Raw genomic sequence first — 144,179 nt, forward strand, 5'->3', positions numbered from 1 at the left:
TGCCAGATCACAGAGAGTGACCTTGTCGAAGCATCTGGCGCCAGCTGCGTGCAATTGAAAATACCCAGAAAGAGGACTGGAGTCAGGCCGGAGAGCTCTCTGTTTACAGTAAAATACATTCTGAAGAGTTAATGACCTGCAGATGGTTTCCAAGGCCTAAGTGATGAATAGGGTAGGACAAAAAGCAGCTATGTAGGCAAAGAGCCTGAAAGATTTATGGCCAGGAATTATATTACAATGAGCTCAGACAAAAGAACAAAAAAAGCTGTTTAGGCAAAGAGCCTGAATGATTTATGGGCAAGAATTCGATTAGAATGGGCTTAACCAGTGGCTCACAGCGTTGCCCTTTTCAATGCGGTACCGTTCATCGTGAAACACTGCACTTCTTGCAAGACAAAGAAAGACAAAAGATGATTCATGGTAGTGCTGACTGAGACAAGGCTTCTTTACCGCTGGAAATGTCTCTAAGTAGTTTCCCTTCATTGTTTTTACCTTGTATGCATTGATAAAGAATGAGGCCAACCATATGCAACTCACTCTTGAACCTGTCTTCAAAGGCAACAATCAAACATGAACTTCTAGGGCATACCCCCACTTTCCGGAAACATGAGCAAGCCCTAACATGTTTCAAGCATGTTGGAGATCAAGAATGAGTGCAGTTTGACTCCTTTGCCAGAGGCAGTTTGGAATCCACACCATGGTTTGTGCATCTAACAATTAGTGAGACTCACTTGGAAATCTCAAAAGCGTGATGGATGTGTTCCTATGAGAAGGGATTTTTTTTCCGTGAAACCTTCAATGTGGTTGGAGGTCACCATTGAACCAAAGACAATGTAAATTGTTGCATACTTCAAGAACAGTAAGGATTATTTTCCTGAATATTTTAAGCTGAATACAAAGGACACCCTGACAATTGCAACACAATATGGTCAGATCATTCATTTTATTTTAGCCTGTGCTGTTACTATGAGGTGGCAACAATGCACCTATTTATAGATTACCTTAGGGTGTTATTTTATAGACAAGGCTAGTGGGCCACCAATATGGTCACTGCCCACTTCATATCGATTCAAGGGAGCAGAGCCAAACTTCCTGCCATATCTTAGAGATCCCGCAACTCATTGCCAGTGCTCCTGCTGCATGGATCAATGTTGGCCCGAAGTATGATAAGACGGAAATTACGTCCCTTCCACTGTCAAAGTAGCTGTGAGACTATTGGGTGGCTTAGATATGCCAGGCATATTGGCCACTTGACATGGCTGACTCCCATACCCATTCTGCCAATGAAGTGGCTTTGTCAATACCCCAGGTAAAGTGGCAAATAGCCAGGGTCACTGCCCACTGCAGGTGTCTTGTGATGGACAGCAATGCCCTGGGTCAAGTAACTACTGGTTAGGGCTCCAGGCCCTGGACAGCACACTCTTTGTGTCAGGGATGGGGGATATTGGGTATTGCTGCTGTCCATCCTCAGTGAGCCCATTGCGTGGCTCACAGGTTCCCAGAATGAAGACTGTTTGGGTTTCAACATAACTCTGGGCACCTGGGTGCTGAAATCCAATTCAAACACAAATCATGCTCCGAACTTAACTTTATCAAGAACATATGAACACAGGTACCTACTGTTTGTCATGTTATCCTTTTTAAAAACATTTGCAATTCTGCTTTCAAGAGTCATAATTCATAATTTAACATGAATTCTTATTAGTTTGGTTTTGGGTCATAAACTATAGTTATTTTTGATGTATGAAAGACAACTTGGTTACTTCAGTGGGGATATGAGAAGAGGAACGGCCCAGTACTGATCAGGGAAAATTATCTATCAGATACATTATATCTGCAGGTTGCATAGGATTTAATAAGACACTCATACCCTAAATGTCTAAAAAAAACTATTGAGGAAACATAAAAAGTTTTAACTCCAAAGGCGCTCACTGTATGAGAGCCTTAGTGGAGACCCCAAGATCTCAATTTGTTTGAAATTAATCATTTTAATTTGTGCTTTCATAGAGTTCATGCCAGACCTAAACATGATTCACTGGAACAGCTTCCTCTGGGCTTCATGATAAAGAAGTATCATGAGTTTAAGAAAAGTTCAAAATGAAACACTTCTAGGATCCTTCCACAAATGAGAACACTTATAGAGTTAACCAAGGTACAAAAGAATGTCACCACTATAATAAATAGTCCATTAATGTTATGTCTTAGATTGCTCTATGAGAAATCAAACTAAAATTATTTATTAAGCAACCACATTTTTATGGGTTTCTTTGTTTAGATTGGAATTCTGCTTAGAATTTGTGAATTGATAAACCAACCATATTGAGATAAGTTGGGTGTTAATTACATACACAGATACTTACAAAAGTACCTTTCCTATGAGGCATGGATCATTAATTTGGCAAGTTCTTTAACCCTACCAATCAAGGCCTTTTCAATTAAACATATTATAGTCCAAATAACATTACATCCATATTGAAGTTCTGCCTCGTCAATGTAGATTACATCATTTTAGAACCATGAACATAGATTTTTTTACCTAAACAAGAAGCGCAATGTTCAAGTTTTAACCATTTGCTTTGACTATTTGTTTATTATTTCTTTTTGATTTAGACTAACATCAATTTTATTGTCTCCAGTTTCCCCACTGTCCTTATTTGTTATGTGTTAAACATGTTTTGCTTCATTTATATTAAGTGACTAATTTCCATTCAGGACCATTACTTTATTTTGCTATACTAATCTTTTTATTTCATCGTTTGTTGTTGCATTTATTATCTCTCACATATGTTTTGGTCATTTTGAACTTTTCTTAAACTCATGATATGACTACTTTATCAAAAGGCCCGGAGGAAGCTCTTTGAGTGAAATACGTGTAGGCCTGGAATGAACTCTGTGAAAGCACAAATAAAAATAATTAATTTCAAACGCAAATTGAAATATTCAGGTTTTCACTAAGGCTCTCATACAGTGAATACATTTGGAGTTAAGGCTTTTTATGTTTCCCGAAATGAAAGACAACCTGTATGTGCTTATTTTTATTTCTGTATCTAATTCATAGATTCTCAAAATAAAGACCTTTATACTGTAGAAAGTAAAACATTCAACACTGAACTTGTTGATATTCCTCAAAGTGATGAATACTTCTTCAATGTCCTACATTGTAGTCCCTTATACAATTATGTGTCTTATAATTTGGTCTTCGGCCTTTGTTTAGTCTGTCTACCCATGTTTCCATGTTCTAAAATTATGGTCTCCATTTTCAGACATCCCCATCTTCTTGGACCTATGATTCTGAATATGTTGCTCTGAACACAACCCGTCTAGTGCTAAGGCATACCATTAACATTGGATATTTATGATATGCTAAGCATATGTAAAATAACCCACTTGTGAATTACATACTCCAATGCTAACATTATGTCTTACATTTTATTTATACATGTGCTCTGCCCTATGATGGGAGCTGACATCAACCAATTTCACTGTTTATGATGATTTTACGATTGGTAAATATTATGACCGAAATAATTAAAGATGTAACTACAGGCCAATGAAATCATCTAAATCCTGAATTGGGGTCCAACAGCATGTAATATACTGGCATAATGGTTCTCTTTTGTGAAGCATAGTGGTGTTTCCACTGTGGTGTTTTTGTTGTCTCAGCTGCAAACAAAGTAATCAAAGTAAGTGTAAACTTCTCTCCAATGTTCTCCCTCTATGTGCTGCTTGCCTTTTCATGGTAATGTGATCTTGGAAAAATATTAAACAAGGCCATGGACCGTGTTGTGCATTGCCATTGGGGGGCCAACCTTAGCTTGTTAGACCATAGTGTAGTACATTTCCAAGTCGTCTATTAGCGTATCTGTGTCTTTATGTGTGGACTTTGAACTGGGCGCAGCATCAAAACTCGAATTTTTGCAATCTCCATCTGCCACTTTGACTAGTCACTCCTGAGTTTCTTAGTAGGCTGCTTAGGTGTAATTAATGGGCACTCTGCCAGGGCAGTGCCTTACAGCCTGCCTTATACCCCAAGTGGCCTCCATAGGCATGGTCCTTCTCTTACGTTTTGTTAAAGTCTAACCTAGGGTGATGACCTTTGTTATAGTGCACTCCCCTCTTTTCTAGGTATTACCTTTGTATGTTTGGCAACTGCGACATTTTCTTTTTGAAATTATATACAGTATGCATTTGCTTTTTCTTTCTGTTGGCTTTCTTTGCATTGAGATGTGTACAGTGCTATGAAGTGGCAATGTTCGCCGATGGTGCCTATGATAAATACATAAATAAATACAGTCAGGTGGTGTTGTCTATGGTGCACAGAAATTCTCCTGAATTACTTTGGGCAGTGGGTGGTGATCCAGTCTTATGCATTTGTTGAGGGCCCACAAGTCAGTGCATAGCCTCACCTTGCCATTTGGTTTGCAGACTGACATGAGTGGACAACAACTCTGACACCTCTATCCTTTCAATTACGGCTTGCCTCTTCATGGCTTTTTACTCCATCTTGATTTTGTATTGCATTGTCATTGGTATGTTGCAGACATTCTAAGCCACTGGAGTTGATTCAGTTTTTATCCTAATGCAGTGCACAAATCCCATTTAAAAATCCAAATGTGTCCCTGAATACATTATCCTCATCCTACGCTTAGTATGCCATTACCACCTCTTTAGCGGGTGGGTCCATTCTCAGTCCTAATCTGTTTTTGGTGTAGCCAACCTAATAACAGAGTTGTTTGGATGGTTACCAGGTATGCCAGAGGTTATCTGGGGGTCTGTCCGACACCCAAGGGCCCAACAACCCATCCCCAGAATAAACAGAGGACTCAGTCAATGGCAAAAAACAACAGAGATCCCCCCCACCCGGGCAACCTGTAAAATAAAGATATATCACAAGCCCAGTCCATATATTGTTCAATGAGTCTTATTTCCTTCTACAGTGTTTCTACCACCCCAAGGTACCTGTAGCAGAGTTCGAAGACAAGTCATTGACGGATCCTTCTTGAGTATCTCCTTTTAAAGCAGGAGCCACAGATCGTCGAGATCCCTCGAAAGAAAGTGAACTCAGCATTAAGGTGGCAGCTTCAGTCCCAGCGGTGCTCGTCGATGACGGAGCGAAGACGTCCTGCGAGGAAGAGGCGCGCAGGGCACCTCAATGTCGATAATTCAGGACCGCAAAGAGTTTGTGAAGAACTGTGGCCCAGCAAGGGCGTCAAGTCATCCGGCATCTCTACGGTCCTTGGGAGGTGGGAAACCCACCGGCGGATGCTCCTCGGTGCGTCAACGGCCTGGCCTTCTCTGGCGGGATAAGGTGGGTGGCGGTGCGGACGAGCACATCCGTGAATCAAAATTCTTAGGCAAAGGAGCGGGCGGCTCCAGTCATCAGTGGCACGGCATCAATCGGTCCCCTCTTCTGGGCAACAATGCTTCGACGGGCCTCCAGCGGTTACACAAACCTGCGAACCCTGGTCGACGACGGTGGAGAGAATGTCCGGGACTTACCTTCGTTCTCCTCTGCGGTCCACGTCTCCAGTCGGCAGCCTGTCGAGGGTCTGACTTTCAGGGAGCTTCAGCGACAGTTAGCGGTGCTCGATAGTCCCTCAGAGCATGGGAAGAGGGTGCCTAACCAGGTCCTCCCTTGGATCAGTCTTGACGGCTTTCGGATTTCGGTGAAGGGAGACAGCAGTCAGTTTCAACTTCATCTTCTGAACGATTTCTAGCAGTGAGAGGCCCCCAGATATACTAGTTGATCTCTCATTCATTCTGCTGGGTCACACTCAGGCAACCAATCACTCAGAAAGGCAGTCAGTCAGCCAGTCAGGCCTACAGTGCATTCAAGCCATTCTCCTCCCTCTCTGACACTCACAACAAGGAATGTGTATTGGGACAAGTACCCAGCCATTCAACACTACACACTGCATTCATACCAGTTTCGGGCAGGGCTATCTCAGTCATTGTGTCAAATACCAGAAACCAGACATCCACAACAAGAAGTGCATATTGGTCACACACTGCATTCACACAGGTCCCACCCACAGGGTGTACCCACAACATACAGTCACTGGGAAGTCTCCAGCCATTCTGGCCTGGACTTCACAACAACACCATATATGGAACTTCCACCCAACAACCAGTCAGGGGGAAGGCATACCAGGACTTTGGGAAAACAAGGTAACAGGCAATAGAAAGCAAGAAGCCACAGGGACCATGTTGTTTCCTATCACAAATCAACTGATTCCAATGACAGGGCCTGGGTATCCCAAAATGGAGGATACTCAGAGCACCTGTCAAATTCAGCATTGAGCTGCCACCAGCCTATACCCTGCTCTCTGGGCCACACACAGGTGCCCAAAAGCCGACACTAGGGGCACAGGGTTGTACCCCCACCCATGGGTGCCACAAGGGTATTCCATGGGTCTGTACACCAAACCAAAAACAGGAACAGCTGCACTGCCAGGAGTCCCAGATGGACTCCTGGGCAGAAAACAATACAGAACACAAATGAAAAAGGACTAGAGGACAAGGACAGGGAGGCCCTGTCCCTCTAAAGCATTTGTAGCATCACAATGATCCAGTCCTATGCATTTGTTGAGGGTCCACAAGTCAAAGCATAGCCTCACCTTGCCATTTGGTTTGCAGACTGATATGCGTTGACAACAACTCTGACACCTCTATCCTTTCAATTACGGCTTGCCTCACCATGGCTTTTTGCTCCACCTTGATTTTGTATTGCATTGTAATTGGTATGTTGCAGACATTCTAAGCCACTGGAGTTGATTCAATTTTTTATCCTAATGCAGTGCACAAATCCCTTTTAAAAATCCAAGGGTGTCCCTGAATACCACCTCTTTAGCGTGTGGGTCCAATCTCAGTCCTAATCTGTTTTTGGTCTAGCCAACCTAATAACAGTGTAGTTGGGCTGGTTTCTAGGTATGCCAGAGGTTATCTGGGGGTCTGTCCGACACCCAAGGGCCCAACAACCCATCCCCAGAATAAACAGAGGACTCAGTCAATGGCAAAAAACAACAGGGATCATAGAAGACCATAAAGATTCTCCAGTGCTTCTCAGTTTGACAAAGCCTGCTCCCTAGTTTTGATGCTACATGCTGTCATCACAGGTGCCCTTCCCCAAAAACCTATCCCTGTTACTGATTGGGTGCTCAGAGTAGTAACCCATATAGCTATCTCCTATAGAGGTTATTCTACTGGTCCTCGCATGTGAGGTGGCTGAACTGCCTCGTCCCCAAGAAACTATCTATTACATTTTTGCAGAGCAGCGGGTTTACCATTATCTTTTGCTCTTTGCCATCCACCCCTGGATTTCTATCTCATGATTGGCTGAAGACCCAGATCAGTTCTCATCCCTCTGTACACCTCTTTAAGGTGATTTGAAACGACTATGTGTTTGAATTGATCTGGTAGTATACCACCTTTGTCCATGAGAGTGTGTTTCTACGTTGCAACACTTGTTTCACCTCACGTCTCGGTTGCTGGGAATGGATGGTCTTCTCATCACGAGTCGGTGCCCATTATCTAGTTTGGCTGCATCACGTTGTTGTGGACCACACAATTGAGCTCTTGGGTCTGCATTTATGAGGATTTATTCAATTTTCCTGCAGCTGGTCAGTTTGTCACCTGGAGTTTGGAATGTGACTGTTTATATCTGATCTTGGCTGATAGATTGATCTGCACTTTGTGCAGCCTGCTCCTTCTGGCTGACATTCTGTGGCTTGAGGCCTTCTGTAGTTTTCTTTAGACTTGTAATATGATTTCTACATGGTCGTGCTGCGCTACGTTTCCTGTAGATTAGTAATACATGGTCTTACCAGGCTCCATATATACTCCGGTAGACCCATTGGGTTATTTGCCATAGGCATCTGCAAGCTTGCTCAGGATCTCTTGTTGTCTTGCATATCGCATTACTGCATTTGGCTCATGAGAAAAATAATAAAAGCTTTGACAGTATATATATATTTATATATATATATATATATATCCTCTAGTCCTCTATCTATAGAACTGTGTAAGCATGTTCTTCATGTATGCAAAAGTGTGTTCATGTGATGCGGTGCAGGGCTGTGAGTGGGCTTCATGACTAACGCTGCTACGTTGTAGTATCACTAGTGGCGTCAGCACAATGGTTGCTTGATACCTATTCAAGGCAGTCCATTATAGTGTTTGGATTCACAACCTCCACCGGGTTCTCTGGATCTAGAAGGATCTGCAATGGACATGGTTGGAATGGCTTTCTGAGGGGATACCTTCCTGCATATGAGTCGGACAGGCGTGCACTTGGGGTTCGTTTGAAATAGGATGGGTGACTTTGAGGGTTCCTTGTTCTGCAGCCTGTCAGGTACATGGGTGTGAGGAGGGGCATTCCCAGGACCCTCTCTTCAGTCCCCCCTCTGGTCGACCACTCCACTGTATGTTACCACCTTTATTCTTGGTAGCCATATTTGTATCACTCCTCTGAGGTATCCATAGTAATTTGCATGATCGTCAAAACACCAGGTCATGTAACTGCAATCTTCTTCTGGGTTTCATCATACCCATTTCCCTCCATGCGTCTTTTTGTTGTGCGGGTTGTCGAACATCTCGTCTCCTTTGGGAACCGTGGACATTCCCTTATTCTTGCTCACAGCTTATATCTTTCTTCCACTATCTTGTCCTTTTCACTTCCTATCTTCACATCCATCATCACCTTAATTCCTATCGTTTTCTCCGTAGTCTTGAGGGATTGATTGAGCCAGATCATTATTAAACATAGTCCCACTAGTACCAATATTAATGCCCCTAGTAATACTTTTAGTATGTGTGCAAGCCATGAAGGCATCCATGACCAGAGGTATGCTATCCAGTTTTGGTCTTTTCCGGTCCCTTTTGCTTCTTCCTCCTTTTTGGCATGCATTTTAGTTAGTCGTGTTACTGCTTCCATCAATGTGCCATTCTCTTCATCATTGGCAGGTGCAAATGTGCAACAGGAACTCCCGATTTTTGCACAAACTCCTCCTTCCATTGCTGTGAGGAGATCTAGAACATATCTGTTCTGGAGTGTCATCAATCTTACTACTCGGATCTCTACTTTTATTGCATTGAAGGCCTTCACTATAGTGTTTTTTGTCAGAATCAACTCCCACCTGATTATTTGTAACCATTTTGCATTTTTATATGTCTGAACTGCTGGAACCACTGATGCAAAAAACATTTCTGTTCGGCTAAATAACCTATGTTCAGGTGGCACATCATCTAGGGATGCTTGACTCCGATGAGAAATGGTTGTCTCTCTTCACTCTACTCACTTCGACAGACCGCTTCTTTCTTTCCTTTTCTTCTACAACCCAGTGACCTTTTCTTCATTGTATTGGTGTCCATTTTTGGGATGTCCTTTTGGGGCACTACCAGTGATGGCATATTGATGTGCACCAACGAGACAACTCCTCCCCAGTTGGGTGGCAGCTACTCGTATGCCTTGAACCTGCATGCCCAATAGTGGTCCATCATTACTGTAGTGCTGACCTTCATTGCTGGATGCTTTTCTGTGTGCGGACATTCTGTATTATCTCCATCTCTCACTGTTCCATCATTCTTATAGCACAATGCTGGTCTCTTCAGAGGTATTATAGGCATTGGTCCTGCTTCATTGTCTACCCAGGTGAGCAGTTTGGCACTTGCATCCCATTCCTTTAGGCACTTGCCATTCTCTCCTTGTACTGTATTCACTGGTGACTGTACTAGCGTGTGTGCTTTGTTTCGTACTACTCCATCTTTCCATCGTTCCTCTGTGTACACTTGTCACTACACAAGCATCTGTGGTCTTTCCCAACATCCTGGTTCTCCTATTTCTTTCACCCCCCCTCTTCGGGCAGGGCAGCTTTTTCTGTGTTATCGTTTTTGTGTTGTATTTCTGCGGGCCATCAGTTATGTACTGTATAGCTTGACCTATCTGCGAATAAATGTTCATCATGTCTAGATTCTTTAAGTAACGGTCTTCATAGGGGAATGTTGTTTTAGACATCCATCTCAGTGTCGCTGTTTTCCCTTGGAATCTTCCTCGAGTTGTAACCATGGATAGGTACATGAGCCATTGGGCTCTTGCTGCTGGTATTTCAGGTGCTATAAATTTTCTGGAGGCACTTGTGGCATTGGGAATTAGTGAGCAGACATAACAGCTCTAACCAGTGGTTTCCTTACCTACTTTGGTCATGGGTTTGTACCACATGTTATTAGACACTCGAGAAGTGTCAGTGAGGTATAGATCCACTCCCCCCATGTCTGTGTCAGCACTGTGCTTACTTCTCCTTACCGTGCTTACCGTGTTCCCTTGTCCACTTGACATGGTCGTTCTACCTGCTGGGGTTGGGGTTATGTTACTAGATGATACAGCGGTTTCACTAGACAGAAGTGATATTCGCCAGAAAATAAATGCAAAGACCCCACTTGGGAATAAAAGACATGACAAAATAAGCATATTTTAAATGATTTCACCCATTTACCTGTGCTGCTGGATCCTTGTGCAGCTTGAAGATATCAGTTTCCCGCCTGAAAAGCGTGAAAACTGTGCGTTAATGTAGGTGGATCATATAACTGCTCATGGTGAAGATGAAAATCTGTTCCCACACAGTTCTGATTCTAGGATCTCTCAGTACTGTGAGGACAGATGGGTTTCCTTGTTCAAGCTGTGGGTTAGCTTGGACCAAATATGCTATGAAAACAGGGTAGTATACACTAGGAGGACATGCTCGAAATCTGTTGGACCCTCTAATGAAGTGGACAAACTGTCCCAAAAAAGTATCAGGTTGTGGATCATTGGGCAACAAGAGCAGTTATAAAATAACACAGTCACACTTTCTCAAAAAATGTATGTAGAGAGGAAAATAACAAACATACAATGTATCCTCACTCTGGATGTATAGGAAATCTAAGCCCTAACGCTGCTGCCCATGGGCGAGTAATCATTGAGTGTACTCCACTCGGTAGTGCTGATTACAAATGATCTCCTTGCTCTTCTTGCTGATCATCTTTGGCCCTGACAATCTCCTTGCCAGGTGTGGCCACAGCTTTGTAGGGCTTGATGTCATTCAGGTAGTTACAAACTGTCTTTCCCACAAGCTTCACTGCTCTTTCCCATACAGCTTCAATGGTGTGGGGGTCTGTGAATCTGGGTGCATGCCAGCAGTGACCAAAATTCCGAAGGAGGACACGGTCCCCACGAAAAACAGGCAGTTGCTTAAGTAAGTACTCGGTGCTGTTGACACTGTCGCTTCCCTCGTCAGCTTAAGGGCCTCCCTGGTGTCGTTATATCTGGTGAGAGATACAAAAAAGGCCTAGCAATCAAGGAAGTAACATAATCGTACATTTCTTGACACAAAACATTGGTGCTATTCTCTGCATCTTTGAGTGTTCTAGTGGGAGGAGCCAGGGGAAACTGCATGCATCGTCCTGTCACCATCTCATGTGGGGTTAAAAGGTGGTTGAACCCGGGCTTGTTGCGCAATATAGACAATGCTAGAGGCAGGCAAAGGAGCCAACTCCTGTTGGTACTCTTTTTAGTTTTAGCAATATTCTCTTTCAGGAGGCCATTGAGGCATTTGCACACACTGTTTGCATGCGAGTGATAAGCACAGGAGAATGTGTGTTGGATGCCGAGCAACGTTGCAATGTGCTTGAACATTTATTTGGTGAAGTGAGGGCCATTGTCAGACTGCAGGACCTCACACACGCTCCATCGTGGGAACACTTCCCAGACCAGAGATTTCGCCGCTCTGAGAGCGTCAGGATGAGAACAGGGGCCTGCCTCATTACCCAGAGAGAATGGGCATACAACCGCTATCATGTAGCGGTATCCCTGGCAGACTTGGATCATGTTGACATAGTTGACATGGAGGTGTTGAAATGGACCAACTGGGCCAGGTATGGCTCCTCTCACAACTCTCAAAGTATGTCCTGCAGTAAATTGCTTGCAGGTCAAACACTTACTCATAAATTCAGACACTTGTTCCGCCAAATTAGCACAGGACCATGTTTCTCCAATATGGGCGGAAAGCACCTCCTTCTCTGTGTGTGTTGGATAATGTAACTGTGTCAATGCTGTGTGCAACAATGCAAGTGGCATAACCACCTACCCTGTGTTATTCTGCTGCCATAGAGCATCCGTTGTAGATACTGTACACCCCGTCCTAGTCCACAGGTCTTTCTCCTCCCTGGGTGCAGCTGCATTATTTGTGTTGCTGGCAATACATTGAACCCTCCTTGCATATCATTGTCCTTGCATAGTCAAGGGCATGTGACGAGGCCTCCATTTCCAGGAGTTCTCCAAAATATGCAGCACATTTTGCTTCTGCATCTGCTGCTTCATTTCCCCTTGAAACAGGGTCTTCCCCTCGTGTGTGGGCTTGGCATTTCACTATTGCTAGTTGTCCAGCATAATATATGACATCTACTAGCCTTCCCAATAGAAGTGCATGCTGCACTGGTGTTGAGCCAGCCCTCCTGAAACCCCTCCTCATCCATCCTGACAATTCTGCATGTACTGTGGATGTCAAGTAAGCTGAATCTGAGTAAAGTGTCACCTCTTTTTTTCTGCTGTGCTCCAATGCCAGTATTGAGGCCACTAATTATGCTACCTGCACTGAATAATGTGATGGCTGTTGCGCACTAACCACTACCTCACTTGTTCCATCGTCCCTGAGTCTCACCACTGCTGTTTCTGTATGTCTGACCCATCTGTCTGGTCAATTGTTGATGAACTGTCAATGTAAAGCATGTCTCCCCCCTCAAGTCCACCCTCCTGTACCTTGTGGGTGTCACTGAATTCTTGTATGTTTGCGGTGCAGTCATGTGCGTAGACAGCATCTTGTACCACATCAGTGAGAAAAGTTGCCGGATTGACAAGTCTCAACCTCACTACCTTGAGTGCTGGATTCGATAGTAACAACTCCTGCCCTGATGCAGTCTGTGTTGTCGGTGTGCTCTTTGGTCTTTCCAGTATTGTGAAGAAGGCATGCTCCATGTAAAGAGTGGTGCTTCACCCCATGGTAATACTTGCTGATTTGGCCACTGCAAATGCAGCTGCAGCCAAAGCTTGTTCGTGCAGAAAGTATCCTCCCATTACTAGGTCTAGCTTTCTGCTGTAGTATGCTAGTATCTTGTTACCCAAGCTTGCATGCTGGGTGGGTACTGATGTCATCACTACCCCATCAGAGTGTGAGAACCAAAATAATTCCTTCTTATAGTCTGGGATCCCTAACACTGGAGCTGTGCACATTGCTTCCTTCAGCTCATCGAATGCCTCAGTCATTTTTGTTGTCCATCGTATTATCATGCCCCCTTTTTGGGCTTCCTTCAGTGCACTCATTAGAGGCCTGATGTAAGTTCTGTAGTCAAAGACCGATGCCCTGCAGTAATTGCATAATCCCAAGAATTGCTGCATCTCTCTTACTGTCGTGAGTTATGCTGTCCTGCGTATTGCCTCCGCCCTTTCCGGTGTCATCTGTGGTCCATTTTGGGAGGACATCTGTCCAATTTGTGGCCCTTCATTCTGACAGTACTGTAGTTTGGCTTTGTCCACCTTGTATCCCCTGTCAGCTAGCACTGTCAGCATGTGTACTGAGTCATTCCTACACTGTACTTCTATTGTGTTGCAGATCAAAATCTCATCTACGTACTGTCCCTCTGACCATTCTCTCCCTCTGTACATTGCCTAGGTCCATCTGGAAGACCCTGTTGAATTTGGAGGGTGACTCACAGTACCATTGAGGAAGTCTTGTATGTTTCCACTTCTTATTTCTATACATGAAGGAAGTCAAGTCTTGTGAGTCTGTATGTAGTGGTATAGAGAAGAAAGCATTCTTCAATCTATGATCATGAAACAGGCAGCTTCCGCTGGAATGCTGCACAAAATTGTTGCTGGATTGGAAAATAAAGGGTATTCTACATCTGCAATATGATTAAGTCGGCGTAAATCCTGTATAAAATGCCATGACGCCCCTTGCTTTCTTAACGGGGTACACAGCCATGTTGCATGGTGATTCTGATGGTACTAAGATGTCCTGTTTCACTAGTGCTGCAATTGGCTCATAAATGCCCTCGTCTGCCCCCCTTGAGAGTGGGTATTGTTTTTCTCGTGTCAAAATTGCTCCTGGCTTCAGCTTTATCTTCACTCCTCCCACCCCTTTCAAAAGCCCCACATCATAGGGACTAGTGGTCCATAGGATGCTGGGCACCTTGGCCAGATCCTCCTCGCAGAACGACGGTGTTGCCTTCAGCTCCATTGCCATCCTCTGTGGTACCTTTCTGTAATGTATCTTTATACAATATGTGACACTCATTTCGAACACCATCTCATGGTGAGATCTGTTGTCCCTTAATAGTTCTTCGTCTGTTACCGTGGTCAACCTGTATCCCTCAGCTACAGGAATCACTGCTCGCCATGACTGTCCTGTGTTGTCCATCCTGTGCATTGCTATCCACTTCACTGTCTAATATTCTAGTGGCACTACTGACCCTTCTACCTCATCCAATGGTATCTCTGGTCTAAACAAATACTCACTGGAAATGTGTAACATTTCCCCAGAATCCCTGGGAGCCATGCTATTGCAATCTCAGTCCCGTATTGGAACAGCTCCTCGTCCACTGGCACCCCTCTCTGTACCTTCCGACCACAATATGCTTGAATGATTTCCCTTACATTGAGAAAATGTATCCCTGGTGTGGAGCACACTATTCCCTTGTCAGTGAATGAAATCGGCATGTTGAGTCTGCTCATGATGTCTCTTCTCAGTATGTTTACAGGTGTCTGTCGAGAGTAAAGTAAGAGAAAACATAAATCGTGTTCCCCTATAGAAAGTAAAATCGTTTCTGTGAAAGGAACCACTTCTGTAGCCCGCGAGAATCCTTGAGTATTCATGACATCGCCCAACAACCTATAGATTTCCTCCTGGATGGAGGACTTAGTCGCCCTGTGTCTACAATAAAGGAACAAGTTTTGTCACCTATCACCACCCCTATGCATGGTTCCTCCGCAGGGTTGGGTGAAATCGACAGGATGGAACACCTTAGGTCCGTCTGTGGGCTATCCTATTTAGGGTACAAGAACATCCCAGTCCCAGAAAATTGATTTTTCCCCACCATGGTGACCACTCCCAGGTTCCTAATGGGGGTCATTTCTATGGAGTTTGTGCGTGCCACTGTCCTGTTGCTTGGCTGTATACTGTTCTGTATCTGCAGCACCTGTTGAGCTATATACGTGTGCTGTGTGTTACCTTGAGTCTGGGGTATCTGGGGTGTCTGTAAATACTGCAGTATATGTGCTTGCATCTGTGGCATCTGTGTCATGTTGTGGTGTGGCTGTGGGTATGCGCTTGGTTCCGGTCCTTGTTGTTGTGCTTGGTCCTATGCGTAATACTCATCTTGCTCCCCTTGGTATGCAGCCTGGTACTGTATCCCCCATTGTGTTGTATTCCCCTGCTTTTACACACTCTCAAAATGTGCCTGCACAACCAGCACTGTGGTGGCTCCCTCCCTTTCCCTTGAAAACCCCCAGAATACACCCCTGGGCCCTGCTGTACCTGCTGCCCATATCCTCAAAATCCTCCTGGAAATCCTCCTTGGTTGTGAAGCATCTGTGGCCCATACCCATGCCCTCTGGGCCCCCCTCTTCCTCAAAACCTGTGCTGCATGTTCCCCACCGCAAGAATCCTCCCACCCTGTGGGCAGCGGTGCGTGCTATTGTTGTGGTATAATCTGCCTCCCTGAACTTGTCAGTACCGCCCCTTCCAAGGCACACTTTGATAATTTATTTTGGACTAGCTTTGCTTTTTCTTGCTTCTTTTCCTCACTCTTCTTCCTCATCGTCTCTTTCAATAGCCTTCAATGGTGTACTTTCGTGAGCTGTATTTCTGGCCAAGGTTTCCCCTCCATGCCTACTCATTTGTTAAGCTGCTTCTGTACTGGTTCTGGCAACCCTTGGCACAATATGTGGTAAAATAAAGCTACAGTTTTGTCCCACGGTTCTCGCGTTTCAAGGTGCCAAAGCTTTTGAATCGCCTGGATGTAGTGTAAGGGGCCTTTGTCTTCCCCCATCTTGCAAGTCATAATCACACTAATGTCTGCCGTGTCTGGGTATTATGTTCTTAGAGCTTACCATATGGTAGCACAGCAGTTTACAAATGATGAACCATCATGTGCCATGTCCTGGATGATCACCCCTGGGATCCCTGCCCTTCTCCATACATCATCACCTACCTCCCATAGAATCGCCACTAATAGTCCCTTTACGTCCCCCACTGCTAGTCTTTGTCCTTCTGTCATTCTTTCCATTTCATATATCTATTTCCCTGCACCCGCAGTTAATGAAGGTAGCCTGCACCTCACGTTTTCCTTGTCAATGTGTCTCCATGGTATATAATGAGGGTGCCCCCCTCCCTTTTCCATTGGCGGCAGCTGTGTGATCCCTACCTCCCTGCTTGCTCCTCTTGTCAGTCTAATCTTCTTGCCGGTGTCTCAAATGTCAGTATATGCATCCACTGATCCCTCTCTATTCAATCACGCACAGTTGTCAGTCCCCCCATGTCCCTAGTGCCAAAACATGCTATGGCTGTCTCCCGCTTCCTTCATCCTGCGAGATTCATAAGCCTCTCAATGTATGGGGCCAGTTCATCTATGTTGCATAAATCATCCACCGACCACAGTGTTCGGTCGTCCTTGTCCGCCTTAGATCCCCCTATACCATTCTCCATGTCCCAGATCACACTTTTGTCTGCACTTTTCCTCGTGGACTGGTGTGTGAGTTGCCTACTTCCCTCGTCCCCACTATCCCTTGCTTCGTTGTCTGAGTCAGAGTCCATATATCACAAAAATCGTCAACGCAGCTCAGTTTCCTAGTAGTTGTGTCTGCGTTGGCTGCACAGTGAAGTCGATGTCACACAAGTCGTGCCTGCCTCCTTCCCCGCAGGACCCCAGGCCTGTTCTGTCTGATACATCGGTAGTCCTATCCTGTGTGGTCATGCTGTTCGGCTCCACTCGTCTTCCCATTCTCATTGCACATTGGCCCTCATTACGATACCGGCGCTAAACCATGGCGCTATTAGCACCATGGTTGGTGCCGGTATCGTAACGTGCCCGCCATGGTGAAATGGGGAAATACCGCCCCATTCCAAGGTTGGCGGGTGGTATTTCCCCATTTCCCCATGGCCTTCCCCATTCCCATTTTTGCCCCATAGGGCATAATGGGAATGGCGAAGGCGCTAAGTACGGTACCGCAAATTGCGGTACTATACTTACCGCGAAGGTCCCTTTACGGGTCCTACTTTAACGGCTGGTCTAGACCAGCCGTTAAGGTCACGTCCCGCAAAGGGACCTGGTAATTAGGCGCTAAGTGGTTAACGGCGCCGCAGCCTTTTACGGCCCCGTTAACCACTTAGCGCCTCGGTCGTAATTAGGCCCATTGTGTTTTTATGTCTCTAATAGCGGTCTCCTCCTTCCGATTGCGCTCTCTCATAATCTGCTCTATCTGCCACTTCCTCAGTTCTCTGGCCACTAACATTCAATTTTTCCTTCTCATCTACTTCCCTTTATTTCTCAATCTCTTCTTGCTCCTTCCTCCTCCTCTCTCGTTGCTCCTGCTCTTTCTCTTCGTCCCTCTTCCTCTCTCTCTGCTCCCTTTTGTGTCTCTTTTCTTTTTCCCTCTCTCTTCTTTCTACTTCCTCCATGGTTTCTGCCCAGTCCTTTGCTTCGCTGCTTGCCTTAAGGCCTTCTATCCCTTTGATTGCTCCCTCTGCCTCTCTCTTTGTCTTCCCACCTAGCTTCAGGAGAATATGCCCACTACCCACTCATTTGTGGCTATGCCCTCTAGCCCTTCCTTCGTGCCTCTCTACACCTCTCTGCTCACTCCCTTTTAGCTGATTGTTTGCCCCATTCCTTTCTGTCCCTCCTCCTTGGTATATAGTGGTAGTTTAAATATTGGGCTTGAATATCCCTCTGCTGCTTTTAGCACCCGTAATGGGTACATCCCCTGTTCATCGTCTGTGTCCTCAGAGATTTTGCTTGCCGGAGAGGGTGGGGGAGCGGAGGCTGGGGGCACTGGCACCAACGCCTCCTGCTGGCTCAGCATCCATTGATGCCTCTCTGCGTCCCCCTCGCCCACCTGAAACATACTCCACAACTCTAATATTGCCATGCAGTTTGCCAAATTCCTCCCCATAAAAGTACACTGTAAGTGTCTCTGTAATGATTGCTGCACATTCTTGGAGAAACATCTGCATTGTGACCATGGTTTAGTCAATTTGCCCTCTGTGCTTTTAGCCCATTCTGTGCTATATTTACAAATCGTGCCCTTATAGGGCAGAAGAGTCTTACACATGTGCTGTATGGGGATGTCACCCCTGCACTTCACCTGATACATTGCGTTTATTCTTACTTTACCTCAATTCAAGGTTTTCGACAATTCGCTGTTATAGAGGAAAAACACAGTGCAATGGTAATTCTTTTAAATGTTATCCAGGCCTCTGTTGCTTCACAACAGCCTATCAGGCGTGCTCCGAGCACTGCCCCTACACAACTCTCCGCCTCCTCAGACACACCCACAATTCTTGCGAACGTGCCTTCCTCGGCCCACCACTGGACAACCTTGTCTATCAATTTCAAGCTTCTTGCCACCGTGTCCACGACACCTCATGCTCTCCAAGTCCTATGCACAAACCTACGGGTGACGTCACCAATTGATTAAGCAAGGTAGTGCTAAAAATCACTTACAGCGTGCACAGTGCTAGAACCCTGTTGCCCAAAAATATACACACCCCAACACAAACCCCAGAGCTGTCTTCCTGCCTCCTATTGGAGTATACCAATATTTTCTTGTGTTTGATCTGTACCTACAGCGTTGCCTTGTAGATAACTGCCTCCGTGAGACTTAACCAGTTAAATCCCCTTCCGCAATCTAGGCCAGCTCCCTTTGCTAAACCTTACGGGGATACCATCATCTATGACCTGAGCTAAAACACCCAACCCACAGGAAATACAACATATGCATAGCTTCTATCATCTGTGCCCTCAAGTCAATAGTCTAGGTTGTTCACCAGAACCTTTTATCTCAAAACCGAATGTGCCCTAACCACAGAAAATTACATCTACCTCCGCTCCTGTCCCTACTCCCTTGACACTGCTACATAATACTTGACAATACTCTATGATAATTAACAATACTCAATACCACCCTCACACCCCCCGTTACTTTCCTTCTCCCCTTAGTTGCCACGTGGCTGGGTCAATACTTACACTCTGTGGTCTGCTGAGGCTGCTTGGCTGCGCGTCTCCCAAAGCTGCTACGTCGCACTTCTGGTCTGCTGGACCCCTCACGGACCGCAGGCAGGATATTTCCTAGGCTGGGTCCTGACAACCTTTACATGGGGTGCACTTTCCCCGCAGTCTCGAAACACTCGAGGCATACTGCAGCCCTCAATGCACTGCAGTGTGAGAGTCGGCTTTGTGCCAGACTAGCATAGCTTCACCATCCACTCCGCTACCAACTTGTTGAGATGGTTACCAGGTATGTCATAGGTCTTCTGGGGGTCTGTCTGACTCCCAAGGGCCCAACAACCCTTCCCCAGAATAAACAGAGGACTCAGCCAACGGCAAGTTAGAACTGTGGTTTATTACAACAACAAAAAAACAACAGGGATCATACAAGACAACCAAGATTGTCCAGTACTTCTCAGCTTCACAAAACGTGCTCCCCAGTTTTGATGCAGCACGCCATCATCACCTGGACCCTTCCCAAAAAATCTATCCCCATTACTGATTGGGTGCTGAGAGTTGTAACCCATATAGCTATCCCCCATAGAGGTTATTCTACTAGTCCTCGCATGCCAGGTGGCTGACCTGCCACGTCCGCGAAAAAAAACGATTACATTGTTGCAGAGTAGTGGTCTTACCATTGGCTCTTGCCCTTTGCCATCCACCCCTGGATTTCTGTCCCCTGACTGGCTGGAGCTGGTCTCCCCAGGCCTGGACCCAATTCGGTTCTCAACCCTCTGTCCACCTCTTCAAGGTCATGTGATAAGATTCTTGGCCTCAATACGGTTCAGGCGATAACCCTGCCTGTGCTATCGGTGGGTTGCTGCCGGACTGGTAAAAATTTACCATCGCCTGACTTCCCAGTTCCACTGGCTCATTACCAGTCCGGCGGCCAGGAAGTCAGGCGCTGGTAAATGTGTTAATCCCCATTCCCATAGAGTCCCATAGGTCTCTATGGGTGTGGGGACATGTAAGCACTGGTACGGTTGCTAACGGTGCTGGTGTTTACGTGACAGTTTTGCTTACCATGACCGATGCGCCTGGCAGGGTCAGACCTGTTGGGCACAGCGGCTCCGGCAGGCAAACACATAGTTTGGTGCCAGTGAGCTTACCAGCACCCTTATTTGCAGACCGGTAAACTTGTCATGAGGCCCTTTGTGTCTGAATTCTGAATTGTATCTGGTAGTATACCACCTTTACCTATGAGAGTGCGTTTCAACGTTGCAACACTTGTTTCACCTCCCGTCTGGGTTGCTGTGAATGGCTTGTCTTCCCACCACGGGTGAATGCCCATTATCTAGTTTGGCTGCATCACATGGTTGTGAACCACACAATTGAGCTCCTGGGTCTACATTTGTGAGAATGTATTCCATTTTCCTGCAGCTGGTCCCTTTGTCATCTGGAGTTTAGAATGTGACTGTTTATCGCTGACCTTGGCTGTGAGTTCGATCTGCATTTCGTGCAGCCTGAGCCTGCTCCCTCTGTCTGGCATTCTGTGGCTTGAGGCCTTCTGTAGTTTTCCTTAGACTTGTAATATGATTTCTACATGCTCATGATCCTACCAGGCTCCATATATACTCCTGTAGTCCCATAGGGTTATTTGCCATAGGCATCTGCAAGCTTGCTCAGGATGTCTTGTTGCCTTGTGTTTCTGCGTTACTGCATTTGGCTAATGAGAAAAATAACAAAAGTTCCTCTGACAGTATGTATATGTATCCATCCTCTAAGCATGTTCTTCATGTATGCGAATGTGTTGGCAGGGCTGTGAGTGTGCTTCATGACTAACGCTGCTACGACGTAGTGTCACTAGTGGCGTCAGCACAATGGTTGCTTAATACCTAATCGAGGCAGTCCATTATAGTGTTTGGGTTCATAACCTCCATCGGGTTCTCTGGATCTGGAAGGATCTGCTATGAACATGGTTGGAATGGCTTTCTGAGGGGATACCTTCCTGCATACAAGTCAGGCAGGTGTGCACTTGGGGTTTGTCCAACAAAAAAGGATGGGTGACATTGAGCGTTCCTGGCTCTGTGGCCTGTCAGGTACATGGGTGTGAGGAGGGGCATTCCCATAACCCTCTCTTCAGTCCCCCCTCTGGTTGACCTGTCGACCACTCCACTATACATTAACACCTTTATTCTTGGTAGCCATATTTGTATTACTCCTCTGAGATGTCCATAGTAATTTGCATGATCGTCAAAACTCCAAGTCAAGTAAATGCAGCTCCTTCTGGGTTTCACCATACCCATTTCCCTCCATGCGTCTTGTTGTTGTGCTGGTTGTCAAACATCATCGTCTCCTTTGGGAACAGTGGACATTCCCTTATTCTTGCTCTCAGCTTATCTCTTCCACTATTTTTTCCTTTTAACCTCATATGTTCACATACATCATCACCTTCATTGCTATCGATTTCTCCGTAGTCTTGTGGCATTGAGTGTTGCAGATCTTTATCACCCATAATCCCACTAGTACCAATATCAGTGCCTCTAGTAATACTTTCAGTCCATCTGACAGCCATGAAGGCATCCATGACCAGAGGTATGCTGTCTAGTTTTGGTCTTTTTCGATCCCTTTCGCTTCTTCCTCCATTTTGGCATGCATCTTAGTCAGTCATGTCACTGCTTCCATCAGTATGCCATTCTCTCCATCATTGGCAGGTCAAATGTGCAACAGGAACTCGCAATTTTTACACAAACTCCTCCTTCCATTGCTGTGAGGAGAACTAGAACGTTTCTGTTCTGGAGTGTCATCAATCTTACTGCTCAGAGCTCTTTTATTGCGTTGAAGCCATTCACTGTAGTGTTTATTGTCAGCATCAACTCCCTCCTGCTTATTTGTAGCCTTTCTGCATTTGTATATGTCTGAACTGCTGGAACCACTGAAGTGAAAATCATTTCTGTTTGGATGAATAACCTATATTCAGGTGGCACATCATCTAGGGATGCTTCCGACATTGATGAGATATGGTTGTTTCGCTTCACTCTACTCACTTCGACAGACCGCTTCTTTCTTCCCTGTTCTTCTACTCCCAGTGACCTTTTCTTCCTTGAATCGGTGTCCATTTTCCGGAAGTCATCGATCTTTTATGTCCTTTTGGGGCACTACCATTGATGGCATATTGATATGCACCAACGAGCAAACTCCTCCCCAGTTGGGTGGCAGCTTTTCGTATGCCTTGGACGGCACGCCCAATAGTGGTCCATCAGTACTGTGGTGTTGACCTTAATTGCTGGATGCTTTTCTGTGTACCGACACTCTGTATTATCTCCAATTCTCACTGTTCCATCATTCTTATAGCACAATGCTGGTTTCTTCAGAGGTATTATAGGCATTGGTCCAGCTTCATTGTCTACCCAGGTGAGCAGTTTGGCACTTGCATCCCATCCCTTCAGGCACTTGTCATTCTCCCCTTGTACAGTATTCAATGGTGATTGTACTAGGGTTTGTGCTTTGCTTCCTACTACTCAATCTTCCATCCTTCCTCTGTGTACAGTTGGCCATGCATGAGCATCTGTGGTCTTTCCCAACATCCTGGATCTCCTCCTATTTCTTTCACCCCTCCCTCTTCAGGCAGAGCAGTTTTTTCAGTGTTATTGTTTTCATGTCGCCTTTCTGCGGGTCATCGGTTATGTACTGTATAGCTTGGTCTAACTGCCAATAATTGTTCATCATGTCAAGGGTCTTTATGTAACTGTCTTCATAGGGGAGTGTTGTTTTAGACACCCATCTCAGTGCAGCTGTTTTCCCTTGGAATCTTCCTCAGGTTGTAGCCATGGAAAGGTACATGAGGTATTGGGATCTTGCTACTGTATTTCAGTTGCTATAAACATCCTGGAGGCGCTCGTGGCATAGGGGATTGGTGAGCAGACATAACAGCACTCTCCGGTGGTTTCCTTACCTACTTTGGTCATATTAAACACTCGAGGAGTGTCAGTGAGATATAGATCCACTCCTCCATGTCTGTGTCAGCACTACACTTACTTCTCCGTACTGTGCTTATAGTGCTCCCTTGTCCACTTGACATGGTTGTTCCATCTGCTGGGGTTTGGGTAATGTTAGTAGATGATAGACCGGTTTCACTAGATATGAGCGATGTTCGCCAGAAATTAAATGCAAAGACCCCACTTGGGAATAAAAGACATGACAAAATAAGCATATTTTAAATTATTTCACCCATTTACCTAAGATATCAGTTGCCCGCCTAAAAAGCGCGAAAACAGTGCATTCATTTATTAGTGTTGTATTCGTTTTAACCCCCATGGATCATATAGTCGCTCATAGCGAAGATGAAAATCTGTTCCCACACAGTTGTGATTTTAGGATCTCTCAGTAATGCGAGAAGAGATGGAATTCCTTGTTCAAGCTGTGGATTTTCTTGGGCCAAACATGCCATGAAAACATGGTAGTATACACTAGGAGGATGTGCTTGAAATCTGTTGGAACTTCTAATGTGGAGTGGACAAACTGGCCTGAAAAACTATCAGGTTGTGGATCATTGGGCAACATGAACAGTTATAAAATAACACAGTCGCACTTTCTCAAAGAATGTACGTAGAGAGGGAAATAACAAACAGACAGTGTTTCCTCACTCTGGATGTGTAGAAAGTATTTGCCCTAACTCTGCTGCACGTGAGCAAATACCATAGGGTGTCCTCAACTCAGCAGTAATGATTGCTAATGATCTCCTTGCTCTTCTTGTTGTTCTTCTTTGGCTCTGATGATCTAGTTGCCAGGTGAGGCCACAGCTTTGTCAGGCTTGATGTCATTCATGTAGTTCCAAAATGTTTTTCTCACAAGCGTCACCGCTTTTTCAGTTACAGCTTCAACGGTGTGGGGGCCTGTGAATCTGGGTGCATCCCATCAGTGAACAAAATTTCAAAGGAGGACACGGTACACAGGAAAAACAGGCAATTGCTTAAGTAAGTAAGAATACCTCTGAGGAGGTGCAGCTGGTAGTGAGACTTCTTAGAGACGTCAGAGATGTGAGGAGAGAAGGAGAGTGTGGAGTTGAAGATGACCCCGAGGTTTTTAGTCTTGCAGGTGGGCGCAGGAAGAGGGCCAAGAGAGGCCAGCCAGAGAGCTGCAGGGAAGGGAGGAGTGGGTGTGTGAATGAGTATAATCTCACTCTTATTGGCATTAAGGCAGAGGTCGTTAGCGGCACACCAATCCTGGATGGCAGACAGACAGTCAGAGATGAGGGAAGGAGAGGAGGAGGCCGAGGATAGCCTGAAAATGATCTGGTTATCACCCGCATAGCACTGAAAGTTGGGCCATGGAGCGGCGATGCGGAGGGAAAGGAGTGCCAGGTATTGGTTAAACAGCCAGGGAGCGAGGTTAGATCCCTGGGGGACACCATAGGTAGAGAAAAATATATCGGAGAGGAAGGACCCAAGTTGGACCTGGGTGGGTCGGTCTGAGAGGTAAGAAGTCAGCCACGCCAGAGCCTGACCGTCCAGGTTATCACGGAGATGGTTGAGCAGGATGGTATGGTTGACAGTGTCAAAGGCAGAAGAGAGATCAAGTAAGATGAGAACGCAAAGGGTGTTGGAATCAAGGTTGGAGAGCAGGTCTTCACAGATGTTCAGGAGAGAAGTTTCCATACTTCTGGCGGCTCTGAAGCCAGAATGATGGTCATGGAGACAACCAACAGATTCAGTGTGGAGATTAAGCTGGGAGATGGGCAGTTTCTCCAGGAGCTTGCCCAGGAAGGGAGTGATGGAGATTGGGCGATAGTTAGCCGGGAAGGAGGGGTTCGCCAAGGGTTTAAGAAGAGGGTGCACAATGGAGTGCTTCAGGGGGGATGGGAAGACTCCAGTGGTGAAGGAGTGATTGCAGAAATCAGCCAGGGCAGGAGCCAGGGAGTCAACGTGGTCCTTGATAGTTTAGGAGGAACAGGGGTGAACCTGTTTTGAAGAGACTTTCATAGATCGGACTTGTCTTGAAACCTCGTCTACAGAGAAAAGGGGAAAGGCAGAGAAGGAATTGCAGTGAGAAGGTTGGAATGGCTGTCTGAGGGGATATATTCCTGCATACGAGTTAGGCAGGGGTGCACTTGGAATTCGTCTGCAATAGGATGGGTGACTTCAAGCGTTCCTGGCTCTGCGGCCTGTCAGGTTCATGGGGGTGAGGAGGGGCATTCCCAGGACCCTCTCTTCAGTGTGCTTCCTTTACATGATACATATACTTTTCCTTTGGCTATACTGTTCTTGAATGAGGTTTCATTGTGGAGTCATCTGAGAAGGTCAATGCATTTCCCCTCAAGGGTACTGGCCTCGATTTTCCTCAACGTCTTTTTCCCCAAACATATCGTATATTGCCTTTGGCACACTAGTGCTCCTGAGTCTGTCATGTCTGAATGGGACTTTATCAATGTTGACGATTGCCATGGCCTTTTTGGCATCTTCTCTGTCTTCTATGGTGAATATCACATCATTGAGGTCTTCCCATAACTCCTCTATTAAGTTTGTGCTGGCTGAAGGCTTGCAACATCGGGCTATGTGACCTCTCTTTTTGCACTTCTTGCAAATCATTCTGACTGCGGTGCATAGGTCACTGCTGGCTAGGTTATATGTGCTGTCGCATCTTAAGCATATTCCCCTCTCATCCTGCTCTGGGCATCTCTCATCCCATTCTCTATGGCCTGCATATTCTTTCCTTCCCTTGGTTGGCCTACCCCTTTCTCTGGTTCTCGATTGCACCACCTGCGCCTTAGCAGGTGCCGTCTTTAGCTCTGCATACTTCTGTTATCCATATGTTCTGTCTTGTGCCTTCTTTTCCAGTACCTTAACACGCTCTGTCATGTGTTCTACCTCTGTCGCCACTCGCAATACTTTGTCAAGAGTTTGTTCCTCCTTCGCCCGCAACCCATCTCACGCTTTGTTTTTCCTGCACTCCAGCATGAACTGGTCTCCCGTGCTCCTCCAGCTGGACTCCAGAATTGCAGGAGGTTGCTAGAATTGGCAGGGCTGCAACCTACTGTTCTACAAATTCTCACTCCTCTTGTGCTCTTTTACCAAAAAGGTGGCTTCAACACAATGCTTATTTTCTTCTCGTAGTGATCATCAAGGATTTTCACACATCTCTCATATTGGCTGAGCCCATGGGCCTCGCTGGGGGGCAGTGGGGATAGGTGCTCGAATTGGTCTTCTCCTGCAATTGCCAGGCAGTCTATTAATAGTGATATTTTCCTTTCCATTCCAAAGTTGTTTCGTGAGTCCATTTGTACGTAGTGTTTGAACCCTTTCCTCCAGCTTTTCCATGGAATGGTGGGTTCACTGGGGGCAATCAGACAGAGGTTTTGTGGCTGCACACTTTGCGTTATGTGATCCTCCTGTTGGTAACCACCACCACCACGCCTGTCGGAACACGCCTTCACAAGCCACCTCTTGGCTTTGGTTCTATAGTGTCCCATTGGAAGGCAGGGTGCCAACTTAGCTTCTTTTTTCAAATATACTGGAATGTATTAGGTGGAGGAAATCATGCTTCTGTCTGTGGACAGTGATTCTGTACTATGTGCACACCTCTGCAAACAGTTTGAAGCATTGAAAGTTCTCAGGGTGTGCTCGGAGCATTTCACTGCGTAGTGTCTCATTGCTAGGTGACTCTTGTCTGGGCATGAAACATACCAAATACTCGTTGGCCCATGTGGGGCTTGGGTGCTGCGGTGGCCTGTTGCCCTATATTTTTGTTGCTGTGCTTTGGCTGGTGATCCTTGCTGGACATGCAGGGCAAGCAGCTGTCACTTGTGTGCCTGCTGCCAGACAGAGGGGCTTCCTGGGGCTCATCGGGAAAGAAGGTCACGACATACAGTGAGTAGCAACTGTTACTTTTATAATTATTATGAATAATTATAACAACAACGATAACGATAATAATAATTATAAGTTCCAGTAAAAACACAAGCATTACAAACCAATACAACAAAATCAATAAAAGAACACTTATTTTCTTGAATAGGAGCAAAGGAAAATCATTGTCTAGAGTCTTGAGGAAACGAATTAAAAGGTGGACTGAATGTTCTAACTTATTGTTACTTAATAATGCTGAGTCCAAGTTGCTGTAGAGTAGGGAATTATATATGTGCATTATGTCTTTGAAGTTCTTGCAACCATCAATCCTTTTGTATCAGAAATGGTTTATCAACATTTCATTTGTTTGCTGATTTCAGAAGGTATGTCAAATGATCAAATATAAATTGTTTTATATTGTGCCTTTTATTACAATCAAATATGAACTAGTGTATTTGATTCCTACAGGAATTCTAGACTAATAATCGTGAGGTCTAAGGCATGGCCTAATGTACTTAGTATTTAATGATATGGGACTTATATTTAATCATAATCTGGCTATTTAAATAAAGCATTAGGCCATACATAGTCCATTAAGTGGTCAGTCTGTGTTTTCCCCCATTTCATGTTTCCAACCTTTCCCCTTCCATCACCTGGTTTATGTTACATCCACTGCTCAAAGTGTTATGAGTGGAAAGCAGCCTGAATCTATATAGACTAGAATTTCCCATTGTACAGTTCTTAATCATTTACGTTGCTTCAGTTAAAGGAACCATTATCTCAAATTAATACATACCAATATAATTGGATACTTTTAATATCTTCTCATAAAGTGCAGAGAAACACAATTAAACGTGTCTCTGTTTATCACAAATATCAAAAGGAAACATAGCGTATCTGAAAAAGAGAAGAAACACATCTGGCTTTCTCCCGAGGTACAAGGCACCCAAGAGCCTGATTACAGGAATGTTGTTTTAAGCATTTTGAGACAGTTCAATCAATCAAAGGGTCAAAGGTGAATCCACACTCACAAATAGAATGAAGCAAGTAACCATAGAAACGGCATGCACTAATGCCACACAGCAAAAGGAAATCGATTGTCTGGCCTAAACTAAAAAGAGAAATCGCTCCAGGTATGGATGAAAACAATTCCAGTTTGTCAGGCAACAGCATGAACACATACAAAATAAATGATTAGGCAGTTTGCAGAATGATTGTGTGGTACACACAATCTATGTAACATAAGCATTCATCATACCACAATAGTCATGATTGCCTCCCACCATACTCAATGTGCTTTCAGAATTGAGACCTACTATTATAAAAATATTTCTTTATGACTTCCACATTTTTCAATGCATTTTTACATATGCTTTGTACTCATCATCCTGTGCACCAATCCTTCATGTTGCTTGAAGGCAGTAGCCCCCACCATTTTGTTCCTGAAAACCTCCCCTCAAAAGAAACAAGTATTAACTTGCTTTGCACATCAATGAATCTAGCTTGCGTGTCCAGCTGATGGGTCTGCGCCAGAGCTTATTTCTCCAGACGACTATGAATAACTTACAGAATGTTTTCTTCTTGATTCACCCCAATGTTGATTTATTTGAAAAATAATTTGATTTAGTTAATTGTGAAAGGTTGGTTGTAAACAAAGATATACCATTTCTTTTTCAAAAATTCTTAACTCTTACTAATTTATGATTTGTGTTGTGTCCCGTAAACGTCTTATTTGCCCTCTAAATATCATCCAAAGGTTTATGGGCATTTTGAACTGATGGATTCCCCTTCAAATCATTATAACCTCCTCTAATTTGTATTGGTACTTAAGAGTAAGGCATTGTGCTGTCTCCACTATGGGAATCATGCAGTCTGTTGAACATCTATTTATTACCTCGCTAAAGCTAACCTAAAAATATGCATAAAAACTCTACAGAGGTTTTTTACCTGGTGTCCCTCTGTAACCTTGTTCACCTTCAAACATTCCCGCATGAATTGGCCATGGAGTTCTGCCCAATTAATATTATTCCTAGTCCATCTAATTAAATATTAAATTGAGACCACTACTACTAAGGATTGTTTCTCTCAATAGAAAAGGGATGCTAAAAAGGCGACTGACATTTTTATCAGTAAAGGACACAGTCTTCGTCTACCATCCTCCAGATCTGTATTACAGGTACACTGATCATTTAGGAATCACTTCTATCTTACTTTAAACATAAGTGAAGCATTTACTCTCAAGATAACAATAATGCTATGGCAATGATGCAACCATCTAAATTCATTAATTAATCTTTTCTAACGTGTTTCATACCGGAGACCAGTCTCTAAGCGCAGGACCAGAATTCAAACCCCTCTGTGTTGTCTTGCTTCCAAGATAAATTTTTTTGCCCTATATCCTTCCATCCATCTAAAGTTGTCCCAACAACTCAGACCCTGGGGCCTGCACATACAATGCTTAGAGATACAAGCGGAATTGCTTGAACCTACTTGTGATAGGTGTGACAAGGGTAGTAATCTGACCTTGCCAAGAGGGGATTTTAACTCCTCTCATCCTGGGGTGGGGTGCCTACCTGTATGGATGTCAGACCTAGTCCCACCTCAGAGAGGGACAGTGGCAATTCACCGGGCTGCAACTCCTTTTTCCCCTGCCCAAGTGCCTGTTTATTTCTGAATGGTACCACCTTGCATCATGCCATATCTCTTAAAACAAATGCTTTCCAGTCTCATTTCTTTCAGTGCAGGCAAACTCAAGCCCCAGAAATACAGCGGACCAACCACATGAACATAGCCCAACAAAGCCTCCAAATGTCCAGCCAGTGAAATTATCTGCATCGCCAAAAGGAGAGAGAAAACTGGTGAGTGGAGAAACAGAGGAAATACACAGTCACAAGAAATATGGATCATTCCTCACTCCAGCAGCAAAGATGGAAGACACTCTAAGAGACTTACATCACTCTCCCACACAGCACTTAGAACTACATCTAATCCTCCTATACCAACTGAGGAATTCTCTACAATGCATAAATCAAACAAGAACTGGGGCCCAGCATGTTTGCAACTCTTTAAGATGTGTGGGAAAGGTAGCTCTGCTATCTCTGCTCTGCTAGCTCTGCCATCAAACATTCTTTTCTGACAACTGCCTCCTCCTTGAAGTGTGGATTAAAGTACGGCCGATGCCATAATAGGCGCGATGGAAAATGCTAATTGATTTGAACCTGATTCTGCGTAGTACATGAAAATGATTATAGATGATCATGTGCGTAGCAGAAGATTGTGTTCATGTAGGACAATTCATGATTTCCATGTGTTTCTCTGGCTAGCCTTTCTGCATCAGAAGTATTTTAATTAAGGCAAATAGCTTTGTTTTCTTATTTTGTGTCTGCTTCCAAAAAACAGGCAACTCAGCAAAGAACCATTTGGTCTTATGTTCGGGTAGATGTATTTGTTTACTCTTCACTAGTGGCGGTAAGTTACCCTACGAAGGCACTACCCATTTGTTGAAATTTGAGCACATGAGGCTGGCGTCATTATGTTGCATGACTGGTAGGGGAGGGATTTACTTGTCAACGCTTTCTTGTACTTAAGACAAGTGGCTATAGGAGGACTTGGGCTGAAAGGGTTATTGGCCTTCAAACATTTTGTACGTCTAACACAATTGATTGGATCCTTCTGTCTGTCTGGGGTTACGCACACACCACTAAGTTATGACTGATATTGCCCTTGCCTTGTTGTATATCCTTACTTCCAATGTGAATTGATAACGGAACCAATATACTAATTCACCCACCAGTACACCTATTGCAATGTGCATCATTATGGCATTAGTGAACAAGATGACCTCTCCCCAAAGCAACGCAGCACCAGAACATCGGGTTAATGTTCCTACATTTAACTCTAACTTTCAAGAACAATGCAGACAATACTTTTAACATAGGTCATGTGACGAAATGCAGGAAGTGTTAATAAAATAAGGGGTTAGACAACCCATGGCAATAAACCGGAAGAGTGTTGTATTTCAAGCTTGATGTAGTACATTTTAATAGCTTTAATACCAGTTGTAATCACGAAATACTGCAAAAGAAAAAAAGGTGCCACCAAAATGGTTAAAATGAAGAACTATTTTCATTATTCAAAATGAAAAAATTACATTTCACTTGCAGCGCTCAATATGTCCTTTAAAAATACATTGAACAAGCTACCACTTGCAAACGTGATAAGATTTAATCATCCTAATGATTCATTGGGAAAAATGCCAGCTCACAGAGTGACCTTGTCAAAGAGTCTGGCGCCAGCTGCGTGCAAATTAAACTCCCCAGAGAGAGGATTGGAGTCAGGCCAGGGAACTCTGCGGAACGGAATTAATTGTAAACCAAGTTAATGAACTGCAGGTGGTTTCCAAGGCCTAGGCGATGAATAGAGTTGAACAAAAAGCAGCTGTGTAGGAAAGAGTGTGCATGATTTATGGACAAAAATTTGATTGGAATGGGCTCAGACAAAAGAACAAATTGCAGCTGTGTATGCTGCAAAGAGCAAGAGCGGTTTATTAGGATGAGTTTAGACCAATGACTGACAGCTCTGCCCTTTTCAATGCTGTCACATTCCTCGAGAAACACTGCACTTCTTCCAAGACAAAGAAAAACAAAAATTGATTGATGGAAGTGCGGACTGAGCCAAGGCTTATTTACTGCTAGAAATGTCTCTAAATAGTTCTCCTTCATCTGTGTAGCTCCTCTGCAGTGTTAAAGCTCAAGGCCAACCTTATGCAAATCAATGTTACCCTGCCTTCAAAGAAAACATTCAAGCGTGACCTCCTGGAGCAACCCCCCACTGCAAGCACACACAAGCAAGACCTAACATTTATCAGGCATTTTCCAAGCATGTTGAGCATCAACAATGAGATGAAGTCTGACTCCCTTGGTCCCTGCAATTTGGAATGCACTCCACAGCTTGAACATCTACCAATTGATGAGACTCAATAAAAATGTGATAGAAGTGTTTCCAGGAGAAGGGGAAGATGTTTTGCTAAACCCTTAAGAGGAATGGAGGTCACCATGGAACCATACGGTCATGGAAATGGATGCATACATGAAGAGCAGTATGGATTATTTTTCTGAAGCTGAATACAAAGAACACCCTGAAAATTGTAACACAGTTTGGTGATATTACGCCCATTTATTTTATTTTTGTCTTCTGCTGTTACTACCGGGTGGCAACAATGCATCTGTTTACATATTATTTTAGGGTGTTATTTTATAGCTAGGGTCCAGTGGCCAGCGGCCAAGGGCACAGGCCATGACCACTAGCCACTTCATATGGCTTTGTGGGACCAAGAGCAGGACCGAAATCCCTGCCCTTTCAAAGTGGTCCCACAGCTCATTACCAATAGTCGTAGCATGTAGCTCAAGGTTATCCTGGAAGAGTATGAAGCCTTTCCTCTGTCAAAGTAGCAGGGAGATCATTGGGTGGTTCAGAGTTTTCCAGGCGAACTGGCCACTTGACAAGGCTGGAGTCCATACCCGCTGGGTTTACCACGTGGTTTTGTCACTAGCCCTGGTAAAGTAGAAAATATGCACTGTGTACAGTAGCTGCAGATTTTAGCTCTAGGCCCTGGGTCGTGCACTTTCCAGGTAGCTTGGGAGGTGCCAGGTTGTGGTGTAGGGCTGCAGTCCATGCCCAGTAGGACCAGAAGCAGCAAATAACTCGCACATTTAACAGGGTGATAGCAGCAACATTTCATAGCATTGCTGTAACTGGATAGAATCTGCTAAATTGGACTTCCAAGCTTGTGAAATCATCTGTGATTAATACATTGGATCGAAACGGTGTGTGAAAACTATAACAGACCATGAGTTCATGAATTCTCCTCAAATCTATTTTCCGTTTTCTGTATTAAGGTTGACTCGTCAACATCTTCTGTTGATGTGAATTGTTACCTATAATCATGAAATTCATCTGTGCTATAGCCACCTATTTCATTTGCAATAAATGAAATTGTATCTATTTTTTTATAAACATAATAAAAATGTTAACAAAATCCAGTGGGGGCAAAGTGGAAAGGTTATGCCTGATCAGAGACCTCTGTGTTGCCACTTCCAAACAAGAATAATTGTGGACATATTATTTGTGTTTCAATGTAGAAAATGCAGTTAATAATTTTCACACCAGATATTTTAAATTATGAATCTCTAGCTATAACGTGTGCTTTGAGTAGATGTATGTTTTCTGCACGTGGATTCCCCATGTACCGGATATCCTGTTTTATTGCGTGCTGTCCTGAAGAAGACACAGAGAAACGAGAAGGGAGACAACATGTTTGTGTTGAAACCTAGGTAGGCATACTACTCTGAACCCATCCTATTAGGAATGCGTTTTTCTGAAGCATGATCACTGAACATGTTTTTTGTCACATTCTCCAACTTCTCAAGAGTAATTTTGATTAATCCTTTGATTGAGTGTATCTCTGTCTGAAGAGAATCCAACTGCCTTCATTAAATTGGATAGTATTTTGTATGAACAATCGTTTTATGTTATCTGTCCATGTATCATGATTCTAGTGTATGTGGATTTTTAAGTTTACGTAAAATTGTGTATTTGTGTTAACTGTCATTCAGTACATACAACGTCTATGTTTGAGTCTTGTTTCATACATAATTTCTAGACTAAATCAAGCATTAATTAAATTTGAAGTAGCTGCACACAATCTGATGTGTAAACATTTTGAGTGTCCATTTGTGTGGCCACTTTCCTGCAGTTTAAATGATTTAACTGTGCCAATTGGGTGCCCCTGTGGGAAACGTACCTAGTGTCAGACCGGTAGGCAACGGCAGGAACTGGACATGTGTGCACACCAGAAGGCGGCACTTCTGAGAGGTACCTGGACTGAGAGCTAGTTTAGAAACTCTAGATGCTGCAAATATACATAGTCACAGGACCACTCAATGTCAGAGAGGTTTGCTTAATAATGAGGAGTTGCAATGAAAAAGAAGTTGCAAGCCAAGAATTTGCGGATACCAGTTGATGTGAATGGAGATAACCACAGAGAAGAGTATCGGACTAAAAGAGGATTTTTCAGGTGAGTGTTAACTTAATGATACGAAGCCTCAGAGGAGGGAGTCCAGTGTTCAGCCCAGTAGAAGGCTACAGAGAAAGGTTGCAAGCTGGAACTTTGAGTTAAAGTGTCTCAAGCCATCCCCAAGAACATGCTGAATTATGGAACTTAAATGAAAGATTAGTATAAACATTGACTAAAGAGAATAAATGAACAGCCTTCGCATGCTGGAGCCTGGAATAACATTGCCTAGAGTCATTGATTAATGAAATTGAATTGGGAAACGCAGCATGCTGGAAATCCCTATGCACCTACAGCTGTTATTTGCATTGAATAGCAGAAAGGGCCAAGTTGAAAATATGATGTTTTATGGGAAGTTTAACAATGAAATCTAATTAGTGAAAACATTTGTTTTTGCTTTATAATGTAATGTAGTAAATACGCCCAAATGCAATATTTAGAAAACAAAAGCCACACAGACTCTTTCTTCTTAGACACATTACACTCAAAATGGTAGGTCAAAGTTAGAATTTTGGCTTTATTAAAGACAGTTTAATTAAATGTAAAATGCTGTCAATATTAGTTGCAACATTGTGGATATTTGTAAATCTGTCCGTGTGTGCTTACTTATTGTCAACATTATTCTCTCAAAACTAGAGCCAAAAAGTGTAGGTAAGATTTTGCATGACTATATGAACGCTTCTCCTCATGATGGGTGTAGCTAAGGATTCACTGAATATCTTTCTAGTGTTCTTGTTCTTCGCTCTTGTCTATTCTTTGTTTGAAGTTGTATTCTTTTAAGTTATTTGTGAACTTTAAAATCTATTTTACATTTTGTCTCTTTTAGGTATCCCACTTGACATAACTGATAAAAGCAGCCAAGTTCTGATGTCTTCTTTTTAAAAATAAAAATATTGTACACAGTTTATTTCTTTTCCTTTACCTCTATGCTACTAATTACACAGCTTTTGGAGATTGCCAGAGTGGTCTGAGCCTGTTGCTTCTCTGAGGCCCTGCATGCCACGCAACCGCCCACTGCCTTTTCTTCAGACTCTGCTTTTCACTAGGTACGCGCTCTGCATTTTCTGCAGACTCTTTGGTCTTACACTTACGCCTCCATTCTCAATCCACTCGGTACTCCGCCTCTGATACACTGCGCTGCCGCGCACTTCTACTTTCACTCATGTTATGTTATTTTCTTCTGTAAACATATCCTGCGCAGCCGCGCTCACTCTTATTTGCAATTTTTGCTGCATACTGCTGCCGCGCTCTGCTAAACCTCTTCGTAGCATTGCTAGGATACTCCTTACTACTGCAAACATCACCATACTCCTGTGCACCACAAGGTTATTTTCACTAGCTTCTAGGCCTCGTCATTCGCAATCTTTGTAGCGCGATTACTGAAGCAGGTGACGGGCTCCCGAGCTCACGGATCTTCTGAGTTACCTGCTTCAATCACAATTTACAGTGCAAGCACTATTTTATTAAGACTTTTAAACTTTGTAGAGTCTACCAATATTTTCTACTTAGTTAACCGAAAGCAGAGTTCTGCTGCAGATTTTCTTAAGAACTAAATACACTTATCTTGAAGTCTCTTATCTGGGAACGTTTTCAATGAATTCTTCCTGAGATTGCTGTTTATTCTAGATCTTGTCTGGAGCTCAGTTATGTTGTGACCTGCTTAGTTCGTGTCTTGAATGAAAGGCAGTTTAGAATTCAATCAAACATTCCAAGCTGCCTTTCTTTAACCTCCAGCCAATCAGCTTCTAGGGAAGTCTCCTCCATGTTGGACAGGGATGATGCCAGTCTCCTGATGAGACTTCCATTAAGGAAACATAGTTGTCACAAGAAACACTCACCCACACATCAAAAATATTGGTAATAGGTAAACCTCCTCCCAACCTTGTTTACCACCTTCCCTTTCCTGGAGTATCTTCCTCGCAGGACCCTAACACATACTCCTCTTTCTGGGTTCAGAGTGTATTTTAGGATCGAGTTCCCTGGACCTTCTGGTCTACTTTCATGCCAATAAGCTATTTTAAGATTTTCTGAATCACAAAGCCCCTCTTCCTCTTCTTCTTTTTGACTTGGTTTACTGCCTAACGGACGACTGGACATCTATTGCTTCTGAGCTTCACCATTCTCGCCTTTCCCTCTGCTCTCGAATCTGGATACACAGTCTGGTACAGTCTTCAGCTTTGTGAATTTGGACGTATTCTCATTTCCAGACTCCTCTGACCTACTTCTGGTAACCATCTTTCTGGGAGAAAGAGAAACGTCAGTAGCGTCTGTATCCATGTCTACATCATCTCCTATGGGTAGGAGGTGATTCCTGTGAAGAGTCTTCACAAATCGAGGATTTCGCTCTTCTCTTAACCTGAATACAGGTAGACCCGATAGCTGATGATGAATGAGGTAGGGCTGAGACTCCTCGCAAGCCCCCAAACTGTTTCACCCTCTTCTTCCCAAACTTCTGATGTGAACCCTATCCCCAGCTTGCAAGTTTTGGAACCCGACTTTGGGATTATATCTCCTTTTGGGTTTTTTTCATGAACATTGTGTTCAGCACCATCTTGGGCCAATTGGTGAGCTTGGTTTAATTGCTCCTGTAGATCTTTGCCATATTTACTGTAGTTCTCAGGTCCAGACCCTTCAGAGGAGACCCCAAAACACAAGTGTATTGGTAATCTGGCATCTCTTCCAAACATGAGCTGATAGGGAGAGAAACCAGTGCTGTCGTCTTTGTGCAGTTATATGCATGTACTAGATTGGACACATGCTTGCTCCATGGGATTTATCTTTTGGGGTAAGAGTGCCCAACATGCTCAGGAAGGTGCGATTCAATTGTGCGTCACCTTGTTGATGGTAAGGTGAGGTCCTTGTTTTGCACACCCTGCATTCATTCCTTAATTCATTTGGATTCAAAATCAGGCCCCTGTTTGGAGTGGAGCCTAGTGGGCCCCCATAGTTGGTGAAGAATTTCTCCCATAGTACCTCAGCTATGGTTGTCGCTTTCTGATCTTTGGTAGGGTAGCCTTGGTCATACCTGGTGAAATGATCAGGAAGTAAATACTGACTAAATCCATCAGCCCAGAGCTCTGCAGGTGTTGGAGTGCTGCAGCCGGACAAATGGACGACTTCCTGGTGTTTCAACTGGCACATTTTGTGCAGTGGTTATTATGATAATGGAAATGCATTGGAGGGACAGGGACTCCGTATCCTTGTCCTTTAGTGCTTTTTATTGTGTGTTCTGTCGTGTTTTCCACGCAGGAGTTCATGTGGGACTCCTGGCGGTGCATCTCTCTCTTTTGGTTTGGTGCACAGACCCATGGGATACCCTTATGGCACCCATGGGTGGGGGTACAACCCTGTGCCCCTAGTGTATGTTTTTGGGCACCTGTGTGTGGCCCACCGGGCAGGGTATGGGTTGGTGGCAGCTCCATGCTGAATCTGACAGGTGCTCTGAGTAGCCTTCATTTTGGGATACCCCGGCCCTGCCATGGTAATCAGTTGATTCCCGATAGGAAACAAGATGGCCTCTGTGGCCTCTTGCTTTATATTGCCTGTTACCTTGTTTTCCCAAAGTCCTGGGAAGCCCTGACTCTGTCCCTTCCCCCTGACCGACTCTTGGGTGGAAGTTCCATATATGGTGTTGTTGTGAAGTCCAGGCCAGACTGGCTGGAGCCTTCCCAGTGACTGTTTGTTGTGAGTACACCCTGTGGATGGGACCTGGGTGAATGGAGTGAATGACCAATATGCACTTCTTGTTGTGGATGTCTGGTTTCTGGTGCTTGACACAATGACTGAGACGGCCCTGCCCGAAACTGGTATGAATGCAGTGTGGAGTGTTGAATGGCTGGGTACTTGTCCCAATACACATAACTTATTGTGAGTGTCTGGAGAGAAGTGAATGGCCTGAATGCACTATGCACCTGATTGGCTGCCTGCCTACATGAATAACCTTCTGACTGATTGGTTGCCTGAGTGTGACCCAGCAGAATGAATGGGAGATCAACTGGTATATCTGGGGGCCTCTCACTGCTAGAATTTGTGTTCAGAAGCTGAAGGCCAAACTACGAAGAGTAACTGGAGTGAAACTGAAGCTTGACCTTAAAGCCCTGCTGGAAGAGAAGAATTGCCGTTGCCCTTCTTCATCAATCTGAAAGCTGCTGTGTCTCCAAGGACTGACCCAGAGAGGACCTGGTGAGGCGCCCTCTTTCTGAGCTACGAGGGACCATCGTGCACCAGCTGATCTTTGCCAAAGCTCCCTGGTAGACAGACCTACGACAGGCTGCCGACCAAAGACGGGGACTGCCGCGGAATACCAAAGAGAAGCGCCCGTACTGTTGTCCACCATCGTCGATGACGGCCGTCGCTGACTGGAGCCGCCGTGCTCCCGTTGCCTAAGAACTTTCAATTCACGGACGCGCTCGTCCGCACCGCGGCCCGCCTTATCCCACCACAGAAGGCCAGGCCATTGACGCACTGAGGAGCATCCGCTGGTGGGTTTCCCGCCACCCAAAGACCACAGAGATGCCAACGACCTGATGCCCTTGCTGGGCCACAGTTCTTCAAACTCTTTGTGGTCCAGAACTAGCGACATCGAGGTGCCCCGGACGCCTCTTGCTTGCAGGACGTTTATGCTTCCCTGTCGACAAGCACCGCTAGGAACGAAGCTGCCACTTCACCGCCGTAGTTGACCGTGTTCATCACTGGACGTTCGACCCGTGGCTCCTGCCTTAAAGGGAGTGCACTCAAGAAGGGCCGTCGATTTCCTGACGAGGAACTCTACAACACCAGGTACTTTGGGGTTGCTGAACTATTGGAAATATTCTTGTGAACAATATATGGACTGGGCTTGTGATATATCTATATTTTTATTTTTTATTTTTATTTCAAAGCGTTGTTTTTAGTTTGATCAACAAACTTTTACAACATTTTCAGTCACATTTCACCTTCATTATTTAACAGATTGCATTCTCAAACATATAAAAAGGCATTTTCATTTTGCGTAACAGAATTATGTTACTGTAAACAACAGACATCAAGTTTTGCAATTAATGGCAAAAACCAACAATTTTTGAAACACACTAGAAGTTAAAAAGAGAAAACGCTAACTATATTCACATTATAACTTTGAAAGAAATGGCACCTACAATTTTAACCGGTATGCTACAGAAGGGACATATGCAAATACAATTCGAATGAGAATAGGGATATTTCGAATCATGCTAATCTCAAGCAGTAAATTAAACCATCAGACGCATTGCAAGCTTATTCTCCGATTCCAGGTTGATGATTGTGATAAACCTGGTTAGCAACACAATTGTTTTTATGCGAGTACCCCACATGCAAGTAAGCCAGAACCATTCCCTTTGAAGTGCTGTAATACCCACCCTTTCAATTCCAATAACTTGGATACAGACTTTTTCAAAATATGCACAAATATCTTTATTTTACAGGTTGCACAGGTGGGGGGATCTCCACACAGAACTGTCTAGGTAAACAGGGCCAGTATTCTGCCTATTGTTCTAACCAACTGCTTTCCTCTTATGTCTATTGTTGGTTTCCTTTACAAACTGATTTGTGTGACATTTAACCGTACAGTTGATGCACTTTAAAGAGATCCAATAGTAATAGTGGTACCATGTAGAACTGTATATTTGCCATTATAGCTAACCGAGCACAAAGTGAGTTATTGTGATATTGTACATAACCTTGAATATTAATTATATAGACTGTATTTTAACTAATACAGTGTGCGGACATTCCTTTGTGGGGGCTTGTGGACTACACTGCACTTAAGAACCAGCCCGCATCACCTCCTGAGAAGCTAGGCCTTGATTGCTCGACCACGTACCAATAATTGAGAATCTTTGCTGGGGTCTTCTGTGCCTCTCCTCTACCATATAGAGAGCAAAAGTACAGACACCCCCCTCCAGTCTTTACAGTTATCCACCTCAGTGCCCATCCGGGGCTAGTAGAATCAATTCCTTGCTAAATGAAGAGTGAGTTCACTGCCCATGCTGATCATGGAGAGCTTGAAGTGACACTTGATGGAGTCGGCGAGGAAGCACCAGGCGATGAATAAGCCAGCCTTGAAACTGACTTTCCTTGAACAAAATACCACCCTTGATCATGAGTGTTTTCCATTCTTTGGCGTAAGCTCGCTGGTCAGCCCTTCGGCCCCATTCTCTTTTGCCATGAGGATTACATGTAGATTGAAGTCATTTAATTGGGCTTGACGTAACTCTTTTTGGGACAAGTGTGGAAGTCTGGTGTGATAAGACTTGCAGCATCACAGTAACCTGCAGGAACTCTGGCAGTGGTTCCCCCAAAGCAGTCTAGCAATTGAGTTTGGTTAGCATGTCTGGATGCTTCAGTCAGACAGAACATTCCTCACTGTAGGCACAGGAATCGTTTCTGGGTACTTTGCTTCCTCACCCTCTCTCAAGGGCGACCTCCTGGAAAGCGCATCAGCATCAATGTTGTTCATCCCTGGACGATATTCCAACTGGAAATTGTATGTTGATAATGCAGTCAGCCAGCGATGACCTGTGGCATCTAGTTTGTCACATTTGAGAATATAGGTAACCCGATTAATATCTGTCCACACTGTGAAATGGGCTCTGTAGAGATAGCCATGAAATTTTTCACTCACCGCCTACTCGAGGGTCGGGAATCCCAGCCTGTGCATTGGATAATTCACTTCTGATGGACTGATTCGGCAACTTGCAAATGACACAGGTCTGGTAACTGCCTGATTTTCTTGATACCGTACAGCACCCAATTCATCAAGACTGGCATCGATGTGCGGAACATAGAATTGCTGTGTGTCAGTGCTTCGGTGAGTGTCTTCTTCAATCTGCAAATGCCCTTTTACACACAATGGTCCAATGCTGCCCAAATGTCTCTTTGGGGGTGATACAGGGCTTCACAGTTGGCTTTCATTGTCAGAGTTTTATTCTGTGGGGCAGATTGCCCCTTGGTAAGGTGGTCAGGGCCTGGGCTGTGTTGGTGAACCCAGTCACAAACGTCTGTAATAATTGCAGAAACCCAGGAAACTCTAAATCTCTCTCAGATTCTGAGGATTTGGCCATGTACGGAGTGCTTCCATCTTGGCAGGATTCATACCAACTCCTTCTGCTGATACCACATGGGCAATATATTTCACACTGGTTCTGTGAAATGGCATTTCTCTAGTGACACCTTCAAACCTTGCTGTTGAAGATAATCGAGGACCTTCAATAGCCTCTGATGTTGCTCTTCAAGTGTTTTACCAAAAACAATGATGTTGTGGGGGTAAACCAGTACTTCAAGCAAATTCTAATCACCACAGTGCGTGCCATCAATCGCTGGATAGTGACTGGAGCTCCTGATATTCCTTGGGACATACGTCTAAATTGATAATACCCTAGAGGGCAAATTAATGCTGTCTTCTCTTGGTCTTCAGGCATTATGGGAATTTCATAATAGCCGCTTCTTAGCTCAAGAACTGAGAACCACCTGTCTCTGCGAGGCTGTTGAATGCCTCATCAACTCGTGGCGTAGTGTATTGATCGGGGACAGTTTGACTGTTCACCCACCTATTGTCATAGCACAGCCGGACATTTTGGATCTTCTTTCAGGCTTCTACTATCAGCAAAGCATAGGTACATCTAGATTCCTGAATGATCCCATCATCCAATAGCTCCTCTAGATGACGTCTGACTTCTTCCACTTTGGTAGGAGCCAATTTCCTCAACTTCTCTCAGAATGGAGTGTTGTCACTCAGCCTGATGTGTTACTCCACTCTGTTAGCTTCACCCATATCCCAATCGCTGGCGAAGAAAACTTCAGCATTCAGTATCAGCCGTTCTAGTAGATTATCTTTTTCTCTCTGAGACAGTGGTGAGTCCCCAAAGTTGACATTCTGAGCATCGAAGGGAGGATAGACACTCTGTGCAGAATTAGTCTGAGCCACAGAGTCAGTGAGATAGAATTGTGTAATCTTCTAACCACCAGGGAAACATATGATTTTGTCTGTTATATTCGTGATAGTGACCTTGATAATTTTCAGCCCTCGGCCATTGTCAGATACTAGCGTGAGTTGTACCAACAGACCTCCAGGCATGTCTTCACCCTCGGGAGCCGCCATCACCAACCTTGTGTAACTGACATGTTCTCGGAGGCATACATATCCATGCACCATCAGAGTCTTGCCAGGTGATATTTCAGCTTGACCATGATTGGTGGTGGTCATGTCTCCCATGGGTCCCTCTGGTCGACTAAGCTTCTCCATTCCTCTCTTGAGGTAAGCCTGTTGGCAAGCGGCATTCATCAACAGAGTTCAACCCAAATGAGGGCCAGCCATCTTACTGCATAGCTTTGCCAGCATACCAAACATTGCAGAGTTGGTGCCCAGGACCAGCGGCACTTCAGGGTTTTGGCTCTTCGTGGTTCAAACTAACGCCAAGATGTTCAGGGTAGTTTTCACTCCAGCCACTTCCAGGATCAGGTGCATCTTCACACACAGGTACCCAAGAATCCTGAAGGCCGCATCTCCAACTCCCATTAGGTTTAGCCCTTCCAGAGGTTCCAGAGGTAGATGTGTCATACGCTGGCGACAGTAAGTTTGTACACTATGGTGACCTGGAATCCACTGTCAAACAAGGTGGTAGCTCTACATCTTTCAAGATCGACTGGGACAGTCATGGTGGGCCAAATGAGGCCAGTGGGGATGCCATGGTCGGTATACTGTTATATTTTCATCCTGGAACAGTTCACTGGAAGCACAGCCTTGTTGTTACAGAGCTCATGAACCTGCCAGAGTTGATGAAATGTTGAACCTGCCTGAACCTTAGTTTGACATCCGATGGATTGATCCCAGGCTTCGGTGTCATTGTCGAGTTGTCTGTGCCGGTCTTGGTGGAGCTTTTTCCTGAGCTTCTCCTCCTCTAGAACCTCCTGTGCATTTCCTAACATGTCCCTCACAGGAGTAGGTTTGAGAACATCAAAACGGGCAACTACCCATGTATAATTTGGATCTCTCTCGCACAGTTGATCTGAATGATCATCAGCTCCACATCAGTGGCAAAATCTCCATGGTGGTAGTGGTACAGAGGCTCGAGTGGGAAACTCTCTGGGCTCTTGTGCCCATCGGTAAGCCTGATTATCTCACTCACGGGATGGGGCAAAGGCACCTATGCCTCTGTCCAAGTTTGGCAATTAATTTTCCATGGACAACAGTTGCATTTGGAGCTTCTTGACCAGCTGCTGTAACACGTCTATCTGCCTCTGCTGAGTGGTAGCAGTGTCTGGGGCAGTGGTCCAGCATTGTACTGGATGGCTCTGCGCGGTGACATCGCCTTTCTCCTCTTCCAGTTTTCTAATGGACCACAGCATTTCTTCATAGGAAGGGGGATTATCCAACTTCTCACGCAGTCTCAGTTGTAGTAACGTAATTGCCACTTCATTATCCCCTCTTAGTACTTGCTTAAATCGACAGCGATTTAGTTTTGATATCTCCACTCCTCCTCTTTGATGGGCCAGATGCAGAGTTTGTCCAATCCTCACCACATAATCAGACAGCTTCTCTCCTGAATGCAGATTGGTGGCATGGAACTACATCATCAGGTCATATCCTTGTTCGGTGGTTCCAAAAGCTCCTTCCAAAGCTCCTATCACTTGCTGAGAAGCATGGAGTGACTGTACCGTTTGCAGAGCCGAGCCTCTCAATGCTTCCACTACTCGCCGCCTTTTCTCATGATCCGACACCTTCCAGTCTTGCAGCACAGATTTGGTGAGATAAGGCCACTGCTCACTGGCCTCCTCTCCTTTTGGTACACAGTGCTCCCTGTTCAATGGTCGTAGTTGAGTGTATGTTCCATGTTGAGGCATGAAGGATGGTGTAGGCTGTCATTCAAGTGCTACTTTAACAGCTTCCACCACTGTGGCGGTGATGACAATGGTGTCTTTGGTTCATGTGGCATGTTTGCGGTGAGGAAGTATACCTAGCCAAGTGGCTAATGACCAGATAGGACATAAATGCAGGGGCTTCCCACCTCAGATTTCAGAGGGCAGCGTGCTGCCTGTAAGAGAATTACGCCCATAACATAGCACATAACATTTGGTGTCCTGGCTTTTCACCTTCTAAGTGACATGGTCCAAGGGACCAGTCATTGCCAGGATTTCCATATGTAGTGACATGTAATGGGACCTCCCCCACCAAAAAACAGACTTCACGGATAAGTCCATTGGCGCGCACCCAATGTAGCACATAGTCCTGCACCATATTGACCAAATGTGGGTGAGTATCCAACATGCTTTGCTGACTCCTGTCTGGTAAACAGGACCTCTCTAGGGCGGGTGCACTTCCCCGTATCTCAGCACTGCCTCCAAAAGTGTAAGGTGTTTATGCCCTTTGGTATCCCAAATTGGCGTAGGCCAACCTGGTGGTAAAATTAATGACGGAATGACCGAGTAGCACCTTATGCGAACAGATGATGGGCACACACCTTACCGCGCACATGCGCACAATTTATAAATGGGAAGCCAAGTGGGGGCACTACCAACGATGTTTGCTGATTAAGAACTCTTTGCTCCACTTAACAGGTGAGAAACCAATATACTACACCCAAAATAAATGCTGAAAAGGGAAAACGGTTAGTGGCAGCACACATAAGAATTTCACTGACTGCAACACTCTGGTGCATATGTCGTTCTGTATAATAAATATTAAATATATAAATATGGTTTCAGCACAGTAACCAACATTTGACAAGAAAATATTATGAATACGGCATACATTGCCTACTCAGACCTTCCAGCTACAGTAGAGCTGCCTGAATGGATGCGTCTTCTACATTTGCTATGATACACTGAGGTAGAATTAAGCATTTATAAATATGATTAAAACAACTTTCCTTTGAATGACTAACAATTGCCTCTTGCATCTATATCACCAAATTTCCAGTATATCTTGTAGTTAGGCGGTCAATAAGCTTCACCATTGCTCAAAATTGCAAAGTGTACATTAAGCTTATAACATGGACCACTTTAACAGCAATTACCTGCCTTTTAGATTCAAACAAGACTCCATTTAACTAGGTAACAAATTGTTCTTCAAATGCCTAAAATCAGTGTTAATCGCGTATTTTAATAGCTGCTGGGAAAACCAAACCTGTCCCACCTCTGGTAGCTGCAGCCTACCACGAATACAAATAGACACTACCACAACTTCACAGATACAGGGGTGGGGGGGTTGACGCCACAGACAAACACATGCATTATAGCTTCAACTATTTCAATACAGAAAAAGGAAACAGTTCTTTCACATTAAAGTTCTCAGGTCCTTTTCATCCAAGGTGGAATTTGCAGGTGGAAAATGTTCGACAAGCCTCTCTTGAAAGATTACAACGGGAATGCCCACTGGACATGGTCTCTCTCTCTCTCTCTCACTGTCTTTCTCTCTCTCTCTCTTCCACAGCACCAGCACATTACAACTATTTACACTGCAGGAGGACGAGATGTCTCCTTTAACAACTACAGCAGGGTACATGGAGTGATTACAGGTTTGTTTCTTTTATTTCCATCAGTTGTGCAAGGAGTGAGATGTTCCAGGGCAGTTTACACGCCAACCATTTCCCTTCATAAACTACCCCACACCCACCTTCTATGTTGATGGTAGAGGGGAAGAGGGGACACACTTACATGAGGTGGGCCACATCAACTGAACAGGCGCACCAGATAATGATCGAAGCAACAGGAGCAGTCGCTAGACGGCCTCTCCACTCCTCGCCTCGCTCCACTCTCTTACGGTCTCTCCCGGGAAGGAGAGTTACAACAACGCCGGCCAGGAGGCCTACACAGGGCAGGCAGGAGAAGGCCGGCCGGAATACCTTCCCTCTTGCTGTCTCGCCCTCTGTTTCTCCTTCACCACACGCAAAAAGCAGGCGTTCTCTCTCCCTGGGCGATACAAATTCCCTCTGGCTAAAGGGGTGCAGCTGCCAGAAATCGAAAACTTCTCCTCGGATGCCCCATTGTCATCCACTGACGGCAGAAGATACCACCGCCCCCATTACACAAATACTAAAACCCAGGACTAGAGGATAAGGTAAAATGGATGCCATGACAATTATTATTCCTAATATTCCTAACAAGAAAATAAAAGGGAAATAAATCCCTAGCCGTATCGGAAACACACATAAATGAAACACATAATACAGATGACCTACAACAACAAATAAAAGACACACGTGGATGGTTACACCTATGTACTTTTGAAGCATGGTTGGCGTCTAGATTTGGCCTCAATACTTAAATAAAACCATATTATTTCCCACAGCATCATGCACATTCCACAGAAATCTTGTGCCCTACACATAGTTCTTCTCCGCCATTTGGAATCTTGCTATTCCATGCAAGAAACAGCTTACCTTCGAAGAAAAGTTGTTGCCAGCTTTTTAATATGAAGAAAATCTGAAATTCTCACCCATTTTTCCTCATTAAAACATCTAATACAGTGTGCCATTTCCCTCTTAACTACGGTTTAGCACCTTAGGATGCTATGGCAATTGGGGCTGGGGAGCACGCTATCCACAACTCTCTCTCACTAAATACTCTCCTTCTAGACCTCTACGTTCCTCTGGCACTAACTCTTGGTGTGTAAAGCGTTTTGCTAAACAGAGAGCAGGAGGACAATCTCTTTCCTCAGCAGGCTCCTCCTATGGAACAGCCTCCCCCTTCCTCTGCGTCTTGAGCAGGACTTTCTCAAATTCTGGCAGGTCCTCAAGACTTTCCTCTTTACCTCCTCCTTCCCTTCTACGATATTTTACTAATCTCACAGTTGCTGTGATTGGTATACAGGGCCCTTATGTATCCTCGGGGTCCTTGACCTTCCACACTCAATCGCCCCGACTTCTGTCTACCTTTCAGCACTTGCATCGGCACCCTCTGGCTTCCGTCCTGGAGGCTCGCAATTTTCCACCCAAGGCAGCTCCAGGCCGTTTAACACTTACCATACCATGCACTTCATCTTTTGCTCACCCACGAGCACGGACACCCCAGTAACTACCCCCACTCCCTTCTTCCTTGCTGACCTTGCACGTTCTGAATACTCGCAAGGCATAGTACTTTCGTCCTTTTTTCCCTCCACTGTATTTTACTTTTTCAATCCCATGTTGCCTCCCTGTTGCCACGTGGGCACTTTGAAACAGAAATGACTCACTATATAAGCGCCTAACAAGCGAACAATAAATAAATAAATAAATAAATAAATAAAACACTTCTAGTCTATTGTAAACTGTTCTGTAAGGAAACTGACAGACAACATCAGAATGTGCAAATTGATAAATAAGAGTAAAGTAACATAAAAGTAAAATATAAAGGAATAAAACCAGTCAAGAGGCAGAAAATGCAGAGCAGGAAGCAGGAAACGAAAGAGTCACATTTAACCTGGGTGCAGACTTACAATGCATATTAACACATTTAACAAGAGGACTAACGTTACAATATTCATTTCTAGTGAAAGTTGAAATGCTTCCATGATTCCTATATTTATTTTGGTCTATTCCCATACATTTCGCAAGCTTGGTGTTGAATCAAATTAGGAGCTATGACAAGGAATTTTAAATGGGTGCAGAGAAAAATAAGCTCTGTATTTTGCTCTGGAAAATTTGTCTGCCCGCCTCCTCATCTCAATATGTATTGTTAGGCTGATATTAAGAATGTGTACATTTGTCCAAAAGGGACCAGGTCCAAATATTTGGTGACCCACACAATTTTGTTCGTAACCTTCAGGGTTTGGGAACCAGCAGAACACACTGCTCCCCATGGTCTCCCTACCGTACCCATCAGCAGCCCAAGGTATTCTTGGTTGCAACCGGTTTCTATTTCCACTACAAGAGCGCTTGAAATAGAGAAAATGTTCAACCTGGCCCAAGGCCATATGCGAGCCCACCTATGGGACAGTGAAGCATGTTTGTAGAGACATGGGGGATGGTACTAATAGGCCATCCCTCTTAGAGTGCCTGTGTGTACTCCAACTTTTAAGGATTACTATCTGGTAAAGTTTTAATAGTTTATGTGACTCGAACCACTTAGAATTCGAGTGGCCGCACCTATTCCTGATCCAGTTCTTCCATCCCTATCTGTGCTGGGCAGATCACTCTTGAAATGATGAACAGATAGACAGACCGCCTTTCAATCACGTAATTGGGAAACATACAATATTACCAAGTTGCAAAGCGTGGTATGCAAAAGTGGGCAGCAGCAAAATTTGCAGTAACCAAAGTGGCTTACCAAACACACCTGGAAGGGGAAATCATCAGGATGGGCAGTGAGTCAAAATTCCACAATGAATAGCACGGGTAAAACAATAAAATGGGCAAACTGGATGGTTAGGACATCAAGATAGGCATACATCAGAATGGTTAAGTCATTGGTTGGGTAAGTCAGCAACAAACATCTTAATGGAAAACACCTCAGCTTGACAAAACATCGGAATCATTGGAATGGACCTGGGGCAAAGTGGAGTACCATTTTCACTAAGGCTAAAACTTAAAAGGGAAGACACTAAGGGAGTTTGACGTATTTATTGTAATTTTATTTGTTGATAGCTCCCAGACCCGGAGGTATAACAGCGATGGAGAGGTTACAATGCAGGTTGCAGAATTACTGTTTGTGTTATAGGCAGTAAGATTCTGGAGAGTTCGATATAATACAGGTAGCAGAGTTAAAGATCTTTATTAACAGGCAGTACATTTCTAGTGAAGCCGTGCAGTAAGTTCAGAGATATTTATTAAACAGTGGTGTTTTTATTTTTTTGTGAAAGATAGGGTAGGAGGATTTATCTCGGATACAGGATGGTAGGGAGTTCCATAGGACGGGAGCAATAATGGTGAAGAAAGCTCCGCCAACTCTCTTTCTGTTGAATATGGGGGTAATTAGTGAGGAGAAGGAGGAGAGCAAGCTGCATCGGTTAGGCTTTTATGTGATGCGATGGGTGAGGTATGAGGAGGCAGTGTTGTAAAGACAGGGATGAGTGATGGACAGGATTTTGAACTCAATGCGTGCCTTAATTGGTAGCCAGTGTGCTTCACGCGTCGCTAGCGAGATGTGATTGTTTCAGGCCCCAAACTGCTATGATGGAGTTATTTTGGATCAGTTTTAATTTGTTAAGGTTTTTTTGCTGGGTTCCTGCAAGGGTGGCATTGCAGTAATACAGTTTACTTGCAATGATGGCCCTGGCTAGGGTGCAGCAGTTGCTGGTGGTCAAGAATTTTCTGCAAAAGTAGAGGAATTTGGTTGAATAGGCAGCGGTCGAAGCTACCGCCTTGACATGTTTCTGCAGGTTTAGCTCTGAGTCAAGATAAACTCCCGTTAACACAGTCAAGTCTTTCATCCATGCAATGCTCCCTTCAACTGAATGTGTATGCCCCAACTTCAAAGTTTCTTCAGTGGTTAGGAAATAATCATACTTTCAGATAGTATTTGCTAAATCATAAAATCGATGAAATGTTCCAGTCCTTGATCATACCAAATTGCCATTAAAATATTGAACAAAATAAATGTTTTATACCACTTTTTAATGAAGTCTTTTTTGACGACTGCCTACTCTCTGATGTGTTTCATTTATATCAGTGATTTTGCGTTTTTACAGAGCTGTTTAATAGTTAGTCTCCATACATTCTCTATTCAGAGTTCAGTTTGAGTTTCAAATTTGAATATTAAATGTATGCTCTCCTTTATGTTCTTGTGTCCTGCATGTGGTTCACCCATTCATATTTTACTGCATGAACATTTAACAATACAAATTGTGAATTGTGTGATACATGTGGAATATTTCTTTAATCCAATTTCTTGCCCAGTTTTTAGATGGTATTACACATCTGCACTTTTTAGATTGCTGCAGTGAACACAATATAGGTCTGGGTATATCACTATTTTGGTGGGGCATTACATATGTCTGATAATCCTAAATTGTACTCAAGTCATCTTTCACCCAAATATCTCAGATTTTTGGTTATTGTCTGAATGCTATGAGTGTTGGTTCTCGTAACACTTCTTGAAGGTCAGCATCTGTCTGCAGAACAATCCAGCTCCTTTTAATTATATTTTCACTTGAAATGCTTATGGTCCATCACTTTTTACAAATACCATTCTGTCTTTTTCTTGTTTAGGTTGTGAAACTCATAGTTGTTCTTGTTTGCTAATTTTAGCTTATGTGTACATTTCTCTAACTCCTTTAGGATTATATTTATTTTTCTTGAGATTGACCTTAATTATGGGCCCCTATTTCAAAATGTACCTCATGTGTGCTGATGTGTGCAACCTAAAGAGGTGTAAGTAAGTTCAATTCTTAATTCAAAATTTAAGATGCTATGAATCAGCTAACAGAAATGGTTTCATATCTGTTACTTTTTGGGAAACTCGAAACAAATTGCTTGTTTACCATTCTTATGGTTGTATCTAAAAAGTGTATTTCTTCCGGCCAATATTATCTGTAGATTTAATAGATTAATGTGAGAAATTCACTTCCTTACCAGATTCGCTAATTCATTGTTTGTTCTGTGATAGATGAGACCACATCGTCAATGTATCACAGCTATTTGGAAAGGCCATTCTTCCACGTCAGTGTTTTAGTTATCTATTTTGTTTCAAACTTCTTCATAAAATGGTTTGCATAAATTGGGGTGAATTGAATCCCTGTCAAAGTACCTTTAACGTGCTTGAAACTAAAATGAACTGTGATTCAAGACTTTATTGTAAAAGATAAAATGCACAATGTTGAACCGTAATATTATTTTTCTCAAGAATCTATTGTATTTCTTGTTTTGTCTTCTTCTTGGGGAATATTAGAATAAAAACACTATATCCATGATGGCTAAGCCTAATATACATTCATTAAGGTCTGTGACAAATCTAGCAATGTCGTCACTGGTTCTTTGGAGGGAATCTTCCTTTGCATAGCCAGGGAAAGACAGAAGCTACCTGACTCTGTCCCTAGGGGAGGCTTTCAGCGGGAGGACCATGTGGGGGAAGACAAACTCCAGGGAGACACGAGAATACTAGATTTAAACAACCCTTCAGTGGTAACTCCTAGTAACACCCAAGGACTTATACCACACTCCTGTATGGCTCATTGTACTGTAGATACGGAATTCCCAGGATTTCCTAGCCAACAACATTATGCACCCCCGCTTTTCTAGTATTGAGACGAGGAAGAGGGATGGAGTAATGAGGATGAACAAACATGGCAAACCAACGCTGTGATCTAGTCATTGGAAAATGCTAAGTAGAACCATGACATTTAAAATAGAAACAGCTGAGTAAGCCGCAAGAGAGAGAGACTGAACCTGCAATTGCATCTAACTTGCTCTGAAGCTGCTTGGGACACCAGAGGTGAGCGCAATGCAGAACGAACTACAGAGGCTGACGAATACTTTGTGCATTGAAGCCAAGCGGGGAGAATTTTCTGCTTCACTACCAGGGCCAGCAGGAGCTGACAACAATAGGAGGCCAAGCGGAAATTAAGCGACTCACGGGACACACTGCCAGTCAGCAGGCTAGATGTGAAGAGGACAAGAAATGCAACAAATGCCGCAGGCACCGAGAAAAACTGGTAAGCGCAGGGAGAGTACATGGGTTACAGGGGTGCTTCAGGGCGAATACCACGTACCGCACCCAAAGCGCGATAGCCCAAGTGAAGAAGGCCATATAATTGGTAGAGATTCGAACATTGTTCAAACACCTAAGTAAAGGCAGTAGAACTGAATCTGAATCTGAAACCACAAGCGAGCAAGAGATACCAACTATGGGAACCTGCAAATTAATGGTGGCGGACAAAGGGAATGAAACACAGGCCACCACATCCAGTGTAACTTTTTTAGGGCTGAGACAAGAAGAAAAAGAACAAGGAGAGAGAAGAGGAAATCAGAGGCAGAGAAAGGATAACAAGACAACAGAAGAAAACTTAGTAGTGAACTTATCTAGCAGATCCCTTAATGCTGCAGAAACTAACAGCCTCCAAAAGGGTCTTAATTTCGTACCCAAATATATCGCTACATTTTTTGACACGAAGGTAGGACTTATTAGATTCATCGGGAAGCTTAAACTTAAAGTGTGGATAATGCTAACGATAGAGAAATGATGGAGCAAGAGGAGGAGTTACAGGAATTTAGTGGCAACAGTACATTCATGCCCCTCATTAACACATACCCTCAGTTGAAATGTTCCAGAAACAGGTCTTAAGAGACTTTCGTATAAGCACCCAAAACACAATAATCTTGGACCAAATGAATTAAGTTTACTTAAAAACCTATATGGGGATAAGGATATCACAATCCACCCTGCAGACAAAGGCGGAGTCCTTGTCATAATGAATAGTGTGGACTATGATTTTGAATGTGAAAGACAACTAAGCAATGCTGGTGTATATGCAAGACGTGAGTCAGAACCTACTCTGGTAATCATGTCCAATCTGGCAGAGATTCTCACCAAATTAGAAGAATTAGGATGGATCAACCATCATACCAAGACATTTCTTCAGAGTAGCCACCCTAGGATACTGAATTTCTATACACTTCCCAAAATACCTAAACATCCTACTAATCCACCAGAGACTGACTGTGGCGTGATGGACAGCCTACTCCAACCTCTTGGGAAATATATAAACTTTTCTCCTCAACCTTTAGTCCAAAAGACCAGTGCATACATTAGGGACACTACCCATTTCTTATAACAACTGAGCCAAACACTGTATGTTCAGGGATCCGTCATGTTCACTATCGATTTGAAAAGTCGGTACACATCCATCTCGCATAACTTAGGTATGGAAGCCATTGAATGGTTTCTACTTAATGAAAAAGACATAAAGGCATCTAAAGAGTTCATTATCATTTTCTTGCAGTTTTCTTTCCCAAAAACCTGTACTTCCAATTCAAAAATTGGTTTTACTTGAAGTATCAGGCACTTCCATGGGGGCCACTATGGACCCCATATGCTAATTGCTTTATGCACAAATTTGAGAGAGACCATATAACAGATCATGCAGTGTGGCGCAATTATCTATCTTTGTGGGTATGCTACCTAGATGACATCTTCTGGGTGTGGAAAGGGGCCCAGGAGAGTTTGGAAGGATACATCACATACATTAACACTATTGATCTCTCCATCCCATTCAAAAGAATGCATACATTTCTTGGATATTGAAATTAGAGCACAGGAGGGCGGATACACCACGAATATGTTTTGCAAAGAAACAGCCTGTAAGAATCTACTCCACAGGCTGAGCTTCCACCAACCCAGTCTCATTAGGAACTTTCCATTTAGTCAGATGTTACAGGTGAGGAGAATCGTTAGTGACCCAGAAGGGTATGCTAATGAAATTAGTAAAATGGGTGAGAAATTCTATGCCTGAGGTTACAAACCCGAGGAAATCAATGCAACAACTGAACAGCTGGCCACTGTTAAACAAAGGGATATACTAACTGAGTTACGCCAAAAAAAAACCACCATCATTACTGTATGTGTCTAAATATTCCTTATAGAGTAGGCGTATCAAATCTGCGATTGAAAAGAACTAGAGAATCCTGGAGAACCCTGACATGTGACTCTAAGGTTGAAGACTAGTTTTGTGAACTACCCACATTTGCGTATAAGAGAAGTACCAATTTTAGAGACCAACCGGTCAAGACAAGACCAGAAAAAAAGAAACCAATTAGCACCCGGACTGGGCCCTTCCCATACCTGCAATTTAGCAACTGTGGGTTTGTAACTAATGGTAATACAATTAATCACCAATGTTCAGGCGAGAACATTCAAATCCACAGTTTTGTGACATGTGACACTGCCAACATCATCTATACCGTCAAATGCCCTTGCAGGATTTACTACATTGGACAGTCTAAAAGACAAGCCAAACTAAGATGGAATAAGCAGCGATCCTGCATCAAAAATAAGAACATTAACTCAGCAGTGGCCCACCATTGGAATGAAAAGAAACATCTCTCAAATCCATTTCCAAGTGGTGGATGTGATTGTCAGACGTGACACATATGAGGAGCTGGCCAAATGTCTATATGAAAGAGAAACGTTCTGGATCAATAGACACAATGCCATGATCCCTAATGTTATCAATGAGGAGATTAATTATATTAGTTTTTTATGATGACCTCTGCAACGCACCAAGAGATGGTGTGACGCCATTTGTCTCCCCTAGGAAACCCCAGCTGCTTTCTACAAAGGACATACTTTTAATGACCTTTACAAAGAGTTGTAGCTATGCTGTACGTCTTTGAGCCCTTTCAGTGGGCACCTGTGCCATTGTGACAGTGGATTCAACATGTTGCATGTCTTTGGGTCCTTGCAGTGGGTGCCTTTGCTTTGATATTTTCTGAATTATTTACCATTGGGCTATGGACAGATACCATTTAATATTGCGATATGTGTTTCTGATCTAAAGCACACAACTTGTGTGTAATCTCTTTGAAAGTGGACAGGCCCGTATAATTGATTGATGTACTCAATATGTGTTTGGACACATTCTAATGAACAGTAATTTTGGGCATGTTATTATTTTGAACATTTGTGGGAATCACATCAGAGCATCCCTTCTTAGATGAGGGCTTCACCGCTGTAGTTGTGTTCCTATATGGCCACTGTGTAGTTCTACATGATTAACTGTTTTGGTGATAATATTCCATCCCCATCTGTTAGACTCTTGGTTACAGTAAGACCTACCTGCTTTGGGTGTTCCCAGTGCAGCTGGTGTTTACAGACTGCGCTGGACGCAGGTCGTTTGTGACGTCATGGCATGCTTGCACACATGACATCACAACGCCCACATTAGAAGCAGGTAAGCTTGCAGCTGTCCTAGCTGCACAGCTGAAAGGCTCTGAGGGTTCTACACCCTTGTGATGTCTACATTCCTAAGGTAAGCCAACACAGGGTCACTTTACATGGACTTATGATTTATGAGTTAACGATTACTACGAAGAATAAGAAGCAATTTTATTGAAATGTGTTTGTACACATGGCTACAACTTGTCAATAGGGCAAAACAAGAACATATTGCAAGTTAGGGGGCAACTCTAAACTGTTTCTGTGTTCAGTAGAACTGACACAAAAACTGTGAAAAGCCTAAGTGAAGGAAGAATAATTGATACGGATATGAACATTGTGTAAAGCCTAAGTGAAGTCAATATAACTGAGACAGATATGACCATTGTGGAAGGCCTAAGTAAGGGCAGTAGAATTGATATGAACATTGTGGAAAGCCCAAGTGCATGCAGTAGAATGAATACAGAAACAAACATTGTTGAAAACCCAAGTAAAATTGATACAAAGCTTGTGAAGAAAGGGTCAGTGACCCAATACTGGAGAAGTGTTGTTTCGTGGAGAAAAAAGGAGAGTGAAAAGAGAGAGAAGAAGTTCTAGCAGGAAATTGAACCAGGCAAACAATGAGTCTGGGTCTCACACCCAAGTAAGAGAGTTGTAACACCCTGGCAGGAGAGTAAGCCAGGGGTGAAAGTAGAAGTGAGAAGAGAAGTGAAAGGAAAAGTGAGAAAAGACAAAGGGCCTCATTACGACCCAGGCGGTAAGTTACCGCCTGGGCCGTGACTTTACCACCATGGCGTCCAGATGGCAGTAATAAGGGATACCACCATGCCGGTAGCCCTGGCATCGCGGATCACCCGTTAATAGCAATCTGCTGTGTCCGCAACTGCCACAGGTGCACAGAATCAGCACAGGTGGAGGCAATGGAGTCTGGCCCAGCACAAAAGGAGCACACCCGCACAGCACACCCCTTCCTAGACCAGAATGATCCCACTTGCTGTTGCAATTTTGGAACTGGAGGACATGTCTGCACTGGGTGAGACTGGCCCAGCAAGTACCACCAGTGCAAGAAGTGGTACCACGCAGGCAGCCACCAATCCCTCGCATAAGGGCCACTCCATTCAACTTGACTCCTGCACAGATCCACACCCTGTACCGCCTGGACAGGGATACCATCACCACCATTGTTGATCTAATACACGATGACATTGTCAGCCTGATTGATATCTGTACCACCATCCCGCCTCTACTGAAGGTAGTGTCTGTACTACGCTTCCTGGCCACATGTCACAACCATGTTTCTCACCCATGCTGAACCAAGTGCTGGATGCCCTCCTGAAGCACACAGGGAACTACATATCCCTACCACGGACTGGCCAGGAGGTGAGTGACACTAAAATAGGATTACATGCACTGGCAGGCATGCCACATTGCATCAGTGCCCTCGACTGCCCCCACGTGGAGTTGGTGGCCCTGCATGCCATGGAGGTGGTGTACCGCAATCGCAAGCTATACCACTCCATCAATGTGCAGATGGTATGTGACGCCAGCAAGATGATCACACATTGCTGTGCTCATTTCCCTGGATCAAAGCACGATGCAATGGTGCTGCGGAACTCCATGCTACCCCACTACATGGAGCGACATGCTGCACAATGTGTCTGGTTGCTGGGTAAGTCTGCTCACAGGCCCATCGTAGTGTTTGGGTGGGGGTGAGACATGCATATGCTACAAGGGTGTGTTTGTGGAGGACATTCATATGCTACCTGGGTGTGTTTGGGGGGGAGGGGAACATGCATATGCTACCTGGCTGTGTTGGGGGGAAACATGCATATGCTACCTGGGTGTGTTTGGGGGGTGGGAAACATGCATATGCTACCTGGGTGTGTTTGGGTGGGGGAAACATGCATATGCTACCCGTCTGTCCTTTGGCCCATGGGCGTGAATGTGGTGGTGACTGGACACTGTCCATGCTGGAAAACACTGTGCCCCTAATCACCCCACCTGAACATGACACTGACAATGCATGCCGACATACTCTGGCCACACACCAATGTCAAAATGTAACACTCTCAAGCAGCGCACTACCCTCATCATGTCCACTGCACATCATCAGACCGTACCCACAGCACCACAGTGCACCAACATGCAGTGACAAAGCTTAATATACAAGACCGCATCAAAGCACCTCACAGATCATGCATGCGTGAGTGCGTACAATTAAATCCCGCTCTGGGAATCCACTGTCGCTGGCCCTCCACCACAGGAACAACGCATACCACCTTGGCGAAATGTGTAGATAAATGCCAAAACAATAATCTACTTGTGACAAGACTGCTGGAAATCCAACCCATTAAGTAGTCAACATGACCTATATGAGTGCGATTGCAATGGTAAACATCCACTGCACATAAGTACCAGCATGCAAGTGGACACCCTGCATCATCAAAGGAATGCATCCCTACACTTTTGGACCACATCACCAAACACATTGTGGCATGACCTACATGAATTTGTTCACATCACCTGCCCCACATCCCTCACATGTGAGTACATCAGGGTCCCTCTCACTCCATCTGGGTGAGTGGTGAGTCTGATGTCAAGTCCCCTCAGTCCTGTATGTCACACATGCCTACCACCAGGGTTTGGAAAGCTGTGAACATGCCAGATAGTTGCACATATGTGTAGTCAATGGCTGCCATCAGAAATATCCTACATATGAACATGAACAGTGTACAGGCTGAGCACAGATGGAATTGAAGAATTACCCTCACACATAGCTTATTGTGCTCCCATGCAGGTGACGCAGGCTATCCCCTGAAGCCGGGGCTCCTCACCCCTGTCAGAAATCTGCAGAACAGGCACGAGGAGGACTACAATCAGGCTCATACACGTACCCGTGTCGTGATCGAGCACACCTTCGGCCTGTTGAAGGCACGGTTTTGCTGCCTCAGCAGGTCGGGTGGGGCACGCCTGTACGGGCCTGAGAAGATGGGCAAGATCATCATGGTATGTGCCATGCTGCATAACATGTGCATCCGAAAGAACGTACCTCTGCCGCCTGACATTGACCAGCAACCACCGGGTGAGAATGAAGATGATGAAGGAGAAGGGGTTGCACATCAGCCAGGTGGTGATGCACATGAGGGACGTGCTGTGTGCCAGTCTGTGATAGACCAATTTTTCTAATGCACATGGATGCAGATGGTGCCATGGATGTGGGACTGTGGGCACTGGGTGTGGGGGTAGATGGACACTGTGCACTGTAAAGCAATAAATTCACACACCCCCAATAAGCAATGTCCAGCCATGTGTTATTTGTACACAACGGGTGTATTAAACAGGTGACATTTACAATGTGCATAGACCCTCCACCTCACACACACAGACTCCCCTCCCCCAATACCACCACACACCCCTTTACTCCCCCAACACCACCACCACACACCCCCACCTCTCCACCCCAACACCCCCACACATGAGTGCACTAAATATCTCATGATGCAATTCCAGTCAACACATGCAGGGTGCCCCTGCTACTTCTGGTCCCTCTTCGGAGAAGGGGGTTGCATTCCAGTGCATGGCATGCTGCGCAGGGACCCACGCAAAGGGCTGGTAGAGCTGGCAGGTGTGGCAGATGATGAGGTGGATGGTTGCGGCTCGGTTAGCGCTGGATGCCACTGGTCCATCTTGTCCTCCATTCTGGCCAGGATCTGGGCCACTGCTGTGAAACCACCATGGACCCACTTGCTGTTCGTGTTTATGGCCTTGATGATGGCCACGGTGCTGGCATTTCACGCCTACTTGCCTCCCCATCTGCAATCTATTGTTTTACAAGTTCATGCATTGCATGTTGTTGGCCCTCCATCCGTGTCATGCGCCCCTCAATGTCCCGGATAACGGTGGAGGTGGATGGTACATCTGCTGAGGTGGCCAATACGGGGGTGTTCTCAGATGGGGACCACTCCGCATGTGTGCCCTAGCCTCCAGACTCAGGCTGAGGGGTGCCATGTGGGGTGACGTGTGGGGTGACCTTGGGGCTTGGGGTTTGCACGGCATCCTGAGACAGGGTGCCTACCTTGTGGGTGTGCCCCTCATCATGGCCCAATTCCTCATCACCACTATGGGGCGCAGATGCACCTACCTCCCGCACAGAACTCGTGGCAGCCGACTGCGTTCCCTCATGCTCCGAATCTACGTTTGTGGACACCTCCTGCGTGACGGCTGACTCCTGGGGTCTGGTGGCAGGAGTTTGTTGGTCCTGTGCTGGTGGCTGTGAAGATGGTGGTGCACTGGTGTGTCCCTTGCATGCCACTCAAACCATCCGACTGACCCTGGAATTCGATGGCCTGGCGCCATCGTCCGTGGCCTTGGCCCTTTTGGCAGGTGTCGCGGCCTGGGCACCTGCTTCATGGTCATCACTGTCTACATCCGTGCCTGTTGGGGACAAAGAGAGGCAGGGCATCAGAGATGGTATTACTTGCATCATGCATGTATTGGTGTCTGTGCAGTTTGTGGTGGGTGGATCGTTGCATGCTTGTTGTTGTGGCGGACAGGGTGCGTGCTATATTAGGGGGGGTGCAAATGGCATCTCTCAGGTTTTGATTTGTTTGCCGTGGTGTCTGCTGTGGGGCCTACAGGTGTGTTGTGGCTTGCGTGCAGTGTGACACATGCTGTTTATCTGTGTGTCGGGTGTGTTTTGGGTATGGGTGCATGGAGCATGCATGTTGATGTGACAGTGGTGGGGCCAGCATCTAGACAGGGATATGTGAATGTGTGAATGATGGGCCATGTATTGGCTTGCATCACGATCACATTTGTTGGCCGACATTGTACTTTGCACGCCAGTTGTTTGTGGGGACATTCGCCTTCATCAGCTGATGATGGTACTCCGAACTCCGCTGCACCAACCCCTTCAATTCCCTACATGTCTATTGTGGTGCTGCATGTTTCTTCCCACCTTGTGAGCTATATGGGGGAGTGGGCCCCACTGACTGTCCCTGGCTACGATTTGCCGACAGGATATTTCTTACACGTAGGCATAGATCGTCCCACCGCTTCTTACAATCCTTCACGGTGCGTGCAGTGGTGCCAACCGCACTAACACTCTGCGCCACATCCTCCCAAATCTGCTTGTTCCGGAGCGGTGCGGATGCCTCAGGTCTGAGCAGAAAACCACATCCTCCTGCTTCGCTAAGGTGTCAGCCAACATATTCAGTTCCTCGTCACTGAATCTTGCCTTGCGCTGGCGGGGAGCGCCTTTATGGGTGGCTTTTGACATCTTCTTCAGGTTGTGTATGCTATTTTGCCAAAACAGGTTCTGTCTATCAAGGATTGCAATGGATTGTGTTTTTAAAGATGGCCGCCGGTGCATTTCCAGTTCCGGCGCGATGACGCTACTTCCGGTTCCGCTGATGATGGACCCGGTAATATCATTAGCAGTACTGCCGGGTCTGTTATATAGGGGTTGTCAGAGGCAGAGGAGTTATTAGCGCATTTCATGATGCTGGTATCAGGGGTTTGAGGGACGTTACCGGCATGGCGGTACGGCCATTACAGGCTTGCCGCTACATGCGTGCACCCCCTCTCATAATCAGCCGCTATTTGTGGCGTCAAGACTGCCCGCACCAGTTATTATCGCCATGCCGGTAATGACGAGATTTTACCGCGATTCTCGTAATGAGGCCCATTGTATTTTTAATCATTACACAACCATTAATTTTCAACGACAAGGATTGTTTCTAAATAGTTTGTTATTTCCCAGATAGGATCATAAGCCAGAGCACCTTCGAAAGTTGTCTTTGACATTCGTTTATGTAATTATCAGTGGCTATTATTTCAATTACTCCATTTGCAGGTTTAATTGTTAGCTTATTGTTGAATTGTAGTCATTGCGCCATTTTACATTAATCTCTAGATGTAGTCCTCTCATGAATTTTCAGATGACATTTAAGTTGTTTTAGTTTTGTTATCACTGCTTTATGAGTATTGCATGTTTGAGAATTAACTGCTGCAATGAAGTTGTTTTTCTTCTTATGCTCTTTGTACCGGGATGTCTCTAATATAGGCAGTGGTTGTTCCAAAATATTTCTTTCAACGATAGATTCTGCATTCATTTATCACAATCCACAAGAACAACCAACTCCATGTTAACATTTATTAGCGAAAAACATAACAATTTTCCACGTATTTGATTGAATGTGTGTTGCAAAATGTTAATGTCTGGGTTTTCATTTTTCTTCTCACTCTCTTTTATTATCTACTTCTATGTCTTATTTCTCATTCCTTTCTCTGAGTAACTACCTCCACTGCAGGATGGTTTGAGTGGCGATATAGACGCATCCTCTGAGGGTGTCGTTTTAGCATCTTCTTGATCTGATGGTGAACTATGTGGAGCACTTGTCAAACTGAAAAACTGCTGTTGAGTTGTTAACTAACAAAAGGATTTTGATGATTCTCTGACTGATATTCTAGCTACAAATACAGACAATCATAATCAGAGTGCAGGCTGTCCCTCCTAAATGTACATATTTATTGTTTTGTGTAAATATGTTTTATATTCATCCAACAATTAATGACTGATTTGAGGGATTATTGTAGCATTCACTGTGATTTTTTATTTGATAATCGTGCTTTATGCTCCATATTATCTGTTTCAAGTTTATTGATATCTCAAGTGAACTTGTGTATTAGCAACAGCAATTAATCCAAACAGCATTTGTCTAAAATCATATTCCATTTAAGTAACAATCGTTCATCGTTTCTGCACAAAATGGGTTGAAATAATGTCCTGAGGCTTCAATGAATATATTTGAGCTGATCATATTGTGCAAGTGTAGCTTCATGAATTCAACTGCTATATTAATTTGTTTCTTCATGAAATATTTAATCTCCTTTAATACATTATTTTTGGTTGATCTTTTAGCAAGTTGCCCAATTTGTTTAGAATCCCAATACTTGTGTTGCTTCCTTCTCTACAAATCCAAAATCCTCAGAATGTGTTTCAGTACTATGGTCTATATCATCAAGTTTATATATTGATTTTTCAATTTTAAATATTTATAAGAAACCTTATGTGCAACCTTAGTTTCTAACCATCAATGCCACTAAATTGTATTCCCTAATTGCACTCAAAGGTGTTTAACCTCCATGGACGTGCTCTCAAGATGTTTTTGTCTCCCTCAAAGGTGACCATTTGCATCCAAGATTTGGAACACTCTTTATAAAGAAGAGTGTATACGCTAGAGAAGAAGTAGGAGGCAAGAATATCATAAATGTATGGTCACAAGTGGGTATATTTAGATATTATGGAGTCAAATATCCCATAAGAAAATGGAAGATTTCATTTGAATTATTTTAACTTTCTTGGCTGGTGTTTAGCAAAGCCTTCCACACAAAGGTGATGAATTTATGTCTTATTTATTTATTGTTCACTTGTTAGGTACTTATACAGGAAGCAAATACTGTTTCAAAGCGCCCACAGGGCAACATGGAGAGGACAGAGGATGATAGACAATGGGGCTCATTACGAGTCTGGCGTTAACTGTACCGGTACTACCGGCAGGTTGCTGCCAGACCCGTAAATATTTACCAGCGCCGGACTTGCTGGAAACACCAGGGTATTACAACCCAGGCGTTCCAGAAAGTCAGGCACTGGTAAATTGTAAGTCCCCATTCCCATGGAGTCCAATCGGACTCCATGGAAATGGGGACTACGAAAGCTGGTGCCAGTGCTTCCATGATGGTCTGCCTACTGTGGTCACTGTGTCCGGCAGGGTCTGCCCTGTTGGGCACAGCAGCTCCGGCAGGCAGACTCATAGTATGCCAGTCCGAAAATTAGTATTTCCAGACCAGCATACTTGGAATGAGACCCAATGTAATTACAACAATGCTAAATAATTAATTTTAACTAAATAAGGAGAGACAATGGGGAGGAGAAGACAAACCTACTATGCCTTGTGAGTGTTCAGAACATGCAAGTGCAGAGGGGAGAGCGATATGAGATTTTTGCTGTGATGCTCATGGAGAGCAGCAGGTGAAGTGCTATGAAGAAGGTAAGTGCAACCTCCAGTGGTGGAGGGTGAGCAGACAAGTGCAGAGGAATATACAGCAGCTGGGATGATAGATGTGGGGGGTCAGGGCCCCAAGGGTGAATAAGGGCCCTGCACATCAGTCAAGATACTGTATGATTACCAGGGGAGAGAGGGAGGGAAGGAAGAGATAAAAAGGAAGGCCTTGAGGCTTTTCCAGAACTTGAGGAGGTCCTGCTCAAGACGAGGGAGGGGGAGGCTGTTCCAAAGAAGGGAGCCCACTGAAGAAAGTGATCGACCACCTGCTCTCTGTTTAGCAAACCGTTTCACATGCAAGGAGTTGGTGCCAAAGGAAGGCAGGTGTCTAGAGGGGGAGTATTTGGTCAGAAAGAGTTGTAGATAGATTGGTACCCGGCCCCAGACAGCCTTGTGGATGATGCAGAGGGATTTGAATTTAATCCGTGCTGCGATCGGGAGCCGGTGAAGACATTGAAGGGCAGGAGAGATGCGGTCCTTGGACAGAAGGCCAAGGATAAATCTTGCTGCTCTATTCTGGGTTAACCTGAGGGGTCACAGAGTGGACAAAGGTAGATTAAGGAGAAGGGTATTGCAATAGGCAAGCCTAGAAATAACCAGAGCCCGGGTAACATTGATTTTCGGGGGGAAGGTGAAGAAAGGTAGAATTCCTTTCAGAAGGAAAAGCTGAAAGTGGGACTTCTTGGCAATGTCCTGAGTATATTGGAGGAAGGAGAGAGAGGAGTCAAAGATGACTCAGAGGTTTCTGGCTTCCGAAAAGGGAAGAAGACCAGAGTGAAGGGAAGGAGTAGGGTGCCGGGTTCCCAATAAGGAGTATCTCTGTTTTGCTGGTGTTGAGGCAAAGATCATTAGAAGTACACCAGGCCTGAATGGCCGAGAGGCAGTCAGCGATGAATGAGGATGCAAGGGCATCTGTAGGAAGTTTGAAGAGTTGTGTGTCATCAGCGTAGCACTGGAAGTTGGAGGATAAGGAGGAAATGAGGCATGCCAGCAGGGTAAGGTAGAGGTTGAAGAGCCAAGGTGAACGAATTAAGGCCTGGGGGCTGCCAGAGGTGGAGGCGGAAGTAGGGGAGGAGAAGGTGCCCAGTATGACATTGGAAGAGCAGTCAGTGCCGAAGGAGGTAAGCCAGTCCAGTGCCCGCTCCAAGATACCAAGGGTGTCATGGAGCCTTTTAAAAAAAAATAATGTTAAACAGTCAAACACAGTGGGCCTCATTACGACCCAGGCGGTAAATTACCGCCTGGGTCGTACCTTTACCACCATGGCGTAAACTACGTTTACGCCATGGTGGTTGGTGGACTTACCGCCCCATTCCGAGGTGAGTGGGGCGGTAAGTCCCCATTTACCCATTTACCCTTCCCCATTCCCATTTTTGACCCATAGGGCATAATGGGAGTGGGGAAGGCGTTAATCACGCCACCGTAAATTACGGTGGCGTAATTAACAACAAGTTCCCTTAGCGCCATGGATTTTAACACCTGCTAAAAGCAGGTGTTAAAACCTCCATGGCGCTAAGGGACCTCGGAATCAGGCGGTAAGGGTCGGCGCTGTTTACGCCGCCGTAAACCCCTTACCGCCTGGGTCCTAATGAGGCCCAGTAGGTGTGTGTGTGCAGGTTATTTGAAGGGTCATGTGTGTATCACAGCATTTTAGAATGTGGTGCTCCATCATGTCTATATGACAGGAAGATGTGTGGGTAAGTAAGTAAGTAAGTATGTGTGTGTGTGCATGCTTGTGTGTTTGTATGTGTGAGAGATTAGGTTTCTTTGATAGTATGTAAAATGGCTGACTTTGTAAAGTGTGTAAAAATGAATCAGTCTGTGAAAGAATGTGCATGCGTGTGACACTCAGGCTGAAAGACCCATCAACTGAAATCATTCTAACACAAGTCTCACAACTTTGCAAAACAATTTTCGTAAAGCTATGAATCATAGCAGAATCTGAAACTACTAGGATAGTGTTGCATGACAAGAACAGAGGTGTGCCACTTTGAAGATGAAAACACCATACATTGAATATTATGAAACATGGCAGAATCAGCTGACAACGTTTATGAAAGCCTTTGGTGAGTTTGTTGAGAACTCTAGATAATATTGACTGCCGAGAATGAAATTGAGGCTCTCCTGAATCTTGTCTGATGCAAGTGACTGGCTCAGTCAGCAGTCCAGCTGCAGATTATCTGTCAATGAATCAAAGCTGAGGCAGGAGTACCCTCAATATTGGATACAAGCCAAAGTGTAGGGTACAATACTAGCAGTGAGTTTCTCCACTACAAATTTAAGAACCTGACTTTGGGGTTTCCTCATGTATATGTGAAAATATGTCTTTAACATTACATGCAATATCTCTTTTGAGGGGTCAGAAATGAGAGACGGACACAAAGTGGTAGTGTTTTCAACATCAGACATCTTCTTTAAAAGAAAAAAGGTTAAGGGACATTGCTGAGGGGGGATCTAGCCTATCTGGGAATCCCAATCGCCCGGATAACGAGGAAATACTTACGAGTCAATATCATGACGTACGTAAAGGCTAACCTACCCCCACTCATATCGGAGATAAGCACTGAACTACACAGGTGGGACAGGTTAACGATCTCCTGGCTAGGATGGCTCAATGCAATCAAAATGGTGATCATTCCCAGAGTCCTCTACTACTACCAAATGCTCCCAAACTGAATACCAAGGGACCACTTCACTGAACTCAAAATCAAAACCAGCAAGTTTCTATGGCAGGGGAAGAAACAGAGGATTGCATACAACACCTTGATTTGGAGCAAGCAGGAAGGAGGAGTGGGGCTCCCGGACTGTTATAGATACTATCATGCAGCCCAGGTCCGGGCCCTGATCCCGCATCGCAGCAGGGACAAAGACAAGCAATGAGTGGAAACAGAGAACCACATACTGAGTCCAGTAACACTGGGAGAATGGCTTTGGGCGCCAAAATCATTATTCCCATACAAGGCTAGAAACCATAAGATACTAGACTCGCTCCTGAAGCTGTGGTGGAACTAAGGCGAGATGAAGAGACACACAACAAGGCCATCTCCAATGAGCCACATCTGGGCCCCACCAATCAGATCTGAAATCCTAGAGATCCAGCGCTTCCAAAGTTGGTATGAGGAAGGCTTAGAAAGAGTGGGTCAGATCATAAAAGGGAAATCATGCCTCACCCTCCAATTGCTAGAGGAAGGTCTCAATATCAAACCCATCCCGGCCCTGCAGTTCCTCCAACTAAAGGAGGATGCTGATGTCCCCGGAGTGGAAAGACAAGATGCAGAGAGACCTGCTACCTCTTGAAAAGATATTGAGTGAAACCACGTCATCAAGGGGCCTTATCTCGCAGATATCGCAAACCCTCCGGAGCAAGGCAACTGGCTCAACCGAAGCTGTCAGGAAAAGATGGGAAAAAGACCTAGGTGCGAGGCATCCCCTCTGACCCAGACATGTTCATCTGCAGCATAATAGTGCTTGTGCAAGCAGTGCCGCAAATTACCAAAGCCTGTTGGAGAGTACCAACCAATTTCATCTTCCACCTTGTAGTGTCCCCAGAGTTTGTAGCAGGCACCATACTGTCCCTAGAGCTGCGAGGGCTGCTGGCATCGCAGATCTAGGGACAGTATGGCATCATCCAGGGCGACTTACAGCATGTGTCGACACAGTTATGGACAACAAGCCACACGATGTAGGGCTACTAAAAGAAGTCACCCCAGAGAAGATCACACTAAAGAATGGAGCAGTACTACCCCAAGTGAAACAATACCCACTATCAAGAGAGGCAGAAGAAGGGATACAGGACACATTACAGGCCTTACTGCACCAAGGACCATAGTGCCCTCTACCTCACCATGCAATACAGTCATATACCCTGTCAAAAAGGCAACAGGGGTAATTGGAGAACGATCCAGGATCTCCGCCCCCCCCCCATGACGTCGTACAGATGGAATTTCTCCTTGTTCCGAACCCTGCCTCCATTTTGTGCAGCATCCCCAAAGAAGCGACACACTTCACAGTGGTCGATTTAAAGAATGCTTCCTTCTCAATACCATTGCACCCAGACTCACAGTACCTCACAGCATTTACACATGGCACAAAGCGCTATGAGCACGCTCGTTTACCCCAGGGGCATTGCGAGAGCCCTAGCATATTAAACAGGATACTGCATGAAGACTTAGGTAACATCATTGTACCCAGCACGATCATGCAGTATGCGGACGACTTGTTAGTGTGCAGTGAAAGTGAGCAAAACTGCTGTAAAGACTCCATTACCCTACTGCAACTGTTAGCCCACAAGGGATATGAGGTTGACAAGGCCATACTCAAATACTACCAGCTTAAGGTACTCTGTTTGGGACAGCTTATTACAGCATACGGCAAAAGAATCATACCAGACAGGGCAGCGACTGTGCACGCCACACCCAAGCCAGTTACAGTAAAAGACATGCAGAGATTCCCGGGGCTATGCAACTACTGCAGGGCCTGGATTCTGGACTACACAAGGCCACTCTTACAGGGCCTCAAGGAAGCACAAAAGGGCCATCAGAAGCTATAATGGACAGAAGACATGGTATAAAACTTCAACGACTTAAAAGGAATGATTTCCACAGTCCTGGTTCTCGCCACTCCAGACTACACGCAGGAATTTTACATATTTTCACATTCAAATGGCATGCTTAGGACTGCAGTACTGACACAAAATAGCACAATGGGCCACAAGCTATTGGCCTACTACAGCGGTACATTATATTCAGTAATTCTGGGACAGTTTGCATGCGAGCAAGCTCTTGCTGCAGCTGTCTTTGCTATCGAGAAAAGCTCCACAATCATGATGGGATGCTCAGTAACACTGTACCTGGAGCACTCAGTGTTGGTGATCTTAAAAAGATCAAAGTCTACCCTGACCACCCAGAGAGCATCAGCATACGAGATCATCATCTCGAGCCCTAACATCCATGTAGTGCGATGTAAAAAGTAAATCGTGCCACGTTCCTAACGGTAACGTGCACAGATGAAGATCTGGAACAACACGACTGCGCCATATGAAGGCAAAGAGGATGACATCCCCAAAGCCAAAGACAGTCCACTACAGGAGGGTGAGATGCTCTTTGTTGACGGGTCAGCAACAATAGACCAGGACACAAGCCAAAGACATACTGGGGCGGCAGTGATGTGCTTAGAAGTGCAGGAATACAAAACATTTGTAATGAAAAGACTAGCTATGCATTACTCAGCACAAGCAGTGGAACTCATAGCACTCATAGAAGCGATTTGAGCATCCAAGGGCTGTCATGTACCAATCTATTCAGACTCAGCATATGTCACTACAACGGTGCATGCTGGTCTCTCGCAATGGAACAGAAGGGGCTTCTGATGGGCAGACGGTTCATCTGTACAACATGAAACACTATTAAATGCCCTGATTTGCACACGGACAACATTTCTTTGGGAAATGCAGTCGCGGATGCGGCGGCCAAATTAGTAGCATACCTCCCAGTGCCCACACCTGCTGAACATGTTGTCACTACCATTTCAACACGACCAAAGAAGGACCTGTACACAACACTGTCCACAGCACAAACAATTGAGCTCCATTGTAGAGCACAACAGGAAAAGAAGGACATTTGGCTCAAGCGAGGGTGTGTACAATCACCAACTGATCTCTTATGGAGACAACAATGCACAGGGAAGGCACAGGGAAGGCAGTAATACCCTTTGAACTACTGCACACAGCATTTGAGCATTTGCACTATCCCTCTCACAGTTTGAAACAACACATTGCAGTAGGCATCCAGGGGGTCTGGTTCATACCAAACCTCCAGGCGCACCTCTCATGAATGGAATGACACTGCACACGTTACGAGGCACCTTGGCCCGTCCCATCGGCTGTTCCGCGAGCTCCATATTGACTATGCGGACATGGGTGAGAAATGTAATGGAGCTCGATATCTCATTGTAGTAGTGTGTCCTTTCTCACGGTGGGTTGAGGCTGGCCCACCCAGATGCCAAATGTGCCGGAAAATTCCTGGTACATGAGGTCTTTCCCCAATGGGGGGTGTGCAATGTTTTCAGATCCGTTAATGGCACCCACCTTTTCAGTGAGCTCTTCAAAGAAATCACGCACTACTGCATGGGCTCAATTTACCACTCCCAAGCAAATGGTGTTGTGGAACAAATCAACGGCCATCCCAAGAGCAAGCTTTCCAAACTTTGCAACACTCTAAAAAAGAACTGTGTACATTGTTTGGCCCTGGCCCTGTTCAATTTGTGCACTCAGCCAAGTAAGGACCGCTACCTCTCACCACACAAGATAGTAATGGGCAGGCACATGCACACATCCATCTCGCTTGTAAGGAGGGCATAAGATGCCCATAGAGCTGCAGCAGTTCTGGGTGAGGAGCTCTAAGAACACTTGACGAATACTTGACAAATTTAACACATGCAATCAAGTGCATCCCACGACAGATCGCACCACCTTGTCCAGACAATCCACAAATCACTAAAGATGAACCTGCTTCAGACCCCACACGTATACAACCATTGTTACCAGGGGAGCCAGTGTATGTAAGGAGCTTTGTGCGCATGTGGAACAACCCTAGATTCCACGGGCCTTATGAAGTGGTATTTTCTTCCCCTCTCGCAGTAAAGGTGAAAGGGCTTTGATATTGGATACACCTTTCAGACATTCGTAAGGCACAGCCAAATTCCTCACCAGTATCCTAAAACCCAACAACCAATCTACCTCACCTTACTTAGCTTAATGCTGCCAATATAAGTGCATCTACAAGATACCAAACATGCATTGCTGCTAAAAGCACAAGCTCTAAAAATGAAAACTTTCTCTCTCTGTCTCTGTCTCTCTCTCTGTCTCTCTCTCGTACTCTCTCCCATCTCCTGCCCTTTCCCTCCCTTCCCCTACTCCTACTCTTTCTTTTTTACCACCCGTTTTTGTTCCCCTCATAGGAAGAAGAAAATGGAACGTTTAACATCAAACTATTCATTGTATAGAAATAGAAATGTTATTGGTTCCACTAGATTAAATTCATATAGCTGTGGCTTGAACTTTACTGCTATCCTGTTCACCGTACTTACGTTCATGTCAGGAATTTTTTGGGGTTCATCTTTTATCTGGGCAAGCCATCTAAAAGAAGGGTGAGGGGGAACCTGAATAAAAGCACACATCTCCCTACACCCCTCCTGAATGAAAGTACATCTCTGAACTGAACTGCTAAACACAACTCTATATACAATATGTTCCAAACAAGTAACACCGAATGAGTGTGTGCATGAGTAAAATGTTTGAAATAATAATTCCCATGATTAAAAACCTCCTTTATAGAGCTAACACTAGCAGTAGTACCAATGTTAGCAGTCGTATATCACCAAGAAGGTATATATTGCGCCATGATAGAATGAAATGAAAAGCACATAGGCCCAAATACGATGCATACCATGGCCTAGGCTTGGATGGTATCGAAGATATTCATCATCCCATGCTCTCAAATAGTTGGTATTCTGAATGCGGTGGGAAGACGAATGACCAATAGCAGTTGCTATGTATGCTCATTCATATCTCACGCATCAGGGGTGCCCAAGGTTTAAGTGCCACAATAAGTCCCAATTATAAAGGCAAAATGCGCTATGTAGGCTAAAAGGTATCTTCCAGGCACACAACGTGCGACTAGAGCTGTTGATCCAGATGCCCTGAAATGCAAAAACAACCCAACAAACATCAACTGCTTAAAACAGCCATTTTTAGTGATTGATGGAGCAAAATATGTAAATAACAAGTGGCAGGAAACCATACTCAGTTGCCGAGCTATAGGCCTCCTGGGATATTGATGAAACAGTGGCCTCTGTGAAAAGAACGTGTGCACAAATATGAATGGAGCACATCACAAAACTGACATGGATTGCAGCAATGGAGAAGCCAGTGAAAGTGCACGAGAGGAGAGCTATGAACTGTGCTTTCACAGCGAAGGGCGTGTGTTTGTCGGCTCCAACGAGCGATTCAACAGAACATTGTTGATTCCAGATCTGAAGAGGGGCAGAGAAGCACTGATCGACTACTACTAGGTGTGTGACCAACAAGCGTGCCTGCACCTCCCACCATCATGGAGGGGCTTATGTTCGCTGGCCATGCTATACTCAGCGCTACTAGTAGTCCCGGAAGAACATCTGAAAGGGGGGCCAATGTCTGACAAAGCACCAACAGGGTCCCCAGCAGTCGAAGAGCAAAACACCCTGCAACCACCATAATTTTACATCCTCCCTGAGAAGAGCAAATATGATAAACTGCAAAGAAAAAAGAGAACCTTGAACTATCTGTCCAAAGACTCATCAGCAGTGCTTGTAAAGATACCCAAAGAATACAAGTTGTTTAGCTCAGATGAGACTTTCTTTGCATCATTATTGCTACCCGGTGTACAAGCACAAGCCAATGCCAAATGGCTTCAAATTGTGTGCTGGGAATGGTCCAATTGGCAAATGACACTGAGCTGGGGTTTAAAGTCATAAAGGTCGAGCTGCGCGCCATGAGACTGATGATGATGCAGAACCACTATGTCTTGGATATGCTGACGGCGATGGAAGGAGGCGTGTGCAAAAAGATCAGGAGTTCATGTTGTACGTTCGTTCCTTCTGAAGATGTGGAAAATGGGTCCCTGTCACACATCATAGCTGCAGTGCATGACCTGGGGGTCAAAATGAAAAAGAGGCTAGGATTCAAGAGGAGGACTGTTTTACAATGGAATTCAGCTGGGCCCCATCCTGGCTGGGAGCACTGGGGAAGATGCTGGTACCTGTTACCTTGTTCATCCTGGTCCTTTTTTGCACTTGCCAACTGGGTCTCCGATGTTGTGCCAAAGCAGTGCCTAATAGCGCAATGATGATGGTTTCAATTGGCATTTCAAAAGTACCTCACAGTACGAAAGAGATAGAAATACAAACTGAAAACACCATTCCCTGCATGGTCCCCATACCCTATGGAGATGAAGTAGACAGACTCTACCACATGATCATTGACCCTCCCCTAGACTCTGAAAATTGTAAGGAATTAGGGGTATATTTAGCAGGGCATTGGGGATGTATCTATATGACATATACTCCCGAAGAATATGCGCAAGCGGGAGAAAGCTCGTGAAATATATGTAGGGCGGGGATGCCAATAAAGGGAACACCACCATATGAAGCTGCGACGAGGAGGGAAAATTAGCGCAAGTATACAGAGGACTTTGTTACTGTAGAAGTAATGAAAGGGGGGAATGTTGGTAAGGAAATTAGCCTTTCCCACCCCCCTGGGCACTTTAGAGTGAGGCGAGTCTCCAAGGGCAAGAGGGTTGTGCTAAGAAACCCAGCACAAACACAATATTGCAGGAATAATAGATGCATTAACATAGTGCACGCATATAAAGAGATGCCATTTTTTAGTTATGGTAGACACATTTAGTCCTTCATGGCTGCGCGGTAAACGTAGGCCCGGTAGAGAGACATGAACATGCCTAAAACATTGAGGGTAGATGAACCTGTGCTGCTAATTCCCATAGAAACTTCCCTTTGTTCCTTAACTGTTGCAATTACTTGTTATCCCAGAGAGGAATGCACCCTGCAAGGCCATGAGGCAGCACCAGGTTCCTTGCGGCGCACATTCAACACAGACATACCAACAGCAGACCTCCATACCCCACCCAGCTCACCAGGAGTAAAGACACCCACAACTGACCCAGTCCAATAACCCCTAAATTCTGCGATAGTGGGTGACCTCAGAACACCATTCATTAAACCAATTGTCATAAAAGAGCTAAACGAACATGACCATTTCACCTTATTCCATAAATATACCATTTGAACTACGAGGTACAGGGAGGAATACATTATAGTTCAAAACGAGGTTGGATGACTTGGAAGACTTGGGTGCGGAGAGTGTGATATGAACTGAGTAAAGAATGTGTGGATCAGCATGATCATGTTCCTCCCCTTGTGCCAGTCCCCAGGTTTCCCAGGTGCATGCCATAATGATGTTGTAGCATTATCTTGCAATAGTAACACTGTAATAGCAACATGTGAAGCACATGACCTTCAGTCCCTGGAGAGATAAGCCCAGCCGACCCCACGTGAGAGAAGACAGAAGGGCAAGACTGGCAAGACTGGAACCAATAGCAGCCTGGCATCCCCTATGGAGCAGGCCCATGTATAGGGTCTCACCAACCAGCCACGCAGATTTTTACTTTATGGCAGTGACACAGTGATGCCTTATGAGCTTATGTTTGTATCACTTGAAGCCAGAACGTTCTCGAGCAGCAGCAGAGTTCTTTGCTCACACCCTTAGTTTTTGTATGATTAAAACTTGTTATCCTTGAAAGAAATCTCTTTGACTTTTTTCCCTAGTGGGTTGTATTTTTTCTGCCGTGAGCGTACAGGGGCGTGCCTTCAGAAGGTAAGTAAGGGGATGGGGGAAGTGGGTGGTCCGAAATGTTTGAAAAAAATAACATTCAGTATTTTCTCCCTCGGTCATTTCGGATTCAAACAAATCAAAACTAATCATGGTAAACCTTTAACACAACAGTTTATTTTAAGGTTCTTCTGGTTCCCCGGTGTACTTTCCTGCCAGTTATCTCCACGCAGTGTCTCTTTCTTTCATACTTTTTGAGTGAACTGCCTGGTATACTTTCCTGCCAGGTATCCGACTCTGGGCTCCACAGATCCACTGGTATACTCTCCTGTCAGGTATCATTCCCCCAAAAGGCTCACTGCCTGATATATCCCATTTATCAGGTCTTCTTTCAGTGTTCTCTTTATTTTCTAGTATAGCACAGTTGTAGTCCTATACTGCCCATTCTTCATTGACTCTGGATTTAACTTGTCCCAATCTTCCCCATATGGACCTCTCACATATGACGACGTGTTCAAGTTCTGTTTCTGTACTTCTTCACCAGTACTTATTTGCTTATGGCAATGCTTGCTCCAATTTTCCCCATATGAACTTCTAAAATATGGAGACCTGCGCAAATCTAGTCTTTCAGCTTCTTCATTAACAATCATCTTCTTATAATCCCATTTGCTTCAGCTTTCCCCATATTGACATTTCAGGCATGAGGGATTGTACAAATGCAGTCCTTTTAATTTACTTCGTCGGCATTCCAAAATACTCCTTCAATTACTCATTTACCTGTTGGTACGCCCCGGGGTTCCCACTCTCTCTGCACCAACTCACTGGTGTCTCATGATGTTCGCAACCTCCTGAATGCCGCTGCAGCAAAGTCACAATGTGGGAATGTTGTCCCCCTCTTGACAGACATGCTTTCAGCTCTTCTCTCGGTCTTGTTTCCACTCGCTGGTAAAGTGGCTGCTTTTCTGTTCGACCACGTCCGGCACAGCTTCTCCTCTGGTGCCGTTCTCCTCACGGCGTCACCTTGGAGCCTGCCATGCTCCCCTGGGTCTCTCACCACTCCATGCAGATTGCTGATAATCGGCAACTTGGGAGCACCTGCCTGCTTCAGTCAGGTCTGCTCCAGAGCATCTGCCTTCACCGGCGTTTCGCCTCTCGCTTCACCAAAACTGTGTCTCTTCTCTCCAACTTCTGATTGCCAGTAAAAACATCTTTAAATGTTCTGTGCAGCTGCTTCAACTTGCAACAACTAGTCCATACGTTTTGCTTAGGGTTTCTTTCAATCTACATCAGGGGTGTTGCTAGGTCTGGAAAAGACCCGGGGCTACGCTGATGTCAGAACTGTCGGGACTGGGGGCTAGCTAGCCTTTTGGCTGTAGCTCCTGAGATTCTATCTGGGGCTACAACCAAAAGATCAGGGGCTATAGCCCCCTTAGCCCCCCCCCCTAGCAACGCCTCTGATCTACATTAACTCTGTCACCCTCTTCCTCATCTCAGTGCCTGAGGCACTATGGGAGTTGGAGTCCATAGGATTAACAGGATTTTCAATGATATTTTGTTTGGGATCTTCATCTAATACAACATCTTCAGAGATAGGAGATGTGTTTTGTGTGCTATGTACATATGAGCTGTGAATGGCTATTTTTTCAGAATGGCAGTAGGCCATGAGCAGTTCAGGTGGTATAATACTGTCTTCAAAAGGTGGGGGAGATACTGTGTCTCTCCCAAAGGAGTCATCAGCTCCTCCTGGCAGTCATATCCTCCCACATGATTCTTCCTCATAATACCACGCCCAGGGTCAGGATCAGGTAGCAGCTGCCGTCCGCTGGCCATGTCAGAGGAGCACACCACCGGTATTCAGTGATGATTCTGCAGGATTTATCACACTCGGTAGTATGGCCAAGAGGATGTTATCCAAAGATACTAAATTGAAATTCTATAAGTAACAGAAATGGTGGATATTGATTATGTCCTGATTTTCCACGGCATAATAATGAGAAAAAAAACTCTTTGCCTGGGGAATCTCTGTGTTTAAATGCTCTGAAACGTAGGGTTTTCCACACCTGCAAAGAAGATTTGGAGTTAGCCTTGTGTACCCTGACACTCACATTGCAGAATAAAGTAGTAGACAATAGGCAAAAACCCCTTCTATGAGACAGAGCATTTTGTAAAAAGTGTCCATTGAAAAACAGAATGTCACATTTTTCCTCCCTTTATTTGTAGAGCAGGAGCCTGGGGTAGAGGATTTAGGATTGTTAAATTACTACATTTTGATAAGCAGACTGCCAACACAGGTGTGACAGCTATGCATCAGGGAACAGCCAAATGTGGAAGAACAGGGTGTTCCCAGATCATGAGTTGACAATGATAGAAAGTTTAATAGCATTGCAACAGTCACTGAAAAATCCTGGACATTGGCACTAGCTTGTACTTTTCTGAATGTCAAAGCGATTTATTGATGACAATTTAAATGTGGATGTAAGGCAAGAATTGTATTTAAAATGGATGTCTATTCTACTATTCTTACCAAAATAATAGAGAGCATTGACTATCAGATTCCATGCCAGAGACAATTACAATTAAGCCAGTGCGTAAAGAATATGTTAATATTCCTTCTGTCACAAAAGGAAATTGCATTCACTGCATTCTTTGGAAATGATACACAAACATAACAAGATACATTGGGCCTCATTATAAGTTTGCCGTTCCAGTAACTAGGGCATCGGTAAGCTTTCTGGTACCGTAGTTACTGGACCGGCAAACTACGAGTTCTGCTCGCGGGTGCCATTACGGTCGCCAGGTCTGACCTGGCGGCTGTACCGGCACCCGCAAGCAGAGCATGTTGGATGCACCGGCACCATTCTGAATGGTGCCGGTGCATCAGACCTCCCCATTCCCTTTGAGCTGTGCTCAAATGGGAATGGGGAGCATTCCCTTCGGGCGCCCGCGAATGGGCAATTACCGGGTCCGGTAGGGCACAATGACCCAGTAATTGCCCATTCGCAGGTGCCGGACTTTTTCAGAAGTTTGGCGCTGCCTGGAGGGGTGGGGGGGCGCTCTTGAGCAGCCCGAAAATGGCCGCCTAGCCGAGGAGCTCCGTGTGGCAGGGAATCAAAATCCGCCATCATCAGCGTGAACCTGCACTTTTTCAACACTACGCCGGCCCTGGTTACTGCTGACATTGCGCTGCACACCCTGCTGTAATCGGGCACTGTAAGCCCCGCCGGGCCGTATCTGAATTTCCGGCCTGTATTCCTGTGTGCGCCTCGGCGCTGCCTGCGTCCCGGCACGGGCCCGCCCTCAGGGGAGATCCTGCGACTTGGCTGTGGCGCATGTGGACGGAGCCTGCAGTCACCAACACTGGTGTGAGGAGGTGCATTTGTGCCCCCCGGCTACATCTGTGCACCGGGGCTTCCCTGCCCCGATCGTGCTGCTCAGGAGGACGGGAGCGACGTCCGGGCTGGTGCCTGCCCTGCCCCACCCCCTGCTTCGCCAGTGCGACGTCGCGGCTCCGCTCGAGCTTCCGAGCAGGCCGCTGGATCCGGCGACCTGCTGGCTGACATCTGGGAGCACCGGAGCACTTTCTGTGGGCTGCAGCCTGCCGCAGCGGCCCAGGTGAGGAGGTGGGCTGGGTGGAGGCTCGCCCCCCATTAGTGCGTGCTGCATCCCCGCCTCGGCGTATCTTCTATGGGGACGGCGCCTCTCCTTCTGGCCTGCCTGCGCAGCTTGCGCCGCCTCCTCAGCGGCCCTGCTCCCTGAGCCCAAAGGGGCCGCGGGGGCCCAGGACATCTGGGGGCACACTCAGCCACCGGCTCTCTTCAGCTGACCTGCCTCGCACTGGGGGCTCCAACTACCACCTCTCCCCACACACATTCTGAGCTGCCCTGGGGGGCACTGCCTCATGCTGGGGGCCTGGCGCCTGGGCCCAGTTGCTGAGCCTACTGGCGCACGCGGGAGGCCACAAACTCTTCAGCTCACCCCGCCTCAGCCCTGATCACGCACCGACAACGACCTACTTCACGGCGGCCATCCTGCCTACCCCATTGGGCCTAATTCCACGCCGGCAGCGTCATGTGGCGGCTCCCGCCAGCCCCTACACCTCCTATGTTGGACATCAGTGCTGCCTACAGCTCTCATCTGGCTCATACATAGTCCCAGTGGCTATCTAGACTGCGATTATACTAAAGGTGTCACAGTCCACCTCTACCCTTGCTTGACCTTAGTGGACTGCACCGCCTGGGAAGTGGGCCCCGCCACTGTGTCCCGGCGCCCCATACTAGACCGGGCCTGACCAATCGGGTCACCCCTCAACATACGTGTGATGCCCAACAAATCCAGGGGATCAAACAAGGTGGGCGCCATGGACAAATTTGCAAATGTGGCCCCGCGTGCCGATCAGGGCGCCGCAGAACCCGTCCATGAAGATCCTGACTCTGAGCCCTCCCCTGGAACAACGGCCCCTGATCTCACTACCATGATGGAGTCGATGGCCAAGAACTTTGCTTCGTTCCACGAAAAATTGGACGATATTAATGCCAACGTCGCCTCTCTAAAGTCCCGGGTCGATCAGGCGGGAACGCGGATTACTGAGGCTGAAAACAGAATTGGGGCTAACGAAGACCAGCTTCACACCTTACAGGATGCAGTGGCCACACTGACCCGCGACAGGAAGGCGGTGAAATCAAAGTGCGACGACCTCGAGTCCCGCTCGCGTAAAAACAACCTGCGTATAATTGGGGTCCCCGAGAACGCCCTGAAGGGGCACATGGAATTGGTTGTCGAAAATCTGCTTTAAGACCTATTGGGGAACCCCGCCCTATCCCCTTTCTTTACAGTCGAGCGAGCCCATCGGGCCCTGTCCCCACGCCCCAAGCCGGGAGATTTCCCCAGACCTATCATCGCCAGGATTCTCAACTATAGGGATCGGGACCTCATTTTACGCCTGTCACGCGAGAAGGGGGACCTACGCCCTGACTCTAACACCATCCGGATATTCCCTGACTTCTCCGTAAGGGTGCAACAGGAGAGACATCAATTCCTGGGAGTGAAGAAACTGTTACGTGAACGCAATGTCCCATATGCCATCCTCTTCCCGGCAGACTTAAAATTACTTTCAAAGAGAAGCTGTTTTTTTTCACGGTGCCCGAGGAGGCTGTCAAATTTATAGAGTCACAGATACCACTGCCTAATCTCAACGACAACCCCGTGGTTGATGACTGAATGCAGATCATTCCACATCTCGGTTATTGGTTTATCATTGCTTGCTTTTTCATGTGCTGATAGTAATGCGGCTCTCCGGGCTCACCTGTAGCTACGCATCGAATACCGGTGTAGAACACTTATGCATGGTTCACCGTCTGGGTCGGGGGGGGCTCCCCGCCGTTCATACCGGTCGGCCACTATTGAATGTTCCACCTGTTGATTACTGATACACTTGCTACTACAGGCCGGCCCTGGGGTGCAGGGCGTGGCAGGCCGCCCCCCTCCGGTCTGCTTAACCCCCTTTCTGTTACTTATTCGGACCTGGCCTGCGTGTGCCAGTTGTTCTGTGTATGCATATGAATTACTTAAGATACCCCTGGTATCCCAATGTTATTCCTATTCTATTAAGTGTCCACCACACGGCAACAGTGCACCCCACTGCGATTGCAATGTTCAATTCTGTTAATTTGAAGTTGGGTATTGGCCCCGGTTGGGTCGATGAGATTGCGGACCCATTTTGGGCACCGCCTGTTGTCCTCTTTTTTGTGGGACATGTTGGTAATTTTAGGGGGGTGAGGGGGATAACACTGCCCGCTTGGATGGGGTGGTGCGGGAGGAGGGAGGAGTGGGTTTGTTGTGTGTTATGCAAAAAGGCAGAGGCGGATTGGCAGACCACAGTGCATCGGGGACCCCTACGAGGGCGACCTCCGCCCTGGATTCACTTTACGACAACGGTGGTGGGATATTACTTAAATCATTGACATGCCTGTAACGATGATATCCTGGAATGTGTGAGGCCTGAGCAATTACACCAAGGCTCGTAAAATTATGGCGTACGCCAACAGACACGGTTGTAAAATACTGCTCCTGCAGGAGACTCACTCAATGGGCCCTCTGATCAAGAGTATTGCACCAACATGGGGACCACACAGGTATTTCACCTCATATACCACGCGCGCTAGAGGGGTAGTAACGATGATCCATAAATCACTTAAGTTTGTTCTGCACAAGAGCTATATAGATCCCGAGGGGAGATACACTGTATTACATTGCGCCATAGTCAACAGGGATTACTTGCTGCTAAATACCTACGGCCCTAATGTTGACTCTCCCGATTTTGTTGACCAGGTGGCATCCATACTGCTAGGATACATCGGGGTGCAGATCATTTGGGGGAGGACATGAACTTTATACTGGATACCGGGATGGATAGGACCGGCACAGCCCCTAGGTCCCTGTCTGGCGCAGCGCGCAGATTGCTGTCCCACATTGCGACACTTGACATACACGACACCTGGAGGGCACTACATCCACAAGCGTGTGAGTTTACTTATTACTCCTCAGTTCACGACAGCTCCTCCAGGATCGACTTGGTCCTGCTGTCCGACCCCATGCTGGGCACGGTAGTGGAAACGCGGTTACTCGCGCGCAAGCTGTCTGATCACTCACCGGTCTTGATAACCCTAGAATTGGGGATACCCGCCCCTACGAGTCACACACGGCGATTCAAATCATTGGCCCTGCAGGACATTGTATTCAAGGCGGACATCCTCGCCGACATTCAGACTTATTTTGAACACAATCTGCCCCAGTCCACCACCTTAGGGATCCGATGGGACGCCTTCAAAGCCTTTATCAGTGGTGCATCCATTTCTAGGGAGTCTGGTGTCCTCAAAACTGTAAGAGCCGCCCTGTCCCGCACCGAAAACAAATTACGGGACCTGGAACGAGCCCACCCGGCCTCGATCGACCCAAGTGTCCTCTCCCAGATCAGTGAGGAGCTCAGTATTTTCAATGAACATGCCACTAGGGAAGTCCAGTACTTCAGTCGTCCACAAGCAACACGTAAATACGGCGAGGGTGACAGACCCGGCAAAACGCTGGCTGCATTGGCTGGGGGGAGTGGGGCCAATCCCAAATAACCTGTGTCAAAGACAGGCAGGGGGTTATACAATGGTCCGACCAGCAAATCCTTGAAGTCTTTACAGGCTTCTACTCCGAATTATACTCCCAGCCCCCTGAACATAGTGACTCCCAGATGCGGGAACTCCTGGAGCAGATTCCTACCACATGTGTCTCCCCTGCCACTAGAGACCAATTAGATTCCCCTATTACATTGAACGGAATAGTGGAGGCCATATCTAGAGTCCCTAAAGGAAAGGCAACGGGCCCTGACGGGCTAACGGCTGAATTTTATCAGGAGCACGTGGCAATATTGGCCCCTGAACTGCTCGGGGTGTGGAATGAGTCACTCAGGCTAGGATCCCTTCCCCTGACACTGCGAGAGGCTGTCATCATGGTCCTGCTCAAGCCTGGTAAGCCCAGGAATGGATGCAGGTCTTACCAGCCCCTTTCATTGATGAATTTGGATACTAAAATTTTCGCTAAGGTGATCGGCAACCGCTTCCTCCCTGTCATGTCCTATATGGTGCATGATGACCATTCAGGCTTTGTGCCCGGGAGATCTACGTCCCACAATATCAGGAGGCTTCTTAACGTCATGGCGCAAATTGATCAGGTGGTGAGTGCGGTTGCGGTCACCTTGGATGCCCAGAATGCATTTGACATGGTGTCTTGGAAGAACATGTGGCTCGTCCTTGAGACCATGGGCATAAGACCCAGGATGATTGCATACATTAATGGATAGTTCCGGGACTTTTTTTTTATTGTTCCTATGGTTCGGCCATGTGTTTTTAAGCATAAATCGGTAGATCGTAGAAAACTTTCCTACGGACCTTACCCGACTTTTCGTCCATTAACGCACTCGAAAACATCCGCCATTTTATGATAATCCTATCATTTCCCCCCATCGCTCTGGCTCACCTGCTTTTGCGGCACTAAATCAAATCCCCCGCCCCTGAGCCTGACATCAGCAGACGCGTACCGCCCATTTCCCGTTTCGTGTCAACAATCGCTGCGCCTCAGCTAATGAAGTGTCGCCATGGAAATGGCAGGACGCCTCTTTCCTCAATAAGTATAAACAGACTGTTTCACAACACACAGCAGCAGATTTTCGAATCCATTCCTCTCTCTGTGTTACTTTGAGTATTCTGTGACTCGTTTCTGTGCTCTGGTCAGCTACCTTCGTTGATTGTAGCCCGTGTGAACAGATACCAGTACCACCGCTATAAATTATTTTACTTTCTTTACCACATAATGGCTACAATAATGCCGTATATGTACGAGCCCGAGTACACCGAGGAAGAACTACTGGAAAGGCAAGCACGCGAAAACGATGGGGATTCGGACGGCAGTTGGGAGGACCAGTCAACGGATGAAGAGCCTGGACCATGTCGCATGGACGGCGTCTCCACCTGGTGCACGTGCAATCGGTGCGAGCTAATGCCAACTGAGGAGGAGAACTGCTGCTGCCGAGAAAACTCGGGATGCCTGGCCTACATTTCGGAAGGCGAGCCAAGTCCGCAATGCATCACCGAGCTGCCAGAGTTCAGGGAAGCCTGCCTCTCACGGACCGTGTTGAGGATGATGATGGTGCTTATGCACGAACTTCGCGGCACTGTTCGTCCGCGTAATCCGAGTAATGAGTAAGTATACTCTGGTTGTGATGTCAGTGATGCCACTACTATGTCATGGTCGTCTCCCACATATAAAATTACATCTACATATCATTCGAATGCATGTAAATTGGTTCCATATTGTGAATTTTCTAGATAGAATTTTTTTCAAAGCAGAATGACATTTTTTACCTGAATCGACAGTGATAAGAAAGTGTTGTCATTTTAATACAGTTTGCATCTTTCATTTTCACAGGTGGTACAGGCTGGTGGCCTATCGTTGCTTCACTTGGTGGCTTCACGGGAGGCTCAGACACCGCGTTCGGAGAGTAATACCTGCCTGTGCGGTACTTGCCATTAGACAACATTTCCCCAGCGACAGTGGACAATACCGCAGATTTTCCCTGGATGTGCTGCAACCGCAAATTTACAATGTGTAATGTTTATTATTTATGTTCAATTGAAATTAAGATCCAAAATAAAACCCAATATATATTTTAACAATGGTTGTTTTGATTTGTCCAAGCGTTGGCAATAAAAGGAAGGCCGTTGTATTTTATTGATACAAAACATGGTTATAGGTAAATATGGTTGATCATAATAAATCATCCTTTTGGGCACCGGGTACAGAGATGACCACCTCTGGCCCGTGCCGCCTTGCCACCACAGGCCAGCCTGCTGCTGACTAACTGCCTAGGCATCCAGGGTCTCCAGGGTGAACTGCACCCATATATTCTCCTGGGAGGGTGAGGTATTTATAAACTCACCCCCCTGCCTTCCATGTACTAGATCCTGCAGCCAGCCTCTTACATGCAGTTAGATGGCCTCTCCTTGGTGAGGCCCTGCGGCAAACGAGTCTTGTCTGCACGACCACCGCCCCAATCCACCCCCCGCCCTATCAAAGGCAATTCGCACCGGGGTACTTGTGCTGGCAACTGGAGCAGTCAGGGAGCGATAAAGGCCAAGAGGTGCCAAAGACCATGTACACTTCAAAGTGGTCTATAGAGCATGGGTTGTTGTTCCCATGTCAACCTCCAGACCCCGTGTCTCCTGCCAAGCATCCCCCCTCACGCTGGACGGCCCCCTGCAATCCACATAAGTGTGTCTCCATTCACAAGTCTTCCTGTGTCTTGTCTGCACGACCACCGCCCCAATCCACCCCCCGCCCTATCAAAGGCAGTTCGCACCGGGGTACTTGTGCTGGCAACTGGAGCAGTCAGGGAGCGATAAAGGCCAAGAGGTGCCAAAGACCATGTACACTTCAAAGTGGTCTATAGAGCATGGGTTGTTGTTCCCATGTCTACCTCCAGACCCCGTGTCTCCTGCCAAGCATCCCCCCCACGCTGGACGGCCCCCTGCAATCCACATAATGCCACGACATATACACGTCATTCATTCACAAACACACCCCTGTTTCGAATTCTTTATAACCCACTTCATATTTCTAATGAGCACTTCTTTGCGCTTTGCTAGTCAACCCGTGAAGGTGCTGGTTATCTGCTCTTCGTCTCTGTGAACTTCCGTGACCACTTCGAGGAAACTCGTCAGTTTGCAACCTGTGAACTGCTCCCTGTTCTACGACAAGAAACTACTCTGATCCCTGCATCTAACTGTTTGTTCGTCAAGGTAAGGCCATGTACCATAATCATTTTGCGTCCAATTTCTTTTCGTTCAAGACAGTACATGCAAGGAACTAGTCACATGTTCTGAGTTTAAATTGGTATTCATAGAGAATTGTTGATCTTTACTTTTCAGAACTTTCCACAATGCCTGCCTGTTCCATTGGCGGTTGCCCTTCGAAGACCCATAATAAATCTGAAGGTACTATAATGCATGTTTTCCCTAAGACAATAGATCAGATAAGAGAATGGGTCCGATATTGCGGATATCCACCGTCTGAGCTTGAAAGTAGAGTCCTAGAGGTCTTTGCGGACAAGAGGGTTGATCGATACCGCATCTGCAGCAGGCACTTTACCTCTGACATGTACTCCACATCATTGCTAATAAAGAAGAACACACCGCGAGCGAGGCGAAAATTGCTCTCAACCGCTATTCCCACTCTATTCGTCCACATCCCTCCACTGGTGAGTCAAGTTTACGTATTTATCTCTTGGCCTTGCGGTAGTGTGTAGCATTAGCTAACAATAATTTCCCCATTTATGTATCCACTCAATATGAAGGCGGAAGATTCTCCATCCGTGTCGTTATTGCGGTCATCAGCCACTTCAAGCGCCTATCGGGTAATCTTACTTGGCTATTCTGCCACTGACTTGTTTTAGGCATGTAAATCAATAGTTTTAATTTATCGTGTAATTATGTTACCTAATGGTACACCCTTGTACTCGTCCTGTAGTCTTTGTTTTCAGTTATAATTATTGTTATCCAAAATAACGCAAGTACTGTCTTTCAGGGAGATGATGAGGAGTCCAACGTATTGACGACTACCGTTGATGTCACTCAGATGCTCGAGGTACGTTTCAGGACAGTTCCGTCGCCCTCCTATGTGTCTTCTTTTTTCAATTTTGTGTTCATTACTAATGAAAGTCCTATGTTTCAGGGAGTCGATGGAGCATTAGTCCAAGAAGAAGGGGGAGCATGCAGTTACGGGTCGGCGCAACAGCTTGCAGAAGTGTGCACCGCAGTTACATCGTCCCTTGATGTTCTTATGCATTTCAAGGTATGGATACTGACAGTTCGATCAAGCGAAATCATATGACGTGATTACATCCGCTATACTTCCTTCTTTATTAACGCAAGTACTATGTTTCAGGGAGATGACGGAGCTTCTTCTACAAGAACATCACCCCTAGTAGTTGATGCAGATCTCTGGGTGGTGACACTTCCAACGATCAAGCAAATCAAATCATATTTACATATCCATTATTTATTTTAGAGAACTGATCATTTGTGCAGGTCTATTTAGATGAGCCGTTCACGCCTGCACAAAGTTTCTGTTCTTTTTATCAAAATAGAAAACCATACTAATGCAATTACTGTGTTTCAGGGAGTCACTGAAGCATCATCTTCAATAATATCATCAATGGAAGTCTATGAGGAGCCCGAGGTATGGATCTTGACAGTTCCATCTAACTAGATCAACAATGCGTGAATAATTGTCGTTTGAATGTTCTACACAATGCGTTCATTCGTGTTTTGCTATTGAGATGTACGTATGGGTATTGGTCCCCAAGTACATTTTGTGTTTTCGATATTATTATACATACTAATGAAAGTTCTATGTTTCAGGGAGTCGATGGAGCGTCAGTGCGTGATGGATGTGCTTATCATGAAAATGTAGTCGTTGCAGCGCAAGAGGAAGTGGAGACATGCACACACGAGTCGGAGCAACAGCGTCCTGATGTTGAAGTTCGAGGCAAGAAAGTTTCAAAGAAAAGAAAGCAAAAGAAGGTTAGTGTCCTGGTCACTATATTATGTTGTTTTTCACTGTTATTAGTTCAATACTGTAAGTTGTGTTTAAACTGAACATCCCTTTTCCAATCTGTCCTCTAGTTGCGAGTGGGTGTACGAACTAGATCTACACAGACAGTGAAGCGAACGAGAGATGTTGCTTGTCAAACCTTTTGGCAGGAACTTGAGACTGGAGATGCATCGTGCCAATGGGAAGAATATGAAGTGATTGACAACGGAGCTATACCACCACCAGCCATTGATAGTGAATGTCCTCCTGGTAGTTCGGATGCAGTTGGAGATAAATTCACAGAATCCACACCCGCAAAAACTAAGACCGCGAGAAAGTTGAAGAAATTGTCCTATTCACCCATTGCCGGAGAAGGAACAGATGTTGCAATGGAAGAGAATGAAGTGGACTACAATGAAACACCTTCAATATCACTGAACATAGCGGAAGACGATATCAGAGATTCTACCTTTCATGTGAGTGACATGTCCTCAACGTTACAGGCCGAACCAGCTGGGATGCAGAGTGACAGTATAAGGAAAGAGGCCAAATTCATTGTATTCGATAGTTGTTTGATTGATATTATTATTCGGTTGAAATGTGGGCATTCGGTAGGTGGGGAAGTATGTGGGGAGCCATTGATTAATGTGACTCGTGCAATTCGAGGCACTAACCTTAAAATACATGCCACCTGTACAAAATATCATCCTTTCTCATGGTCTGCACAACCCATGCTGGGACAACTGCCAGCAGGCAATCGTCTTTGTGCAGCGGCTGCACTTTTTAGTGGTTCAAGTTTTAAAAAATTAGAGTCTTTCTTTCAGTTTGTGGGAATCCGTTTCATTGCGAAAACTCAGTTCTACAAATACCAAACCGATTATCTATTTCCAGCCATTAGCGAAGCTTGGAGAATGGAAAAAATGTCTATTGATAGTACATTCGCGGGCAAACGGTTCAGGCTAGCCGGTGATGGACAGTGCGACAGCCCAGGATTTTCAGCCAAGTACTGCACCTACCACTTTCAGGACATGGAAAGTAAGAAAATTGTGAGTTCGGTGGTCGTGCAGGTGTCACAAAGTACATCCTCAGTGGCCATGGAGAAAGTTGGCTTTGTAGCATCATTGCAAGAACTACAATCGCGGGGAATGGTGATCGACCTGATAGCCACGGACAGACACGTTTCAATTGCCAAGACAATGAGAGAAGAGTACAAAAATATAAATCACCAATTTGACGTTTGGCATCTTGCAAAAACAATCAATAAAAAATTGTCGGCTGCAGGTAAAAAAAAAGATATGCAAGGTATTTCACAGTGGTCCAAGTCAATCAGCAACCATCTTTGGTGGAGCTCAAAAACATGTGGAGGGTCGTTGGAAATTCTACTGGAAAAATGGCGGTCAGTAATGCTACACTGTACAAACGTGCACAGCTGGAACACGAACCAACATTTCCACAATTGTGAACATGGCCATTTGTCCACAGAGGAGGCACGGAAGAAGAAGTGGTTGATTCCTTCATCACCCACTCACAAAGCCATTGAAAAGATTGTATTTGATAAAACTATAACAAAAGCTTTGAGGGGACTCACGGAATTCTGCCACACAGGAGATTTGGAGGTGTTCCACAATATGTGCCTAAAGTACAGGCCAAAACGATTGCATTTTGGCATGGAGGGCATGATAAATCGGACTCTTTTAGCGGTCTTGGCACATAACCATAATGTCGGCCGTCAACAAAGTAGGACGACTGGAACTTTAGGGATGCTTCGCTACAAAAAGGCCTTCACTAAAAGAAGTAAACAATGGGTGATCAAACCAGTGTTTGAGGATATGCAATATGAGTTTATTGAGAGACTTATTGTTGACGTCCTAGATAGGCACATAAATGGAGTTGTGAACGAACCTGTGCAGGTGACAACTGCATTGCCACCCAACATTGCCTCTGTTCCATGTCCACCTAAAGAAGAGCTCATTGAGAAATACACATCACGGTTTAAATGATTGTAATTTGATTGTCTGTTCTCTCGAGTGTCCTCATGTCGCAGGCCCATTGAATATGTTTATCTATCCAACCTTGTTCATTTGCGCATTAAATTAAACCAAACAGTAATATAAATGATTTTTCCAAAAATATAGAATGTCTCTGTATTTATGGTTCTGTGGGGCAGCAAAGCACGCAGACAAAATGCAAAGATGGAGTGTAAATTTCAAGTCCTGTAAGACGGCCTTACACTGAATGTAGCTAACTAGGAATGTGTGTTCGTTCAAAGTGAAGGTCAGCTGCTTTGATTTTTTCTCGGGTGCCAGAATGGCCCACGACTCAGTATAAGGTTCTATTGTTATTTGACCTTGACAGGCCGGGACCACGTAAGAAACGATAATGAATATAATTTCAGAAACGAAAGCCATTTCATGTTCGTTCATTAGAAGAAATAAAACGTCGGCATAGAAGGAGTTGTATTTCGGGGCTGCCCTACGCACAGACACAATGGAAAATGCAAATATAATGTAAGTAACTCTTTAGATGAGTTTATACCGCAATTTAATTACTATACAGTAGCTTTAAAGACGGGTTAAGTTGTACTTGTTCATTCTATGTGGCATATTGTTTTGTACCGCGCACTATCTTGGGGAGAACCGTCTCCTTTTACGGAAGCACCTCCAAACCTTCCTCTTTGCTTCTGCTTTCTCTCTCCCTCTCCCCTGCTACAACTTGTCCACTGTCTGCGACCTCGGTCCTGGGCCCTTCCACTCTCCACCTGCACTCCCTGTCAACCCCTGCACTGGGGGACTGTCTCAGTATCCTACAGCCCCCCCTTGACGTATAAAACCCAGTTGCACTGTCCTAGCTATGAAATAATTTCCAGACCTAATATATAAAATGAATAATTTTAATAAAGATCTGATGGTGAGACTAATTTCCTTTTTTTATGTTTTTCAAATAGATACATCGTCCATTATTGTCTGTGTCACGAGTACCAGACACCGGCGGATGGGTTTTTTAACCGCCAGTTGCTTCTCCGCGTGAACAACGTTAGCACCCTGACCATTTTGTGGGACGATCGCCAAGTACAAGTATGCCCTTACGCGGTACTAACGGCTAGATGCAACATACAGACCGTTGTGGTGGCCTAGAGCCTCGTTGTTGGAACAGCCATGCGATTATCAGTGCGACCGAAGAGCTTATTTTATCGTAAACCAACACCCTGCCTACTGCACACGAACATCGCTTGCCTCAAGACGAAATATTTTGGATCGAGAGCAAATAAAAATTCATTGACCTAAGACCCTGTGTACAGCAAAGGAACATCGTGTGCCTCGAAACGAACTTTTCGGAACGTGAGCAAATAAAAATGCAAATCGCTGAATATTCTCAAAACATTTGATGTCAAATAAATGTACTTTGCCAAATGTACAATCTTGCCGTTTGCTTTTAAACCACTGTTTCATATTCCGAATTGTGGCGCTGTATTGTGAGATGATCTAAGACCCTGTGTACAGCAAAGGAACATCGTGTGCCTCGAAACGAACTTTTTGGAACGTGAGCAAATAAAAATGCTAATCGCTGAATATTCTAAAAACATTTGATGTCAAATAAATGTACTTTACCAAATTTACAATCTTGCGGTTTAATTTAAAAGTACAGTTTCATATTCCCAATTGTGGCGCGCTGTGTTGTTTGAGCTCATCTGTGTTGATTTCCTGGTTCTGTGTGGAGTCGCGTAGAAGACGCCTGGGCGCGTTTGCCTACGCAGCTCAGTCACGTCACGGATAGAGGCGGGGAATATGAATGTTTTGATCAAGTCTGTTTCAGTGGCGGGGGATTTGATTTAGTGCCGCAAAAGCAGGTGAGCCAGGGCGATGCGGCAAGTGAGAGGATTATCATAAAATGGCGGATGTTTTCGAGTGCGTTAATGGACGAAAAGTCGGGTAAGGTCCATAGGAAAGTTTTCTACGATCTACCGATTTATGTTTAAAAACACATGGCCGAACCATAGGAACAATAAAAAAAAGTCCCGGAACTATCCTTTAAGTTATTATACACTTCCCCAGCGGCCAGGGTCCGTGTCAACAACCAAACTTCCGGTCTGATCCCTCTCTTCAGAGGCACCCATCAGGGATGCCCGTTCTCCCCGATCTTATTTGCCTTGGCTATCGAGCCCATGGCGGACTATGTCAGGGAGCGGCACTCAAGTAAATGGATACGGTTACAGGATACCCCCGAAATGATCTCACTCTACGCGGATGACGTGCTGCTGTTTGTCAGAGACCCCAATAACCACTCCTGCGTGACATCATCCGCATCAGGACGATCAATTATACCAAGTCTGAACTCTTCCCTCTCACGAGCTCCACAGCGCGCCCTGCCACCGAGTACTCCGCTGGTCCCCTGACGGGATTAAATACCTGGAATCCAGGTGTCCCTGACCAAAGACACCCTCCCGGCTGACAACTACTTAGCCGTGACAGAACAGGCTGCAGCCAAGATAACGCGCTGGTGCCCTCTCCCGCTTTCCCTAGCGGGGAGACTTTCGCTGGTAAAAATGATACTACTTCCTAAACTGCTGTATGTATTCACTAATGTACCTATCTGGCCTGGCAAGAAATACTTTGCAGACTTACACAAGCTGTGCGCTCAGTTTCTGTGGAACTTAGAGGGCGTGCGTAAAAAATGGCTGGCTATGACACTACCCTACGAAAAAGGTGGTTTCACTGTCCCTGACAGGCTGCGGTACTGGATTGCTGCGCAGGCACAGTTTGCCTCCTACTGGTACCCCGGTCCCCCCCCACGCCCTCATGTTGAGCTGGAAACCCTTGCAGCGTCTGGCACCAACATGATGTCTTTAATACTACATCAACGATACGAGCCGGACTCGGCCATTGACCCGGTCCGAACCACGGTGCATGCCTGGGGGCGGATATTTGCCACGGGCGCCGAGGAACACCAGTATTACAAGTGGGTCCCTGCCTGGCGGTTCCCCGGGCTGGAACCCACAAACGACATAGCCCTGACCAGACACTGGCAGACCCTGGGATACCTGGCCCTAACTGACTTCTACCCGGATGGGCAGTTTATAACACCACAGACCTGGAAGCCCGGCCACTCAGGGTCACCGCTGGAACTTCTACAATTTTACAGACTCCGAGCAGCCTTCCGTAGTGCTTGGCCTGAGTTTCCCAATGAACCCCCTGACTCCCCTGGGATTTCCTACATCGCCAACTCGGGAGGGGCCCGCGGGGTGGTATCCTCACTATACAAACTCCTTTTAACTACTGCCCCACCACAGCCCTCTGGGGCCAGGGACGACTGGGCATCCGAACTGGAGTTGGAACTCACCGACCAACTTTGGACGAAAATGTGCTCCCACACTAATAGAGTCTCCTTGAACTTCTGCTACCGCACCATTCAGTACAAACTGTTGAACAGGTTATACTACACCCCACGCAAGGTCTCCAGGTTTGCTCGCTCCGACCCGAGGCTCTGCCCTCGCTGCGGTGCGGAGGATGCGGGCCATCTCCATATGTTCTGGGGCTGTCCGAGGCTAGCTACATTTTGGGGCGAGATCCTGAAAACGCTGTCAGAAATCTGTGACACTGTTATTGAGCCTGACCCGCTGGGGGTACTGTTCGGGGCGTGGGGGCCGGCGGAGCCAGAGGTGCTGCTAAATTTTTAAATGTGAGCTGCATATTTGCTAAGAAGTGTGTGCTGCAGTGCTGGAAGTCCTCCTCCCCCCCACATTTCAGAAATGGTTGAACTTATTAACATGGTCTCGGAACTGTGAGGAGGAGTACCTCACTACCCTCCCGGCCCACTCCCGGCCTAAAAACACCTGGTCTCTCTTTAACAGCTATCTTAACAGCCTAGATACATCCTCCTCTGAGGACAACTCATGGCAATCATCTTCATAAAATGCTACAGCTTTGGACGCTTCATGATGCTGTATTTCTGACTGTCTTTGTATTACCGTTCATATGTACCACTGTACTCAGTTGAAAATGTATTGTGTTACTTCTGGCTCTCTGATGTATGTGTAAGATATTCTCCTCTGCCAACAAAAATAAAAGTTTTAAAAAAAGAAGTTTGGCGCTGCATGCCGATTTTACAACCAAGGCTAACGCCAAACTTATAATGAGGCCCATTGTGTTTACATCATCCAGACTGATGGAGGTCAAGATTTAACCAATGGTTGTGTGTGAAATGTCTGAACTCAAATTCATAGGTGAATGTGACTTGGAGACTGCATTATCGTAGGAAAGCAGAGACAGCTTGTTGTTAATTAGAAGCCCACGATTCGGATTACAGATGACAGGTAAAGAAGTATAAAACATATGCACATAATCAGAACACAAATCTGTTTAGAAATGGCTTATTTATTTGTTGATGTTGGATATTCATGAGAAATCACACTCTGCAATTCCGCTTCTGAACACAAAGGTCTAAAAGAAAGGGGAGGGAAAGAGGGAAGATTGTCTAGATGGTAGAGTCAAGGTGCTTTCAAAACAAAACATGATGGCAGCCATTCAGGGCTTGTGTTGAGGGCAGGGAGCTGGAGGGAGTGATAGAATGTGGACTACAGAGACCAAAGTTGATGAAGTAATGTATTGTGAATGGAAATAACGAGTCAAACTCTCAAGTTCCTTCGTCTGCCAGACAGTGATGGTTTCAGCTGTGTATGGACTGTAAATGCTTGGCAGAAGAGGGTGGTCTTTGATTCCACCTGGAGTTAAAGGGGATCATGTTGAAATCTCAGTGTTGTACTAATTTTATGTCATGCCTCGGATAGCACTGAATCTGGACGCAATGCATTTGAGTTTGATTAATAGGAGGAGGTGTTCTTTCCAAGTACTACCACCTTGTTCTTACAGACACTTAATTCATTTAAATAGCTTGATTTCCTTCATTTGATGGCTGCTGTGAGGCACTTGGTTTAAAATGAAGATTCTGTGTTCATTAGTCCAAGGAGAGTCAATGGCATAGTTAGAGAACAGTTGAGGAGACGTAGTTCCCTGGCCTTCTTTTTAAAAAGGATGGGGAATAAGGATGAAATGTATTGCATTCCACAACTGTTCGGAAGGATGGAGACTAATTGCAACCAAAAAACAAAATTATTCTTTGTAATTATATTGATTTAGGTGGTTTAGGAGAACAACATGGCCAACAGCTTTGACTACAACAAACATAGCTAATAAACTGAAAACTCGCATTCAGTCACCATAACTTGTGTTTTGAATTGTGTATGAGGACACCAGCTTAGACTGGATGTCACAAATGAAGCGTACATTTACTTAAGCAATTGGTCTTTTGCTATTGGCCAGACAGAGCAAATAGGTTTAAGAGTTTCACATTTTGTGGGTACCACATCCATTTAATTAATTTGTTTTAGGTAATGTAAGAGTTGTCCTGTGATGAAGGAAAAATTAATTAAATCTTCAAGAGTTAGTGCTATAGTGGATCCGCTTGATGTCGGTAGGGTTGCAGGGAGGAAATCTCAAGCAGGGATGGTAAAATGAGTATGTGCTAGCAGATTAGTAATGTTGATGTGCAATTGATTGCAAATAAATTGAAAACATTCTATGATAGAGTGACATCCTCAAACAGCTATAATACTTTGCATTATGGTTTCATCTTTGGTCACGAATGGGGAGGCTAAGACTTCATATTATGTGAGAGGCAGTGAGGTGATAATGATGGTAGCAGCAGAAGATTGTGTAAATCCGTGACTCTGTGTTAGGAAAGATTTCGTAATTGTAGGTAATTTTCCTTCCATGTGGCAACCCCTAAACTTTTTGCTGTTGTTTTTCACCTTGTTCTTGACTTTGCCAGAGAAGTGCAGCCTTCTGCCGCACTCCTCTGGGCTTTCGCTCCTTTCTTACGGGGAAACGGACATGCCCTTAAAACAGTCAGTACCGGGGAACGCTGTTTCCCGTAGTTTCTTTTATCATGTTGCGGCTTTCGTGCAACATGACACAAGAGAGCACTGTAAGCTAAGTTACAGCTCTCTTGGGTCTCTAGCCTTCTACAGGCCCTAGATACTGGTTTAGGATTGTATTTGATCGGTGCAAGTGATTCAGGGACGGGAATGGTGGCAGCGATCGTTTCTTTGTATTTTGAGCTCCTTTTGGCGTTCTAAGCGCGTTTTCTGCGCTTAACCCAAAATGGTGGCCTGGCTCCCAAAATGGCCAGACCACTAGGCTCCTTTGTCCTGTCCGCTGACCGTCTTGCTCCCTTCACCTTCCCCAGGTCGAGCCGACCCGGGGCCTTCCTTATTTGGGCATGTACTTTCCCGCGAAACACAGATGCTTTCGCGGGCTTCTACCTGTCTTGTGTGTGCCTCCAGGGTGTGGACTGGGATGTCTGGTCCCAATACACATCCTGGGTGCCAGAGAGTCTAGGGTGGTGTGAATGCCTGGGACCACCGTGGTCCGTGATTGGTCCACGAATGGTGTGAGTGTTGATGAGCGGATCTCCCATTGGGTCCCCTCCGTTTTGGCGCGAAGGGAAGCGTGGATAAGAGGGGGCTGGAAACACCACTACCATGTCGATCTCCTGAGTTCTCACGAACGAAGGAATACAGGAGCCTAGTATCCTGCATCCACGAGGCTGGACCGAGGAATCGCTGGTGACCCGCTGAAGGACTTCTCCTCTGCACTGCTGTCGCCTTGTGAAACCCTTTTCACCTTTGATCGAACCAGAAGGCCTGTACTGGTACTTCGTCCCTTGGAATAGCGGGAACAGCTATTCTCGGCATCTTCACCATCTCCTGCCAGTAAGCCTTCGGAAGCGTCTCTGGGCCATCCAGTTGACTGACCATCTTACACGGGAGTCTTGCTCTGTAACCGCCGCCAGGTTGTGTAGTATTTCGAGTCCTTGTCACTCTCACACGCTTCGTACACTTGGCGTTCCCAGGTCGGAAGTGAGTAGTGTACATTTGGCTCAGATACACACGGCCGCTCCGTTGCCCGGCTGTGGTGACAAAACTGTGCAGGTTTCTTCGATTGGGACGTCTTTTTACTCGACACGACGACAAGGCGTTCCCTGCTCTTCTGAACCTGCCAGCTGCTGAAACTGACGCGGAGAAGCCTGGGTCTGCTTGCATCGGGGACCGGTGAGTAATATAGCTAGGGGCCCATTGGTTTTCCGCGCTGTGTAAAACAGCACCCTTTTGTCCGTACTCGCGCTCTGCTTCTGCCCACTGTGGAGGCTGCGCTTGAGTCGCGGAACTTGTTCTTCTTCTGTATGCACTAAACTGAACTGCCTGACTTACTTCGAAGAGCTTCTCCTTTTGCCCGTTGGCACCAGCGCGGGCAGGTACTTTGAGCACAAGGCTCCACTCTTCGCAGGGCTCGGACTTCCATCTAGTTAGGTGCCTCTGAAGGCGAACTGAGTCTAAAGCATTGTATCGCACTGCCTGTTTTCCTTCCCTTTCAGGTGGACTACACATTTCGTGCATATAACGCATGCGACTGTCGTATTTGTATATATATTGTGTTGATATGGTATGTGTTGGCTTAGTATTGTGATATTGTGATTTTCTCGCTACGGTCATTGTTTTAAAGGCCTTAAAATAAATGTGTATATATTTTTTATATAACACCTGTTTGGAGTAGTTTGTAAGTGATCTTGCTTTGTGTGCTCATTGCGGGCTTTCAGTCACCCTCACCCCTCTTGAGACGTAGTCTTGACCGCCGCGTTCGCTACCTTGATTGGTCTGGCTCGTCCAGAGGTTACCCTGTTCGAGGTAATTAGGTTGGCCTTCTGAACTTCTGCGCCACCAGGACAGAGTTCAGAAATCCGTCTTAACAAATTGGTGTACAGCGGTGGGATACGACTGAAGGTATCCAGTGTTGCGCACGAACTAAGGCATTTCAGGTTATTCCAACCAGTACACGTAGTGAATTGTTGTAGTATAACTTTAAAAAGGCCATAGTCCTATCTAACAGTATGGAAACAAATACCTTGTTAACTTTAAATGCTTCCAAATCAGAAACATTGAAGAAGATGTGTGCGGAGAGAGGGGTTTCCTCTCAAGGAACGAAATTGGAAATGATCCAAAGAATCGTGGCGTGGCAAGAAGCGCAGCTTGACGCTATAACTTCTGAGGACAGTGCGGAAGGTGGTGGGGCTGCTCTCACTAGTAGAACCGACGGTTCTGCCGCCGCACTGATCCATCGCGACCACGAGGACAGGGAGGACGAGATGTCTAATGTTTCCTCTGCCAGTGCTGATGGGGAGGCTATGCTTGAATTCAAGAAGCAAGAGCTGCGGTTTAGGCAGCAGGAGCTTGAATTCAGCATAGCCAAACTAAAAATCGAACAGGCAGAAAAACAAAAAGACAGGGATCACCAGTTGGAACTGGCCAAGCTTCAGGTTGCAAATGGGTCCAAGGGTCCTGGACATGGGTCTGGGGCCTCCTCTCATCCACGGTTTCCGAAAGATCTGCTCAGTGTATATGAAGAAAGGAATGACATTATGGACTGGCTGAATGCGTTTGAGTATGCATGCGAAGTTCAACAAGTTGACAATGCTGATAAGATTGCCTGGTTACTCAGCAGACTGCCCCATTCTGGCTGTAGTGCCATTATGGAAATGTCGAAGGCTGAGCGAGCTGATTTCGCAATGTTAAAGCAAACTCTCATTTTAAAGTTTGTGAAGACTCCGGCCCAATATTTGAAACGTTTCAGAGAGTATAAGAAAAAGGAAGGTGGTACTTGGGTATCTTATGTCACTGAATCCTTGAAAAACTTAACTGGCTGGGTCGAAGGGTATAAGGTTTCTACCTTCGAAGGCATGATAAATCTTGTCATGCTGGAACACATTTTTGCTTCTTCTTCCCCGGAGCTTAAGCAGCATTTGGCCGATTCGAAGGAGAAAGATCCTAAGAAGCTGGCCATTGCAGCAGACTTATGGGTGTCACATCAAGTGTCCCATAAGGACAAAACTCATCCTGGTAAGCAGGAGGAAGGGAAAAAGTCCACAGATATGGAGGGTGGAGAATCTGCTAAATCATCTTCTCATAAGGGCCACAAAAAGAAAAATAAGGGTAAGACACAAGAGAACTCACAGGGTAGTGGAGGTCAGCCTCCGAAACAGAACTCTGGTTACAATAAGCCTCCCTATGTAAACAGACCCAATGGATCTTGTTTTGCTTGTGGAGCAATTGACCACGTGAAGGGGGATCCCCGGTGTAAGGTTAGACCTTTGGGGGTCCACTCCGCTAATCTGGCCTTCTCCTCCTACGAGGAAGAAGAGATTACAGGAGCATCCTTCTCCTCAGACTCATTTCCCAGCGGGATAGAGGCTGAGGTAGTTTTAGTGTCCCTGGGTTCCTGGGAGCCTAAAGTCGCAGAGGCTTATGCTAGGATTCCGGATAATACCAAGCACGACTTTAAAGACAGTGGCCCTCATTACGACCCTGGCGGAAAGTGACTGACCGGACCGCCACAGCGTAAATAGCGTTTCCGCCATTGCACGAAGGAGCAAAGTGCGGCCCATTCCGACCCATCGGGCACGAGCACCACGCCACGGCGGAAGTGCAAAGTCCGCGATGGCGGAAATGACCCCAAAACGGCCCACACCGCCGCCGTACGGCGCCCTAGGTGCAATACCGCCACCCCTCTTAGCGGTCACCGCAGTGTGCGCCTACCGGAAAGTACGGTGACCGGAAATATACGGAAACGGAAGTAAAAACATGGGCCCGGAACGGGAAACATCCCGCCGTACACCTATAAAACCACTAAAACCACACAACCACTAAAATCACTACCCTGAAACACACCCCAACCCGTCACCCACCCTAGCGAAACCAAGACAAATGGGAAAAGTAGCGAAGAAAGCGTGCGACCGCAAGCGGCAGGTCCACTTCTCCCGTGAGGAACTCACCGTGCTAACAGAGACCCTCCAGGAGAATGCTGCCGTCGTCTTCTCCACGCAAATGACCAGAACGGCACTTGCAAACAAGAAGACCATATGGGCTCTGGTGGCACAGCGGGTAAGTGCGGTGGGGACCGCACCCCGCACCCCACAGCAATGCCGCAAGCGATGGGACGACCTGCGGATACGCGTCCGCAGCATACTCTCTGCCAACCGCAACATAGCCACAGCCACCGGGGGAGGTCCTGAATCACCCATCAAGTTGACCCCCTGGGAAGAAATCTGTGCCTCCACCATCGGAATGGAGAGCATAGAGGGAGTCGGAGGGATGGAGAAAGGAGTGCAGACATCCGAAGATTCAGGTAGGTGGGCCAGATAAAACAATGCCAAATCCACACAGTCCATCCATGTGAAGTACCATGCGTCCACATAGTGCAACAGAAACACATGTCCAGGAGAACGTCCACACACATCGGCCTGATAGCGCACGTTAAAACCCACAATAAATACATAAATAATTAAAAACCCCTAATACACGCACTACACGTGCAGCAGGCACACCCTAACTGCAGGCTGCCAAACAACTGCACCCTCACTCCACACACAAATTAAAGCACCTCCAAGGCCCCGACCTAAATCACCCTCAGGTACCACCCCAAAGCATGTGATACAATGCCATTCCAATTCCCACAGACCCATCAATAACCCTCGCCCTCCTTTACTCCACCACAGGGTCCGATCCAAACGACGAGCTACAGGACACCCCTACCAGCACACCTGCAAAGAGGGCCAAGACCAACGGCCAGAGACCCTCCACCTCAGCTGCACGCATCAAGACACGGCAGCAGCACAAATCAGGTGGCAGCACAGAGGAGGGAACATCAACAGGCACCCCAGCAGCCAGCATGCCCACAACACCACCACCACAGGTCCCCCCAATGGATGCCACAGAAGGCACTGCCTCTGGTGGCAGCAGCACCATAGGTGACACCCCATTGATGGCAGCATGCTCCGACACAGAAAACGGGGATGTCGAAGTCAGATCCATCCATGACCTGTCCCAATCCCCCTGTCTGTCCCATCCCGTACAACATGAGGATACCACGCAGGGGCACCCACAAGACGACGACTGGCCATCCCCCACAAGCCCTGTGGCAAGGCAACATGAGGACAACAGCCCCTCTGTGACACCCCCGCAAATGGCCATGGCCCAGCAGAGGCAACAGTCCCTCGACCAGTTAATCGTACAACAGCAGCAACTGGCCACACTCCTCAAGGACCATGCCGATGAATGTGGGGGCACTAAGGCAGACATAGAAACATCAACTGAGACACTTAGGGCAGAAATGGAGAGAGGTACAGAGACGCTAAGGGCACAAATGGAGAGTAGCACCGAGAGCCTGAGAGTCCAAATGGAGAGTAGCACCGAGAGCCTGAGAGTCCAAATGGAGAGAAGCACCGAGAGCCTGAGGGGGGAACTGCATGCGACGTCCAAAGACGTATGTGCCGAACTTGCCGCAGTGCGCCGTGTGCTCACTGAGCTCTCGCAAACCCTTAGGGACATGCATGGACGTGAGCAGGCAGACACATCATCCGTTGCAAGTTCCGTCCAGGGTAGATCTGGAAGGAACCTGCGCTCCACAGGCAGGGGTGCCCCTGATACCCGCAGAGGGGGCTTGCAATAGCGACAGCCCACTGACAATGAGCATCTTTGGACACTGGTGTTCGGGGGGGAGGTAGGAGGGTGGAGGGGGTGTGTTGGGCTCACTTGGGTGGCGGGTCGATAGGGTGTTCAACATGACATCACATATGCCATAAAAAGTGCACGATCAACCAATGAGATGTGTGGACATTGATCTTTGTGTACTAGGCCATCATAGGCGTACAGTCCATATTGTGCATGTCCCAGACACACGCAGTGCCACGAGTCCCGTGTCCATGTATCAGCCACCAGGCGTGAGTACTAGAAGCATGCATCAATGAGATGCTGATGAATGTCACGGGCCTCCGGTGCCTCGCAGACTCCATGAGGTGCTGCCACATCCCCACCCTCATCATGACCATCATCAGGTGCTTGCAGTTCTGCGTCAGGGGGCATGGGCACATTTCTACGTACGCACATGTTGTGGAGCATGACACATGCCATGACCATCTTTGCAACCTTCTCATGGCGGTACAGGAGTGCCCCGCCAGACCTGCTGAGGCAGCGGAAACGAGTCTTCAGTAGGCCGAATGCCTGTTCAATGACTACACGGGTACGTGAGTGGGCATGGTTGTAGTCCTCCTCATGCTGGTCCCGTGGGTTCCGGACTGGTGTGAGGAGCCATCTCTTCAGTGGATATCCAGCATCACCTGTATGTGGACGAGAAACGTATGATGTGGAATGCCATTGCTACGTACGCACACCCCCCCCTTCCTGCCAGGTCATTGCCAAATCACATACCCCACATAATCATGCATGTAATGAGACTCACCGAGTAGGCAGGATCTGTTCCCTGCGTGTCGCTCCATGTAGCGTGGTATTGTAGAGTTCCTCAAGACCATAGAATCATGGGTTGATCCAGGGAATCGGGCACAACAATGTGTAATGATCCTGTTGGAGTCACACACCATTTGTACATTCAGGGAATGAAATTGTTTTCGGTTGCGGTACTGGGCCTCCATGGCATGTGGGACGACCAATTCCACATGGGTGCAGTCGATGGCACCAATGCAACCCGGTATGCCGGCAAGTGCATGGAATCCCACTTTTGTGTTGGTAATTTCCTGCTCCGAGCGTGGTAGAGAGATGTAGTCGTCTGCGTGCTGCAGGAGGGCATCGAGCACTTGAAATAGTGTCCGTGAGAACAGTGGCTGAGAAATGCCATGCAACTGTCCGACTGTGTGCTGGTAGGTGCCTGTGGCCAGGAAGTGGAGTACAGACACCACCTTCAGTAGGGGTGGGATGGCGGTTGGGCTATCTATCATGCTGACAAGGTCAGCCTGTGTCATGTCCACAATGGCGGCTATGGTGTCCCGGTCCAGACGGTAGAGGGTGTGGATCTGCTCATCAGTGAGGTTGAACGGATGTGCTCGCCCTGCCTTGGCCTCCTCCTCCTCCTGCGTCTCCTCCGTGCGGCTGGTTGTAGTTGGTGTTCGTCTTCTTCTTGGAGTTGGAGTACTTGCAGTGCTATCAGGTCCCCCAGGGCCAACATCGCGAGTCCTGCCGGTAGCATTTCGGTGTGGTTGTGGGAGGAGACTGGCTGTGCAATTTATGTGTTTTCAGGCTGTATGGCCTCCACCTGTGGTGATTCATTCCACCTGTGCAAACTGCTCTCCCCTTTGGCCGAGCACGTCCCGCGCACAACGCTGCAATTCGGGGAATGGCATCTTGCTATTGCAATCATGTATTTGTACCCGATGGCCGTGTAAGATTGGTTGATATGTTCATTCTGCTGTGGTCCCATTGTTTCACATACTATCTGTGCAGTCGCGAACAGACTTGTGAAGGGTCAGTGGAACGTAGTACTCGAGTAACGGTGGGCCCTCATGCATCACTGTACCGAGTTGCAACGACGGGCGGGGCGTCCCATTTGTGGGTGAAGGCAGTTGCCATTTTCACACACAGCCGCACTCGATGGAATAATTAGTGATTTCAAACGGCCACAGATGCCTCTTCGACGTGATGTTGCAAATGAGGAATTCGAAGGGCGGCGCTTTCGGTTTCCAGCTAGCGGCGAGGAGATGCCCACAGGTCTGACTGCAAATATAACGTTCTATTGTTCAATGTCCTTGAGACAGGGGCCATGGCGAGGAAGCAATGATTGATATGAATAGTTTGGGATGCGCAATAGCTACGTGGGCGATGAGGCCGGCCGTTCCCAAATACATGTTACTTCACAACACTGGAATTACGGGCTGGGGCACTGTGGATTTTGCAGGCTGCATAACGCACAGACTCAATGGATGTTTCTAATGTTATGTGAGTAATTATTCAGGCGTTTTGATCCCGGGATGAGGGAATGATGAATGGATGCATGGCCAGGTGATTTGATACAGAGTTTGCCATGTACAGGGCTTCTTGGGATCTATCCGCCTCCCCTACGCTATGTGATGCAGGGCTGCCATAGTGGGACCATCGTCTATCTGGCCTTGTTGAGCCCTCCCTGTCTCGACGCGCCCTCAGACACTTGTGTCCATGCACGTTAACATTCCCATCTGATGGATTCTGTTTTGACAGACGCATGCACAGGTACACTCGTTTGTGATGGTGTTTGCACCTCGATATAGATGGTTATGAGTCGCAAGTGGTTTTGGGGTGGTGATGATCCTTTGGAGTGGGCTAGCATGCATATGGCTGTGGATTTCGTGTGATCATTGAAGTGAGTTGTTGGAATGTAGTTCTGATGGCCATTCTGTTCTTTTTCTTTTCTTTTGGTTGACAGGTATCTCCTCCCCTTTTGCCACTGCCATCTGTATGCCACTCCTCAGATGGGTTTTACTCCCGACACCTGCTGCTTCGTGTTAATCAGTGGAGCAGCATTACGATCTTATGGGACGATCGCCAATGGCCCACATGCCCTTACGCAGTACTGGTGGCTCGGAGCAACATTTCGGCCTTTCAGCTGGACTAGTGCCTCCCCATTGGGACGGCCCTGCGGTTCTGTGCGCTTCCATGTTGCCTTTTCGTACGTGAATGTGGCTCTGTGTACCATGAGGGAACAGGGCGACACACAAGTAGTGGCTGGTCATTTCTTGCGGATGCAGCCCACAATGGTGATTAGTGTTTTGGAGTTCATGGCCTGATGGCTGTATGGGCTTGGTGACTTTGATGTGCATTAAATTTCTATTCTGATTTGGCCCGTGTAGCGTTTTTCTTTGCAAGTGATGTGGCATATGCCTATTTGGGGGGCGATGTATTGTGAGGAGATCTGCATTGGGTTCCAGCTTCAGAGTTTAGTTGCGTGGTACTGTACTGGGCGCGTTTGCCTACTAAGCCCGTGAGGTCAGGGATGGGGGCTGCCAATATGACAGTTTGAATGTTGTCATGCTCAGGGGCGGGGGATTGGGTTTTGTGTAACAGATGCCGGTCAGCCAGGTGGACTGGTGGAATGATGTGATTCTCGGAATATTGCTGGTCACAGGTGCCTGTGTTTGCGTGCGTTTCTTGGTGGGGGACTGTGGTCATGTCCATTGGGATGGCTTCTGTATTCGTGCCATCTGTGCCCTGCAGCTCCCATTGGCCCCTCTTGTGTTTCTTTTGTTCGTTGCCATGCATGGGTGACTTGTACATTTCAATGGTTGCATTGTGACTTCATTGCACCTACGGGGAGTTGTACTTTGTGGGCAGGGAGCGGTGTACAGGCACTCAGTGGGGCCGTTTACGGTTGATTCGCGATGCCGTACTTCTCACCATGGCGGAATGGTACATTACGCCATGCCTGATGGCGTTAGGTACATGTCCGCTAGGGTCGGAATTGGCGTACCCTTGCGCCATGGTGGTGTTTGCGGTTTCGCATGGTGCGCGCGCGCGTGCTTGGTGCAGTTAGCGTTGGCGTTCACTACGGTGTCGCTAATGGCTTCGTACTTTGCGGTGACGGGTCATAGTCGCACCGAGCGCTATTCGATGGCGGTATTGCATTTCCGCCATCGTTTTCCGATTTCCGCAAGGGTCGTAATGAGGCCCAGTGTGCTGATCAATGGAGTAGATACTCCAGCTCTTAGGGATAGTGGGTGCAGTCGCACTGTAGTAGATTCTACCTTGGTAGACTCAGAGGAAGTTTGCAGAGCTACTCTGATGCCCACTAAGTTGGCTGACGGCCCCCTCCGTATGTTTCCAGTAATACCTGTAAATCTTACTTTAAATGGTACAGCAGTCAGGATTCCAGTGAGCATTCAGAGAAACGTCCCGGGAAAGGTCTTGTTAGGTAATGATCTCAGAGCTTTAGGGCTCGTAGGAGACACTGCCGAAAGACCTTACACACGGTCTCAAGCACGGGCAGCATTGGCCAAGTCCAATACGCCGCCCCAGCCGAAGGGGAAACCCAAGGCGAAAGGAGTCGACAAGTCAAGACGAGGGAAAGAGAATATTCCCCCGAGCTCGCCTACCACTGCGGTGGAGGAAGTTGGTCAATCGCCTGGGCCTGACGAGGAGGTGGCGATGCCTGAAGTATTTGACCCCAACGATCATCCTGAACTAAAAGACTTGTTACTTGAAGGAGGTCCTGATAGGGACGAATTCAGTAAAGGCCAACGTGAGTGCCCATCTCTGGAAGGCCTAAGGAGACAGGCCTGCTCCCAGCTTGAGGGTGAACCTCCTGGGACGCATAGGATTTATTGGGAAGGTGGACTCCTGTATAGTGAGCCCACAGAGTCTACAGAAGGAGACCATAGGTTGGTGGTTCCCCTTGCTGTTAGGCCCTTCCTCCTGCAGTTGGCGCATGAAGTTCCCCTTGCTGGTCACCTTGGTATGAAGAGGACCAAGCAAAGGTTATCCATGCACTTCTACTGGCCCAAGATGGGGGTGCAAGTAGAAAGTCACTGCAGGAGTTGTGCCTCCTGCCAGTTGTCTGGTAAGGTTGGCGCGACAATCCAAGCTCCGTTGGTACCGCTCCCAGTTGTGGGGGTACCATTTGAAAGGGTAGGGATCGACATCGTTGGTCCCCTTGACCCGCAAACATCCTTGGGCAATAGGTTTATCCTGGTGCTGGTCGACCATGCAACCAGATATCCGAGGCCATCCCATTAAAAACTGTAACTGCCAAGTCAGTTGCAAAAGCTTTACTCGGCATATTTACTAGGGTTGGCTTCCCTAAAGAAGTTGTGTCAGATCGTGGCAGCAACTTTATGTCGAAGTATATGCAGGCTATGTGGAAAGAATGTGGGGTCACGTACAAGTTCTCTTCTGCATACCACCCCCACACCAATGGTCTGGTGGAACGTTTTCAACAGAACGTTAAAAAGCATGATTGGGGCTCTGGAGGAACCTCAGAGAAGAAAATGGGATCTTCTTTTACCATGCTTACTGTTTGCCTACCGAGAGGTACCACAGGAGGGTGTTGGCTTCAGCCCCTTCGAACTACTGTTCGGTCATCCCGTACGGGGACCCTTAGCCATCGTCAAGGAGGGATGGGAGATGCCCACTCCCCCTGTTACTACTAACGTAGTTGATTATGTGCTAGGGCTCAGAAAACGGATGGTACTTCTGATGGGCTTGGCTAGTGATAAATTGAAGGCAGGACAAGCGCTGGTGAAACATTGGTACGACCAGAAAGCTTCCCTCATCAACTTTACACCTGGTCAGCAAGTCCTGATCATGAATCCCATAAGGCCTCGAGCTTTACAGGACAAATGGTCAGGCCCTTACACAGTGGTGGAGCCCCTGGGTGAGGTCAACTATTTAGTGGACCTTGGAAGGCCTGGACAGGCTCCAAAAGTGTTTCACGTGAATAGGCTGAAGGCTTTCGTCCCAAGAGTCGAAATCGCAGCACTGCTACTGGCTTCAAATGTTGAGGAAGAGGAGTCTGAACCTCTCCCCGACCTGTTCCAAAGCGGTCCTTCAGATAGCTCCTTCGAGGGTGTCCGAGTGGCCCCTCACCTGACTTCTGATCAGCAGGCTGAGGTGAAAAGTTTGCTTAGGCAGTTTTCCCCCCTGTTTTCACAGTCCCCTGGTTTGACACCTTGGTGCAAACATAACATTGACACAGGAGACAGTTTACCTACCAAAAGTAGGGGATACAGGATGTCAGACAAAGTACGGTCTTATATTAAGAGCGAGGTCAACAAGATGTTAGACCTTGGGGTGATTGAACCCTCTAGTAGTCCTTGGTCCAGCCCTGTGGTTTTGGTTCCAAAGGCAGGCACTTCTGAATTGAGGTTCTGCGTGGATTACATGGCTCTGAATGCTGTCACCAAGACAGATGCACACCCCTTGCCTCGAACAGATGAGCTGGTGGATACTTTGGGTGCCTCCAAGTACCTCAGCACGTTTGACCTCACTGCTGGCTATTGGCAAATAGCTTTAGCAGAACATGCCAAGGAGAAGACAGCATTTTCTACTCCAGACGGCCTTTACCAATTCCGGGTAATGCCGTTCGGGTTGAAGAATGCACCTGCCACTTTCCAGAGGCTTGTGAATCATGTGTTCAATGGGTTGGACGAATTCTGTCTTGCATATCTGGACGATATAGCAGTTTTCAGTGCCACCTGGGAAGACCATGTGAAACACCTCGGGATTGTGCTCCAGGCTCTTCAGAAAGCACACCTGACCATAAAGGCTAGTAAATGCCAGATTGGACAAGGCTCAGTGGTTTACCTTGGACATGAAGTAGGTGGAGGGAGGATACAGCCTCTTCCCAGTAAAGTACAAGCAGTACAAGACTGGCCTACCCCACTACGCAAACCCAAGTGAGAGCCTTCTTAGGACTCACGGGGTATTACCGCAATTTTGTGGCAGACTATGGCACCATAGCTGCCCCTCTGACTGCCCTCACAACTCCGAAGAAACCCAAGAAGGTAACTTGGACCGACGAGTGTGAGAAGGCCTTCAATGGCTTAAAAGACTCCTTGTGCCAGGCCCCTGTCCTCAGGGCCCCTGATTATCAAAGACCTTTTATCGTGCAGACGGACGCCTCTGACACTGGGATAGGAGCTGTACTATCACAAGTAGATGAGAAGGGTAAGGAACACCCTATCGGTTTTATTAGTCGCCAGCTTAAGGACAGAGAGCTCAGATGGTCCACGGTAGAGAAAGAATGTTTCTCTGTTGTGTGGGCCCTAAGGAAGCTGAGGCCCTACCTCTATGGGACCCACTTCACTGTGCAAACTGACCATAAGCCGTTAAAGTGGCTAATGAACATGAAGGGGGAGAATCCAAAGTTGCTTAGGTGGTCCATAAGTCTACAAGGCTTCGACTTCACTATTGAGCATAGGCCAGGTGTCCAACATAGCAATGCTGATGGGTTGTCCAGAATGTTTAACCGACCTGAACAAGAGACTCATCCAGTGGTGGATTAGTTCCCCCTGTCCATAGTCTGGGAGGGGCGAGTGTTAGGAAAGATTTCGTAATTGTAGGTAATTTTCCTTCCATGTGGCAACCCCTAAACTTTTTGCTGTTGTTTTTCACCTTGTTCTTAACTTTGCCAGAGAAGTGCAGCCTTCTGCCGCACTCCTCTGGGCTTTCGCTCCTTTCTTACGGGGAAACTGACATGCCCTTAAGACAGTCAGTACCGGGGAACGCTGTTTCCCGTAGTTTCTTTTATCATGTTGCGGCTTTCGTGCAACATGACACAAGAGGGCACTGTAAGCTAAGTTACAGCTCTCTTGGGTCTCTAGCCTTCTACAGGCCCTAGATACTCGTTTAGGATTGTATTTGATCGGTGCAAGTGATTCAGGGATGGGAATGGTGGCAGCGATCGTTTCTTTGTATTTTGAGCTCCTTTTGGCGTTCTAAGCGCGTTTTCTGCGCTTAACCCAAAATGGTGGCCTGGCTCCCAAAATGGCCAGACCACGAGGCTCCTTTGTCCTGTCCGCTGACCGTCTTGCTCCCTTCACCTTCCCCAGGTCGAGCCGACCCGGGGCCTTCCTTATTTGGGCATGTACTTTCCCGCGAAACACAGATGCTTTTGCGGGCTTCTACATGTCTTGTGTGTGCCTCCAGGGTGTGGGCTGGGATGTCTGGTCCCAATACACATCCTGGGTGCCAGAGAGTCTAGGGTGGTGTGAATGCCTGGGACCACCGTGGTCCGTGATTGGTCCACAAATGGTGTGAGTGTTGATGAGCGGATCTCCCATTGGGTCCCCTCCGTTTTGGCGCGAAGGGAACCGTGGATAAGAGGGGGCTGGAAACACCACTACCATGTCGATCTCCTGAGTTCTCACGAACGAAGGAATACAGGAGCCAAGTATCCTGCAACCACGAGGCTGGACCGAGGAATCGCTGGTGACCCGCTGAAGGACTTCTCCTCTGCACTGCTGTCGCCTTGTGAAACCCTTTTCACCTTTGATCGAACCAGAAGGCCTGTACTGGTACTTCGTCCCTTGGAATAGCGGGAACAGCTATTCTCGGCATCTTCACCATCTCCTGCCAGTAAGCCTTCGGAAGCGTCTCTGGGCCATCCAGTTGACTGACCAGCTTACACGGGAGTCTTGCTCTGTAACCGCCGCCAGGTTGTGTAGTATTTCGAGTCCTTGTCACTCTCACACGCTTCGTACACTTGGCGTTCCCAGGTCGGAAGTGAGTAGTGTACATTTGGCTCAGATACACACGGCCGCTCCGTTGCCCGGCTGTGGTGACAAAACTGTGCAGGTTTCTTCGATTGGGACGTCTTTTTACTCGACACGACGACAAGGCGTTCCCTGCTCTTCTGAACCTGCCAGCTGCTGAAACTGACGCGGAGAAGCCTGGGTCTGCTTGCATCGGGGACCGGTGAGTAGTATAGCTAGGATCTGGTCGCCCTCCTGCAGGAGCCCATTGCTTTTCCCCGCTGTGTAAAACAGCACCCTTTTGTCCGTACTCGCGCTCTGCTTCTGCCCACTGTGGAGGCTGCGCTTGAGTCGCGGAACTTGTTCTTCTTCTGTATGCACTAAACTGAACTGCCTGACTTCCTTCGAAGAGCTTCTCCTTTTGCCCGTTGGCACCAGCGCGGGCAGGTACTTTGAGCACAAGGCTCCACTCTTCGCAGGGCTCAGACTTCCATCTAGTTAGGTGCCTCTGAAGGCGAACTGAGTCTAAAGCATTGTATCACACTGCCTGTTTTCCTTCCCTTTCAGGTGGACTACACATTTCGTGCATATAACGCTTGCGACTGTCGTATTTGTATATATATTGTGTTGATATGGTATGTGTTGGCTTACTATTGTGATATTGTGATTTTCTCGCTACAGTCATTGTTTTAAAGGCCTTAAAATAAATGTGTATATATTTTTTATATAACACCTGTTTAGAGTAGTTTGTAAGTGATCTTGCTTTGTGTTCTCATTGCGGGCTTTCAGTCACCCTCACCCCTCTTGAGACCTAGTCTTGACCGCCGCGATCGCTACCTTGATTGGTCTGGCTCGTCCAGAGGTTACCCTGTTCCAAGTAATTAGGTTGGCCTTCTGAACTTCTGCGCCACCAGGACAGAGTTCAGAAATCCGTCTTAACACTCTGGACAATTCATGTGCATCATTTTTTTCCTTTGTGTATCAAAAACTTTTGGTAGAGCAAGTACCATCTTTTGCCCTCAATGATTTCTTTCCTCATTTTATATGCACTTTTCTTTTCTCAAACCAGGTATAACAGAAGAGAATCATTTGATCTGATGTTTGGGTAAATGTGTAGTTTGGACTTCACTAGTGAAGTTGAGGTCTCAAAGCTGTCTCTACACATTTGTTAAAATCATCACAAATGAGGTTTGGTTTTAATTGTACATGGAGGAAAGTAGGCTTAGATGTGTCAAGATCAAGAACGGGCGCCCTAGCAGGAAGGGGTATCTAGCTTCAATAATATAGCCTTGCCAATATTAAAAAGACCATGTGCCTTGTAGGACGTAAACACAAAGCACTGAAAAATATGGCTAAGATTGACCCTGCCTTTTTGTGGATCATTATTTTCCATAGGAATTATTAACCAAACAAATATACTCATTCATGTGTCAGTAGTCGTTCTGAAATGTGTATCAAAGTTTTTTCATAGGACACATTATGCAACAACACATCTGGCTGTGATTCCAACATTTAAATGTAACTTTCAACACAGTATGCTGGCAACAATTTTAAGATGGGTCATGTAATGAAATCCAGTAAGCTTTAATGGCCATGATATGATTTAAGTAGCAATTAATTATTTCTGGCAAATAATATTATGGAATACACGTTTAGTGCATTCAAATTAAGAGCACTACATAAGAAGAGTGGAATAGTGGACTGTAATTCTAGTTCTAAATCTGAAATTCTGGTAGTGAAGAAAGCTTTTAATAAACAAGGCAAATCAAACTATTTTCTTTATAATTGAGCAGAAAAGAGCAATATTTGAGTTACTGTGATACAGATGGTCTCTAACTAAAGGTTACTTGTATCTTTAAAGGAGAATGAATGCCAAAGATGCAGCTTGCCAACTCGCTAAGATTGACAGGTCTTAATGTGTCCTTGGGCTGGAAGCCAGATCACAAGAATGATGTTATGAGACCTTCTGGCGCCAGCTGTCTCTGTGAGCGAGATTCCCCAGAGATGACTGGAGCCAGGCAACAGGGTTCTCGGATTACATTCATGGAATCCTGCAGAGTTAACCCGCAGGCTTTTTTTATCAGGGCTGAATATGGTGGAAACAAAAGGAGGCTTTTCAGGGAAAAGAATGAATGATTTATAACCAAAAACAGATGTTGGAATATGCCGCGATCAATGATTCACAGCTCTGTCTTTTTAATCCAGACACATCTGCAATTATTGGAAGGCAAAGGAATCTGAGAAAGCCAAAATATGCTTGAAAGCGCCGAGCCAAGGAGCCTGTACCACTGGGAATTCCTCTAAGAAGCCTTGCTATTCGTTTGTTTTTTTTAACTTGTGAGCACCATGACAAAGCGAGATGAACCATATGCACACGTGTGTTGACCCTGTCTTCAAAGAGAGCAATCCAGCCAGAAAGGCTGCACCAGGCCACCACTGAATGGAAACACATGTTTCAGGCCTTTTGGGCCACACTGTTTAGGTGCAGATTGACTCCCTACCCACAATAAATTCAGAATCCACATCATTTATTGTACATCTACCAGACATGGAGATTCACCCTGTAATCTCAAAAAGTGACGCATGTGTTTTCTGAAGAGGCACATTTTCTTAAAAACCATTGAGCAGATTGGAAGCCACCTTAAGAGAAGGAAATCAGATGCATTCATTGAGAACCATATGGGTTCATTTTACATTTTGGTGAATTATTTATTTTAGTTCTTGCATGAGCTGGTATTTCTGAGGCGATGACAATACATCTGTTTTCAGATATTCTATAAATGCACATCCTGGTTGGTAACACGTCTTTGATGTAATCCTGGATTTGTTCTGGTGCCAATTAAGAGACCTAAGCATGGCCATGTGGAGCACACGCTCTTGTTGTTCACCTTTCTTTCTGTGGTATTCTAGAAGATATCCTGGATGCAGGATATGTACTGTCTTGGCAGGCAGAGGGAGCTGGTGTGGTCAAGGCAGAAGTTGTTGCAGCCTCTGTCTACCCTTGGTTGGTTTTCTGGCATTAAGGGGTGTAAGATCCACAATGTACGGTGCAATGGTGGTAGGATGTGTTCTCTCTACTTATCCTATTTGGGAATCAAATGTTCATTTCCAGTCTCTGGTGACTCATAGGTTGTTCACTTTAGTAGTTGGTGTAGTTCACTAACCTGAGGGGGTGATCTAATGCCGTAAGGGGCAGCAAATTGAGACAGGAAGGGATAATAATAGGAGAAGGAGAATGAAGGGACAATCAGGTTACATTTCTCCGTTAAGTGTGAGTCTCCAATCCATTTTCTAACAAGACAGAAGTTATCAGAATCTCTTGCAAATCTATTGTGGTGCCTGGTAGGTTAGTTGCGAGGTTGAGATGAGTCAAGTGAGGTGGCCCATCCAGGTCCAATAGTATAGGGAGATGAGGAGGTTAGCAAACAGGCACATCAATCACACTAGGAAATCGTGTTGAGATGGAATAATGGTCTCCATTTCATTTTGGAGTTTCCAGTTAGCTAACAGCAGCCTTGACATTGTACTTGGGTCATTTCAGAACCTTGGGTCATCCGAACCCAGCAACATGTAATTGTAGTGTTTATTAAAAGTGTTTTTATTCTACATTTGTATGGTTCACAATTATCTTTCAAATTAGCCACGCTTAGATTTTTTACAGAGCTTTCTAAATGAGATTTTAAGTATCAAATTCACTGACATTGATATAACATTTTAAAAATGATATGATAAAATTGTATTTAGAATGTGATGTGCTTATATATGTGAATTGTAATGTTTTCTTTTTTGTTTCTTTTTTTACTCTTGTAATGTATACTTGGAAGGAGGGCTTCTTGTTCATCTTCCGACAACTGACCTGTCACCTGCTCCAAAGTCTATAACGACTCTCTGTCCAAACCAAGAAGAGAGCCCACATCCAAACCTGTGTCTCTGCAGCATCTAACAACTCGACCGAACTCTTTAAAACTCCTCTTGCCTCCCAGGCTCTTTGCAATGCCCTTGCCTCTCACTTCATCTCAAAAGCCCAGGACATCCTGTCCACCCTCTCCCCTTTCTCGCCCCTCTCCTTCTGTGAACTTTGACGCCGCTTCAGCCACCCCCACCCTCTTTCTCGTCCATTCCCATATTCTCCCCTGATGAGGCTGTGAGAAAAGTCTGATCTATGAAAGCCTCGTCAAAACAGGTTCATGCCTGTTCTTTTAAAACAATGAAGGACCACATCGATATCCTCGCCCCAGCGCTTGCCAATTTCTGCAATCTCTCCTTTGCCTCAGGAGCCTTCCCCTCCCCGTGAAGCATTCTCTTGTGCATCCTCTTCTCAAGAAACCCACTGCTGATCCTTCTTGTCCTGCCAACTATCGCCCAATTTCCATTACTCCTTTTTTTGGCAAAAAGACCCTTGAAAAGCTGGCCATCTCGCAGCTTTATCTTCATTCTGATTCTGTTGGCTGTCTCCACGACCATTAGTCTGGCTTTAGAGCAGCTGCCAGAAGCACAGAATTTGCTCTCCTGAACATTCAGTGAAGATCTGCTCTCCAACCTTGACTCTAACATTCCATCTGTCCTCATCCTACTTGATCTCTCTGCTGCTTTCGACACGATCAACCATACCATCCTGCTCAATCGTCTCTGTGACAATCTGGATATCACTGATCAGGCTTTGGCCTGGCTGACCTCTTATCTCTCTGATCGACCCTCCAAGGTCCAACTTGGGTCCTTCCTTTCATCCCTTTCTACCTGTGGTGTTCCCCAGGGGTCTAACCTCTCAGCCTGGCTTTTCAACCAATACCTGGCAACACTCGTCCACTGCATTGCCATTTTCTGCTCCAATTTCCAGTGCTATGCTGATGACACTCAACTCATTTTCAGGCTCCCCTTAGCCACCTCCTCTCCTCTCATTTTGGATTGCCTATCTGCCATTCAGGATTGGTGTGTCACCAACAATCTCTGCCTGAATGCCTCCTCAATGGCACACCTTCACCCTCCTTTCCCCTCACTCTCTGGCCAACCTCCCTTGGCCCTCCTCCTACCCCCACCTGTGAGGCTAAGAACCTTGGGGTCATCTTTGATTCCATGCTTTCCTTCTCTGCCCACATCTCTGATGTCTCTAAAAAGTCAAACTTCCTGCTGCACCTCCTCAGAGGTACTCTGCCTTTCCTCTCCTTCGCCCAGAAGCTCATTGTCTCCCGGGCTCTGGTTCTCTTTAAGTTGGACTATTGTAACAGCCTCTTTCTAAATCTACCTGCCTCTACTCTCCGCCCCTTGAAACTCATCCAGAACAGGACTGCAAGACTTGTCCTTGGCCTCCAGCCCTGGGATCGTATCTCTCCAGCCCTGAAATCTCTCCACTGGCTCCCAGTGGATGCTAGGATTAAATTCAAAACCCTTTGCATTGTCCACAAAGCTTTCTGGGGCCTGGGTTACAAAATACCTTCAGCTTTCCCTCTGTAAATACCTCCCTTCTTGAGCTGTTCGCTCCTCTACCTCTAACTCTCTCAGGGTCAGTCGTTTTTCCAAAGAAATGAGCCGGGGGTAGATCTCTGTATTCGGCTGGGGCCTCCCTCTGGAACAGCCTCCCAGCCACTCTGAAACTTGAGGAGAACCATCCCTGGTTCCAGAAGCACCTCAAGACATTCCTCTTTACTTCTGCCTTTGCCCCTCTTCTGCCTGCTGATCTTCTCTCTCTCTCTGCACTGTGCACCTGGCCTACACTCTGACTTCCAGGCCCAGGTACCGGCTCACCCTGCCACCCATTATTTATCTGTTTTTCCTTTGCTCCACACTTTCCACCTCTCCCCCTCCCATGCACTTTTCCCCTTTCCCTCTCCCATGCACATGCACATTCTCAATGTCACTGGGCCTAGTAAGATCCTTGTTTTTGTTCTCCCTTGTTCCCCTCCCTTGCCTTGTTTTGCTCTGAAACACATGTGTACGAGCGCGATGCAAATAAAATATCAATATCAATGTCAATACTTGTCTATGTGAAAGATTTGTAATTCAAGTCAATCACATTCAAATAAATTGTTTCTTTTTAAGTGTTTTTTTTTATTTTGAAGCAATTAGTCTCTACTAGTTTAAATTCATTCACAATTTGATGTCAGAAAAACAGCGGTCAAGGGTCTATTATTGGTTTTGCTTGTTGTGAAGGTGTGGTTGTCCACATTGAAGTGACAGATGACTTTGTAGTTTGTAATAACCATCAGAAGGAGACAGAGGTAGATGCATGGGCCTCTAACTGAAACAGGATATCATTGGGGGCGTCACAAGAGAACCTAAGTTAGTTGGACCGGTAGAAGTCAAGCAGGTGACATGCCTCATTCTCAGCAGCTGATTCAAGGGCACCATCTTAGATGTTCTCCACTGACAAATCATTCAGCCACTACCACTCTGTAAATGGCTCTACTGCCAACTCAAAGCTAACTTTTCGCAGTGGCATCAGAGTTTTACCCCTCATGCATAAACATTTGGATAGCTCTTCCAATATTTCAGGTATGTAGCAACATAGTGCCACCAGCAACAAAAAAGAAGGTGTGACCTATGTATCCTACAACTTGAGAGTCCATACTGCCTTTAATGATGTATGACTTTGGATGGACTTACCAGAAGAGAATTAAGGCTAGCACCTTGTTACTAACTTCCTATATTTTTTCAGTTTACCCCACTGGTGAGAGCCTATAAAATTGTATATTGTGCAATATTTTCAACTTCATTGTCATAGATTATAATGCATTTGTTACCTTTTTCTATACTTGTGTATGATTGCAGTTTGCTGAAATGTCACACTGAAGGTTTGAAGTCGGCATGGGCCATGTGAAGATGCTCCGTTAGATTTGAACAATCGCCTATTTATTCATGACTAAATGCCTTGCAAAACTTTCTTCCACCTAGCAGTTGTTGTAGCAAAACATCTAGCCAAACCTTGCATGTGAATACAGCATTGTTCACAAGAACATATCACTCTTACATCTCAATTTCCGCTAACTGGAAAATAACAGTCAATGTTTTGTTCTGTGAGAAACACCACTGGCAGTAAGTAAAAAAGAGAAGGTTGCATGACTTCTGAAGCTGGAGTTTATATAACAGAGTCGTCATTGCTACTGATGGAGAAGGACGTTAAAGCTACAAATCCTTCACACCTTCATCAGGCTGATTGCAGAATTTGAAAGCCTTATTAGTAATTGGAAAAACGTCTCTAAATCAGAGCATCAAGATTGGTGCAGCCATCAATCCTCTAGAGAAAAATGTGTAATCTACAACAGAACACGAATTCTCCTTAAATCTGTTTTTCAGTGTTCCATCAAGGGCAGGTCCATCCAGGTTTTCTGTTGGTCTGTAGTGTGTTATGTATACATGTCAAATTAATCCCACACGTACCAAATGTATTTCTTTGCCAATGAGGAGATTGTATCTTTGGGTTTTATAAAATTATTTGAAGCGATTATCAAAAGGTGAGGCCTCACCCACATGTTCAAGGTCTTTGGGCGAGTATAGAGTGGAAAGGTTAGACATCATCTAAGACTTCTACTTGATGTTTCTTTGATTCAAGACTTTTAACTTCTTTAGATTGTTTAGGGCCAAGTGTAAAGATCAAAGAAAATATGTATTATTTTGATCCTACATAACTTGAATCAGCAATTTAAGAAGAATATGTATGTAATCTCCTTCTGCTTGACCTCCAAGTATTTCAGTGATTAATTGGCCCAGTTTTGATCAGTGTTCCTTCATTCATGCCTCTGCTATATGTAGGTCTGTTATATGTATTAGAATCCATAGTTCAGTTTGTCTGTGCTCTGCCTTTATTGCACAATACATTGTGCACTTATTTGGCACTTCGTCAAAATATTTGAGTTTCAATTTGTTTATTAAGTTATCAAAACCTGCTATCAAAAAGGAAAGCATGTATAGGGAGGCATATCTATGCTTCTGATGAACACTTTTCATTCTGACATTAATTCAGACTAATTTAAGACAACTTTTCATATCTCATACAACCTGGAGCCATAAAAGGTGTTCTTTAGACAGACACAACACTTTAACATAGAATGTAGTGATGCATACAACGTGTGCAACACTTGATGGACAAGTGTTCGTAAATCCTGCAGATTAGCCAATGACCAGGAAATGGTGCGTTTCATGCTCTGACAGGTTGGCCGACCACAAAACTGACAGCTAGCAGCCTTTGAACCTCACACAATTAAGTGTTATCTGATAGCAGCCTTTTAACCTCACACAGTTAAGTGTTCTTATAAGGATTCAAGAAGAGGAAAATGACAGGCATGAACAGAAGCATTTTTCACATTTGGGTGCTATGTGAAGCACTGGTTAACAAGTGAGAAAGATATCCCTTGATAACAGACAGTCGGCTAAGATAGCCTGCAGAAGTATAGGATGCTGTGATGACTTCAAAAATGCCATGGATTACAGTGAAGGCACTTACTAACGGGTACAGGGATCTCACTTTGAGATACAAAAAACCATCTAACATTGTTTCACATAGGAGTTCTACCTCGAACGAACAAAGTGACACACCAGCTCTCTCACTGTTCCAAACAGCGGATATGACGAACCCACACATGCAGGACCACCATTCTAAGAATTTGATGGAAATATTGCCCAGCACAACCATATCTCCAACTCTCGTGGTCCTGTGAATGATGCATGTCCTTAACATGTCCTGCTTACCTAACAAATTATCAGAACATCCAGAATTAAATAGCTGAATTCAGTCAATAAAAACCTCCTTCCTCTACTTGCATGAGTACATTGTACTTCTTTACCTTTCCTGAATGGTCACAGCACTCAAACCTATACTCATCCAGTACAGCGAAAAAGCAATAGGCACATAATTTCTGCCCTTCCTATTGTCTCGGGAGGATAGCTCAGGGGCAATGCACTCGCCTTGGAAGCAAGACGATGCAGAGCAACACAGGTTTGATCCCCGGGTCCGTGCCTAGAAACCTCTGGGTATTAAGCACGTTATAAATAACCTATTATATTTACAGTGTTATGTTTTGTTATCTTGAATTTGTATAATGCCTACTGTCAGAGCTTGTGGCATCAAAGTGCCTTTGCTTGTCAGAGTGGCAAAGGAGAAGTATGACAGAAAATTCAGCAGTGGTAGGGAGGAGCAAAGTCAAAGCAGATAGTTGGGATAAGGGCAAAGGATAGATAATGGGTCCGGATAGCATGAGAAGGAAAAAGCAGAAGAGGTATGTGTAGAATTGGGATGAAACTATTGTGAGACTCAGCTGTATTCTATGGAGTGAAGTGCTGAAAGCAGAGATAGCTGGGGAAGAGGTGTTCGCCATGCCAGGGGGCATGCCTGGAATCTCTCATTGCATGGTGTGCTCGGGCTTGTTTAAGCCATCCCCAAGTTTTACTGCCATCCCCAGATGGCAGAGCCCTTCTACTTACTTCCTAGGGCCCCCAACAACTTTTGGCAGGGGTGGTAATACTTAAGTTAGCATTTTCCAACTTTGCAACAGCAAAGCAAGCAAGAAAACCTCATAATATATATGTCATGGTTATCAAAACCCTAGGCTTGTGTGCAAAGTGCTTAAGAACTCCAAGCGTGTGTATTACTTAGCCATGGTCAGACATTTCAGCCTTCCACAGTGTCATGATGAGTCAAGGCATGCAGAAACAATGCCCAAGAAAACACAACATGCAAAGCCCCTCTATTCACTCCTCCAGTGTAAAAAGTGTAAAAGTATATTTTGCATGAATACTGCCTGATAGTAAACGATTGGCCTAAGCACATTCGCATTGCACTAGAAATCGCATTGAATGAACCTGAAACAGGCTACCTACACCGCCATTTTGAGTTATCCTCCATTTTGATTGCCTCTTGCTTTCTGTCCCATGTTTAGAATTGTGTTTTCGGCTCCAGCAGAGCAAAATGAACTTTGTACTGTTTCCATGATGTCAACGTAGATAAGAATATTGAAGCTGCTCAAGTGGATTGTTTGTCCTACACTGAGAAACCTTGGAGTTAAACAAAGGCTGTACTAATCATTAATTTAGATACCATCTGTTCCACCAGTGCCTTCTCCATTCAAACTAGAAAACAAAAGGGGGGCTCCAACCACATGTCAAATGTTTACACTCTAACCTACATTGGAGTGTTTTACTGTGCTGTATCAGTTTATCATTTTCAATGAGTGCTTCAAAAGTAAGCTGAGTATCCAAGTAATAGGGTTATTTTACTCTGGAAACCAGCGGTTTGGTACTCTGTGGAAATATTTTTAACCCACTTCTGAGCTGGCTACTTGAATTAACTTCAGCTCTACAGCTAACCTAGAAATATTAGACTAGTCCACATCCCTTCCTCATTTCCTTTTCTTTTTTCTGAGGACAAAGTGCATGTGCATGAGAACATCCCCACCTTGGATTAATACAAGGGAATATGTGTATAACAATAATGTTAAAGCTGAAGAACACTGCCTTTATATGTGTAAATACTGTCTTTTGGTTTGTTGGTTATTTCTTTATAAAAATGTGAATATGATGTAATATTTACCTCACAAAGCAGTACTAACACACTCTTGATTTATACACTGTGATGTGGTCTAGTACTGTGTAAAACACTACAATATCCATGTTCTGTTCATTTGTTGAAATATGAATATTTTAGATATAAATCCAGTCAGAAGACTGGACCTGCTGAATAAAAGCAATCTTTTGTGAGCACGAAAGTTGTGTCTCAGGATACGTGTATGGAACCTAAATCTAGAGTAAACTAACCCTATTACTTGGATACTCAGCTTACTTTTGAAGCACTAATTGAAAATGATAAACTGATACAACACAGTAAAACACTCCAATTTAGGTTAGAGTGTTAGAGTGTAAACATTTGACATGTGGTTGGAGCCCCTCTTTTTATTTTCTACTTTGCTTTAGCTCTACTTCCTGCCACATAACCAGGGCTATCCCTTCTGTTACCTAATGTCCATTCAAACAGCAAAGTAAAATAACAAATAGTTGAACATGCGCTTCTTGCAGAAATCTTAGTTTCTGCTCCTTGAAACTAAGCTGACTTTAAACTCAAGAACAAATGATAGACAAATATAAGCGAGCAAAATAAGGAATGTTACCTTTGTGTATTATGTTTTAAAAACATGTGAAAAATTTAAGGGAAAACAACAAACTATGTAAAGATGTTTAAACATGAGTTAGTTATGTGGAAAGGCTATGAACCCTAGGTAAATGTATTACACGAAGAGGGGCTGGACGATGTGTCCGGGATTGTGGAAAACTTGTATAAATACCTGTGTTTTTGAAATGTCCACCACTCTCTCATCTCACGGTGTCTGCTTGCACACAGCTGCCTGTTAATAAATGTACATTATACTTTAACCTTGTGACTGGCGTATTTCTATTATGTGGTATTAAGCCTCAATATTCTTTAATCTTTCAGATGGTGCCCGAATAGGCACCCTCAAGATGGATGTCACATCGCTTGAAGAAGACGAGGCTACCGGACCGGGATCGGAGAGTGACAGGGCCGCTGCAAAGTGAGATGCGATTCCTCCGCAGCACTGCACGATTTATCCCTGAACAGTGAGCAGCGTTTAGTAGGACATCACGATGAGGGTCCCTGTATCGAGGCCTGTTTGTTGAAAAACGCCAGCCACGACGATTTGATGTCCGATCGGACCCTTTGATTGATTGAAATCAGGTGAGTCATACCCCAATTCCTAAAAATCCTGATATTTGTTGCAAGTGTTGTCTCTGCAGAAACAAATGTAGCCAGGTAAGATCGCGATTTAACTATGCCTGGGAAATTGTCATCCTGTTTCAGGGTATTATTCCACAGGGAAAGACAATCTTTGAGACAAGGCCAACCGGCACCACCCGAAGGGTCGCCGTCTTATTTAATGTATTGTAAGTAAGGCCTGGGAGCTACAATATTTAATTAAATTTGGCACAGACAGAATAGACATGTTTCAGAACTTCAGTGGCCAGTTTACAGTAGTTTTGAAATTGCCTGCCTAGAGCATTTAGAATCTGTATTGATGAGAAAAAAGGCTAGGCCTGCAGCATTTGATGCAGTTACAGATTGGAGAAAGGAAGCTGTGCAGCAACTGAAAAGTAGAGAAAAGCATGCACGTAGACACATGACGAATGCTGAGCAAGCATTATTGCATGATCAGCAGAAACAGTCAGAATCCATTAGAGGTATGGATAGGGCTTTCCTACTAGATGTGCAAAAGATATATCCCTCTCAGGATTTTCATACATCAGACGAGTTAATTAATTTTTTTTTGAATGAACGTAGAACTGTTTCAACTGCACCACCTCCTTATGTGCCTCCCCCGTTGTTGTTCTTCCTCCTCCCGTTGTTGTTCCTCTTTCTCCCGTTGTTGTTGTTACTCCTGCACCTCCACCCATGGCAACAGTTGCGGTCCCTATAATTCCATCTGCACCGCCAGCGGTATTGCCTCCACTACATATTGTACAAGATTTGTATGAACTCTCTTTGCCAGGTGGTTCTGCTCCATCTGTAGTGGTTTAAGGGGTGGGAGCTGATCCAAGAATAGTGACTTGTGGCACAGTATGTAAAGATAGAAAGAGAGAATTATATACGTGCGCTAAAGAGTACATCGAAGAGGGTGATGAATTGGCTGTTTTGGTTGCGATTTCTGACCAAGGGGGTATTCCTGAACAGAATATTTTGATAGAATGGATGGGAACATATTTAGTTGATATATGGAGTGATTTGACAGACATGAATGTCCCAGAGGGGTTGAAGGATTTGAATGTCCTTGCCCGCTCAAGGGACACTGCAGAGAAAGTATATGAGCATGTAGCGAAGGTATTTGAGTTTAAAAGGGAGCTAGATCGATTACAGAAAGATGAGATGGATTGTAATGAACGGCAAGCTTCATATGTGCAGAAGCAATTTCCTCCTCCATTGAAACCAATGAGTGAAGAAATGCGCATTTGCACAAGAGACGCTCTTAGATGGATTTCGGATGTTTCAATTTCTCCCATTGAAGTGCATGACACGTTTAGTCAGTATGCTCCGGCAACACACAAAGGAAAGTGTTACAGGTAATGGTGCAGTATTTACAAGATGAATTTTAGAAGAGAAAAGTATGTTGTCCCGCAGATTTGATGGTTATTTATAAAAAATCTTTTTTGCCCGATACTGCTTTCACTACTTTGTCACTCGTTTTGGCCTTGTTGCTTAATAGACGCTTAGATTTGCCTACTTTACAATTGCCGATGAGGGAGGTTCCTACGACATTTGTTCCAAAAGTAGAGATTCCAGCTAATGCTGCAGCAGGAACACCTGCCACTACTATTGAAGCACATTATGGGCCTCATTACGACCTCAGCGGTAGCCATGCCGCTATTGGTGGCATGGCTGCCGCCGAAATCGGGTCCCGATCCGGGTCCTCAGAATGAGGAATTACCGGGCCATTCTGAGTTCGGAAGGCCCGGTAATTCCTAACTCCAAGGACCCAGACCCGGTCCTTCCCCATTCCCATTTCAGCCCCCACAGGGCTGAATGGGAATGGGAGAGGGAGCAAACAATGGGCCATTACGAGTTGGCCCGTTGTTTGCTCCCTCTTCCCATCACGGGACCCGGTAAGCGGGTCCCGGGAGGGGACCTTGTAATGAGGCGGTACGGGGTAAACGGCGCCGGCACCTTTTACGGCGCCGTTAACCCCGTACCGCCAGGGTCGTAATGAGGCCCTATGTCTCACAGTTTGTTCGTGTCCCGTTTTCTAGACCGGAAGTGAATACCATTAGGCAATCAATTCCATATATTAGGAAGAATCCAACAGGATTTTATAAATGAATTGAATCTGTCTTCCATTCGTCAATTTTCACGCTCAGTGATATAGATTTGTTGTTTCCCATGATCCTTCCTGCTGATTTGTGGAAGCAGATTAGAACTGTAGAGGATCAGGCAGGGATGGACGATACATGGGATGCCTTAGTACGAGTAGATGGGGAAAGGAATGACGGTGAGAAACCGCCACAGATGATACTGATGTTGCCAGATAGAATAGTGACTAAATAAAAAACTCTGGTTCCTGAAAAAAGAATCATATGGGATAAGTTTACGGCTTGCATGCAAGGGAAGTGAGAGGGGGCAACTGAGCATTATTGCCTGGAATCAAATCACAGATTATGACTTCTCAGAGTGTTTGACAAACGAAATCACAATCTGAAGTGTTACATATGGCTCACTACTATGAAAATAGGGTTAATACAGAGAAAGTGAAGGTGGAAAAGAAGAAGGGAGACCTGAAGACTAGAGTGTTATTGCAGCAAATAGCTAGAGGAGCCAGAGGTGGGAATACGCAGTTCAGAGGCCAATTTACACCACAGGGTGGCACACAACTGGGTCCTGTACACATAAACCAGTGTGCATATTGTAGACAGGAGGGTCATTGGCAAGCACAATGCCCAATTCTACAGCAGAGATCAAATAGTACGTATGGTGCCATGTGTAGACGATCCAGAAGCCGTCCTGGAAAAGGGGGTCCTGGTAGAAATCAGTTCTCACAGAACCAACAGACACCATCACAAGATAGTCAGCAACAGAGTATTAATAGTGGGAATATTTTTGATAATTCTTTGAATGTCTACTTTTCTGAAGATTTCTCCTCTGATGATATACTGTTCCATTAGGACAGCCCGAAGCACGGTCTGGAACCGGTACCTATTCCCGTCGATCAGAAAGGGCCCAACGTTGAAATGAAGGTAGGCAATAGGGAGCATCTCTTCTTGATAGATGCAGGAGCACAGAAGTGTTCTATTGATCATTCACAGGTTCCAGATATTCCACTGTCAGGGCAGAGCAAAGTTTCTGTAGGGTTCCCTGGTACGCCAGTGGTTAGTCTGGTCTCTCGGTCGGTACCAATTTCACTGGGACAATTTACTGATCTTGTCCATTTCTATTGATGACAAATTGTGATGAAAATTTGTTGGGATTGAATTTATGAAAGAAATTGAATGCTGTGATTTACTGTTCTCCAAATGGAGTGTACTTAACGATTTCGCCCCAACAAACTTCTGTCCCACAATTTTTGTCTATGCCTTTACCAACTGAATTGAATAAGCTTCCGACATGTTTATGGGCAGTGAATGATAATGACGTCGGAATTTTACAAATTGAGCCTGTTAAAATTGTGTTGAAACCAGGTGTGAAATTGCAGCATATCCCGCAATGTAAAATTTCGTTTGAAGGTGAACAGGCTTTGAAGAGTATTTTTTCTGATTTCGTACACCGAGGTGTAATTGAGGAAATTGCTGGGAGCATGTGTAATATTCCGATTTTACCAGTTTACAAAAAAGGGGATAATGGGATCCTTTTTCATTTTATTATTGATTTGCGCGCCATTAATAAAGTTGTTGCTCCACAGTTTCCGATTGTACCCATTGTCACCACAATTCTGACTATGATTCCAGCCACAGCTACACATTTTAGTGTTGTGGATTTGAAGAACGCTTTTTTTAGTATCCCCATGCATTTTGATAGCAGATATTTTTTCGTGTTCAGCCTAGGGGGAAGCTTGTTCACATTTACTTGTGTGCCGCAAGAGTACACTGAGAGTCCAAGTATCTATAGAAGAGCATTGAAAGAGCAGCTTGATACGATCAAGTTGCTTTCCACTTGCATGTTGTTGCAATATGTTGATGATCTACTTCTAGCTGCTGATTCTGAAGATACCTGCAAAGAGGGCACTGTGTTGCTGCTAGTTCATTTAGCAGAATATGGGCCTAAGGCTTCATTGAAGAAGTTTCAGTATTGTCGACAGGAGGTCGCCTATTTGGGCTATACCCTGTCGAAGGAGACATGCATTTTGATAGCAGATATTTTTTCGTGTTCACCCTAGGAGGAAGCTTGTTCACATTTACTTATGTGCCGCAAGAGTACACTGAGAGTCCAAGTATCTATAGAAGAGCATTGAAAGAGCAGCTTGATACGATCAAGTTGCTTTCCACTTGCATGTTGTTGCAATATGTTGATGATCTACTTCTAGCTGCTGATTCTGAAGATACCTGCAAAGAGGGCACTGTGCTGCTGCTAGTTCATTTAGCAGAACATGGGCCTAAGGCTTCATTGAAGAAGTTTCAGTATTGTCGACAGGAGGTTGCCTATTTGGGCTATCCCCTGTCGAAGGAGAGAAGAAGACTGACACCTGAACAGATACAAAGTATCTCTGATATGTCTGTTCCAAATACACAGAAGGAGGTCAGAGCTTTAATAGGCTGGCCTCATATTGTAGATAGTAGATCCCAAATTTTTCTTTGTTGATAAAACCTATGTTGCCTTTACCGTGGAACATGGATTGCCAGAACGCTTTTGATTTGGTTAAGGCTGTGCTGTGTTCAGCACCAGTTTTGGGCACACCAAATTACGAAAAAGGCTTTGTTTTGTATGCGCATGAACGTGATTGATGTGCTTTGGCTGTTTTGACACAGGAACATGGGGGCAAGAATAAGCCATGCAGCTATTTTTCCTCCACGTTAAACCCTGTTGCATGCGCTTTGCCGAGATGTTTGAGAGCTGTAGCTGCTGCTGGTGCCTCCGTGAAACAAAGTGAGGGTATGGTTTTATGTCACTCTTTAACCGTTATGGTACCCCACTCCGTAGACATTCTATTAAACAGAACACAGACACAACATCTCACATCAGCTCTACTAACAAGGTACGAGCTGATTCTATTTGCTCCGCATATTCAAATTAAGAGATGTTGTTCATTGAATTCGGCTGAACTATTGCCTTCTACACAAGAGAAGGATTGCAGTAACGAAATGTCATACAATTGCCTCTTTATTATGGAAAAAAAAACAAAGGGCAGAATTGATTTAATTGATACACCTTTAAAGAATCCACAAGGGGAGCTATTCTGTGATGACTCCTTTTTTAAAGTACCGGATGGTACATCTACCGCTGCTTATGCAATCACCACATTAAGCACTATTGTGGAGAGTAAACGAATTCCGCATAACTCTGCGTAAGCTGCAGAGATCATTGCATTAACTACAGCTTGTGAAATTTCTGAAAGGCTTAGTGTAAACATATATACAGATAACCAATATGCATTTGGGGTGGTTTATAATTTTGTCCGACTATGGGCTGAGAGAGGATTCTTGACTTACATGGAACAAAAATTTAACATAGCACTCTGATAGTCCGGTTGCTATCAGCACTTGCGCTTCCTACACGACTAGCCATAATGAAGAGCGCCACACACCATAATGTGACGGATGATGTACGAAAAGGAGACACTTTTGCTGACCGAATAGCCAAACAGACTGCTATTTATTTGCACTCAAAAATGTACATGCTCGATTAAGCAAGATGGGTTATTGATACTTGTATGATAGACGAAGGGGTGAGCAGTGTAAAAGAAATTCAGGCTGAAGCTACTCCAGAAGAAAACAAACGGGCTGAGGGTCCAGCAGGTCTAGACGATGAGGGTTGTTGGCTGGATAATGAGAAGCAAAGATGGATGCTACCCAATGCCTATGTCAATGCTCGGGTCACCATGGCTCATGGCCCAACACACATATGTGCTAAAAAGATTTGTCAACAATTAGATCCCGTCTGGTATAACACTAATATCCAGAAAACTGCTGAACATTTAGTTCAGAGTTTCATAATATGTTTGTAACATAACATTGGGAAGGGAACACCGACACCGAAGGCCAGATTTGGTCCCCCCTCCATGCCTTTTGAGGTGATCCATTTTGATTTAATTGAGATGGAACATTGCCAAAACTATAAATATGTCTTAGTTGTGATCTGTGCCTTTTGCAAATGGGTAGAGGCTTTCCCACTAAAAGACGCCACAGTAATGTCAAGGGCAAAGAACATGCTTAGGAATTATTTCCCTAGGTTTGGCTTGCCGAGAGTAATTTGGTCCGATAATGGCCCACATTTTATTGCTGCTGTCATCCTGCAAGTATGTGCGGGATTACAGATCGATAAACGGTTCCACTGGACCAGACCTGCTCAAAGTGCCGGCTTTGTGGAACGCCATAATGGTACTTTAAAGAATAAAATTGATAAAGTCTTTGCACACAGCAATCTGAAATGGTCGGACGCTTTGCCAATAGCCTTGCTATCGATGCGGATGACCGCACAGTCAATGACAGGGCTCTCCCCCTATGAGATTGTCATGGGGAGACCAGCCAATGTATGGAATGCACCGAGGCCCAAACAGTTGAAAGATATTGAGTAATCGCTTTTGTCTGATTATTGTGACCAGTTGACTCCAAACTTGCGTTTGATTCACTAACAGGTACAAGCAGCCCACCCTATAAAATAGCAGGGTCCAGGTCACCGACTCCGACCTGGTCAGTGGGTCTTGGTGAAAAAATTGAGAGGTTGGAAGGTACCCCATCAGATCATTTTGGCTATGCAAACTGCAGCACGAGTGACCAGAAAGAAACACTGAATCCACGCGACACATGTGAAGAGGATTCCTTTTCCTCTGCCCTATGATGAAGGGGAGGAGAGGGGAATTGATGATCCTGATGCTCACAATGAGCCTACTCTGAACGACACCAAGTGTGCCACGAAAGTTCTTCCTGAGCCCGTGGGGCCTGGGGCGATTGCTGCTTCTTCTTCATTTTCTTCTTCACCGTTGATCAATCTTGTTTCTGCTTCTTCATCTTCTTCAGGAAATTACAACGCTTTGTTCCCTGGTCATTCTGTACCTGGAGTTTTAAGGTATAATCTGCGACCACGGAACAGGATTCAGATTTAGGGCCTGCTGACATTACATGAATGTAAATAGAATAGGAAAGTACAGCTAGGATTCTGTGCCCACAAGAAACCAACATTGATCCAGTTGCTTGTTATTTCTCTGTTGCATATGATAAGAGGCAGGGACCGGCAAAGTTCCCTTCAAGCAAGATAGGCCACGTGGTCAGGTACTACCCACGGAGGGACTAAAAAAGCCTAACAGTGAGGCTTCTTAACAGATGCTGAGAAACTATGCCTATTTGAGGGGCCACGTGTACTAATAAGGATGCTGATCATTTTGTTGATGATGAATCTACCCTTCAAGGGCCATGGTCCCCAAAGACCAAATGGGTACTGATCGCAATAACAGCTTGTATTGTAATTACATTGACATTCAGGTTTTGGTATCTAGAGGGTGCACATTCGCTTGATATTTTATTGCCAACTGCAAGTGTCTCCACTATGTCTCCACCATATGTGCATTCGCACACTCTCTGTCCTCAAGACCTCCAAATTAGAGCGGGTTATCACAACAACACCCTCTTGATGATCATGAACGTCACACATGCCATTCTGAATAAGACCAATTGTTGGATATGTTCACATCTGCCACAACATGGGGAAAAAGGATTGGGCTGGGATATACATCCTCTCCCTCTTACTACTGACTGTTATGCTTCACTTGGGGCATTATCCTTCAGCCGATGGAACGATAGTGTCACTGGGAATTTTGATGGGACTAATCTTAACGAGTTTGAAAACTGAGTTTTAGTACCTTTAGGATGTTCTCTGTTTGCAAATAGGAGCAAGCTAAATGTTGCTTCTATTAGGCCTTCTGATAGACTCTCCAGACCTATCCAATCTATAATTACCTTTAAAAAGGCTCCCATAGGTAATAGGGATGCCATGCCTCCTTCCTATACCATTAACCATAGGTCAAACTCTGTTCCATTGTGCATACGAAGAGAGGGTTCCCAACCAATGGGTACATTTGAGGGATGTACGAATACTGATGTACTAACCATGAGGATAGAGCTCTGTATGTAGGTGATCCTGTTTATTTTGTTTGCGATAATGAGGCATATCCATGGTTGCCAAGAGACTGGGAGGGTGCTTGTTATTTAGGAATACTGTTACCAGGTGTATATGTCACCACTACTGCTGAAGTTTCTAGACCTCGTCCCAGGCGGAATGAGGATGGTGACACTCCCTCATAGATTCTGGGTGACGTTGCTAAATTCTTTGTGCCATTTTGGGGGCAGATAATAAACTCTCAAGATATTAGAAAATTGGCAAGGGTTTTAGAAAAAAAACATCAATGAAACTATTGACATCCTATATAACATGACAAGAGAGCAAAAGGCTATTAGATTAGTGGCTCTCCAAAATAGGTTGGTGCTAGACATCATTCTAGCTGAGCGTGGTGGGGTGTGCAAAATGGTGGGATCCGTGTGTTGTGTTTTTGTACCCAATTCCTCCCCCACCATAATTAAGGCAATTAAGAAATTGCACACCTTGAGTACTGAAGTACACATTCCAGAGGGAAACTGGGATATTGGCACATGGTTCTGGGACTTGTTACGATCTTGGGGCTAGAAAATGTTTGCAGTCCTAATGGCGATCCTTTGGAATTATACTGTTTTTCTGTTGTTGCATAGTGTCTTCCTGTCATCTGTTCCATGATAGGGGGAAGTTGTGCACAAGCAGTTGGTAAACTAGAACCTAAGAGACATATTCCCAAAAAAATTACTAATGCCTTGGTAATGCAGGATATCACCATAAAAGAGTTAGTGTCGATCAATGTTTTTGAAGATAGAGATTCAGGATGTTCTGACGATGATACATGGTTTTTAAATGATGCTAATGTTTGAGTAATGCTCTTGGCCCAGGCAAAAAGGATGGATTGTAAAAGTATATTTTGCATGAATACCACCTGATAGTAAACAATTCGCCTAAGCACATTCGCATTCAACTATAAATTGCATTGAATGAACCTGAAACAGGCTGACTACGCCGCCATTTTCAGTTATCCTCCATTGTGATCGTCTCTTGCTTTCTGTCCCATGTTTAGAATTGTGTTTTCGGCTCCAGCAGAGCAAAATGAACTTTGCACTGTTTCCATTATGTCAACATAGATAAGAATGTTGAAGCTGTTAAAGTGGATTGTTTGTCCTACACTGAGAAACCTTGGAGTTAAACAAAAGCCGTACTAATCAGTAATTAAGATACCATCTGTTCCAACAGTGCCTTCTTTGTTCAAACAGCAAAGTAAAATAACAAATAGTTGAACGTGCTATTCTTGCAGAAATCTTTGTTTTCGCTCCTTGAAACTAAGCTGATTTAAACTCAAGAACAAATGATAGACAAATATAAGCTAGCAAAATAAGGAATGTTACCTTTGTGTCTTGTGTTTGAAAAACATGTGAAATATTTAAGGGAAAACAACAAACTATGTAAAGATGTTTAAACATGAGTTAGTTATGTTGAAAGGCTATGAACCCTAGGTAAATGTATTACACGAAGAGGGGCTGGACGATGTGTCTGGGATTGTGGAAAACCTATATAACTACCTGTGTTTTTGAAATGTCCAGCACTCTCTCATCTCACGGTGTCTGTTTGCACACATTGTGGGGTGTTGAGAGCCAGACAACTGCCTGTTAATAAATGTACATTATACTTTGACCTTGTGACTGGCGTGCTTCTATTATGTGGTATTAAGCCTCGATATTCTTTAATCTTTCACCAGAGCCCAAATGGCCACGAACGGCCAGGTTCTATAGATGGGAAATCTGGACAGAAACATGGGCCCATTTAACTGAAGGTGGGATTTTAACCATGGCTTCTCGGGATTAGATGCCACAGTCCAGTCTTCCGGAAGGTTCCCGAGTCCTGCTAGGGCCTTTAACCTCTTTAGTGCCAAGGACGAGCTATCTCGTCCTTGAGATTACCTCCTTGTTGCCAAGGACGAGATAGCTCGTCCTTTCAGGCACAAAACTGTAATCCAACCCCCGGGCTATGTGAGGGGGAGGTTCCTCTTCATGGCCCGGGCGTTGGATTTCCTTCAATTTCACGTTGGCGTGCGTAACGCACACTGACATAAAATTGAAAGTAAATTCACTGCGGCAGCCATTTTCCTCGATCACCGGCTGTATTTCAAGCCGGAGATCGAGGCAGGTATCGTTGGAAAGGGGAGATCCTCCCCTTTCAAACGATACCTTGTGTGACTGCATTGCTGCCCACGGATCGGGCGCAGAGCTCAATCCGCAGGCAGCAATGCGCACTAGACCACCAGGGATCTGTTTAGTAAGCAGCCCCCTCTCCCCCAATCCCCCAAAGCATTGCGCCACGGCTGTGGTGACCCCTGGGGGCAGAGTTCATCTGCCCCAGGGATGAAAATATAAAATAAAAAAATAAAAAATATATATATTTTCGAAGGGAGGTGGGAGGGGTTTGGGGCTCTGGGGCCCACTTAACCACCAGGGATTCTGCAACAAAGGGTGTCTTTGGAAAGGGGAGATTCTCCCCTTTCCAAAGACACCATTTTACAAGCATTGCTGGTCACGGATCGGCGCAGAGCGCTCGATCCGTGACCAGCAATGACCACTAGACACCAGGGATTTGTTTGTGACGTGGGAGGGGGAGGGGGGCTGCTTACAGTAAGCAGCCCTCTCCCCCCCGGCCCCCAAAGCATGGGGCACATATCTAATCAACCCTGGGGGCAGATGGCTGATCATCTGCCCCCAGGGAAGGGGAAATAAAAAAATAAAAAATTAAAATTCACAGGGAGGTGGGAGGGGTTTTAGGGCCCTGGGGCCCACTAGACCACCACGGATTTTAGAAAAAATAGTGTGTTTGGAAAGGGGAGGGTCTCCCCTTTCGAAAGACACCATTTTTGAAGCATTGCTGGTCACGGATCAGGCCCCCTACACCGCTGTGGAATTTTCTAATGTGAAGGGGGGTGCACCTCACCACCCCCACCCCAATTGGAGGGGTGACCCATCTCATGTAGCCCTCCCCAGGGGCAGATAAGGGGGGGCTGTCCTGCACTGTGAGTGGACACAGGAAAATGTCTCTGAAATTGGCTGGAAATTAAGACAATTCTCAGACATTTCGCTCTGACCACCCACCGAAACACGTCGCCAACAACAGATGTCATACCTTCTCGCGTTCCCACAGGTGTCCCGACGTAAAAGGTACCTCGCATGTGTGGGTGCACCTACCGGGGCGCAAAAGGAAAAGGGTAACCCGCTGGTAACCCCAAGCCTTTCGCCACAGCACAATTTGGTAATGTGGACAACCTACAGATATGGGCCTCGGGTGTCCAAGCCAAACCCACATTTTTCACTTTGTCGGGGGGTTCTGGGTAATAAATTCTGGGGCGATTTGGGCATATCATACCTCTGCGGATTCCCACGGGTGTCCTCTTTTCGGAAATGCATGGGGTTCCTTGTTTTCCTTGGTGGATTGGACACCCAAGGCCCATATCTGTATGTTGTGCCGGTCAGCAGAGCGTCTCAAATTCCGGTCTGAAAACAGACTTGGGGTTACTTGTGTTTTAGGCTTTCCCCTTGGTGGCCAGGTAGGTGCACCCACACATGTGAGGTACCGTTTTCATCGGGACACCTGTGGGAACGCGGGACAGTAGGCCATGTGTTGTTGGGGGCGTATTTCGATAGGTGAGCCGAATGAAATGTGCGGAAAATGCGTTTTTTTCCCACATTTTGGACTTTGCAGGGGTGTCTGGATAATAAATTCTGGGGCGATTTGGGCATATCATACTTCTGCGGATTCCCACGGGTGTCCTCTTTTCGGAAATGCATGGGGTTCCCTGTTTTCCTTGGTGGCTTGGACACCCGAGGCCCATATCTGTATGTTGTGCCGGTCGGCAGAGCGTCTGACATTACGGTCTGAAAACAGACTTGGGGTTACTTGTGTTTTAGGCTTTCCCCTTGGCGGCCAGGTAGGTGCACCCGCACATGTGAGGTACCGTTTTCATCGGGACCCCTGTGGGAACGCGGGACGGTAGGCCATGTGTTGTTGGGGGCGTGTTTCGATGGGTGAGCCGAGCGAAATGTGCGGAAAATGTGTTTTTTTCCGACATTTCGGAATTTGCGGGGGTGTCTGGGTAATACATTCTGGGGCGATTTGGGCATATCATACCTCTGCGGATTCCCACGGGTGTCCTCTTTTCGGAAATGCATGGGGTTCCCTGTTTTCCTTGGTGGCTTGGACACCCGAGGCCCATATCTGTATGTTGTGCCGGTCGGCAGAGCGTCTCAAATTCCAGTCTGAAAACAGACTTGGGGTTACTTGTGTTTTAGGCTTTCCCCTTGGCGGCCAGGTAGGTGCACCCACACATGTGAGGTCCCATTTTCATCGGACTCCTGTGGGAACGTGGGACAGTAGGCCATGTGTTGTTGGGGGCGTGTTTCGATGGGTGAGCCGAGTGAAATGTGCGGAAAATGCATCTTTTTCCCCACATTTCGGACTTTGTGGGGTTGTCTGGGTAATAAATTCTGGGGCAATATGGGCATATCATACCTCTGCAGATTCCCACGGGTGTCCTCTTTTCGGAAATGCATGGGGTTCCCTGTTTTCCTTGTTGGCTTGGACAACCGAGGCCCATATCTGTATGTTGTGCCGGTCGGCAGAGTGTCTGCAATTCCGGTCTGAAAACAGACTTGGGGTTACTTGTATTTTAGGCTTTCCCCTTGGCGGCCAGGTAGGTGCACCCACACATGTGAGGTACCGTTTTCCTCGGGATACCTGTGGGAAGGCGGGACGGTAGGCCAGGTGTTGTTGGGGGTGTGTTTCGATGGGTGAGCCGAGCGAAATGTGCGGAAAATGCGTTTTTTTTCCCACTTTTCGGACTTTGCGGGGGTGTCTGGGTAATAAATTTTGGGGCGATTTGGGCATATCATACCTCTGCGGATTCCCACGGGTGTCCTCTTTTCGGAAATGCATGGGGTTCCTTGTTTTCCTTGGTGGCTTGGACACCCGAGGCCCATATCTGTATGTTGTGCCGGTCGGCAGAGCGTCTGCAATTCCGGTCTGAAAACAGACTTGGGCTTACTTGTGTTTTAGGCTTTCCCCTTGGCGGTTAGGTAGGTGCATCCACACATGTGAGGTACTGTTTTCATCGGGACACCTGTGGGAACCCGGGACGGTAGGCCATGTGTTGTTGGGGGCGTGTTTCGATGGGTGAGCCGAGCGAAATGTGCGGAAAATGCGTTTTTTTCCCCACATTTTGGACTTTGTGGGGGTGTCTGGGTAATACATTCTGGGGCAATTTGGGCATATCATACCTCTGCGGAGTCCCACGGGTGTCCTCTTTTCGGAACTGCATGGGGTTCCCTGTTTTCCTTGGTGGCTTGGACACCCGATGCCCATATCTGTATGCTGTGCCGGTCGGCAGAGCGTCTCAAATTCCGGTCTGAAAACAGACTTGGGGTTACTTGTGTTTTAGGCTTTCCCCTTGGCGGCCAGGTAGGTGCACCCACACATGTGAGGTACCGTTTTCATCGGGACACCTGTGGGAACGCAAGACAATAGGCCATGTGTTGTTGGGGGCATGTTCCGATGGGTGAGCCGAGCGAAATGTGCGGAAAATGCGTTTTTTTCCCCACATTTCGGACTTTGCGGGGGTGTCTGGGTAATAAATTCGGGGGCGATTTGGGCATATCATACCTCTGCGGATTCCCACAGGTGTCCTCTTTTCGGAAATGCATGGGGTTCCCTGTTTTCCTTGGTGGCTTGGACACCCGAGGCCCATATCTGTATGTTGTGCCGGTTGGCAGAGCATCTGCAATTCCGGTCTCAAAACAGACTTGGGGTTACTTGTGTTTTAGGCTTTCCCCTTGGCGGCCAGGTAGGTGCACCCACACATGTGAGGTACCGTTTTCATAGGGACACCTGTAGGAATGCGGGATAGTAGGCCATGTGTTGTTGGGGGCGTGTTTCGATGGGTGAGCCGAGCGAAATGTGCGGAAAATGCGTTTTTTTACCCACATTTTGGACTTTGCGGGGGTGTCTGGGTAATACATTCTGGGGCAATTTGGGCATATCATACCTCTGCGGAGTCCCACGGGTGTCCTCTTTTCGGAACTGCATGGGGTTCCCTGTTTTCCTTGGTGGCTTGGACACCCGATGCCCATATCTGTATGCTGTGCCGGTCGGCAGAGCGTCTCAAATTCCGGTCTGAAAACAGACTTGGGGTTACTTGTGTTTTAGGCTTTCCCCTTGGCGGCCAGGTAGGTGCACCCACACATGTGAGGTACCGTTTTCATCGGGACACCTGTGGGAACGCGGGACAATAGGCCATGTGTTGTTGGGGGCATGTTTCGATGGGTGAGCCGAGCGAAATGTGCGGAAAATGCGTTTTTTCCCCACATTTCGGACTTTGCGGGGGTGTCTGGGTAATAAATTCGGGGGCGATTTGGGCATATCATACCTCTGCGGATTCCCACAGGTGTCCTCTTTTCGGAAATGCATGGGGTTCCCTGTTTTCCTTGGTGGCTTGGACACCCGAGGCCCATATCTGTATGTTGTGCCGGTCAGCAGAGCATCTGCAATTCCGGTCTCAAAACAGACTTGGGGTTACTTGTGTTTTAGGCTTTCCCCTTGGCGGCCAGGTAGGTCCACCCACACATGTGAGGTACCGTTTTCATAGGGACACCTGTAGGAACGCGGGATAGTAGGCCATGTGTTGTTGGGGGCGTGTTTCGTTGGGTGAGCTGAGCAAAATTTGCAGAAAATGCGTTTTGTTTCCCACATTTCGGACTTTGCGGGGGTGTCTGGGTAATACATTCTGGGGCGATTTGGGCATATCATACCTCTGCGGATTCCCACGGGTGTCCTCTTTTCAGAAATGCGTGGGGTTCCCTGTTTTCCTTGGTGGCCTGGACACCCGAGGCCCATATCTGTATGTTGTGCCGGTCGGCAGAGCGTCTCAAATTCCGGTCTGAAAACAGACTTGGGGTTACTTGTGTTTTAGGCTTTCCCCTTGGCGGCCAGGTAGGTGCACCCACACATGTGGAGTACCATTTTCATCGGGACACCTGTGGGAACGTGGGACGGTAGGTCATGTGTTGTGTTTGTGTGGTTTTCATAAAGTTTTGACCCATTTGCTGGTGGCCTTTGTCACACAACCCTTTTATTTCCCAAATGTGACCTACATTTAGTTGCTGCTTTAGGCACCATACACTTTTGTAACCTGCACATGTCACCTACCCTTGAAAAGGTCTGCCTGTGCTCTTTCAAAAAATGTATGCTTGCCGTTCCTCACCACATTGGTTTTCCTGATTTACACATGCTAAGTGCGTCTGTTCAGGCCGTGAGCGTAAAACTCCTGTGTACCATGGCTCAGTGTTTGGCTTGTGGTATGGCTTGTTTTGTAAAACACTACAAAAAATGTGTGCTCTCGTAACTGCAAGAGTCGCGGGAATGTAGCGGAGCATTGCTTTTCTCAAAATTCATAGAAGCCATTGCCGTGCCAAGCCAACCATGTCCAACACATACTTTTTTTTCAATCATTTTCCTGCTTTTCCCCCAATCTATGTCAGTTTCCCCTACCTAGTTGTTGCCTGACCTATGCAAATCACCACTTCCTAAACTTGGAATTTTGTCTACTATTCAGAAATATATGCCTTTCTGTCCTCCAATTCATCTTTCCTACCCTTTTCTTCCATTTCGTCCATGCATGCCCAATTGGCAAAAATGGCCAAAATTGCCTACCTCTCACAAAAAGGTTGATAACCACATCAAAATATTTTTTTTTCGTTTCCACTCAACCTGTTCTTAAAAGCCAGGAAATTGGGGAACTCAGCACAGCAAACCATTTGTTCATAGTTCTTACAAGAAAAAAAACACAGTCTTCTTTGTACATCATTCTATTGGCATTTTTTTTAAACCCCAAAATGTTTGCCCTTTTTGCTTATTTTCTCTCACCCCCCTACAGCAACCTAGGATTCCTGGGTGGCGTTACGACCGCCTACATGTGGGAAAAAAAGGAGCCAAATTTGGCCCAGATATCTCATGTAACAAAAAAATTACCAGCCATTGAATGGCCACATACTGAAATCACCAAAAAAGGCCCTGGCACTGGGGTGAAATACCCATGGCAGTTAAAGGGTTAAGGTAATGGTTACTTTGCTGTGGGAGGCAGGAAACCTCTTAGGCTGACCCTGAGTGCTTATGGGAGTACATTTACATAATCCCGCTTTTGGCCAGCCTTCTCACCCTGGGCTGCAGTTACTGTGTCCGGTTAATAGAGGACATTATGTGAAAGTTAGTTCAAAACAGGGGTGTATGATCTAGTTGACATATTTGATGTCATAGTCTACCCTTCTGGATTTTCTTTATTTTTTGCATGGTCAGGGGGCTCCTACCTGCTGTTTTATGGCAAATTCAAAGATGCTTGAAAACTAGACATTTAAAGCAAAACTGTGTAATGAAACCTCAACATAATATAATATGACCTATCCAAACGGCAGGCCAGTCACTTTGGTCTAAGCTGGTTGGGAGATCATATTGTGAAAATTCACGGGGCTTCCCGTCTAGTAGGTAAAGTTATGCTGTAGCTCATTATAATTTTCATCCACTTGGATTGATTCAGGGGATTGAAGCACAAATCCTTATTAGGAAGCCGTTTCAGATTATCGAGCCGCTACTTACTGTAAGTGATTTCAATCCGGCACTTCACCTAAGTCAATGCCTAGCGTGTAATGTGCAACTGAAACCCTTATTTATTTATTTGTGTCTATAAGTTATTTTATTTCTGAATGATGTACCACTTATATCACGCTTCTCTCTTTCAGAGCCCCACCCATCCCCCGTCCCCGGTGCCACTGAACAAGGAATCAGGCTGGTTTGAAAAGTTAAAATATGTATTTATGTATTGCACAATATATCACACTATTTTAATGGGTATACAATAATCACCAATGGGGTGATGTCACACTAAACAATCTCTTTAATCATAAGGAGTAATGATGGGCAAAAACAATGCAGCATAAAAATAATACTTTTGTGTGTGTTCAATCAAATAGCAGTATGGTTACTATTCCCCCTGTACACCCTCAGTCTCCCCAATATGCAATATGAAGAAATAGAAGGAGAGAGAGAACAGGATTCAGGAATGCAGAAGTCAATACAATATATCAATCCCAATTTCCCCCCAGCAAACACAAGAGAGAAACAGGGATGATTGGCAAACTTGTCACAAATGGTTTTAAAGTTGGCTTTGAATGAAATGGGTAAAACACTGAAAATGGTTTTAATTCACTGAAATGGTTTAAATTCTAATGGGAGCCGCTTTATCGGGTTTCAGACACACACGAATAATGATTTGAGAGTAATCAGCAAGTTGAAAACTTAATTAGATTTCATTTGTAGCATAAAGTATGAAGAAGTTATGGGCATTTTCGTGGGGGTTGTTTTTTTCAGAAAGAGGCAAAATTGTAAAACAAGGATGCGCTTTTAAAATACAAACAAGGTTTCTTTACACTATGGATGGACTATGAAGAAACAAACTACATGGATGCTCAGCCACTTGATCAAGGCAACTGCCAGCCAAGACGCTTGCCTTCTTCAGATGCAATATATCAGCGCAAAGATGATTTAACAATATTATTACAGAAGGACTATAGGATAAGAAAGAGAGTTCAGGCAAGACAAAAAGTATTTCTAACAATACAGTTCTGGATATAAGGTAGATTTGATTTGGATGGGGATGACTATGGACAGTACATAGGCTAGTGACAATCCTATACTATGGATACTCACTATCAATGTTTTGAATGGAACGTCAGGGATTTTGGTTCTGGTCAGGGATTCTTTCGGGATAGACTGCTGGGCACACCGGACTGGTCTGGTCCAGCGATCAGCAAGGAGCTCTGGACACCACACAGCAGGACTGGACAGCAAGGCGCTCTGGTCTACACTGCACAGCACGACTGGACTGGATCTGCAATGGCTCTCGGGTCTGCACTGCACAGCATGGCACCAGACAGGGTTTAATCTGTCCTTCTGGTTATGAAGATAATTCTTTGGCAGGCAAGCAGTTACAGCACAGCCTGGCTACTTCTTTGGTTTCCCCTTTAAGTTGAGGGATGGGTTCTGGAAGTTAGGCCCAGCTGAAAGTGGTTCAGCTATGCTCTGAGCTTTTCTGCTTGCAAAGTTTCTGTAGTCTGGAACAAGGAGTATGAATGGATCTCCTTCAAAGTGCTTCACCAAATTCGGGATGGTGGGTGGATCAGTGTGTCCTCTGAGTCCTCAGCTGTTTCTATTTATGTGTTTGATAAAAGGGTGGGTATGCTGAATTATCCTAGGCGCACCCCCTAGGTAGTCTATTGGCTAAAGTCTGCTCTCTCCCTTGATTGAAGGAGGAAAAAGTGTATCATCATGATGTGGTTTTATGGGGCAAAACATCCTCCCCTTTGCCTTTTGCACATAAAATCTATTTTTGATATAATACATCTTTACATGTGTACAATCTTTATACCAATAACATACATAGATCATATTTTGTGGAGCAAATATTCTTCCAAGCCCCGTAGCTATGAGGTCTTGGGTCTGGATTTGACAGATTTTCACACTTTTTGTCTGGTACACAACATTTGATTTGTCCAGAATTTTGTATATATGTGCGCATGGTATCTGGGCATAGCTGTATGAAGTTTCATGCTTCTGACATAAATACAATCGTTCCAAAACCAAAATTTTCACTGCGCCTTCTCAGAACATCGCAGATGTTTTGGCTCCTTTTAAAATGTGCACAAAAAAATCACATTCACAATGCTGTGAATTCTATCATTTTTACAAATTCGCACAGTCCTTTATCAGTTTTTTTCAAAAATATGCTTTCTGTGCTTTGTGAATCAACAAAAGTGTCTGTCCCCGCCTCCATCTCCATCTTGCAGCTCCAGAGCAATCTCCGCCCTCTACCTCCTGGCAGAGGGCACTTTGACACTTCACAACCTGCATATCCTTTCAGCCCAGGAAGGTTCATTGTCCACTTCTGCTGAACTGGTTTTGCTGACTTTGAGTTCAGCTTAAATTCACTGTCAATTTATTACATTTTTCTTGATTTAAAATAAAACTTGCAATTTTTTTAATAAAAAGCAGCTACAACACTAATTCCAGTCTCTAAACCAGGGAGTAGTTTACATAGTTACAACTTATATTACTTTTGATAACAGGTCACTCAATTTCCAGACATTTGATTTCAATTGCACAAGTTTAAGCTTCTGATGAAACTAATGACAGCTGTCATACAGGTGGCCGCTGGTACTCCGCCCATATTTTGACAGATTTTCACAGGCAAGCACGCTTTTTACTGTGGATATTTTGATGATAGATTCCGCTTTTCCTGACATTGTGTGTTCATATTGATTCCTTAAATGAAGTGGCGGGTAGCACGCAGCAAAGATATTGGATGCTTTGTGGTGTTTTGGACTGGTATTTTGTATTTTCAGGAACCAAGAAAAAGGGATTTAATAGCAATTTCCGGGTTTCTTTCAATAAAGCACTGCCTTTCATGCAGTTTCCATTTTTCCTTGGTAGGCAGCCCAGTGACAGGTTTCAGCAGGGAGGTCTCCTTTCCACTACTGACAACAGGCAAAGTAGATTTGGCTGCCATCTTTTCTGGTTTCAAAGCGCAATTTTCATGGGTTTTGGCGCGCATAGGGCTTTTGTGGCCATTTTGATGATTTGATTCTTGCACCATCAGCACACAGGGATGTAGCAGGGCAGAGCCTAGTGGGTTAAAACATCCCACATTACGTAGCACCTCTGACCTCCTTATGTGTGTACGAGGCATTCTTTTGTTTCACGGACGCTGTGGGGAATGATTATTTGACGGATCAGTAGATCTTCGACTTCACGTGCCGCTGGCACTTTTTGAATTGCCTAGAATTTACTTATACCGGGAGGCAGGGTAAGTGGGTGGAGTCTCCTCTGCTCTCCTTATGTATTCCCACATCACTGGTTATATTTTTATGTTTTTTTACTTGATTTTTGACTGAGTCACAATGTTTGTAGGCACTGCTTTCCACTGTAGATATAGGCCAGGTAAGCTTATGGGTGCCATTTCTGTCATTTGCCTCTGCACATCTTGCATGGGTGACTAGTTTACACAAGGCATGGGGTTTACGAGTCAATATTTTGAGTATGTCCCCTTCGTGGGACCACGGTAGCGACACAGATTGCTGGTTCATGAACATACGAGTTATGATGTTTGTGGGTTTCTGATTTTTATGATATACCCTATTATATTTCATGTAAATTATGTACTATTTGCCATGAATTGCTCCTAGTTTGTAATAGATTTGTTCAGATCTTTATTTACAGTATGTATTGCTCTTGAAGAAGGGGATTGAGCCCCAAAACTCATCGAGCATGACTGGAATTGTTTGGCCTCTACATGAATCATCCATTTGAAGCTTTTTTTCTATTAACTTAATTAACCCATTTTGCTTCAGTTACATTTTGTAAGTTTAAATTTATATGATCAGACTGTATTGAAATTTCAGCTGTAGTCTTTAGCAATCAAGTGTGAGGGGGACAGGAGAGTTTATAATTTGGAATTTTTTCTTTCACTGTTTGTAGCATGACCGCGTGTCAAGGTCATCATTCCTCCCCGCTCCTAAATCTATTTTGAATTTGTATAACTTGTACAGTAATTGAAGGTGTGCACCAAAAGGGATGTTGCAACCTAGTTTGTCACCATCAATGAGATTAAACTTCTATTTTCTAATTGCACACAAAGTTTGTAACCTTCTAGGATGGTGTTTAGCTAAGCTTTCCACAAAAAGGCAATTAATTGTGTTAAACAGTCAAACTCAGTAAATGTGTGTGTGTGTGTGTGTGGGTGTTTTGTGAAAGGGCATGTGTGTGCCACATCACTGTATAATGTGTTGCCACACTATGTTCTTATGGCAGGAAGATGTGTGGGTCAGTAAGTAAGTGTGGCTGTGCATGCTTGTGAGTGTGTATGTGTGAGAGATTAGGTTTTTGTGACTGTGTTTAAAATAGCTGACTGTGTAAACCGTGCACAAATGAATTGGTCAATGAAAGAATGTGCATGCGTGTGACGCTTAGGCTGAAAGAACCGTCAATTGAAATCATTCTAACACAAGTCTCACAACTTTGCGAAACTATTTTTGTAAAGTCATGAATCAGAGCAGACTTTGAAACTACCATGATATTGTTGCATGAGAAGAACAGAAGTGTGGCACTTTGATGATGAAAACACAATATCGTGAATATTATGCAACATTGTGGGAATACACTTTATCATCTGACAATTTATCTGCAATGCCTTTGGGGAGTTTGTTGAGAACCATATATAATATTGAATGCCGACAATGAAATTGGGGCTCTCCTGAACCTTGTCCGGTTCTAGTGGCCTCCTCAGCCAGCAGTCCAGCCGCAGATTATCTGCCAATGAATCAAAGCTAAAACAAGAGAACCCTCGACATTGGATAAAAGCCAAAGTGTAGGGTGCAATGCTAGCAGTGAGTTTCTCCACTACAAATTTAAGAACCTAACTTTGGGGTTTCCTCATTCAGATCTGAAAATGTGTCTTTAGGATAACATGCAATACCTCTGTATTATGCCCAAGAGGATGTTATCCCAAGATACTATTGTGAAATTCTATAAGGAACCGAAAACGTGGATGACAAAGCGATGTATTGATGACAATCTAAATGTGGGTGTAAGGCAAGAATTGTATTTAAAATGGGTGTCAATTCTACTATTGTTACCAAAATAATAGAGAGCTTTGCCTTTCAGATTGCATGCCACAGAGAAGTTATATTAGAAGTAAACCAGTGCTGACAAAATATGTCAATATTCCTTCTAACTGTCACAAAGGGAAATTGCATTCACTGCATTCTTTGGAAATGATACACCGACATAACCAGATAAATTGGGTTTCCATCATCCAGACTGATGGAGGCCAAGATTGTATCGATGACTGGTTTATGTCCGGCTGTTATCGGTGAAATGTATGTGTGCAAAATCGTAGGTGAATGGCACTCAGATACTGGATTGCCCCGGGAAAGGAGAGACAGTGTGTTGTCAATAAGAAGCCGAGGATTCGGATTACAGGTAAATTAGTATGGCAAATACGCACAGAATCAGGACAGAAATCTGTTCATAAATGTGCTTATTTATTTATTGCTGATTGTTATTTATGAGAAATCACTCGGTGCAATATCAACTTCAGGACACACAGGCCTAAACGACAGGGGAGGGAAAGAGGAAGGAGTATCTAGAAGGTAAACTCAAGGTGCTTTCACACCAAAACACGATGGCAGCCATTCAGGGTTTGTGTTGTGGGTAGAGAGGGGGAGGGAGTGATAGAATGTGGACTACAGAAACCGAAGTTGATGAAGTCATATATTGTGAATGGAAATAAAGAGTCAAACTCTGAGGCCCATTCGTTTGCCAGACATCAGTGATGGTTTCAGCTGTGTATGGACTGTGAATGCTTGGCAGAAGAGGATGGTCTTCGATTCTATCTGGAGTTAAAGGGGATCATGTTGAAATCTCAGTGTTCGACTCATTTTATGTCATGCCTCTGATAGCACTGAATCTGCAGGCAATGCATTTGAGTTTCATTACTAGGATGCCTTCTGTCCCAGTACTACCACCTTGTTCTTACAGACAGTTAATTAATTTTAATGGATTGATTGCCTTCATGTGATGGCTACTGTGGGGCACTTGGATTAATAATTAAGATTCTGTGTTCATCAGTCCAAGGAGAGTGATGGGCATAGTCTGGGAAGAAGAGACCAGAGTTCACTGGCCTTCTTTTTTTTTAAAGGATGTGGGAATTAGGATAAAATGTATTGCACTCCACAACTGTTAGGAAGGATGGAGACTAATTGCAAACAAGAAATAAAATTGCCCTTTGTAAGCACATTGATTTAGGTGGTTGAGGAGAACAATATGGCAAACAACCACCTTGACTACAACTAACATAATAAAACCAAAACGCCCATTCAGCCACCATCACTAGTGTGTTTTAAATTGTCTGCTGAGGACACCAGGGTAGACTGGATGTCATGAATGAGGCGTACGTTTACTTAAACTATAGTTCCTTTGCTATTGGCCAGACAGAGCAATTTATAGATTTAACATGTTCACATTTTGTGAGGTCCACATTAATTCGATTACTTAGTTTTAGATAATTTAAGAGTTGTCCTGTGATCAAGGAAATGTTAATTAAGTCTTCAAGTGTTAGTTCAATAGTGGAACCCCTTGCCTTCAATCGGGTTGCAGGGCAGAAATCTCAAGAAAGGACACTACAATTAGTATGTGCTAGAAGATTAGTAATGTTGATGTGCAATTGATTGCAAATCAATTGAAAACATTCTATGATAGAGTGACATCCTCAAACAGCTATAATACTTTGCATCATGGTTTCATCTTTGGTCACGAATGGGGAGGCTAAGACTTCATACTATGTGAGAGGCAGTGAGGTGATAATGATGGCAGCAGCAGAAGATTGTGTTAATCCGTGAGTCTGGACAATTCATCTGCATCATTGCTTTCCTTTGTGTATCAGAAAACTTGCAAGTACCATCTTTTGCACTCATTGATTTCTTTCCTCATGTTATATGCTTTTGTTTTTCAAACCAGCTGATTCCGGAGAGAATCATTTGATCTGATGTTTGGGTAAATGTGTAGTTTGGACTTCACTAGTGAAGTTGAGGTCTCAAAGCTGTCTCTACACATTTTGTTGAAATCAGCACAAATGAGGTTTGGTTTTAATTGTGCATGGAGGAAAGTAGACATAGATTCGTCAAAATCAAGAAGGGGGCCCTAGCAGGAAGGGGTATCTGCCTTCAAAAATGAAGCCTGAGCAATATTCAAAGGACCACGAGCCTTGTAGGCCGTAGACACACAGCACTGTAAAAATATGGCAAAAATGTCAACAGGAATTTATTAACCGAACAAATATACACTCATTCGTGTGTCAGTAGGCCTTTTGAAATGTGCATCGAAGTGGCTTTATTGGACAGGACATCATGTCTATTACAAAGCAGCGGCAACAGCGCATCTGGCTGTGATTCCAACATTTAAATTTAAATGTAACTTTCACGACAATATGCTGACAACAACTTTAAGATGGGACATGTAATGAAACCCAGAAAGCTTTAATGCCCGATGTGATTTGAGTAGCAATACATTCTTTCTGGCAAACAATATTATGGAATACAAGTTTAGTGCATTCAAATTAAGAGCACTACATAAGAAGAGTGGAATAGTGGACTGTAATTCTAGTTGTAAACCCGAAATTCTGGTAGTGAAGAAAGCTTTTAATAAACAAGGCAAATCAAACTATTTTCTTTATAATTGAGCAGAAAAGAGCAATTTTTGAGTTACTGTGATACAGATGGCCTCTAACTAAAGGTTACTTGCATCTTTACAGGAGAATGAATGCCAAAGATGCAGCTTGCCAACTCGCTAGGTCTTAATGTGTCCTTGGGCTGGAAGCCAGATCACGAGAATGATGTTATGAGAACTTCTGGCGCCAGCTGTCTGTGAGCGAGATTCCCCAGAGATGACTGGAGCCAGGCAACAGGGTTCTCGGATTACATTCATGGAATCCTGCAGAGTTAACCCGCAGGCTTTTTTCTTAGGGCTGAACAGGGTGGAAACAAAAGGAGGCTTTTCAGGGCAAAGAATGAATGATTTATAATCAAAAACAGATGTTGGAATATGCCGCGCTCAATGACTCACAGCTCTGTCTTTTTAATCCAGACACATCTGCAATTATTGGAAGGCAAAGGAATCTGAGAAAGCCAAAAGATGCTTGATGAAAGCGCCGAGCCAAGGAGTCTGTACCACTGGGAATTACTTTAAGGAGCCTTGCTATTCG

Source organism: Ambystoma mexicanum, chromosome 12 (genome assembly GCF_040938575.1).
Source record: "Ambystoma mexicanum isolate Mex_15411 chromosome 12, UKY_AmexF1_1, whole genome shotgun sequence".
In the NCBI taxonomy this organism is placed as follows: Eukaryota; Metazoa; Chordata; class Amphibia; order Caudata; family Ambystomatidae; genus Ambystoma; species Ambystoma mexicanum.